This window comes from Gastrolobium bilobum, unplaced genomic scaffold, assembly GCF_033153095.1.
Source record: "Gastrolobium bilobum isolate Gb01-03AN ecotype WA unplaced genomic scaffold, APGP_CSIRO_Gbil_v1 utg8041, whole genome shotgun sequence".
NCBI classification, from domain to species: domain Eukaryota; kingdom Viridiplantae; phylum Streptophyta; class Magnoliopsida; order Fabales; family Fabaceae; genus Gastrolobium; species Gastrolobium bilobum.
The window spans coordinates 434,618-578,796 of NW_026897652.1; the positions used below are offsets into that span (position 1 = coordinate 434,618).

General features: G+C 33.1%; 10 protein-coding genes and 2 pseudogenes across 13 annotated transcripts; 6 read left to right on the forward strand and 6 right to left on the reverse strand.

Moving 5' to 3' along the window:
* Nucleotides 1-9,569: 9,569 nt before the first annotated feature.
* On the forward strand, nucleotides 9,570-16,524 carry LOC133308989 (UDP-arabinose 4-epimerase 1-like). Its single transcript, XM_061509723.1, has 11 exons — nucleotides 9,570-9,724; nucleotides 10,654-10,814; nucleotides 11,128-11,252; nucleotides 12,787-12,900; nucleotides 12,995-13,102; nucleotides 13,212-13,303; nucleotides 13,909-14,050; nucleotides 14,177-14,271; nucleotides 14,914-15,043; nucleotides 15,792-15,936; nucleotides 16,052-16,524. The coding sequence occupies exons 2-11, from the start codon at nucleotides 10,754-10,756 to the stop codon at nucleotides 16,285-16,287; spliced, it is 1,248 nt and encodes a 415-aa protein (XP_061365707.1). The 5' UTR covers nucleotides 9,570-9,724; nucleotides 10,654-10,753; the 3' UTR covers nucleotides 16,288-16,524.
* Nucleotides 16,525-19,366: 2,842 nt separating this feature from the next.
* LOC133309050 (beta-amyrin 28-monooxygenase-like) lies at nucleotides 19,367-21,692 on the reverse strand. The gene is made up of 3 exons (XM_061509788.1): nucleotides 20,753-21,692; nucleotides 19,764-19,951; nucleotides 19,367-19,660 (listed from the first exon to the last, which is right to left on the reverse strand). The coding sequence occupies exons 1-3, from the start codon at nucleotides 21,690-21,692 to the stop codon at nucleotides 19,367-19,369; spliced, it is 1,422 nt and encodes a 473-aa protein (XP_061365772.1).
* A 12,280-nt stretch (nucleotides 21,693-33,972) lies between these two features.
* On the forward strand, nucleotides 33,973-43,568 carry LOC133309051 (receptor kinase-like protein Xa21). Its single transcript, XM_061509790.1, has 3 exons — nucleotides 33,973-34,115; nucleotides 41,290-42,635; nucleotides 42,930-43,568. Exons 1-3 carry the CDS (start codon nucleotides 33,973-33,975, stop codon nucleotides 43,286-43,288), a joined length of 1,848 nt encoding a protein of 615 aa, XP_061365774.1. The 3' UTR covers nucleotides 43,289-43,568.
* Nucleotides 43,569-47,596: 4,028 nt separating this feature from the next.
* LOC133309052 (subtilisin-like protease SBT2.2) lies at nucleotides 47,597-57,723 on the reverse strand (annotated as a pseudogene).
* Nucleotides 57,724-60,805: 3,082 nt separating this feature from the next.
* LOC133309053 (lysine-specific demethylase JMJ15-like) lies at nucleotides 60,806-65,983 on the reverse strand (annotated as a pseudogene).
* A 7,418-nt stretch (nucleotides 65,984-73,401) lies between these two features.
* LOC133309089 (CASP-like protein 1B1) lies at nucleotides 73,402-74,210 on the reverse strand. The gene is made up of 3 exons (XM_061509832.1): nucleotides 73,975-74,210; nucleotides 73,741-73,864; nucleotides 73,402-73,626 (listed from the first exon to the last, which is right to left on the reverse strand). Exons 1-3 carry the CDS (start codon nucleotides 74,208-74,210, stop codon nucleotides 73,402-73,404), a joined length of 585 nt encoding a protein of 194 aa, XP_061365816.1.
* Nucleotides 74,211-76,491: 2,281 nt separating this feature from the next.
* Nucleotides 76,492-83,088, forward strand: LOC133308991 (protein LSD1). 2 transcript variants are annotated; one of them, XM_061509726.1, is made up of 8 exons: nucleotides 76,616-76,755; nucleotides 76,922-76,995; nucleotides 77,160-77,273; nucleotides 77,504-77,614; nucleotides 81,934-82,046; nucleotides 82,361-82,432; nucleotides 82,544-82,615; nucleotides 82,738-83,088. In XM_061509726.1, the coding sequence occupies exons 3-8, from the start codon at nucleotides 77,162-77,164 to the stop codon at nucleotides 82,777-82,779; spliced, it is 522 nt and encodes a 173-aa protein (XP_061365710.1). In that variant the 5' UTR covers nucleotides 76,616-76,755; nucleotides 76,922-76,995; nucleotides 77,160-77,161; the 3' UTR covers nucleotides 82,780-83,088. The 2 variants fall into 2 exon arrangements, with proteins under 2 accessions (XP_061365711.1, XP_061365710.1); XM_061509727.1 differs by lacking the exon at nucleotides 76,922-76,995 and having other exon boundaries at nucleotides 76,492-76,755.
* A 3,096-nt stretch (nucleotides 83,089-86,184) lies between these two features.
* LOC133309086 (isoliquiritigenin 2'-O-methyltransferase) lies at nucleotides 86,185-87,989 on the forward strand. Its single transcript, XM_061509829.1, has 4 exons — nucleotides 86,185-86,573; nucleotides 86,862-87,175; nucleotides 87,545-87,609; nucleotides 87,693-87,989. Exons 1-4 carry the CDS (start codon nucleotides 86,185-86,187, stop codon nucleotides 87,987-87,989), a joined length of 1,065 nt encoding a protein of 354 aa, XP_061365813.1.
* A 1,308-nt stretch (nucleotides 87,990-89,297) lies between these two features.
* LOC133308990 (cationic amino acid transporter 1-like) lies at nucleotides 89,298-94,207 on the reverse strand. 2 transcript variants are annotated; one of them, XM_061509725.1, is made up of 3 exons: nucleotides 94,140-94,207; nucleotides 93,579-93,992; nucleotides 89,298-91,002 (listed from the first exon to the last, which is right to left on the reverse strand). In XM_061509725.1, the coding sequence occupies exons 2-3, from the start codon at nucleotides 93,988-93,990 to the stop codon at nucleotides 89,606-89,608; spliced, it is 1,809 nt and encodes a 602-aa protein (XP_061365709.1). In that variant the 5' UTR covers nucleotides 93,991-93,992; nucleotides 94,140-94,207; the 3' UTR covers nucleotides 89,298-89,605. The 2 variants fall into 2 exon arrangements, with proteins under 2 accessions (XP_061365709.1, XP_061365708.1); XM_061509724.1 differs by having other exon boundaries at nucleotides 94,154-94,202.
* A 13,105-nt stretch (nucleotides 94,208-107,312) lies between these two features.
* On the forward strand, nucleotides 107,313-110,673 carry LOC133309054 (cationic amino acid transporter 1-like). The gene is made up of 2 exons (XM_061509791.1): nucleotides 107,313-107,733; nucleotides 109,298-110,673. The coding sequence occupies exons 1-2, from the start codon at nucleotides 107,313-107,315 to the stop codon at nucleotides 110,671-110,673; spliced, it is 1,797 nt and encodes a 598-aa protein (XP_061365775.1).
* A 12,308-nt stretch (nucleotides 110,674-122,981) lies between these two features.
* LOC133309022 (protein WHAT'S THIS FACTOR 9, mitochondrial) lies at nucleotides 122,982-125,261 on the forward strand. The gene is made up of 2 exons (XM_061509764.1): nucleotides 122,982-123,202; nucleotides 123,518-125,261. The coding sequence occupies exon 2, from the start codon at nucleotides 123,610-123,612 to the stop codon at nucleotides 124,807-124,809; it is 1,200 nt and encodes a 399-aa protein (XP_061365748.1). The 5' UTR covers nucleotides 122,982-123,202; nucleotides 123,518-123,609; the 3' UTR covers nucleotides 124,810-125,261.
* Nucleotides 125,262-127,120: 1,859 nt separating this feature from the next.
* Nucleotides 127,121-141,752, reverse strand: LOC133308987 (DNA damage-binding protein 1a). Of its 2 annotated transcripts, XM_061509716.1 has the most exons (19): nucleotides 141,465-141,752; nucleotides 141,309-141,357; nucleotides 141,090-141,149; nucleotides 140,887-140,978; nucleotides 140,040-140,091; nucleotides 139,826-139,888; nucleotides 139,657-139,706; nucleotides 137,742-137,817; nucleotides 136,692-136,901; nucleotides 136,455-136,561; nucleotides 136,138-136,246; nucleotides 134,475-134,675; nucleotides 134,120-134,335; nucleotides 131,202-131,312; nucleotides 129,612-129,887; nucleotides 128,968-129,242; nucleotides 128,488-128,839; nucleotides 128,113-128,397; nucleotides 127,121-127,896 (listed from the first exon to the last, which is right to left on the reverse strand). In XM_061509716.1, the coding sequence occupies exons 1-19, from the start codon at nucleotides 141,566-141,568 to the stop codon at nucleotides 127,315-127,317; spliced, it is 3,270 nt and encodes a 1,089-aa protein (XP_061365700.1). In that variant the 5' UTR covers nucleotides 141,569-141,752; the 3' UTR covers nucleotides 127,121-127,314. The 2 variants fall into 2 exon arrangements, with proteins under 2 accessions (XP_061365700.1, XP_061365701.1); XM_061509717.1 differs by lacking the exon at nucleotides 139,826-139,888.
* Nucleotides 141,753-144,179: the final 2,427 nt, after the last annotated feature.

The window sequence follows — 144,179 nt, forward strand, 5'->3', positions numbered from 1 at the left end:
TCTGTATTTGCTCTGTTCTGCATTATTTTTGTTGAATAAAAAATTACGTAAATTATAGCTCATGTATTATGCATCGGAATTTCAAATCATACGCGGGTGTGGTAAATTTGGTTTTCCCGAAATAAATGTAAAATAAAAAAGGGGACTAAACGTGGTTTGTTTTATGCCCGTGGGAGTGGGATGTTTGAAAATTCCTATTTGAATGTGTTTTGGTTTTTTTTTTTTCTTTTTTGTTATAGAGTAATCAATGAAATATGTGTTTTTAGAACTAAAAAATTGTTATAATTTTTAGAACTACTTTTATAAAACAGACATTATCAAACAGATTTTTTTTATTCCCAAAATTAAAAAATTATTTTTAAAAACAGAATTCAGGCCCTAATCTACATTTTTTAAGAAATAACTCTCTTTTTTATTAGAGAAAGATGATTTTTCTGCAATTAATATAATAATAATAAATATATTATTATTATTATTTATCTGTTAATTTTTATTACTTTATATTAATATATATCTATAGCTGTAATATAAAGTCGACATTTCTCATAATCTCTCTCAAATAATAATGTTAGAAAAAATCTCAATAATCTTGGATTCCACTCTGGTCTCCCTTCTCACAGTACTGTCATCTTTGATTGTAAAATTCTACTTCGTTCTTCAAATATTTTTCTATAAATAATATTTGTGGGAATGGAGCAAAGTAGCCCATGGTTTAGCAAGTCTAGCTGCTTCTTCTTCTTCTTCTTTTTTAATAATGATGTTTTCATCAAATTGCATCTAAAATAAGATTAAACTGTGGTAGGCGTGTTTAGCTTATGAATATAAATATATAATCATACAAATTATAAGGGGAGGTTGTACTTGCTATTTTTTATTTATTTTTAGTAGTTATTCTAATATAATTTTTTTAGTCAATTGTAGTTGAAAAATATCTATACAAATCACTTAGAATGTGGATCAATTGATATAAGATTATTTTAACTTAATCAGTAGTTTCAAGTTTGATTTCTGAATAGTGAGAGTTTTGTTGTCTACTTGAACCAAATTAATTGAAAAATTAATAAATTGATAAAGAAATAAAAAAATTATTTATATCTATAAAATAAACTGTTGACAAAATAACATCTAAATAGACTTTACATGCATGTCAATTCAAAAAAATATTTTTAAAAAAAAAAAAATAATAGCAATTAAGTTTTAAACGAGAAGTAAAATGTATTTATGATTACACATTGTTTACATTTATCTTTATATCTTGTGATATATAACTAATAATGGTAGTTTTCTTAGACTATTAAATACCAAAATAGATAATATACTTTATAAGACTTATATTTAGTCTCAAGTCTCAACTATTAAAATACTCTCCCTACTAGAAAAATTCATATTTTTATTCTGTTGCAAATGATGAAAATTCCGTTGAAAATACATTTTTGAATAGAATTTTCAACAAAAACTTTTAATCTAAAAATTCTTTGTCGAAAGCTAGCGAAATTTTTTTTCCGTCGAAATTTGCAACGGAAAAAATTTTCATTGAAAATTTCAAAGAATTTTTTTCCGTCAAAAGCCTTACTTTTCCTTTGACAAATAAAGCCATAATATAATACTTATTTAATAAATTATGTCGAGAATTTCGACAAAAATTATATTTGTCCAAAAGTTCCATCACAGTTTGCAACAGAATTTAACTAGAATTCTGTAAAAAATACCAATGAAAATATTTTTCGTTAAAAATACGAACAAAAATTTTTCTGTTGAAAATACCAATGGAAAAATTTTTCATTGGAAATTCTTACAAAAAAAGAGAGCACATTTCGTATTGGTCTAGCATTTCTACCTGTTCATCTTCTTCTTCACAAAACAGACGGACAAAATCAAAAAGAACATAAGAACTAAAACAACATAAGTGCATCGTCACCAATCTAAATCATTTTCATACCAACAAAAGGATTGACCAGACCCAATTTCTACAACTGCAACTTGAAAAAAAAACTATGGCCTTATCTTCTTGTTTTTCCTTTTCTCAATACAAACCCAAAACTATGGCTTTATCATCATAACAAAAAAGAAAACTTGAAAAAAAATTACAGAAACTTTCTTATCAAAGCATCGCTCTATCATCTTCTTGCTTCTCCTTTTCTTCTTTTCGCTGGCGGAGCACAACCCTCCTTCGGTAGCTTCTTGCCAACCTTCGACTTCTTCTCCACCAGTTGTGGCTTCTTTGCCACCATGGATTTCTTCCCCTTTGCATTTGCTTCTCTGCTGCGTTTTGCTTCCCCATTAGCTATTTAGAACTGTGAAAAACGTTGGGGATTAATAAAATGGATTGATATATAAAGGTTTTATTTCAAAATTTTCAATGGAAAAAAATTTCATCGCAAATTTTAAATTATTCAAGTGTTTCCATCGGCTAATGAAGTTTCACGCGAATTGTGTTTTATTCGAAATTTTCAACGAAATTTTTTTCCTTTGAAATTTTCAACGAAATTTAATTTCGTTGAATATTTTAAATTATTCAAGAGTTCCTATTGGCTAATATGTTTCACGTTGATTGTGTTTTTATTCGAAATTTTCAACGAAATTTTTTTCTATTGAAATTTGCAACAGAATTTAATTCAGTTGCAAATTTTAAATTATTCAATCTAACGAGGCTTCACATTGATTGAGTTTTTTTTCGAAATTCTGCGACAAAATTTTTTGCGTCGATATTTGCAATGGAATTTAAAATTTCGTTGCAAATTTCAACGGAAAAAAACCATTGCAAATTTCGACAAAAAATATTCCATTGCAAATTTCGACGAAAAATATTCCATTGCAAATTTTTACGAAAATGATTTTCCGTCGAAAATTTCTACAAAATTGATTTTCCGTTGAAAATTTCCATCACTTTTTTCAACGGGATGTTTTCCGTCAATAAATTCTGTCTCTATTTTTGACAGAAATATATTTCGTCTCTATTTTTTACGGAATTTGATTTCCGTCAAAAATTCTATCACCATTTGCAGTAGAATATTTTCCATTGATAAATTCCATCGATAATTAGAATTTTTCTAATAGTGTCCACTTTTACAAATTTTATGTTAATATACTCCTCAGTAGAAATTATATGCCAAACTACCTCTTTTCAATCGATAAATGTGGCAATACTTGGTGAATCTTACTTGGCAGTGAGACTGATATAGTTGAGAATTATTTATATTTTTAATTATTATTTAAATTAATTTAATTTGAAACTTTAATTTAATTAAATAATAATAATTAAATGTAATTTATATAAAATTAGAAGATAATGATAAGAGAAATAAGAAATTTTAGAATATATGGTAAGGATTTCACAACATGATAGAACCTAGTAAATTTTTACGTAAAATCATAAAACGTAAAGTAAAAAAAAATTTGTAAAAATGTAAAAGTGCTTGGAATATTGATAAAAATATTTTGATGAAAAAAAAATTATAAAAATATAGTGATAAACTGAGATTTTAACTACCATAGGCACGACCGATAACCAAGTTTCTCTGGCTTCACTCACGACACTAATCTCAAAAAATTTAAAAGGGAGCAATTTAGTATATAATTTCACAAGGATATTTTGAAAAGAAAAATTTGAAATAATGGGATACTTAGATACTCCCGTATATTCACTTCTAAGGAATTTGAGTTCTTTAAATATTTTTTTCAACTCAAAAATATATGTGTATAAAAACATAGTTGGGAGGGATTCTCTATTAGGTAATTAACTAATTTCTCACGTTTTGAAATTTAGTTTTTAACAAAAAATAGTCAACACACAATGTTTATTATGAATGCAAGTAAATGATCAAACCTGCAGAGAATATTTAGTTGTCAGCACACATTAACAACGTATCATTGCATAAATTTTTTTAGTTTTTGGAGATAAAAATGAACGGGGTTCACCTTGTTGAGGTACTTGCAACATAGAAGAGAATTTATTTGAGAACATCATTAATTAGCAATGAAAAAGAGACTAATCATACAAAACCCATGATATGATAAACCAAGTATAAACAAAATCTTTAAATTGAAGGAACATTCCTCTAGAAAAAGCCATGGATTCTTCCAAATGATCATGGCCTTTGACATTCATGTACCTTTCTTATGTAATTATAGAAAGTTTGATGAACAACTGGAGCATTCTCAGTAAATATGAAGTAGAATAAGTCTCATCTAATTGGTAACAGTTTATGAGATAAGATAAAACAACAACTCATTACAAAGCTTGGAAATTTGATCATTGGCTTCTTTACTTATGAAATTAAAGCAATAAACCTGTTAGAAATTTATAAAATCATTAATATAACATCACCTAATAGCTTAAGCTTTTTGATAGAATTAATTCTTTACATGGTATCTAGAGCCTACTGAGAGGAACATTGATCCATTTTTCTTTCCTTTTCCTGTGAAGCCACTTTTCTTTGGATTTTTAATTTTTTTTTTCCGAATATTGTCTTCTTGTTAGTTTTTGGAAATCTCTCTCTTTCTTAGATCGTCTTTGCTTCTCTTCGCGAACGTCCATCGAAACTGTCGTTGACCGTCGTTCCTCCGCCATGGACTATGCTTTTTTGATGACATTTCCAGGCGACCAATACATCGTTGTGATCGTCCCTTTCGCGTGATCCTGTCCGTCCAAGTTTCTTCTTGATCCCATCATGCACCCACCCTCACATGTGTGTGGAAGAAATGTGCCTCCTTTCAATCAACCGGCACATGGCAGTGCTTAGAGGAGCTTTTCCGGCGGTGATCGGTTGCGTTCTTCTCCTCTCTCCGAGATGATTTTGGACTTGGTCTTGTTTTGGTGTTTCGACATTTTTTTGGCGACACACAAATCTCACTCCTTCCGGTCAGTTTTGTGATCTGACGTTTCTGGTTTTTTGTTCTCTTTTTATTTGGATAATTATGGATTCTCCTACCTCTTTTGTTTCCAGGACTTCGACTGGCTCTAAGTCAGAGTCTACTGTTTTTATCAATTATATCCTTGCTCCACTGAGTGTGCATAAATTGGATGGGTCGAACTATGATTCATAGTCGTCAGATCTCCAACTTTGGTTGGATGGGCATAATTATATTTCTCATATCACTACTAAGGCTGAATCTATTGCGTCTGATGAGCGCACACGATGGAAGATGATTAATGCTTAGTTGTGCACTCATCAAATCCACTCTTCATCATTCTATTAAGCAGATTTTTCGACATGCAGATACTTGTGAGACTGTTTGGAGTCAGGCAAAGGCTTTGTACACAAATGACACGCAACGACTCTGAGGTGTGTGTCAGTAATTGATATCTATCTTTGCCCCTCGTGATTTTGATTATCCTATGTGTGAGTACTTGGGAAAAGCTCAGAGTTTGCTTCATGATCTCAATGAACTTTTGCCCCCTACTAGTGATATTGATAAAGAGTGGAAGCAACATAGTATTCTTTTTATGTTATTGATTATATATGGTTTACCTTCCCATTTGTCTGCCAATCAGGATCAGATTTTGGGATCTACTAATGTTCTTACACTATATTCTATGATGTCTACTTTGCTTAGGATTCCACCTAAACCCTCTGCATCAACAACATCTCTTATGCACCATGTCTATCCGATTGACACCTCTGACTCTTCTGCCTTTGCTGCTTAGGGCTCTAGTCGTGGACTTAAACCCTCTAAGGGTTGGCTACTCTGCACTCATTGTCATTAGACCAATCATACTGTTGACTATTGTTGGAAGCTTCATGGCAAGTCACCTCAGCCTCCTCGGAGTGCTCATGTTGCTCAGGCTCAATCTAGTGTTGTTGATCCAGGGTTACCTTCTGCAGCACAACCTCCTGTAGCTCTTCTTAATGAATTCATGAATTAGTGTTATGAGAAACAATCATCTAGTACTATTGCCTCCATTGCTCTAATGGGTAATCCTTTTGGTGGGATCTTTCAATTACAATCTCTAGGCCCTTGCACTCTTGATTCTGGGGCTTCTGATCACATTTCTTATAATAAGTCCTTATTTACCTCTCTTTGTACCACTGGTTCCTTTCCTAATATTACCATAGCCAATGGATCTTTGGTCCAATCCTATGGGTTCGTCATAGTTCTTCTCTTCCCCAATTTATATCTGGATAATGTTCTCTATGTTTCAGATTCTCTTTTTAACTTACTTTCTGATATGCATTCAGCATATAAGGAAATCTAAGCCAAAAAGATAAAGAATGTTGATTAAATCTTAAGCAAAAAAGGCAATAATCGCTGTTGATCTGTCAAAATCTTAATCAGAGATTGCATACTGATTTTATGTTGATTTCGTAGGAAAAACACACAAACTGGAGCTAAAAAGGAAAAAGCTAAACTGAAGGCCCACGCTCACAGCGTGGGTATGACGCTCAAAGCATGAAAAGAGCTTTTCAGCTAAAGGCATCCACGCTACTAGCGTGGGATTCACGCTAGTGGCGCCAGAAATCCAATTCGGGCAGAAGCTACCACGCTACTAGCGTGGGATTGACGCTAGTAGCGCCAGACCCTCAAACAGTCCACGCTTGCAGCGTGGCAACCACGCTAGTTGCGTGGTGCTCCAGGATTTTGAAGAAAACCTCCCACGCTAGTGGCGTGGGAGGTGCGTCAATCAGCATTAAATCTGTTTTAAATCAGAGACAAATCACACTGAGATTACGACAAGGATTCAATCAAGATTCTACACCAGGTCAAAGACTCTATAAATAGAGACTCAGACCTCAAGAGAAAAATAACTTTTGCACAGAGATTGACGGAGGCAGAACGTAGAGCAAGCTTCTTCTCCAATTTTCTGGTTTTTATTTATTTATGAATTCTTTTGAATATTTTGAATTGTCAGACATTAATATGTCTTGCTAGTTTTTATTATTGTGGTAATGGTTACAACCCTTGATGTCAACCCCTTGTAGTTTGGTTAAATTTATATTTAATTATTTCAAATTACATTTATTTTATCCTGTTCTTCATCTTTTAATTCTTTTAGAATTGATCACTCTATTAGGATTGCGAGGGTTAGGGTTTTCAATAGGAATATTGAGATTCTAGTTCCTGAAAAGGGTAAAATAACAGTTAATGTATGCACTAGGGATAGGCTACATGAACTGCAAACGTGGAAAATTCACTGGGTAAAAGGATTAACTTGAAAAAGGATTTCTAAGGGATTAGGATTCTAATAGGGTTAATAAAGTTAAGATCACTAAGGGATTAGGGCTTAACTAATTAATTATTAGATGGTGAATTGTTTGATCAATTGGGTAATTAAATATAAACATTAATCAATATTACAAGGTGGGGATCGGAAAGGTGTTGGAGTCCTTTACTGCAATATCTTTTTATATATTTTTCTCAATCTCAACCTTTTACTTTAAGTTTTCAAACTTCTTTTTGAATTGTTCACGAAATATTGAATAGTTCACAATTGTCACAACACAATTATTTCAAAAACCTCTTTTTGTTAATCCAATAAGAAAAGAATAGTTAAATTAAATTTGGTGCTTCAATCCTCGTGGGACGATATTCTTACTCACTTTTATTACTTGGTACGATCGGTGCACTTGCCGATTTTACGCAACAAGTTTTTGACTAGCGTGGTTGCCACGCTGCAAGCGTGAACTGTTTGAGGGTCTGGCGCTACTAGCGTCAATCCCACGCTAGTAGCGTGGTAGCTTCTGCCCTAATTGGATTTCTGGCGCCACTAGCGTGAATCCCACACTAGTAGCGTGGATGCCTCTGGCTGAAAAGCTCCTTTCATGCTTTGAGCGTCATACCCACGCTATGAGCGTGAGCCTTCAGTTTAGCTTTTTCCTTTTTAGCTCCAGTGTGTCTGTTTTTCCTACGAAATCAACATAAAATCAGTATGCAATCTCTGATTAAGATTTTGACAGATCAACATTGATTATTGCCCTTTTTGCTTAAGATTTAAGCAACATTCTTTATCTTTTTGGCTTAGATTTCCTTATATGCTGAATGCATATGACTTTCCTATTCGTACTTTTTGTAGTGATAATGTTTGTGAGTATTTTTCTCATCAACTTCAACAATTCTTTCCATCTAGTGGCATTATTCATCAAAAATCTTGTCCTCGTACACCCCAGCAAAATGGTGTAGCCGAACGCGAGAATTGTCACCTTATTGAGACTACTTGTGCATTATTAATTGATGGCAATGTCTCCTACAAATTCGGGGATGATGTTATTCTCACTGCATGCTATTTCCTTAATCGCATGCCCTTTTCGGTTTTTCATAACTACGTACCTCACTCTATTTTGTTCTTTCATCAACCTTTATACCCTTTGAACCCATATGCCTTTGGTTCTTTACATAATATCAGAGTCTCCGTGATCAAGTGGTCAGGAGTTCGATCCTCACCGCCCTTACTTTCTCTTGTGGAATTTCTTAACATAGGTAGATGAGCCTATGCATTATCTACCTTTTAAACCCAATGAATTCTCGTGTGAGAGGACATATTAGAGATATATAAAACAAATAATATAACCTTATCGAACAACAAGTGATAGTTAACTGTGATGCTAAGGAAATTCACGTGAAGAAATATTGGAAATGCAAACTTGAAGAGGGCTTCGTATACAGCTACCATTCCTAACCCAATATTACATAAGCAAAAAAAGAAACACCTTTTTCACCAAAAAAAAACTCACCGAATCCACTTCAAAACTAACTCAAGACTCACCATATTGTCTTCTAATACGAACATGACAAAACATGTGAACGCAAGAGCAGACAAAACATTAATGTTGTTTGTTTGGCTGCATTTTCATCAATTTTCCCGTGGTAAGAGAGCATTATATATTTTCCTCAATAAATAAAAACATCTAAACTCCGATACGTTACAATATATATGATACTTTTTTTTATAAACCACAAGTATTTTCTTATGAAAGACAATCTTATTCGGGATACATCCAAAATTAAGATTTTAAAGTCAAGATCTAGGCACCTTATTAGATGAATTTGGTATTAATTTGATGAGATATGACGTGATGTAAATACAAAATATTAATCCATATTTATACGAAATAGAAAAATTTCAAAATACTGATAAAATCACCTTATTTATATATGTGGAAAAAAAATACTACATCATAATCGGAAACAGAGTGCAGTTATGCAAAGAATAAGCATAAACATCATGATTAATTATTTTGAAATGGAACAAAGACGCAATTCAAATAAATAGGTCCACATAAAAAGTTGAATTTAGCAAAAACACGTAGGTCCCAAAGTGGCAGGACGCAACCTCGCATAATGGCATGCAGATTGTAATGTAATTTCACAAAGATCAAGTCCCGCAGTCGCCGCGCAAAGGACACAACAAATGGTAGCACATGATTGGACATTCATAAAGGTGTTTCATTTTCAAGTTTCACCTCCCGACCATATTTTTATTATTTATTTATTAAAAAAATAAAATTAATTAAAAAAGAAAAAAAAAATGAAAAATGAAATTTTACGATGTTGTTTGTTTCATCCACGGTCCGGTCTCTCCGCCTCTAACACTTTGACAACATGGACTTCACGCACAGAACTCTCCGCTTCTATCTCTCTCTCTCCCTCCCTCTCACTTCTTTCTCTCTCTACATCAAATTTCAACAGCACCCCACAATTCTGGACCCCTTCCACCTTACATATTCGTTTGCGTTTTCTCGCATTCTCTTTCCATTTTCTCTCAGTTTCTCTTCACCATCTCCTTCTGGTACACATTTTCCTATTATCATTTTATTATTATTTTTTGTTTTTATTAATTTTCAGAACCCCTTGTATTCAATTTTTTTTGGGTAATCCTTTTAAGATCTTATGGTATTGTGGGTAACTGTGAAAGCTGATGTTTTTTCTGTTTTCGTTGCTTTTCCTTCGAAATAACTGTTGTGACGGTTTTGGGTTTTCGGTCGGTGCTGCTCAACCATTTTTTTAGCGTTATCTGAGCTTCCAATTAATTTTTGTTTTCTGAAAATATCGCGGGATTGTGTGTGTTGGAAGTTTGATCGTACTTAAACAGTTAATGATGGGTTTTTGTTTAATTTTATTATGTGCTGGATCTTGAAACTGTGGAGTCTTCTGGATTTGTTCTGTTCCTTCCTGCTATTGCCTATTGGGGTGTTCTGTGAATTTTTGAAGCTTTTTTCTCATTCGTTGTTGTAGCTTAAATTGGATGTGGTCCTCTGCGGACGGGTGTTCTTTTTTCCCCTGTTTCCTTTGTCTTTAATGCTTTCACAAACAATTGATTTGCATATCGTTTATTAGTTTTGTGAATTGTGCAGAGCCTGACTTTAATAGCGATTGTGTGTTTTTTTTTTTTTTCTTACAATCATTTAGTGGTTTCTTCTTCTGCTGGTTGCTGCGTATCTCAGAATTCTGGATACCCTCTATTTCATCCAGCAGCTCTATGATTTCCATTTTTGTTTGGGAATTGCAGGGGTTCTTTTTCATTTCCAAAAGTTTTATGGTCATTTGAATTATATGTTCTTTCTTTAGTTTAATTTGCTCCCCTCCTTTTGGTTCTTTTGATTCACTGTCAATCCTTTTTCCTTTTCTGTGGATTCGGGGATCAACCATATTTTTTTTTGTTCTTTTTCCATTCTAGAAAAGAAAACATCTTACGTGGTCTGGTTCTTACTTCTGCAGCTTGTCTCTCAAGATCTGTCTGGGGAGCGGAGCAACATTTGATCATTGAAATTAAGGAGTAAAACCTTATTCACCACTCTAAATAATAGGGATTCTGCCAATGCTAAATTTTGTCAGGTCCAGAAGTCAGCCAAGGGCAACCAGACCTAATTCAATGGGAGGTAAGATTCTGTCCTTCAAATTTTAGCTTGAATGTTGGTATGACCAACTCTCTCTTTCTTCTTCTTCTTCTTCTTTTCCTTGAATTAATCTTGGTTACTTAAAGGATTAACCAATTTGAAAATTGGATGGGAAATTTTTACCTTTTTTATCACTTTTGGATAGTCTGGACGCAGTTATATGACAAAATAAGGTGTTTGTAAATTCATAATTGTCAAAGTTCTGTTATTTATTTCATGTGTGTTTATATATATATGTCATATAAGTGGTGTTTGAAAATGTAGTTTCTCTTGTTTGTGTTTTTCTGTCTTTTAGGCATGGATTATGTGGATCCAAAAAGGAAGGGCAATTTTGTTGGAAAAGTTTTTCTTGCTGCTGCATTAACGGCACTATGCATCATCATGATCAAGCGATCTCCATCTTTGAATCCCCCTAGTCCGGTAATCCCTATAGCCATTGATACCATTAAAATGCCTATACACCATTACCATGTTCAACCTATATACGTATGTGCAGCTGTTATGTTTGTTGTATCTGTAGATTATATTTTGGGATTCACTTTGGTACTCCCTCCCAAAAAAGGAGTATCATACTATCTTTTTGAAATGACAGACATTTAGTACTTAGTCTCTAGCTTTTGTTACTCAATTATAATTTCAAAAAAGGGAGTATGGTACTGCATTTTTTGGAGGTAGTATACAAGTTGACCCCTTATAGTGTTTATTGTATTTGGTGTTATAATACATTTGTACATAACAATCTAAATTTGACTTTGAAGACATAGGTATAAACCATGTTACACATGTAAATACAATCTTTATTTTTTTTAACAGCAATGATCTGTGACATTTTATTTGATTGTGTAGGATCATAGAAGAGACATTTATTAGGCCATTGAGATTTGAGATATCTACTGCATAATGAGGCCTAGTGGAATGAGGCTTGATTGTTGTGGTTGTTGTTCAATGTGATTTATGTATGGATAGTTTTGGTGCAATCTTATTTTGCTGGGGAGAGAGAGGGGGGGGGGGGGGGGGAGTCACACACTAACACTAATGTATTCTTGTTGAGTTAACTGAACTTATCAAATGTAGTTAAGTTTCCATCTTTCTACTTGTGTATGGATAATATTGAAATGTATGAAGATAATGCTTCTTGAGTAGTTCTTATAACAACTGTTCCTACAACAGAACAGATATACAAGTCCTGTTTACTTTCTTTGGCTTTTTAATTTTTACCTTTTGAAAGATACCTTAAAATTGTAGATCTCTGATATAGATGATGGACTATTTTTACCGTTTATCCTGCTAAAGAATGAATGCTTGGGTATGTTTAATTGGCATTTAGAGAGATACGACAAAGATAGAAAGAAAATAGTGAAAGGAAAGATAGAGGGTGTACACACACACACATAGAGGTAGGATCATTTTATACTAATGTAAGCTGCAATCTCAATTTTAGCCATTGATCCCACTTGAATCCAATAATCCACTTGACAAATAAATTTAAACCATTAAATGCAAGTAGATCAACACTTAGAATTTGGTATAAGACTTTTTATTTTACTCTTATATAGGTTTAAAATGACCCCCCCCCTTCTCTCTCTCTCTCTCTCTCTCTATATATATATATATATATATATATATATATATATATATATATATAAGGAGAGGATGAACTTACACAAGTGTATATCTAATATTATTAGTGGTTGATTTCACTTGCATCTAATAGCTCACGGGACTAATAAATTTGAGCCTTTAGATGCAGGTGCGATCAATAACTAATAATAGATTTATGACTTATGCTTGTGTAAGTTGATCATCCCCCACTATATATATTCATGTGAGATTTTATTTCAACCGTAATTTTCTTCTCTCGCTGAATCCAATTTTCTGGTTATTTATGTATTCAAATCTACAGTACTTTTTCTCTTTTATTTATCTAGCTAATTCTTCTTTTTCTCCTTTTCAGTTTTCCTTTCACGAACCTGGGGTTACTCATGTTTTAGTAACAGGGGGTGCAGGCTATATTGGTTCACATGCTGCTCTACGACTTCTAAAGGATAATTATCGTGTCACCGTAGTAGTATGTCTATAAATAAAATGGAATGGTTCTTTGATATAGTCAAATGGACTGATAAGTGTGTTGCTACAGGCATAACAATTTTTCTTTCTGGCAGGACAATTTGTCACGAGGAAATTTGGGTGCCATCAAGGTTCTTCAAGAATTATTTCCAGAGGCTGGAAGGCTTCAATTTATATACGCTGACTTGGGAGATGCAAAATCTGTATCCTTACATTCTTTGTACAAGAAATATTTTGGTGTCACAATTTTACTTTTATTGAAGCATATGTGGGTAAAGCCCAAGAAAGATTGTTTACTTGACTGGTTATCAGGTTGATAAAATTTTTCTTGAGAATAAATTTGATGCCGTGATGCACTTTGCTGCCGTTGCATATGTAGGAGAAAGCACTACGGATCCTCTTAAGTAAGTACTTCTGGATTTTATTCAGACATTAGTCTCAGTTGAAGTTGTGGAAAGTAGCACTTGTGTTCAGTTTCTAATTTTCTCCATCTATGTCTAAGTAGCACAAATCACATTGTATTTTTAGATAAAAATTGACATTTTCAACAACATTTGAAATTTGGTACAGAGATTTCTAGTATGGTCTTGGCTTTGTTAATAAAGTCACACATTGGTACACAGAAATTGTGATGCTAGATATGTGTGTGTTTCTGATAATATATTGGGTATAATATTATTTTCTATTTAAAGTTCAAGGTCACGCAAAGGCAAACACAAAGTAGTTTTTGATATAATGTTTGCAATTAATACCAGACTAGGGATAGATAAGTTGGGACATCTCTAAAAATATCAAGAGGATCAAAAGCTGTCGGGGAAATCACTGTATACTATTCAACCAAATTCAGAATTTTACTTTGAGAGTGAACCCATATTTGCAACTCTAAGAAATACATTATGGTTCTGTCCAGAGTTGGATCAAAATGTAGTTGCGAGAATTACATAATGGTTGGATTCATCTACTTCAGTTTTATTTTATTTATTTTCTTTCTAATTTGCATGTTTGTCAGGTATTATCACAATATTACATCAAATACCTTGTTGGTATTGGAGTCTATGGCTAAACATGATGTCAAGACATTGATATATTCAAGTACATGTGCAACATATGGGGAGCCTGAGAAGATGCCCATTACAGAAGAAACTAAGCAGGTGGGCAATCTAACGGTAGTTGAATCATGGGGATCGGTTGATAGCATTTATGCTTTTTCATTGCATCCTGAATTGGCTTTAATGCTTGTGGAAATTTAGTATTAAAATCTATGTTCAATATATCAGGTCCCAATTAATCCATATGGGAAAGCCAAGAAGATGGCAGAAGATATCATCCTTGATTTTTCTAGAAATTCAGACATGGCAGTAATGATTTTGAGGTTTGTATTTTACGTTTACATTTTCCCTACATTTTAAATAGCTTATACTTTGTTATCAAAAAAAAAATAGCTTATACTTATCTTATTCCATGTGCCCTTTGCTGCTTAAGCTATAAGTGATTCTTAATATTTCTGAAATATATAGAAACCTTGCAAGAGGGCTTCCATAGCTGTGTTATGGATCCATTTAATCAATGCATATTTCTCTTTGATTTCTGTCTCTTTCTGTTCTTTTCCTTGTTTTTAATATTGTGATTTGGTTTGTTGGGAAGATTTTATGGAGATTCCAGACATGTTCCTTTATATGAGAAAAAGATTTATTTGTATATATATATCAAAAGGATAATGAATAATATTTTTGTTGTATTTACTGGCATAACAAAATTGTCCACTTCATGCTGTTTGAACTGTTGATATACAGTTTGGAACATGATATTTCAATAAATCTTGTGAGCTTCCAGACATGTTCTTTTATATGAGAAAAAGATTTATTGGCATATACCAAAAGGAAAACGAATTACATTTTTGTTGGTATATATATCAAGTTCCTCCTTTATAGACAATCACTGGAACTTGATATTTCAGAATTAGCTATGCTGGTAAATGGTAATTATTGATAATTTCTCATTGGGAAATTACCAGGTACTTCAATGTGATTGGATCAGACCCTGAGGGAAGATTGGGTGAGGCTCCAAGACCTGAACTCCGAGAGCAAGGTCGAATATCAGGTGCCTGCTTCGATGCAGCTCGTGGTATTATACCTGGTTTAAAGGTATGCTGATATTTTCATTTTTATTTTTGACTAAAACGGAATTCGTTACAGAAGTATGAGATTACAAAATCCCTCTTGTTGGAGGAGATTGGCAGGGTATATTTGATGCAGTGCGTGAGAACCAACCAATAAGAGGCAACCAATTTAAGCTGCTATATTTTAAGTAGTTATCAAATTCTTGATAATTCTTCTATTTTCCATGCTTTTGGTCTAGAATATTAGGGTTTAACTGAAATTTTTTATATCAGGAATAATGTACAGGTTTTCTTTGAAGAGAAAAACTTTATAGCTGTTGGGTTAATTATGGCTGCTTTAGTATTCATGCAAGATATTGGCTTAGTCATAAGCTTCGTTCCAAATTTGTTTTGTGCTCATGTTATCCTTTAAAGGTTTTTGTAATTGCATTTCTTTTATAGATAATCTTGTTAGATAAATGTTATTTTATAATTCTACCAAGAAAGAAATTATGTTTTATAAGCTCCTTTACAAAATTTGGAAAGACCTTGGCCATCTAAGTCCGTTTTATATGTATTTCTGTTTTCAGTTTAGAGAAGCATAAACAATTTAATTCTCCAGTACATATAAATCGTGTGTCAGGAATAATTATTTATTTCAATGTTATTCAGTCATTTGAAACCTCCTTGAAAGCCGTCTAGTTGATTATGTTGAAAACTCATTCAATAATGTCAAATTCATGCAGTACATGGAAGAAGCGTGCTCATTGCATGTGTTCTTTGTTACTTTGCAGGTTAGAGGGACAGACTATAAGACAGCTGATGGAACTTGCGTACGAGATTATATTGATGTAACTGACCTTGTTGATGCTCATGTGAAAGCTCTTGAAAAGGCACAATCTGGTAAAGTTGGGATCTACAATGTTGGCACCGGAAAGGGTAGGTTAAATATACTATTTATGAATGTATGCTTTAATTTTTTTGGGTAGTAAAATTAGCTTAGCATATTTCTTAGATGACTCAAGGTTCTCATGATGGTGGTTCTGTTTATCAGGTAGTTCAGTGAAGGAGTTTGTGGAAGCTTGTAAAAAGGCCACTGGTGTGGATATCAAAGTAGACTTCCTTCCTCGTCGTCCTGGTGATTATGCTGAGGTGTATAGTGACCCATCAAAGGTTAGACGTGAATTGAATTGGAGTGCAAAGCACACTCTTCAAGAGAGTTTGCAGATTGCATGGAGATGGCAGAAGTCTCATCGTGATGGTTATGGGATTCCAAATGCAGTATACTGAATTATTTAGAATTCTAACATAGCACAAGACTAGAAGAAACCCCAGCAGCATTCATGTCAGCTGCACTTCTATTCCTATCTTAGAAAGAGGGGCTGAAATTTTTATTTTTTATTTTTACTACTTTCACTCATAGTGATTTGGTATTGTGTAGTTTGTGATTAGGTGGTGGTAGTTCATTCGTTACATGTATTGACCACATAATATGATTCAATAATATAATGGCGAGGCTATGATATGGCTCCTCTATCTTTTGATTCTTTCCTTATCGTCATTATAAGCCAAGAGTGTGTCTTGTGTTGATGTAAATAAACTAATGTTAAGCTATCAGAAGTCAGCTAGTGCTGAAGGATTTGGATAGGCTACAATATATGAATTAAAAGTCTAAACCTCTTGCTATTATTAGAAGGGGAAAAAAACAAAAAACAAAAATTGCCATTATTGGAATTAGAGTTATCACGTCATCGATTCGGTTGAGATTTTGAATAAATGAGTCACCGGTTTAATTAATGAGTTACTAGTTTAATTTCATGAAATAAATAAATCTAATAAATATAAAATTAAAAGCATTTTAGTATAATAAATATAAAATTAAAAGCATTTTAGCTAATAATTAGAATTGGTTTAGTGAGAAGTGCTATAAATTATATTTTATATGATCTAGGTTTGAATCTCTTTATTGATATTTTTCAAGCATTTTGTCCAAAATTTTACAAAATCAATTTTTAAAAAAAACTGGTGCTGGTTTAATACCGATTGAACCCGATTCAGGATCAATTCACCGATTTCATACTGGGTCAAATGAATAACTAGTCCAATACCTAACCCGAACCAGTTACGAGTCCAGTTTACAGCAGTGTTTTAAAACTTAAAACTCCACCCTGCTCCGGGGTCGACTTAGCTGGAGCACTGACCCTTTCTCTCTAAGGGTTGGGTCAATAGTTAGACTCTACATGAACGTTGACCCCTTTGACTCCCAAAATCTCCCGGTTGAACTTGTGACTCTCGGGTCAGAGCAATTTAAAAAAAAAAAAATTACACACAAAAGACGTCATTTTGTGTGGAAAAAAAAAAACAAAAACTCGTTGCTGTCAAGATCTAGAACTAGATCTGAAATATGAATCATTCTTCTTCTTCTTCTCTTCAAATCTTCTCTCCCAGACCCAGATCCGGTTATCTCCTCCTATCCTCTTCGATCTTCTCTCCCCCTCTCCTTCGTCGTGCTGATTCTTCTCTCGCCATCATTGATTCGTAACACCGTCGCCTCTCCTCCGCCGTTCTCTCTTGGGTAATAGATCTCCTATCACATTCTGTTGTAGGTGCGTGAGAAGGACAAGGAGGGCCTAAGTTTGATGATATAACTTTTTATTAACTTCATTGGAATATGTGTTTTATACTTTGATAGTTTGATACTTTAATTAGCTTGTGTAATATTGATTTATGGATGAAATTAGTTGAATTAAGTTAAGTATATTTTGAATTTTTTATGATTGGTGATTTGAATTTTTTGAATTTTTCATATATGATATATTATATTTTTTTAATGTATAAAATCGAGTCAGCGAAGTAACTTCATGATCCTTCGATTGAACCCGTGAGTCCGTGACCCCTAGCCTCGGCTTGTCGATAGTCAGGCTGCGTTTTTAAACAGTGGTTTACAGGTCAATTGGTTGAACCGGTTCAATTCTTTCAGGTTTGTTTTTATAACACTGATTGGAATATATTAATTAAAAATTTATGGTTGGAACAACCGATGGACTTCCAGGAATACGAAATCTGGTGGTCGTACAAAAGTAAAAAAAGAGAAAAATAATTACTATATAGTCAATTATGTTGGAAGATTTTTTGGTTAGAATGAGTTGATATTATTATTAACCTTTGAATAGCTAATATAAGTGATTCATATCTTAATTAACTATCGATTATCTTGACAAATTATAATAGTATGTGTGTAACATTACTCTAGAGAATAATGAAACAGCAAGGCCACACGTTCTACATTTAATAGTGAAACAGTGAGAATATGACTTTTTATGTTTTACCGTGCAAATGAGCATTACTTTTATAATTAGAATACATTGTAATTTATACGTGACTGGACTCAATACATTCCTATTGTAATAACGAATTTAAGGCGGTTAAGTAAACTAAGGTATTGTCCAATATTAATAGAACTCCCTTTTAAAAACGGAAAATGCATGTTACATATACGTTAATAAAAGGTTCACATCTCGTATCATCTGGTAGCCTCAGAATACATGCATGTATGCAGAAGTTTTGGTGAGATAAGTTATCAAATAATAAAATCTGTATAAATGTAACGTAAGTGTCATGTCATACCAATTAATCGAGATAGAAGCATGTAGCAATCGTGAATAATTCAACCACATGAATGTCTAGAAAATAAGAGACGTGTATAATGCACGAGTTGTATCTTCTGTTGTCTCTTGTTTATTACTTCTTCGTTGATTATGCTTCTGGATGTGCATTCTCTTCCTTTTCATTAATGCATGTTATGGTCTGGCGGGGACTTTAGGGTTATCTTACGTACTGTTGTACATTGTCGCTTTTGGTTTATGAATTTGTGGTCCAGTATATCGTTGCCGAATGTGGATTATTAGTTGACTACTAATCACGCTGCTTTCAATAACAATTAAATTCAGATGTTGCCACAAAAATACATACCAGGGTCGGGACCAATGGTCCAATAGTACTGTTGATTGATATAAACTACTCTTTTATTATGATTTATACGGATGGACTACGACTTAATTGCATTTTTTTTTTTATTAACTTCCTTTCGAGCTATGTATTCATGTTAAGTGCTAATAGATACTTAACATTATCTTTTTTTTGGTCCCCTCCCTCTAGAAAATGACAAGAATACATTAACGTACAAGGAAGATAATATTCTCATTCTATTACCTCAATTACATATTGAAATTGTACTACCACTTTTATTATGACTATAATGAACATATATTTATATAATCTATATATGCTGATAGATAAACTATGAACCCGAAGATTTCTTATTAGAATTTTTACACTTCATTTTCACAGTATAAGCACTCATGAAGACTTAGAAGTGATGAAGACGGATAGGAATTCCCTCTGCTGGGAGAGGTACCAAAGCACCAGATACTTTTTCATCAGGAAGCATAACTTCCCACTTGAACTTGGTTATAAGATTGTGAATGAAAGTGATAATCACAAATCTTGTGTAGTCCTTTCCAGGGCAAGATCTAGGTCCAGCTCCAAAGGGTATGTAAGTGTATGGAGCAGGAACATTACTTTCAAACCTTGAGGGATCAAAACTTTCAGGTTCATGAAAGTACTTGGGATTCTTGTTTGTTCCACTAATTGCCCAAAAAATCTGTCAAAGTATAAATTGACCAAAAAGTTAGTAACAAATTTAATTTACAAGCTAATTTACATGTATATAAATTTCCTAATAATCTATCATGAGATCGAGGTACCTTCCATCCCTTTGGAACAGTAAAACCTTCATAGGTTAAATCTGATACAGCCTCTCTGAATGCTCCTGGTGCAGTTGGGTAGAGTCTCATGGTCTCCTGTGCAACAGCCCATGTGTATTTCAATTTCTGTATGCTGTCCCAATCTAGAGCAGTACCAGATCCTTTTGATTTTGTAATATCAGCATGTTCTGATTCAAATAAAAGGAAGCAGAATATAATATATATTTTGTCACTGCCCTTATATTTTGGTTATGAAGCATGTTAGCCATTTCTAATTTGGTTATAAAGTTGCATTTTGGGTCCCAAAAGAGAGAGGCAGAAACACAAAGTGAAATCTCGTGGCTTAAAACCAAAATAATGTTTTTATCACACACTACTTTTAAAGGAGATTATATTTATAACTTCTTTTCTACTACTACCTCTTACAACCATCTTTATTATTGTTGGATCAAAATGAAATCAATAGCTCTCACTTGATATCATATTGTAACTGTTAATTTAATTTTGATCCAACGATAATACATGTAACTATAAGAGATTATAAGGAAAAAAGAGTTATAAGTATAACCTCTTCTATATATATATATATATATAGGGGAAGGATCTATTTACAAATTTTTTTGAATTTTTTTTATAAATTACACTATGTTCTCCGGGAAGAACATAGTGTAGTTTGTAAGAGTTTGTAAACAAAAAAGTTTGTAAATATAACCTACCCCATATATATATATATATAGGGTAAGATATTCTTACACCGGTATAAAAATAAAAAATCTTACACCACATTTTGATCATTGATTTGTTTGTATCTAACGATTCAAATATCTAAAAAATAAGAACCATTAGATATAAATAGGATCAACGAACAAGATTAAGAGTGTAACTTATACTGGTGTAAAATGATCCGAACACTATATATATATATATATATATATATATATATATATATATATATATATATATATATTATAATTGCTATATTACATTACCGGATACAATTTTTTGGTAGATATCAGGCCTCTGTCCAATATGTTTGATCATGAAAGCCAGTGTAATTGCTATTGGTGTGTAGCTGGAATTCATCAATCCCATCATGATGTTGCTTATTTCAATTTTTGGCACATATTTTCCACCCTGCTCTGCACCAACTATGTGTGCTAGTAGGTCATCCATAACTTGCCCCTTGGAAAAAGCATCAATCTTCTCTTTGATCAGAAACTGGATATCTTTCCGAATTGCATCTGCAGCCTTCAGTGCCCTACTATATGTAGAGCCTGGGAGAGAGACAGGAACAGAATAAAGTCCAGAATACAAGCTGTCAAACTTGCTAGCAAATTTTGGTATATGATGGGGTTCATCAATGCCTAAGAAGAATTGATAGACCAGTGTAAGGGAAAAGGCTTTCACCAAAGGGTACACCTTAAGTTCTGTTTTTCCTTCCCAATGTGTCAAGAAGTGTTGGTTTATGATGGACTCAATGTTGTTCCCCATGTACCTAACTAGTCCTTCAGGTTTCAGAAACCCCAAGATCTTCACTGGAGCTGCAGCTACTGCTGCTTGTTTTGGCATAGCTGCATGTTTCTGATCAGGAAGATTGAAGAACCTGCGCTGAGTTTTCAAGTACCAAACTTTGATAAGCTTAGGCTCATTCATGGAGACAAATTTGTTTGCACCAGGACCACAAAGAACAACTGTTGGCTCTCCTAGTAAATTTGTCTTGAAGATCTCTGAGGAGTACTTTTTTTCCCTCTTTTGAAGGAAATGTTCAATCTTTTTGAACAAAATTTGGTAGGTTTCACCCACTAGAGGCCACCCAAAACTACCTGGAGGCAAGTTTTTAGAGCCACCTGGTTTTCTTTGCTGGAAAACATAGATAGATGCAATCAAGGTTATGAAAATTAGTAATAAGGATTGCAAGAAAAAATCCATTTTAAACTACAGAAGTTCTTAGCATGACAAATGGTAGTGTTGAACTACTTTTTATATAGGTCACTATGCCACTCTGCATCTCTCTCTCTCTCTAGCTGAAATCATATGATTTCTTTCTAGATTTTTCTTGTTATTTTTTATTATCTGACCGTACTCTACTTTTTTGCATAAAACAAAGCTTCATGCGTAGATTTGATTTTTTTTTTACAAACTTCAATGATGCGGGTGTTTGGTACGAGTATTGGGGGGGGGGGGGGGGTGTATGGAACAGTGAAAAAGTAAATAAAATGTCAGCAAATTTTTTTATCCCATATTTTTCTTTTGAACTACACAAAGGTTAATTTTTTTCCCACTTAATCTTTGGTATTTTTTTTCCTTGATGTTGGATTCTCAAAAAATAACATTTGATTCACTTCGCATATTCAAAAAGTAAATAAAATGTCAGCAAATTTTTTTATCCCATATTTTTCTTTTGAACTACACAAAGGTTAATTTTTTTCCCACTTAATCTTTGGTATTTTTTTTCCTTGATGTTGGATTCTCAAAAAATAACATTTGATTCACTTCGCATATTCAAAAAATTAAGGGTATTTTGATAATTTTCATTCATATTCCTATCAATATTTTATCATCAACCAAACATAACATTAGTAAAATTAACTCAACTTTCTTGGCAAAATTTTGGCCAACCAAACATTTTTTTGTAACTTTTCCGGAATAAAAAAATTCTTACCACATTCCTAACAGTCTTCTTCTCTCGGTAAAATAAAATATATCTCTCATACCAAACGTCCCAGATCAAAGTAATCATTTTTAAAAAATAAAATGAAATCAATTTTATATAATGTGATTAGGCTTAGTTGTTGTTATATTGTATTTTCCTTTATCAAAAAGTTAAAAAAATGTAATAATAGATTGTTACATTTTAAGAAGAAAACATGTTTTAAATCTATTCAATTTTACGAATTGAGTAATTCACCATTAGCATTATTGCTCTATACTGTTTACACAGTAATGAATTCTCAACAAGCCGCAAATGCAGCTCTGAGCCTAGTTGCACAATCTTAGCCCCATCTAGGATACATATATCTTTTTATTAAATATCAAACTGGTTTAATTATTTACTCAATTGATTTAATTATTTATAGAAAATAATGTATTAACCAAATGATTTAACTATGTTAAAGGAGATAAGTTATCTCATGACATAGAAATAAACTTGTGAGTTCCACTACCTAAAAAAAAAAAGATGGCACAATTATCAAAAGGTATGTAAGAAAAAATTTATCACATTAATTTTTCCCTTTCACATATCTTATCACTTAACGAGAGAAATTTTCCTTGGGAGTAAGAGTAACATAGAACTCCCCAATTTATAACCTTAAAATTTTTTTCCCAAAAAATAATGTTATTAGAGCCTAATCGGATCGGACCAGCAGGTCTAACGGTTTTAACCGCTCGCAAAAAAAATTAATTTATTATTTTTTTAATAAAAAATTATAAATAATTAGTCGTTTTGAAATTAATTACGAAAATATAGCAGTGAAACACGCTCCATAGGGGCGTGACCGGTTGGAGAGAGACACGCTCAATCTGGGTGTGACCGAGGAGAGAGACACGCTCCATCTGGGCGTGTTTCACCAGGTGCTGCCACGTGTCACAAAAGTCAACAGTTTGACCGTAAAACTTTGGAAGTCCATAACTTTTGACTCGGGTATCCGAAATAGGTAAAAAAAATTTGATTCCACATAAATTTTCGAGATCTACGTAATGACACTTTATTTGGCATATTTTGTCTCACAAAAAAAATTGAATTTATAATAATAATATCATAAGAACGTTTAAACTCAAATTAATAAGCAGAAAACTACTGTTATGATTAGAAACATTCATAATAAAGATCCTTATGATTATGGTAAGTTATGATAAGGTTAATTATGTATGTTATTGAGATATATATTAAAAATTTGAATGAAGAATTTTATGAAATTTATAATTTTATTCGGTTAACATCTATCGGTGACAGAATATCGAATAATTTATATTAAAAAGTTAAGTGAGTGCTTTTCGTTTTATTTTGATTTTTAAGTTTTTGTTCATGATTATAAAAATGTTAGATTATTTTTAGTATTAATTATAAGGTAACAAAGTCGTGTCATTTTTAATAATTATGGTATCATTTTTAATAATTATGGTATTATTGTAAATTTAATTTTTTTTTTGAGAGACAAAATATGCCAAATGATGTGTCATTACGTAGATCTCGAAAAGTTATGTGGAATCAAAAAAAAATTACCTAATTCGGATACCCGAGTCAAAAGTTATGGACTTCTAAAGTTTTATGGTCAAATTATTGACTTTTGTGACACGTGACAGCACCTGGTGAAACACGCCCAGATGGGGCGTGTCTCTCTCCTCAGTCATGCCCAGATTGGGCGTGTCTGTCTCCTCGGTCACGCCCAGATGGGGCGTGTCTTTCTCCAACTTGGTCACGCCCCATGTGAGCGTGACTCACGCTTAGGTCACGCCCCACATGGGCGTGTTTGTCTTTATTGGAACACGTCCCATGTGGGCGTGTTTGACTGCTATATTTTCGTAATTAATTTCAAAACGACTACATTTTCGTAAATGTTTATTAAAAAAACAATAAATTAATTTTTTTGCCTTTAACCGCTATTAAATTACCATGGAATTTTGAACCAAATTTTGAAATTTAAAAAAAAATTAATTCTATGAATTAAAACTATGTGACCTAATATCAAGAAAAGTAGGTTTAACCACTAAATCATGTATATATGTGATATAATTATTTTAATTTTTATATTTATTATATAAATTTTGTTCAAACAATTCAACTAATGATCTACTGATTAAATCAATAATTTATTAACTCAACATCGCAACTGAGTCGATCATCGATATAAATTGAATAATATGGCTTAAAATACTAAGCCAATTTAGCTTAAAAAAAACTAACCTAGGATTATAATTTATGTAAATTGAATAATATGGCTTAAAATACTAAGCCAATCATAGATATTTTCAATTTATAATTTTCCTTTGTTTTAATAGGAAAATAATCTTAGTATCATTACTTTAAACTTAAGAAATTTTATTAATTTTGGTTGATTTAATATTTCTATAATTTAAAATACCTTATTGTTTAGTTCTTTAGTTATCCTCAATGACGTGGCGAGTAGATAATAACAATGTTTGTATTTTTTTAACGATGAAAATAAGAATTTAGGCTAAAAAATAAATTCCTTATCGTGATTAGATCATTAATAGTCTTGCCTATTAAAAAAAATCACAAGGACCACACTCATTTTTAATTTTTTTTTGGTAAATAGGACCACACTCATTTTTAATCAAAGCCAAGTGTATCACAATAGTGTAATAGTATAAAAACAAACTACACCAAAAAGAAAAAGAAAAAAAAGAGTGTAAGTTTACTCTTTGTGTGTGTGACATATGAATTTAAATTAATCTTAAAATGAGTGGCTGACTCAAAAAATTTTGTAAAGGGATAAAATCTTTGTGAAAATTAAAAGTTTAAATTTCAACTATTTGATATTTAAATATAATTTTTAAAATCTGAGCCTAGGGGCGAAAGCACTTGCTAACCCGACTCAATTCGCCCATGACTAAACCAATTATTATTTTGCTTTCGGTATCTCTTTTAGTGTATATTGTCATTGCATTATTAATTAATGTTGTGTCTTGTCTTTTTTATTGTTTGTATATCTCCATTGTCATTTTCACATGCTATTTGTTGTGGTCCTTCAATATGATTATTTATTATCCTGCTATACCAATCACATAGCTTTGCATAACGATTACGTACGTAGACGGGAACGACATATTAAAATAGACATTAGTGTTGGCATTAATTAATTGGAATTTCATTCTCTTTGGAGAAATATTAATAACATATATTATCTTTACCTTGACATTTGTATGTTTAATGAGAGTTACATTTCACGGCTATTTGACCATTTTACCCCTCATTAATTAATTAATAACCATTTTGTCCCTGATTCGAAACTATCTATCAATCTGCCCCTCTTTAATCGACTACCTTGCATTTTTAATCGACTAAATGGTTGTTGGGAGATTTAGTCGACTAAATCTCCCTACTTAATCGATTAAAAAATCATACCGACTTGTTTTCCTTTGTTGTCTGTTGGAGATTTAGTCGACTAAATAGGGAGATTTAGTCGACTAAATCTCCCAACAGCCATTTTTGCCTGTTTTGGCCATTTAGTCGATTAAAAATGCAAGGTAGTCGATTAAAGAGGGGCAGATTGGTAGATAATTTCGAATCAGGGGCAAAATGATTATTAATTAATTAATACGGGGCAAAAAGGTGAAAAAGCCTACATTTCATTCTTATATATTTAATTAGAGTTTTTGGTTTTTCAAATGACTAAAAATTTTAGTATATTTTTCCTTAAAGAATGATATATATATATATATATATATATATATATATATATATATATATATATATATATATATATATATATATCATTAATTTTTCTTCATATAAATTTTAAATTTAATTTTTTATTAATTATACATGTCAACTGTATAATTTCAAATATTATTTTTTAATTTATATTTTACATACATTTAAATATATTCGTACAATTATAGTATACATATTACTAGTTTGTGCTTTAAAGTTGAGTTGAGTCTCGCTGAATAAGAACACAACTAAATACAAGGAATAAATAATTCTAATTTCTGAAATCAAAAGGTATTGTGTTAGTGTTTTTCTCTGTTTTTATATTTTGATGAATTAAATAATTCTCTTAATTACGTGAGCTAAATTTTGTGAGATATCAGTTAACATTGTTCAATTGGTCAGCTAAAGGATATGCGCGCACCGAATCAAAGGGAAAAGTATGAAAAGGAAAGAAAAATAAAAATGAAAGGGAACGGATATAAATGGTGGGACCAGCAGGTAAACATATATTTTTATAATAAAAAAATGATATGTTAATAAGCCAAATAATAATAATAATAATAATAATAATAATAAATGAGTCCAAATATATATATATTTTTTTGGATAACAAATGAGTCCAAATATGATTACAGTTTAACCGGAAAATCTACATTAATTGAGTTGAGATATTAAATTATTTAGATATATTTTAATTTTTTTAACGGAAAATGCAATTAATGAGTTTATTCATATCTTAAATTGAATTATTAAAAGAAACTAACGTCATTTACATGTTTCATATACAAAATTTATTTTGTAACATTTTACCTTACCTTGATCATGAGTGTAATTGGGTTAAACTTGATGATATAGATATTTTTATTTTGAGCGGCTTGTGGCTCGGTGGTTCACGGTGGAAGGTGGTGCGCTGTAGTGTTGCTCAGCCTCTACCTCTAAGTCTGTGTTGAGTTCGATAACAATAGGTTAAGGTTGTGCCGTTTTTGGGGCTAGAGACCACAAAAGGGGATCGATTACCGCTTGTGTGTGTGTGTGTGTTTTTTTTTTGTAAACCTAATTTAATGCAAAAGTGTTGGGCTTGAGATTTTTATCTCTGGGCTTTCTGAACTTGTTTTGGGTACTGATTTCTCTGTTTGTTGTGCTAATTTTATTTTTTGAGCTTGATTTCTCTGATTTAATCAATTTAGAGTTTAAACAATTGTTTGTGTATGGAGGATTCATTAGTTGAACTAGTAGCTTATTTACCAAGTATTCAAGTTAGTCAATGACTGGTTTAATTTAATAATATAAGGTTAATTCAATAATATAGATTTAGTCAATGACACTTTACTACGTCATCATCATATCAAATTTACCTATCAAAGGAGCTCATTTTCGAAACAACTGGAATATTTACTTCTTTTTCATAAAGGAAAAAAAATAAAATATGAGTGAAAATAACCATAAAAGTAAATGTAGTATAAAAATATTATTTTATCATATTTGATAGATAATATACCGAGTAGTCAATACAATAAGAGCACCAAAAATATTTCCCTGTCCAAAACTCAATAATAATATTCAGGATCAAAATTTTCAACTTGTTATTTACTTTTGGCAACATGAGCACATTTTTCAGCTTTGACATCGAAATACAAAATCGTCAATAACAAAATGAAGTGCAAGGTAGACATTGGCCCATGCGAACTTAAGTTCTCACAGTTCGCGATATTGTCAAATAGCGAATTTTTTATTATGCTCCACGAGCACAATAACTATTAATGGTCCTTTACCTTTTATGGTAAATTATTTGACTTTTAAATTCTTATTTTTTTAATAATTTCCCTCCCAATCCCCTTTCCCTTTCCATTTTTGGGAGGGACCATGGTGGTCCCGGTCCGCCAAAAAAGATCTCGTCAAATAGAAAAATTTTGTATCAAAATTTTATTATTTTTATAAGCGAATAATGCAGTTATATACTATATTAGAAATTAGAAATAATGAATAGAATGTACCAAAAAAATAGAAGTATTTGTAATAATATTAGTTTGAAATTTGTAAACGTCCATTTATCAAAATACAAATTTTCATTTTAGCGATATTTATAAATACCTTGCCTATTCATATACATGGTTAAGAGAGCAAAAATTACCCTGACTATCTTAACAATGTAAGCAATGGTTTGTTGTGATCATTATTTATATACAATCTAGCTATTTTGTTGTTCCTTGATTTGGCATTGATCTTCTCCTTAGAAGTTGAAATAAAAATTCATGGCCACCATGGCTGCTCAACTTTCCCATAATGTGGGTATAAGTTAAAATGCTCGAATCGAATAAAAGGGACGAGGAAAAAAAATAAAATTAGAAAGTATATAAGAGAATGTGAGATTAAATATCATGATTTTTTTAATTCAAATATCTAAAATCTTACAAAAATTAGAAACTTTTAAAATATTCATAGAAGTAAATTAATAAGAAACTTTGAACCTGAAACGGTGAATATATATATATATAGGGGAGACCAGTGAGAGAGAATGAAAAAAAGGGGGAGGGGAACGATTTATATGAGGGGGACCATTAAAAACGTTAATCATTGCAGCAGTTTTAGTTTGAAGGCCACATAAGATGTTAAGCAGTCCAATAATTTTGTCCACGTAACATACTAAGCAATCTAACATTTAGGTCGTGTGACAGGTTGAAGCAAAAACTATCTGTCATGTAATCTTGTTGTACTGTGTAGGGGTTTATGTGGTCATAAATCTGCTGACATATATGCACAATTAACTTGTTAAGTGTTGTAGTAAGATAGGTAATATAGTATTTTTTAAAAAATAAATCTGTCCGTAACATTTAGATAATTTTTTTTTGTGAATAACATGATATTTTGGTCGTTGACCAAAAAATACGTATACCGTGTTCGAATGGAAATGGGATGAGGACAAAAACAAAATTGAAAATAGAAGAGAATGTGAGGTTCATGATTCTTGCGTGCTCCCTCAGTCGAAAAATAAAATAAAATAAATTTCTGATGTTGGCAATTATTATACGCAACAATGAACTAATTTCCAGTTTTCACATTTAAACGAATAAATGGAAGACAATATGAAATGCAAAAGGATGGCATTTGTCAAACGCAAATTCCAATTCCCAATTTGGCAGTTCGCGACATGATAACTACCTTAAGATCAAAACACGAAAAATAAAATAAAATAAATTTCTGATGTTGGCAATTATTATACGCAACAATGAACTAATTTTCCCGTTTTCACATTTAAACGAATAAATGGAAGACAAAATGAAATGCAAAAGGATGGCATTTGTCAAAGCAAACTCCAATTCCCAATTTGGCAGTTCGCGACATGGTAACATTTTTAATTACCTTAAGATCAAAACATAAATATGATTTTTTAGGTAATTATCTTAACTTTTTAATTATTTATATAAAATTAAATAATTGAGATTATTCTATCTCTCTATAATAAAATAATACTTTAATTGTTTACCAAATTTCATTTAACATGTCATATATATATATGGAAAAATGTTTCTGCAGCAGATAAGTTATCTGCATTTATTTCCAAAACGATGTCGTTTTGATATTGAAATTTTAAAAAATTATAAATATAAAGACAATTATAACCCTGAAATAAATTAAAATTACAAAAACACAATGATTTTCACCCCGACGTCGTATAGGGTAACTGCAGATAACTTATCTGCAGTAACTGCAGAAAAAGAGAACTCATATATATATATATATAGGATAAGTTATATTTACAACCCAAATAGTTTACAAACTCTTATAACCATTTCTTAACCGTTGATTTTCGCCAATCAACTGTTGTCATTTATTGTGAATTAATAATTAATTAATAAATTTGATTTGCAAAAATCTTAACCGTTGATTGATAGAAATCAACGGTTAAGATATGGTTGTAAGAAGTTGTAAACGAAAATAGGTTGTAAATATAACATTCCCCTATATATATATATACATAGTAAAATCATTTCTGTAGCCGCTTTACATACATCAGCGACATGTGTATGATTATGATTCTTCACATTTAATGCTTTCATCTTTTGTATGGTTATGATTCCCTTCATTTAATGCTTTCAAGTATATATATGGCAAATATTTAATTGTTGCACGTACAACAGTTGCAGAAATGTAAACGCATATATATATATATATAGGAAAAATATTTTCTTATGTTGCATGAGAATTCAATTCTCATGTTGTGACCTTTCAATTTGCGTGCAAAACTTTTCTTTTCTTTTTCTCTTTTTAATAAATATGAGGCTCACCACTAGTTGAGTCACAACAATTCAATTCTCATGCAACATAAAAAAAAATATATATATATATATATATATATATATATATATATATATATATATAGGATTCGTTTTTTCTGCAGTTGCTGCAGATAAGTTATCTGCAGTAAGCCAATACGACGTCGTTTTGGGACGGAAATCATGGTGTTTTTGTAATTTTAATTTATTTTAGAGTTATAATAATCTTTATATTTATAATTTTTTAAGATTTTAATACCAAAACGACGTCGTTTTAGAAATAAATGCAGATAACTTCTCTGCCTTAACTGCGGAAACATTTTTTCCATATATATATATAATGGATCCAGGACAGTTAACATAATAAGAGTAAAACTTTTATTCTAATATATTATTATTGATTTTATTTAAGTGTTTAATATTTTTCATATTGTAAAAGATAATTTTATCTTCTAAATACACATAAAAGTGTGTGGGCCATGTAAGAAGAAGAGAAAAAAAACATAAACCTACACATATTATGTCAGTTTTTTTACAAAAAAAAAAACAAAAAATCAGCTCAATTGATAGAATAAAACAAGGATAGTAATATGCAACTATAAAAACAAACTAGAATTAATAAATTTTTGAAGTTTGAACATATTTAAAAGGGAAAATCACTAAACCATGTCCACGTCCTAAAATACTTTTCCTTCTACTTTATAGACATTTTTTTTTTCTCAATTACTTCATTTTCGTTTCTATTAAAATAAAAAAAAATTCTAGTATAATATTCGAACCAAATTCGTGTGAAAGAATCGCCCAATACGGGTTCAATAATATTCGAACCAAATTAAATCGGTTTATACTAAAAATTAATAATAAGCTTTACCAAAAAGATTTTAACAACGTTTGTAAACATTTTAAGAATCTATTTTACATAAAGGAAGAAATAAGGTCATAAGGATGTTACAGAGCTTCCAACATATATAAATTTTATATTGACCCTTTTCAAAGGCTGTATCATATCTCCCATTTTAGTATAAAATACACCGCAAGTATAGACTTGGGTTTTTTGCTTTTTGTCAACAAGTCGGTCTTTTAGCTTTAAGACTCAGTATATTAACCTTAATTTGTGGTTTCAGTTTACTATTCCTTGACTTAACCTGTTTGTTTGGACTTTAAAAAAAAGTAATTTTTATTTCTTTTTTATTTTAGAAGTATTTTTTACAAAAATTAAAGTTATTTATATTTTATAAAAATATTTAATTTTTGAAAAAAAAATTGACTTTTGACTTCTGTTTTTTTTTAGAAGTTAAAATTTTTAACTTCTAAAAAAAGTAGTGTTTAGCTTTCTTCTTTTTTACTTATGCTTTTTGTAAAAGCAGAAATCCAAATGAATTTAAAGTAGGAAATACTTTTTTCTTGAAAAAAAGTAATTTTTGAAGAAAAAAAAGTCCATTCAAATGAGTAATTGCTCTTCTCTGAGAAGATGAAGATTTAACTTGTACGTTTGCACGAGCATTTATAAACAATTTCAAATTATATTAATTTATATAATTGATTTTTTTTTTAATTTGTCCATTTGTTGATTATTCGATTAATTCAACTAAGTAAGGTCTACATGGTGTAGGACTTTTCCTACTAATTTTTAACAAAATTGCATATTCGGACTCAAATTCAAGATCACTAATTAAAATAAAATAAATTTGTACCAAATAATTCGTAGTAGATAAAATTGATTTTAATTAAAAATGAATTTGAAATTAAACAATTTATATTAAGGCTTTAATGTTTCTAAAGTGAATGTAGATAAGTTATTTACATTCATTCCCAAAATGACGTCGTTTTGGGTAAAAAAATTAAAAAATTATAATGAAAAGGACTATTATAACCCTGAAATAAATTATAATTATATATATTATAATTACATCGTTTTGAGCTCAATGTAGATAAGTTATCTACATTTACTTTAGAAAAAGCGAAACCTTTATTTAAATATATTTATCTTGAACCTTGAATTTGTCAACGGAAAATCAAGTCAGTCTTGGTTTAGACCAAAAGCAAGTTTGGGATAAGAATTAAGTTTGAAACGTGGTTTATGTAACCAAACAATATACTTTCTTCGTCAATATCCCGTTTGATATCCAAAATGCATGTTTTGGGTGGTTTAAATTTAAACTTCCTTCCAAACACACCATTATTCGATAGATGAATTAAGGGGCGTTTGGTTAAGGAGAAATTTTTTGAATACTAGGTAAATGTAATTGATAGGGAAATGGTAAGAAAGTGAGATAAAGTGAGATAGATAGAAAAATGTAAAAAAAAGTTGTTTGATGAGAAAAAAATTTATTCGGAAAATTAGGTAACTCTATGTTTGGGTGTAAGTAATATATAGATGGGAAAATGTGTGCGAGTTTACAAAATTAACCTTCACTTTACAAAGACAAGCTTCTTTCTTCAAAAAAACCAAGTGGCGGGGGGGGGGGGGGGGGGCTGCTCACCACACAACGAGGGTAATTTGGGGAGCTTCAATTTTGCACTTTTCAATTTAGATGGCTATCACCAAAAACCCATGTCCAAGTTGGTTTTTTGAATAGTGCAAATGCCCATCTTTCATAGACCAAAAGGAGACATGCCATGCAAATGGGATATATGGGCAACTTTGCAAACCTGTGTACCAAACGAAGACAAGCTGGATTGCCAAGTTCATTTTACTAGCAAAATTATAAAATCTCTTGAACCAAACAGGGCCTAAGAGTAAATTTATTGAGTCTCTAACAAAAAAACACGATTCCCATTTTTGTTTCTTAAAAAAAAAAATAGACTCGAGATCTCTAAAACATTTAAAGTGGATCTATTTAATTGAAATCATTGTCCATTATAAATTTAAAAAGATCCATATTATTCTCTCAAAAAGACTAAGATAAATTCATTTTGAATTTCATAAAAATTACAAGACTAATTTTTTTTTTATAAAACACTAAAATGGAAGTCATTACTCCATGGAAAAGTTAGTGTCAACCCTGAATTGTCCTCCAATATCGAGACGTATACCAAACTGATTCTAGGCGTAAATCTTCCAACCACAAAAGACTCTTGAAGAAGTGCATTTGCGTGAGCTTTTTCTTCAACGTGTTAGAAAAATAACTCTTGACTAAATCAGTTGGACCATATCTTGAGCTCCCTAATCCAAGAGCATTATTAAATAAGAAAAACATTTCTTGTTGACAATTTATTATACGCAACAACGAACTCATTTTTCGGCTTTGACATCGAAGTGCATGCTAAGGTAGAAATTCAGATTGAGATAATGAAAAAAAAAAAAAAAAAAGAGTTTGGCTTCTCAAGATTTTCTCTATTCTGAATATAAATGTAATTTGTTCTAGATAGGCTATAGCAAGACAAATTTACTTAAATGTCACGTCAAAAAACAATTTTACCAAACTGTCACGAGGGCAAGTTCGTCCAGAGCAGTAGCGAACTTGGTATGCTGATGTGTCAACTTCCTGGTGGTGTCAGAGTTCGCTTCTGACACAGGCGACCTCAATTGAAATTAATGCCTCACCTGCCAGGCAACGTGGCTTGCATGCAGCAGAGGTCGCTTGTGTCAGAAGCGAACTCTGACACCACTAGGAAGTTGACACATCAACATATCAAATTCGCTACTGCTCTGGACGAACTTGCCCTCGTGTCAGTTTGGTAAAATTGTTTTTTGACGTGACATTTAGATAAATTTGTCTTGGAACAGTCAGTTCATTGGGCCTGCTGATAAAATTCATATAAAGGGTCATATTTAAAATAAAATGAAAATTTTAAATCCTAGAAATTTTACTCCGGTGCACATCATACCGGATGAAGAGATAAATTTGTGTGGACCCAAGAATGTGAAGTGAGCTTTCAAGAGTTAAAAAGGAAGTTGACTACAGCTCCGGTATTAATATTGCCGGATCCTACAAGTAAGTTTGTGGTGTATTGTGATGCTTCTAAGTTTGGGTTAGGCTGTGTGTTAATGCAGTTCCGTCAGGTGGTCGCTTATGCTTCTCGGCAGTTGAAACCGCATGAGGAGAATTATCCGACACATGATCTTGAGTTGGCAGCCGTAGTGTTCGCATTGAAAATTTGGCGACACTTTCTATGCGGGGCCGATTTTATTGTCTACAGTGACCACAAAAGTCTAAAGTATCTGTTTGATCAGAAGGAGCTAAACATGAGGCAACGCCGATGGGTGGAATTTCTGAAGGATTATGATTTTGAATTGCAATATCACCCTGGTAAAGCCAATGTAGTAGCTGATGCTTTAAGCAGAAAGACGCTTGGTATGGCCAATTTGATGATTTCCGAGTATAACTTGATTGAGAAATTCAGGGATCTCCACATTCCTGTGAATACAGAAGATAGTCCACATTTATTGACTACTACGGTAGTCCTGAATTCATTAGTTGAGCGGATTAAAGAGGCTCAATTGCTTGATGAAGAGATTCAGTCTATGAAAGAGCAGGACTTTGTGTCCACTGATAGGTTCGGTCTTAAGTTTTACAAGGATCGGATCATTGTTCCAAAAGGTCAGATGGTAGATGAGGTATTAACTGAGGGTCACATGGGTAAGTACACTATCCATCCTGGTGCTACCAAGATGTACCAAGACTTGAAACGGAATTTCTGGTGGTCGGGAATGAAGAAAGACATTGCTCTATTTGTGAGTAAGTGTTTGACATGTCAGAAAGTTAAGATTGAGCATCAGAGACCTTCTGGATTACTGCAGCCCTTGGATATTCCGGAATGGAAATGGGTCAGTATTTCTATGGATTTTGTAGTAGCATTACCGAGAACTCAGGCTGGTTTTGATTCCATCTGGGTAGTTGTTGACAGATTGACAAAGTCTGCACATTTCATACCAGTTAAAACGAGTTTCTCCACAGAGCAGTTGGCTCGGATATATGTAAGAGAGATTGTGAAACTTCATGGTGTTCCTGAAAGTATCATTAGTGATCGGGACCCTAAATTTACTTCTAGACTCTGGGATGCAGTGCAACAGGCCTTCGGTACACAGTTGAGGCTGAGCACGGCTTATCATCCCCAGACTGATGGTCAGACTGAGAGGACTATTCAGACCCTGGAGGACATGTTGAGGGCTTGTGCCTTAGAGCAGGGAAATGCATGGGATAAATATCTTCCTCTAGTGGAATTTTCCTACAATAATAGTTATCATGCCAGTTTGGGCATGGCTCCGTATGAAGCTTTGTATGGCCGTAGGTGCAGGGCGCCTACTTGTTGGTCAGAAATTGGAGAGAGGCAGTTATTTGGGCCTGATATGGTCCAAGAGACTACCGATCAAATTATGATGATTAAGGATCGATTGAAGAAAGCACAGAGTCGCCAAAAGAGTTATTATGATGCAAAGCATAGACCCCTTGAATTTTCAGAAGGGGATCATGTATTTATCCGTTTGTCTCCGACTACGGGTGTTGGGCGTGCTCTAGGAGTGAGGAAGTTGAGTCCTAGGTTCATTGGGCCCTACCAGATTATGAAAAGGGTCGGACCTGTGGCTTATCAGCTTGCCTTACCTCCACATCTGTCAAATTTGCATAGTGTTTTTCACATCACTCAACTTCGAAAATACGTGCCGGATGAATCCCACATTGTACAGCCGGACAATATCGAAGTAAGAAAAGACTTGAAGTTTGTTGTGGGACCGTTTAAGGTTCTAGCACGTGATGAAAAAGTGTTGAGAAACAGGACTATTCCCATGATCAAGGTACAATGGGAAGGATTGACTCCTGAGGACGCCACTTGGGAGCGGGAGAATGAAATTCTCCAGCGATATCCTGAGTTTGATGTCAGGTATATGTATATTTGATATTTGATTTTGTGGGCAAAATCCTTAAAAGGTGGGGTGAATATAATGACCCTAACTGATAAATCTTAGTTAGAGATTTAATTTAAGGATTTAAATGCCATAATTAGATTCAGTGAGCGATTTCGAGTATTTTGACTGTAATCATGACTATGTTATGAACAGTGCGTTCTGCCGGAGAATTTACAATTTTGTGAATTAACCGGTAGAGCTTAAAATGAGCAAAATAATTTTAGGAACATAATTTGAAAATTCTGATGACAAATATGAGTTCAGAACGAAAAATTGTATAGTCTGGCACTTTCCGTGAAAATCTCGTGAATAGTGTTTCTACCGGGTATTTTGTACTGCTGTTTAAGCAACCGGTAGAGTCCAGAAATAAATAATTGATGAAATAAGAATAAGAAAGTCCAATATATGCCAAGCAAGTCAATATAGGCCCAAGAAAATGATAAGTGTATAAGTGTTAAGTTTTAAAAGTAAATAAAGTACAATTAGTGATTCACAGTGCATTTCGTCAAAAACGGTGCAGAAACCATACTGTGAATTATGAATATTGTTTTGTAACAGATAAAAAATTAATGTAAATGATTTTAGAAAAATAAAAATATGTTCGTAGTTTTAAGTTAGTTCCGGGTCAATTTAAGTTAAAATACGCGATAGAAAAACATCTGTTAAAAAAGGCCACATGTGCTCACCTTTTTAAGTCACTTAAGCCTCATTTCCAAATAAAATTCTCTCTCCTCTCCTCACTCCAAAACCGAGCTGCACCAGGAAAAAGGGGGGGTTAGGGTTTGTTTTTGATTTTGTTGATTCTCTTTGAATCTTCCACCAAATCTAATGACCCACCACATGAAATCGATTAGGAACTACTCAACGAATCCATTGCACCTATCCATTTGAGCTATAGTTGAGTGTGTGAAGAGTTATTCCTCCTCTCATTTTCGAGTTACTATTCATTGGAGGAGAAAAAGTGAGTTTTGATGAAGTTTGGCTTGGAGATTGCTCTCTAGGCTTTGTACAAGTGTTTAGAGGTAAGAAACCTCTACTTCCATGATATTATTTTGATGAATTAAGTCATGAAATCTATGAGCATGTGTGGGTAGGGAATAATTGATTTTAGAAATTGAAATTGATAATGGTTTGTTGTTGTTTAGGAAGTTATATGTTAAAGTAAGCATCAACATGTAATTAAAAAAATTGAAAAGCCCATGGTACTTCCCTCCCTAGGTTTCGGCCATGATGAGTCACATAGGGTGCATGGTGCAAAATTTTATTTGATATATTTAGAGTGTCTAATGTGTTGGAGTGAGTAGGAATTTGGTAAATTAGTGTGAAGGCCAAAGGGGGAAAAATCCTTTGTGTCTTGACTCCCTATGTTTCGGCTATGGAGAGTGGTGAGGGACTTGATGTCCCAACATTAAGTTGGAACAATATGGAAACATACATTTGTATGTGTAAGTTACATGTAATTAAAAAGAAAAGAGCCCTTGCCTATTCCTTATAGAGTTCGACCTATAGGGTATTTAGGGATATATTTTGTACATTTTATTTTAAATAAAATGTGTTGTAATAAATTGTATAAAAGTGATGAGTTTTGAAGAAAAGTAGCATGATTTATGTTGAAAATTCCTAAGGGAATAGTTGATTAAATTAAAGAACACCAACGGTTATAAAGGGGTCTAGACTTGTGTATTGGCATAGGATTGGCAAAAATGCAAAGAAAGGAAAATAAGCGATAAAATGTATGCTTATGAAATAATTATGGTATTGCATCATTTTATTGATGCATTGTAAATTTTCTCTAGGTGTGCCTAGGGATTGAGAAGGATCGGAAATCTCTTGAAGTGATAAAAGTAACTTGTTCCACAAGTAAGCGTATTGGTAAAGCTTCAAGAGGTAAGCTCTATGTTTAAGGAGTCTTTTCCTGCTTGAGTGCTCCACCATGGTTAGTGAACTATGGTTGGACTGTATGACTGTGATTTAGATGCTTTGTATAGATGCATTCATATAGAGTTATTTGATAACATGATATGTTTTGCTCTGATATGACTTCTGTAATATGATTTCTGTAACAATCTCTGGCCATTGATTGTATAGTACCCGGACGTCCGCTTTGGGGTCCTCCCTCGGGACTGATGGTGTACTCCTCTGATATGTCTGGTTCCGCTTTGGGGTCCTCCCTCGGGAACACGTGCGTTGATTTCCGCTTGGGGTCCTCCCTTGGGAATGACGACGCACATCTCTGATATGATATGGATATATGCTCTGTTCTGTTATGATATCTGTTATATGTTGTATTTGTATACTCTGTATCTGAATTTCATGCAGGAGTGAGCCAGGGGTATGGAGAATTCTCTATAAACCTGGAGCTTATTGAGATTTGTAATCTCACCCCTCTTTGGGGACACATTTTCAGGGGCCCAGATTTCCGGTGAGTCCTCACTAGGCAGGGACACGACACGTGGCTGAGGCAGTTGACAGACCGGATTTTGAGTGGCTGTAGGCTACTACCTTTTTGGAGTGTTTGATGTATTCTAGTATTTTCGCATTTGATGGATCATGATATTGATCCTTTATTTTGTATATGGCCTGTATATGTTTTGTACATGTCTATCAGTTTGATGCATGTACATTTGAGTATTCAGGAACGTTATATGATGATGTAGTATTCAGATAGGTTTATGTTTTGATGGCATGCTGTTAGATTTAGTGGCACGGAGCCATGTTATGCATGCGCCCATGTATGGGTATTTGATTATATTTGGATATCTGGTATTTCTGAATTGATATGTGGTATAAACTGTTTATCAGGAAATGCTTCTGAGTGGGATTGGAAAATCCCCAGTTGTCCGATTTATAGAGGAAACTCTGCCCGATTTTCGTTTACGCCGAGTAAGAATTAAGTTAGAAAAAGAAAAAGTTAGCTCATATTTTTGTAAGTTAAGTCTTCCGCTGTTTCTGTTTGTATCATATGTATGTTAATTGAACCGGCTCGAGACGGGGATGTTACATTTATGGTATCAGAGCAGTTTCTCTAGAAGAGCCTGTGAAATATTGCATGAACTGTTCGGGTTGTTATATTCTTGAGTTTTTCTTGGAATACTATGATATGCATGTCTGATCACCGAGTGTGAGCGTAGCTAACTCATTCCTTTGTGTGAAATATGCAGAATTATGGTTCGCCCAAGAAGGACTTCTGATCCTCCTATTGACCCGACCGATCCAATATTAGCAGATTTGGCTAGACCCCGACTAAACCAGCGGGGAAATACTTCACAGCCAGATCCAATGATAATGGCCTTAACTGAGATGCAACAAAATATGGCTGCAGCTAGGCAGCGAGAGCTAGAAGTGATGATGAAAGCAAATCAAGATTTGTTAGAGGCTAATAGGTTGGCCAATCAAGAAATGATGGCAGCAAGCAGAATGGCGAATATTGAAATGATGAGATTACTCTTGGTTGAGGTGAGGGCGGGTGGGCAAGGTCCACAGCCACAACCTTTGCAACAGCCACAGCCTGAGCCACAACCACAACAGCCTGTTCCTCCTCCTCATAATCCCATTGTTGTGGAGGGTGAAGGAAATAATGATGTGAATGAAGAATCTAGTCACAGGGGTGGTGTGGCACAGCCAGCCACTAATAGAGAGCAAAGAGAAAGAATGCTAAATGCCTTCCGAAAACATGCACCACCAAATTATAAAGGAGGCATTGATCCTATTGCTGCAATTCAGTGGTTAGAAGAATTGGATCGCATTTTTACTGTCATGGAATGTGATGATCAGCAGAAATTGTTGTATGCTTCTTATATGTTGCAGAATGATGCAGCTGATTGGTGGAGAAATACCCGTCTGCCCTTGGAATGTCAGGGTTATGCTATTACCTGGCCTTTATTTGAAAGGCAATTCTTGCTGAAATACTTTCCGGCTGAAGCCCGGATAAGGAAGAAGGGTGAATTTGAAGAACTAAAGCAGGGTCAGATGTCTATTGATGAATACTTGAATAAGTTCAATAAGCTGGCCAAATACTCTCATTTCCAGAGAGCTCCACCTACAGAAGATGACTTGATTTTTAAATTTCATAGAGGATTACATGATAACATCTCTGAAAAACTTGCAGGTGACTCATTTGATACTTTTGCTGCACTTGTTAAAAAGTGTAAAAATATTCAAGAATATTACAGAAGGAAGCATAAGGACCAATCTGCTCCTAATTCTGGTCCTAAAAACACCTCTGGGAATTCTAAAGGAAAAGGGTTGCAGGTTAGACAGTCTGATGGTAAGTTCAAAAAGGCGGGAAATTCTAAGCCTGGAAATATTAAGCCTGCTTCTCTATGTGCTACATGTGGTAAAGTTCATGCAGGGGTTTGCAGAAAAGAGCAAAGACTGTGTTACAAATGTGGCCAACCTGGGCATTTTATTAGGGACTGCCCCTTTAATGGGGGACAGGTTTCTACTATTCAGGCCACTCCGGCTCCTATTTTGGTTGAGGAACCATCTCTACCTCTCCCACCTCCAGTTGCCCGAGTATATGCAGTGACTCAGCAAGAGGCTGAGAGGTCAGCTAGTTTGGTGCGAGGTATGATTTCTATTCGTGATGAAATGCTTAGTGTTTTGTTTGATTCTGGTGCCACGCATTCTTTTATTGCTGATTATGTAGCTGAAGCATTTGGTCTGCATGTGAAAAAAATGAAAACTCCTATGCGTATTGTTACGGCTGTGGGAAGAGTTTTTAATGAAGACTATGTTTGTGAAAATGTGAAATTCAAGTATGAAGGCAGGGAATATTCTGCCGACTTTATTGTCTTGCACCTTGCTTCTGTGAATTTAATTCTGGGGATGGATTGGTTGTCCAAGTACTGTGTGAAGATTGACTGCTGCAGTAAAACCATTTATGTCTCATCTCATGATGAAGAAATGGAGTCTCCTTATTTGTTTGTACTTCAGGTGGTAAAGGCCTTGAAGGAAGGAGATTCCGGGTATGTTTTATTGGGAGGTCTGGTTGGCGTCAACAAGGAGCCACAAGTTAAACTCCCTTGGTAATCTCCTAAAGTTAAACCAGATTGATTTGTCAAGAAATGAACTTGTGGGAAGAATACCCACAAGTTTTGGCAATTTTCAAAACCTGCTCTACATGGATTTATCCAGCAACAAACTCAATGGAAGCATACCTATGGAAATCCTCAATCTCCCTACTTTGAGCAATGTTCTAAACTTGTCTATGAACTTCTTGAGTGGACCAATACCTCAAGTTGGGAAATTGCCTAGCGTTGCCTCCGTTGACTTTTCTAATAACCAATTGTATGATGGCATCCCCAGCTCATTCAGCAATTGTCTGAGCTTGGAAAAATTGATTTTGTCCCGGAATCTTCTTTCAGGTCCCATTCCAAAAACTCTTGGAGATGTGAGAGGCTTGGAAACTTTGGACCTCTCTTCCAACCAACTCTCAGGATCCATTCCTATTGAGCTTGAAAATCTACGTGCCCTTAAGCTTTTAAACCTCTCTTACAATGATCTAGAAGGAGCTATTCCTAGTGGTGGAATTTTCCAAAATCTCACTGCTGTCCATGTAGAAGGCAATAGAAAACTCTGCTCGCATTCCTTATGTGTGCCTCATGGCCATGGAAGAAGAAATGTCCGACTTTACATCATCATAGCCATTGTGGTAGCGTTGATACTATGTCTCACAATTGGCTTGCTACTATACATAAAGAATGGAAAAGGGAAGGTAACAGCAGCACCAGCTTCTGAACTGCTAAAGCCTCATGCTCTAATGGTCTCTTATGACGAGCTTCGTCTTGCAACTGAGGCGTTCAACCAAGAAAATTTAATAGGAATTGGGAGCTTTGGTACAGTATATAGAGGCCATTTAAGTCATGGAAATACTGTTGCAGTGAAAGTGCTTGACACTCTAAGAACTGGTTCTTTAAAGAGTTTCTTTGCAGAGTGCGAGGCTATGAAGAACTCAAGGCATAGAAATCTTGTTAAGTTGATCACATCATGCTCCAGTGTTGACTTTAAAAACAATGAATTTTTGGCTCTGGTCTATGAGTACTTGTGTAATGGGAGCTTGGAAGATTGGATTACGGGAAGGAGAAAGCATGCAAATGGAAATGGGTTGAACCTTATGGAGAGACTGAATATAGCTATTGATGCTGCTTGTGCATTGGATTACCTGCACAATGATAGTGAAATTCCTATTGTGCATTGTGATTTGAAGCCCAGCAACATTCTCCTGGATGAAGATATGACTGCAAAGGTTGGAGACTTTGGATTGGCTAGGTTGCTGATTCAAAGATCAACTCATCAAGTTTCCATCAGCTCCACTCATGCCCTTAGAGGTTCAATTGGTTACATACCTCCAGGTTAGTAGCCTCATAGCTTCCTCTTCAATTGAATAATAGTATACAACTTGCCAAGTTAAATCTCTCTTCAAAATTTTTTAACTCATTCAAGTATATATGGCCATAAAAGAAAACAACTATATATCTTTATGAGATCAACTCTTATGATTTAAGTATAAATCCTCAATAAAAATATCTAAGTTTCTCTATTCCCTCTTTATGAAACTTTTAATACACACTCTGAAACATGAAATAATTACTATTGTTACTTCTCTCATGCTTTTTTTAACAAATAAAGTATTTGTAATAATGCAGAGTATGGATGGGGAGAGAAACCATCTGCAGCTGGAGATGTATATAGTTTTGGGATAGTGTTACTAGAACTCTTCTCTGGGAGAAGCCCAACTGATGAATGCTTCACAGGAGGACAAAGCATAACAAGATGGGTGCAAACAGCATTCAAAGATAAGACTGTGCAAGTCATTGACCCTCAGCTGCTATCCCTCATTTTTCATGATGACCATGCCAATAGTTCCAATCTACAACTCTCTTGTATGGAAGCAATTGTAGGAGTTGGCCTTTCATGCACTGCAGACAATCCAAATGAACGCATTGGCATTAGAGATGCTCTTCGCCAACTAATAGCTGCTAGAGACTCTCTTTTGAAACTCTGAATTATTAAGAAGAGTCCTACTAATCCTACCAAGCGTAACTTTCAACTTTCAATAAAATGAATTGTATCCAGAGTGAAGGTTGGCACCGTATGATCTCTGCTGCTATGCTTAGTTGAAATATGACCAAAGAATATATAATATATAATACTACTGTTACTGTAGATCAAAGTGATACTCTTGTAGACCACAAACTTTGAATAGTGTATTAATAGATTATCAGCCATGTCATCTGTGGATCTGTGATAAAACTCATGTATTGCCATAAAGAAGGATGGTGGACTTGTGGCACACACTTAGTGCAAACAAGATGATTATTAATGCTGCTTAGTAAATCAAGCAATAAATATAGTTCATTACGTAGATTATTTTAATTTGTTATGTATAAGTGGTTAACAATTATAACATTATATATTATTAATAAGTTAAAATAAGTTGACATTTTGAGTTTTTCAAAACTTATCTTTGGAAAACTTTGTAAATAAAATATTTTAATCTAAAAATAATAAATAATGACACTGCATTAAAATATAGAAAGCACTTTAAAGAATAAAATTCAAGTGATAATAAAATCCTAATATTCATACGTTCTTTTGGATAGATTTATGATAAGTACTTATTTGATGTCTTTTATGGGGGAATTGATATAGAATGGCTTATGCTGAATTTGTGGACTCAATAAAAATAGACATGGACTAAACATCAAAGTCTAGCAAAGTATAACATTAATGTTATTACAGCCCCAATATATCAAAAGGATTTGATACAAACACTGTAACAGCTTGATTTCAAAGAGATTGAAATGTAATTAATTAAAAGTATAAATGCACAACAACAAAAAAATCAACATTTAATTGCAATGTTATGAAAAACAAGCTAAAGAAAAAATAATTAAGATAGTCAATCATTCATGCTAAATTAACTAGAAATCATGTGCCAAACTGGAGTTTCTAGTGACTCAATAATGAACTTGGGGCCATCTAATCTTCCCAAACAAGTTATGCAACTATAATGCCCTTTATTTGCAATTAAACTGGTAACGCATCAGCAGTTTATACTATTGGAAAGATATTAAATTTAATTGAAGCTTCAAGAAGGACCTCTTATTTGAATAAGTTCCCCCAAATAAATTTCCAAAGTCAAATGTCAAAGAATGGAATAGTAGCAGTATTGGCTCATCATAGCTGCAAGGTTAGAGATGGCCCTCAGAATTAAAAGATTACATGATACAATCATGTAGGGAAAAAATTCTATATAAAATGTAAAACCAAAACAGTTTTCATACTTAACACTTTGGAAACATTCAGGTTACTTGCTTCATAGTTTATTACAAAACAATTCAACCAGTTACTGAAGGATTCACTAAATATAAGTAAATTGCTTTTTTCTAGTTCAAAGTAAAAAGAAAAAAATGCTACCTCTTAATATATTCAAACTTCAAATGCATGCAATGCTCTTGAAAACAAACTATGTAATTCAGTACAAAAAGAGGGTAATCAAAAGATTAGGCGATCCGAATGCCAGATGTAGGTTATTCCAAAAGCTAAACAAAGGCAGTACTAGCCATCACCATCTAGGTGAAAAATTCCAATCTTTCCAAACATCAAGAAAGAAAGAAAGAAAGAAATTATAAAAAATAAATCTAACTCAAAAATTTAAACTGTCAAGTAAAGAATTTTATATTACACAAAAGTCCATTCAACTTAGAGGATGGAAAATACACTATGCAGCTATACTAATTTGAAGTGTTCCGTTCAATGCAGATGGATAAACCCATTTCCATTGACTTGAACAAACAAATTTATGACAGAATAATTAACTACTTGACCAAGAAATATATGGGTTTTTTGACCTTTTATTTACCAAAAAAAGAAAATTGACCTTTTCACTTTCAAGCAACTCAAGATTAAAAGTGAAATGATATGATGGACATGAGAAATTTTTTTTTCTTGATAAAAAATGATTGTATGTGAAAAACAAAGGCCTACAAAAGATTTAAATTGCATTACTGAGATATGATATTAGGCCTTTTTTTCCATGCCTATTTTTTTCCAACATTATTGTATCACAATTTCAACTCACTTTTATTCTTTATCCCTTTTATTGAGATCATAATATAAGAGGAGTAGGTAAAATAGATACGAAAAAAGATAGGTATAAAATAACTCAAATTTGTAAGATTAAATATTTAATTGAAAACAATTTGAGCTTAAGTGAAAGAAAATAAACCTCACAAGAATTTTGTGAAATTTTGAAGTACATTTTTTTCTAGTTTTCTTGAGTTCCTAGAAGTTTTCAAAACTCAAAGAAGGATCAAATTGGTCCAATTAACAATTTATAGGCATTTTTGACAAGTAATAAAATATTTTTAAGATACAGGATATGAGAATTAGAAGTCTTATACTTAATCTTGAGCATTGATCTATTTGTATCCAATGACTCACATTACTAAAAAATTAGAGCTGTTAAATATAAGTGGGATCAATAATCAAGATTGAGAGTGTAACTTACACTACTGTAAAATGATCCTAATCCTATTTTTAAATAGATGAATTGAAATCTAAGCAAAAAGGGTTACTTTTACAATCGAAACTTCTACGTACAGATATCCCATTTGACAAAGCAAGGTGACGAAAACAAATATAAAGAGAAAAGTTAAGGGAGGTAATGAATGGACAATGCCTTGACATCTGAGCCTATGATAATATAGCATAAATGGATGATGGATGATGAATTTATATCAATATAAATTTAACATGTTTTATATTTAGGGATTTATAACAATAATGTTACTTATAAATAATGTGGGTTTATGTAGACCTAAACTGCAAAGAAATAAGTCAAAATTATGACTATAGAGACCTACTGACTAAAAGGCTTAAATAGGCCTAGACTAGACTTTTCATTTTTTAAATATAAGCTATTCTAATAAAATAATAAATCAGACTAGACTTAAAATAGTTTATATAGATCTTATCTAATTTTAAGTTGAAACTTGACCCAGCCCAAACTATTTACACTCCTAGACATGTTTTGAATTGCAATTTTATATAAGAATTTATAATAATAATAATAATAAGTAAATATTCTATACATGTTACGAATGTTCTTAAATTTAAATAAAATTTTAATAATAATCAAAGGAGAATATTTAAAATATAAAGGCTAAAAAATTTAATATTATCAAAATATTATGTTTAATAAATTTTAAAATAATAAATTTTAAGATTAAAAAATAAGAATGCATGATAAATTTAATTAAGGAATTAAATTATTCTAAAAATTGTGTACTTTAATTTATACATTTTCTCCTATTAGTTATTTTCTATATATATGAAGAGTTTATTGTTTAATAATGATCCCTTGTATAAATAGGATTTAAAGTCTCAAATAAGTAATACAAATAATTATTTGAAACCTTATTATGCTAGACCGCTTAATTCTCTACATTTATTCACTTTATTTTCTTGATTCTTGTCGGTGAGAGATAAAAATATTATTTTTTTTATTTTATAATATTATATATAAGTTTTTGAAAAATTGTTAGGGAAGTGTATCTTTAATATAGAAAAAAAAATAAGAAAAAGAAAAAAATTGTCTAATACATTTTAAATTCTTATTTTGTTATAAAATATTAATAGCTTTAGAGAGAGAGAGAAAACCTTGTTTCATTTTATTTTCATTACAAAATCATGAAAAAAAATAATTAATTTTGGATTTAACAACCCTAATTACTTCTTTTAGACAAATTAAATCTCCTACGTGTCCCAACCTATGTGAGAAAGGGACCCACAAAAAATAAAATTAATCCCAAATCAAGCGATGCAAAAATTATTTAATTCTGCCCCTAAGATTTTCTCTAGGATTCTTATTTTATTTTATTTATCAACACTAAATAGAAGGAGACGTAATATTAAAAAACTTCATCTAAAAATGTGAAGACAAGAAGACTTTTAGAAAGAAAGAAAAAAGTAAAAATATGACTCTATAAATGTAGGGGGGGGAAAACTTGATACATAAGGTGCAAAAATGAGGAATCTGAGTCCAATAAATGCATAAACCCTAGGCCTAACTAATAAATGTGTTTTTTTTTTTTGTGGGGGGGGGGGGGGGGGGGGGGGGGGGTTGGTGGAATAGAGTATAAACATAACCTAGATTGTGTAGCATTACTTGTTACATCTATATAACTTTACATTATAACGAATTAAATAATAGCTTAATACATCTTGTGACCCAACAAAAGAAAGAAAATATTAGGAAAACACAGCAAAATCAAAATGAATTACTGAAGAAGAAAAGACACCAACCCTGTTAACTGTTAGTGAAGTTACATGAGATTTTAATTATGACTGACACAGGAATGTTGACAAAATGACCTTGATTACCAAACAGCCCAATCCTCCCAAAGCTGGCAACAGAGCTGTTGCTGGTTGCATTAAAGATCACAGACAAGACTTGTCTCTCCCCATTGGCAAGAGAAAAGTGAGTTGGAGACACTTTTACTGAAACCCCATATGGAGAACTCCAACCAACACTATAAGTTTCATTTCCAGCAATGTTTTGGATTGTTCTCCGTACTACTCTAGATTGGTTCAACCTTGCTATTGTGATTGAGGGCAAGTTCAGATCAGGGCCATATACAGTAGAATTATAAATCCAACAGTTTTGACCAGTATAATTTAGCACTGCAGGAGCCGAACCATTGATAGTACAAAGAAATGACATGTAATCATCATAACCTGCAAAGAAAAAAGATTAACCATATCTAGAATTGATGGTCCTAGCTCCACCATTGTCAAATGTATCATAGGTACATATCTAACCTAAACCGCAATTATTGCTAATTTTTCTATGAACATTAGAACATTCATTAACATGATAAACATAACGATTCAAAAAATAATAATTTAAGTGACTTACTTGAATCAAAAACCAATCCCGGATTTAATGCAGCAGTAGCATTCACAAAACCACTTCCCATGTCAAAGGGAGTTGCTGGAGATTGGTTTACATCTAGGGAGGCATATGATCGCTGAGCCATTATTGGCCTCCCATTGTTGTCATATAGAGAAGCTGTGGTGGAAAGTGCAGATCCAATGGCTGCAGGGCTGAAATTGGGAAACTTTTGCTTAATTAGTGCAGCAAGACCAGCAACATGAGGTGCAGCCATGCTTGTGCCAGACATCATAGCAAAATTCTCACCTGATGGAACAGTGCAGATCGCATATTCAAACTTCATTATATGGACATGCATAATAAATTAAAATTCCTATTTCCTTGTATAAGATGTTATGTTTTGTTTAACTTGAAAGATAACAAAATAACACCTTAACTTCTCTATGTTTTGTTTTCAGGTGAAAACCTGCTTATGTATCTACAAACCTAGAAATTCAACTGAATCAATGGAGAGAGAACTCCAAGCAGCCCATATAAAACTTCCAGGAGCAACCAAATTGGGTTTCAAAATGTCAGCTTCGTGAGGAAGGCTATCCTGTGGATCTGGTCCTCTGGCAGAGTAATACATAACCTCTGGGGCCACATTACTGTAGTTTGCTTTTATCCCACCACAAATGCTAGCAACAGCCCCAAATTTAACAACTTTATTTGAAGCCGAATCTATTTCCAGTGAAGAATTGTAGTATTGGAGTAATAACTGTCCAGTTGAAAGAAAAGTGAATAGTTGGTATCAGGGTAGCATTCTCCATGCAAATGTAAATTATATAGAAATAAGTTGACAGTTGGCATATAGCCAAACTTGCGCCTTGGTTTTTATGTAGACAACACATAGATGTTTTGACATTAAGTACTTAAAGAGAGAATCAAAGCTGATATACATATGCTCTAAGTGAAAATACAAGCCCAAGGAAAATAAGAGGAACAATATGCATGCGCATTTAATCATGCAATCATGCATAGAGAAGGGGTAAAATAGATAATGCACCTTGGAATCATTTGCAGATGGAATAATTATTCCGGGCATTTTCATTGGAACTGGATTAAGTTTAAAACCAATCACAAAAGGATCCAGGCAGAAAACAACACCAGCCGCACTAAGGTTCATGGCTGTTTCTAAGGCCTGTTTGATGGTGGAGAGCCCAAGCACAAACCGGGCTGAATAGCTACACATCAGGAGGTTTCCCTTGACCAAATCCTGATTGAATTTACTTGCATCTTGACACTCACCAACATACATATCCCCAGCAACTGTTGTGTCATTGTTCAAAGCATGCTGTGCATGAACCAGTTTATACATTGTGTTCGCAGATGTGCCAGCTGGAAAAGGTAATAAAACACAAATGAAAAAATTCGATAATAAACAAATATCAATAGGCATACTGATGTAACATTATAATTCACATGTTAACAATTGAATCAACTTATCACTCACGGAGTAACTTCATCAATGTAACATGATTAAGGAACAATCTTAAAAGCAACAAGAACTGTTTGTCCAAATTATAGTGTGTGTCAACGTTATGTCTTGGATTTCTTGTTCTTGGCTAGGGTTTGTCATTTAGTGAAAGATAGTAACTTAGTGTATTTTCAATCAAAAATAGGAAAGAACGAGAAAACACAAGCATAGCTAAGCTTATACTCATGCAGTGCAAGCACCATAGGAAGACCCTAAATAAAGGGCAAACCCCAGCGCACAAAGGAGGGGAGATGGTCGATAGTACGTAGTCTTACCCTTATATTATGAAATGTACTTGTTAAGGAATTCACATAAACAAGGAGAAAGAATGGAAAAGAATGAACTTAATTTAGTAAATCTCCCTCTGCTAGCAAGGTTCATGCTAAAGAAGAAGATGAATAATATTGCAACACTTAGATGAAGAAGATTCCAACACTGATAAAAGTTATGATTCTTCTCAACCTCCCTCTCTAGAGAATTCTCTAGCCCACTTCCTCAACAACAAACTCTCCACAGACCCATAACTGCTCACTCATTTCCTATGTTAAACTCCCACCTATTTTCTTATTCAGTTACACGACATTTAAAAATATCCAACCCAACCAAAAAACACCTTTTTCAACTAATGCTATTCCTTACCTTTACGGTCCAAATTCTGCCCCCAGCTTAATTATTCTCTTATACATATGAATTATTGGGGGGTTTCCTTACACATTAATAGCATCCTAAATATAATAGGGAAAATTGCAAAAATGGTATTCTTGGTGAAAATTGTTGGGTATAGCTCATCCTTCGCATATAGATGACTACACTTGTTGGCGAGGTCAGCAGATAGCCAACTGGGGTCCCACTCTTGTAACAAGTGTCGGTGAGGAAAATATAATACAGACAAGCTGGACGTAGCCTACATTGGACGAACCAGGGTAAATAGTGTGTCCACTCTTCCTCCCTTTCTCTTTCTATTTTGATTGTGTGTGTGTGTGTCGATATTCAACAAAAATATTGCCACAGTATGAACTATTAAACACTCAAATAGTTAAGGATGCTCAAAGAATGGTTAATTTTTCCAAAATTGAATATAGTTAACCAGGAATTCCAATTTGCAATTTTTCCAATAATTCAAGCCCAAGAACCCCACCAAAGCAGAGGACTGCCAAACTCCAAGGTCCTAGCTACCATCATCCACATAGAATGACTTATAACTTTAGTAAGCCAAGACCATTAAAAAAGAATTTGCAACCTTCACCCTGCTCTCCCATGTAGAAGTTTCTGTTTTTGCACAGAAAATATTTCCAATCAGAACATATTATACTCCTAATCTACTCCTAAAATCAAAATTAATAAAAATAAAACAAAACAAAAAAAATCCCAAATGATTGACTCTATATATTTTTCTCTGAATCTTTATCAATAATGAATGACAACACTGGAACCTTATTGAAGCTCTTGACAATGAGAATATTCCGAAGAGGGCATTCAATCATTAAAAACACATAATACCCAATTTCTCTGGAGAGTTAGGCTAAAATAAGGTCATAGCTAACCAGGATTAGAGAAATAGAATTTTACGTGCAAGTCCAACTCCAGGTATGGTCACGTTATTTCCAAGAAATATGGAGTTGCTATAAACTCGATCATGAGAGGCGGCACCAATAGTAAAGATCCATGGACTGAAGGAGGACATGCTCATAGGTGATGGTCCAGTATTTCCAGCAGCTTGCACTACAAAAATACCAGCTTTTACAGCTGACAGCAATGACATGTCTATTGGATTGAAGAAAGTTGCAATACCAGCAGGACGCCTATTAGGAGTGGTTGACAAGCACATTATGTCAACCCCATCCTGAGCTGCCTGTAAACATTTAATCATACGATAAGCCTTAGCAGAAATGTAAAATTGTGGATGCAATTTATAAACAGGGAAATTACTAGCACTTTACAATTACAGTAATTTTTTTAACTATTAAAATATGAATCCCACTCTATAAAATGTGTTCTTCACTACAACAGAAGTATATGAAGTGAATAAACAAGCCAACAAGTGTTATGTAGTTAACCAGGCGTTTACATTAACACTGCATCAGAGGAAACAACCTCTTTGCAAATATATAAGGGTGAAGTTGTGTACAATGATTGCCTTCATCCCTATCCTCATTACTCGGGGTTTAAAGGGGAGTTGTTTGGTTTCATTCACTTACAGTGCAGCTTGCTTCTCTTAAACCAATTTTAGTGATGATACATCTAAAAGTAATTTTGATCAAAACTATCCAAACAACATTAATTCTGCCAATGCCCACCCAAACACAGGATCATCCAAAATCAAGTTGCAAATACCCAAACAGACGTACTAGACGAAGGAAGACATAAAGATGATGATAAAAAAGAAAAAAACATGTAAATGGAAAGTACAACAATGTATCATTTATCTAGATATATACCTGATCAATAGCTGCAACAATATCTGCCGCAAATCCTCCAAATCTCCTGTATAATGCCTTGTAAACAGCAATGCTGTAAGAGATTGAAATTGAACATTCATAAATGTTACACAAATAAAATAAAAAACTAATTATGCTCACATTAAATGATTAGAAATCCAGGCTCAAATAGACACACTGTTACCTTTTTTTTTCCTTGAATAAAAAAGATACATACACTATTTCTATAATCTATCAAATGCCAAATAACTTATTAAACGACAAAACTTGATGGTCAGAGTGAGAAGGCCAAGTTATGTGGAGATAAATTCTATGGAGATGAAATATTCCACGGGGCACAAAAAAAGATAAGTGATAGAGACCAAGGAAGAGAAAATAAGCTGGAGCTTATGACACAACATAGGGGAAATTGATCAAATTATGGGTTAATGTATAGAGGGGAAAAGACAACAGAGGAGTCCAACTCCTTGTACAGATATCTATTCTGGGTCAGAAACTGGCCATATAATTGAAGGAGTTTTCTTTCAGTTTTCTTGTGGAAAACCATATAATTTTAGGGGACAAAATATTTTCTTTTCACTTGTAATAATCACAATGCAAATATTATTTACAGACCTTAAATGTTCTAATGCACTCTGACATAAATATGACTTCTAAACAGCTTCTATATGCACAGACCACAGACTTACTTAATACATAGAATAGAACCAGGAATCCTGCCAAGTAATAAATACCTAGACTAGAGGTCTAAAATTTTAAACTGCATTTATGTTATCTTGATGCTCAATGCAAGGAATCTTCATTCATATACTCAGCTTTAGCACCTAGTCAAGCACTTCCCTGCGAAGCAAAAGGCATTAAGGTGGGTGCCTCAGATAAACTAATATTTTTCTTTAACCAAAGATCAACCTTCTTTCTTTTTCCCATTGTTTTTCTCAAATCTGTAATTGTTCAAGTCTTATGGTCCATTCTGTCTCATCTTCTCTAATTATTTTCCAGTCTTTTAACCGTTAAGTTGAACCTCTTCCCCCATCAACTGCCCTGATTGCACTTCCTTTCATCAATTTTTCACAGCACACATTTTATAGGTAAGATTATAATCTTATGTGATACTGGCTGGCACTGTAAACCTTCACCATAGCTTTAATTTTTTAATATTCAAATCAAGACCGGTCCTCTGATGGCTTATAAGTTTGCCTAACAACAATAGCAAAAGTTACAATCATGGGATTGTATGAGAAAAATAATTCCAGATTTCACTGTAATCCCCACTTTCAAGTTTCAAGTATTATGGAAGGAGGACACAACAAAAAGTTAAAAATAAATTGCTAACTTCTACAAAAGTTATAGTGATCAAATCTGTGGTACAAAAAAGAAGAAACCATAAGCAGCCCCAGTTAAGCTTAACAGTACAAAATAATACACATAATTTATGTAGTACTTTTGTATGATCTGTCCACACTCCAGCTACAAGTTTTTTGTATTATCATGATGGTAATGATTTGAAAGAGTATAAGATGAGACGAAGCAGAGTGATTTAAAACTCCATAACCTGTATAACTATACATAAACAGATAAGTAATGACAAGAACTTTTAACTTATAAAGTTCCAGATTAGTTACTGTGAACGAGGAGCCATCCCACTAGCATTTCCAAAATGATTCCCAGCAACAACCACTGGAATTCCATGGTTTCCTGCTGCAACAGAAGCCGTGTGCCTGTATATTATAGATACATTGGAACGGAAATTTAGTGGATAAAGAACTAAAATTAATAAGTTTTAGTTTAGTGTTAGACTTAATTAAAATAACTACTACATTAATTTGATTGATAGTATGACATGAGAATATAGGTTCATTTTCAACTTTCAAGCACTGGCTAAAATCACTATGGGCAGTTGCAATTCCAAACCATCACTCAACAATTAACTTTTATAATTCAATAGTATTGAAGCTAAAACGAACAGGATAAAAAACTGATTCACGTATTCAAAATTCTGATGAATAGAAGCTAGAAAATGTTTCATCAACGTTCAATTAGAGAAAAGAAAACTTAAAAAAGACAATGAAATCACACAAAAGCAGATTGATTGATATCGCCATTGCCCATCCAAATAGGAAATGGACAAAATGGGGAAGAATGGACTAAGAGTGACCAATTATGGTTAACAAGTATTACCCATTTTGGAAATGCTAAATACTTACGTGCCATGGCCATCAGCATCAAAGGGAGAATCATAGTCCTGAGTTAAATTAAATATTCCTCTGGTTATCGCAGATGCTGCAAAATGACGGGCCCCAATAAGCTTCCTATTGCAAGAACCAGATGGAAAATCCCGAGTAACCTCACAGATGCCAGAAAACTTAGCAGGAACTGGGAATGGATGTTCAGATTTATCATCATCAAAACTAGGGTGTGTAGGATCAATGCCAGTGTCTATAAACCCAATAGTGATTCCTTCTCCAGCGGTTTCAAATCCACCTGTTTGAAACCAAGCTCCCTGTGGCAAACCCAAAAATTGTGGCGTATAGGTGGTTGCAGTTCTTACAGTAAAATCCAAAACAACATTGGACACTTCTCTTCTCCTTGATAGCTTGTCTGCCTTCAAGATTAATTGATTTCAAAAATCAAGAGTAAGTTAGTTGCAGTTTATCAATTCACAGATAAAAACAGTAAACAATGCACAAACAGAACCAAGCACATATTTCATAACAGAATAAGGAAAGAATCATGATGTTGAAAATTAATATCATATCTGCTGTTGGGTAACCAGCACAGCAAATCCATTAATGAAGTAATGATAGCTATAAAGCTTCAGATATTTCTCCCCTTTAAACACCTTCTTCAACAACGAATCATGAAATTGAGCAATGGAAGAGCCATATCTCCTATCTGTTTTTGTAACATTTCGATATCTGAAAAAACCAAAAGAAAAAATTACTCCAATGAATGTATTTGTTTTCACAAGCTAGTTCAAAAATCAAAAAAGCAGGAAAAGATAAAAAAATAAAAAATAAAAATAAGTATGATACAAAATACCTAGATAATGATAAGTTTTTCAAGCAATTTATCCATGACTTATTCAGATGATAAGCAATCGTTTTAACAAATGTTCATCATCATAACACAAGTATATAACTTACACAAGAAGCCTCAACCCCAATGAAGAAGAACTATAAAGCTAAAAGCATATGTGATTCAAAAGGAATGTAATAATACACATTCTATAAAATGCAGCCAAAAACTTCGTATACACCCACTTTGTAAACCTTCAAAACAAAGATAGCGAAAAATAAAAATAAAAAGGATGGGGTACCTTGGTTTGTGAAGTGTAGTTCTCCAAGAAGAACCATGTCTGAAGTTATTACCCACTCTGTTCAACTCATCATGATAGTGAGAAGCAGGAGCTTGTCTCAGAGTAACAATGTACACAGTTGTAGTTGCATCATGTGAATCATCTTGACATAAGGAAGGTATTACAATCATCACCAAGAAACAAAACACAACTAAATATGCACAATATATGTTCCCCATTTGGATTTAGGAATGCAAAGCCCCACCAAAGTATGAACAAGGAAGCAGTGTCTACCCTCAAGTGCAAGACTTGACCTTTATTAACATTTACAAAAAGTGATTTATTCAGTGTGTTATTTTGGAGTTTCTTCTAGACCCTTGAAATAAAAGTGCAAAGTGAAGCCAACCCAGCACTATGTTAATAAAGGTCAAGTCTTGCAAAGTGAAGCCAACCCAGCAGTATGTTAATAAAGATAAAAAGCAGGGTACTTTTTTTCTGAGAGAGGAAGAACGCACTATGTCACTTTTGAGGGAAGGCCTGGCAATGGCAGTGGCAGCATTAATAGCTGAAGTATGGAGAATCTGAAACCATCTTGGGTGTTGTGAAAGTGAAAGTGTGAAGTTGAACGTTTTATAAATTCAGATTTCACACGACAAAAAAAATAGATGGAATACAATCAGAAGATGAACATTTTATTTTAGGGATCTATTAATCTCACTTGCATGATATAATTATCTCATGTAATAGAGATAAAATTATGGGGTTCACTATTTTTTTCAAAAAAAAAATAGTCGACCCCATTATTTTGTCTCTGTTGCATGAGATAATTATCTCATGCAACATGAGATAATTATTTCCCTTTATTTTATGGGTAAAGTGTGTGCAAAGGAGGTAAAGTTTTGTCATTTTAAATGATGTAAAGTTTTGTGAAAGAGAAAGAGATAGATAAAGGAAAAGAGAGAGTTGACAAAAAAAAAATGAGGAGTCTTTTTTGTCCCTAACAAAAAACACTGTCTCCACTTTAGTCCCTCACAAAAAAAATTAGTCAGTTGGTCCCTAATGAATTCGAAGTGGACCGATTTAGTTGAAATCGTGGTCTCTCACAATTTCAAAAAAGACCCATATGAGTCTCTCAAAAAGACTAAAATAAGTCCACTTTGAATTTGTTAGAGACCAACTGATTAATTCTTTTTGTAAGGGACTAAAGTGGGGGACCGTGTTTTTTGTTAGGGAACCAACAAAAAATAAAAATGTGAGTCCCGCCGCCTCTTTGTGAGAGTGAAAGGATATAAATTGTGTCATTTAAAAGGATAAACATTTTTCTCTTATTTTATTTAGTATTTTATGATATTTGCTAACTTAATTATTTAACTATATGTTTAATAATAATAGTTGGTTGTAGTGAAAGTAAATTGTTGTTTTTGGTCAATTTTATCTGCGTGTGTTTAAACTTTAAATTTTAGATTCGTCATCTTAAAAAGAATTTTACTTAACCATCATCTTTAATTTAAGGAATTAATCTCACAATTATGTCTATAGAAATTATGATATTGGAATAATGAAAATTTAAAAATAACTTAATATTTTATTTCAGTAGTGAAAATATTTATTAAGATGACATTCATTTTATTGGATTTTATACTGACTTTAAACTACAAATTAATATATGTTATTGGATGTCATGTAAAATTTTACTAATTTAATTTTTATTGGATTTTATACTGACTTTAAACTACAAATTAATATATGTTATTGGATGTTATGTAAAATTTTACTAATTTAATTTATATTTTATAATTTAATTTTATTTAATTATTAATCACTTAAATATTTTGTATTTTATTTTGTTTTTAAAATAATAAATATATGATGAATAATTATATGAATATAAAAATACAATCTATGTAATAATAAAATAATATATATTTTTACCAAAAATAATAATAATTTATTCATCATTATTACCTTCATATAATATATGAAAATTATAATTAAATTATAAAAGATTAGTTATAAATGCGATAGTGCTTTCCTTATTGTATCACTCCCTACTATATAATGTATATATTGAAGATGGAATATTCCTATATCAAATCTAAATATAAATATAGTATTTATAAAGGGAAGCACTCAGTGGGCATGTAAGAAACTATTGGAAGGTTGAAGCTTGAGCTATGTCCAGACATTGCCTTCAACCAACATTCAATTAGGTAATGCTTTTTGCCTGTGCCTCAAAGAAAGTGGACACATTATGGTTCGGTGGCATATCAAGTGCCACTGCCTTTGCGCACATGTCATAGCAATAGTGAGCAAAAAGTGTTCTCTCATTGCATTCTAAAATTGCATGTTTTTGGAATCTTTTGCTTTTGTTGATTAGTTACAATTATGAGATCCATGCATGCCTCAACTAAGTTTTCTTCTTTGATAGTTATTTCTTCTTTGGTAGTTAAATTGAAAACTTTGATTTTGAAGCAGGATTATCATATTTTAATAAATATTTTGTTTTCGTATAAAAATTGTTATTTATAAATAAATTGGTTAAGATATAATGTAAAATACGTAAACTAATAAAATATGTCTTTCTAAAAAGTATCATGTGTATGTCCGTGCTTTTATTGTTTAAAAATTAAAATAGTGATAACTGATAAGGCTCTTTAATTTAAAATATATCTTCAATTGCTTATTAAAATTGAAGATATATTTATTTATAATTTAATTTAATTTAAATTACAATGTAATCTTAATTTTTCAAATTTAAAGGCACTCTTATTTTATAAGTTTAATATAGACTCGTTATTAAGAAATGTTTTCGTGAATAATAACATTATTTGTCAAAGTGGTAGGCTATGGCACCATGACATCTTCATCCACTCTTAATTTGGGAACAATATTTTCAAAGAGTTGATAAATGCTTCTTCGTGTGGTAAAGGAACCTGATTCTACCATCATAGGTTATCATCTCAGTTGGGAGGTAGCGAATTGTCACATGGTTGCAAGAGAGAGTCTTTCCTGCCACATGTAAAACACAGGGTCAAAAAGCGAGAAAAAAAAAAAGGGAATTGGCAAAAAGTGTGAAAGAGAAATATATTTGTTCGAGTAGGTGAAAAGAAAATTTGAATTTTATTCTCAACAAATATATTTTTAAAGAAAGGATAAAAAATCTTAATTGTAATTAAATCTCGATTCAAGATTATTTTATAATCGACTTAAAGAGTTAAAATTTGAAAAATCTTTTTCTTATGTTGTTGGAGATGAATTATCTTATGTTAATGAAATAAAATTATAAGAGGGACCTACAAATAATTGGAGAAAAAGTTAGAGGTGAGATCCACTTTTGTTATGTGTATAGAAAAAAAGATTATTTCATGTCGAATAAGATCAATATAACATTTATGGAATTATCTAAAAACACTACTTATCTGAAAAAGATCATTATGACAGGTGTAAAGATCATTATAACATCTATTTTCTTTTGGAGTTGCAGATAAGCATAATGAGTACAATCTAATTATGTAAACTCCTCAATCCAAGCATATACTAACTTGAGTTAAAATTCCACTTTATCCACCCCGTTGGAGGTATATTGTTAGAAAAATATAATATAAAACATAAGATTATTAATGTACCTTCACCTAATAGTTTAAATTTTTAAGTTGAATTAGTTTTTAACATAATATTAGAGCCTTTGTGAGTGATTATGAATTCGAACCTCACCGCTCTCATTCTAACAATAATAATTAAATACTACAGAGTTTCTTAGTATAGATAGGTGGATCTGTACATTAACCACCCTTCAACCCCAATGGACTCTGATAAGAAAAGTGTATTATAGAACTATAATATAATTTATAAGATCATTAATAGCTTAAGCTTTTAAGTTGAATTGGTTCATCTGCTTTAAAACTCTAAAACAAATCAGGAATGACTTATTACATTTATTTATGTGGACTCAAATTTTTTATGTACCTTTCTGACAAAACATCTGCATATCATTAGGCTTGCAAGAAAATTGCCTATGGGCAATGTGAATGCATTGAAGGCTGACACTGCCAAAGAAGAAGAGCAGCCACTCGACGAAAATGATCTGACTCAACCTCAAATAGCCTTTAGCTTCTTAACCCTTTTTCCATCTTTGCTATATATATCTATTTGTAGGAAAGAAAAAGAATAGCAACCCCATTTCAATTTTACGAATGAATTGATCAGTATATATTGGATTTTGTATACAAAAATTTTCAGTTATTTTGTTGCATTTTATTTGGTGGAGACATTTTCATTGTCCCAATGAATTTGGAATCGAAGCAATAAGTAATATAAATGAGGGCTATTATATATGCGGAAGATGTCATTTGGAAATAAATTTTCAGTGCACACGTCGCACTGAAGTTCAGTGTGACGGTAGTATATTTTTACTAAGATACGTAGACGAATTCTACACAAATTTCTAGGACCCTAGCATCTGCCTACATATCCTAATAAAAATGCACTACCGTTGCACAAAAATTAATGCGACTGGTGCATCTTAAAATTTTTCGTCACTTGAGTGATAAGTGATATCTTGGCCACTTCTAATTAAATCCTTCCTTTTTTTTAGAATTATTTGACATTACAAATTAGATATATATTATTATAGAATGGATATTTATGCACTGTTCACTATTTCTAATTATTAAAAATAAATTGACACATAAAAGATAGTTTCAACACTGAACTATTCCAAATTTCAAATTCTTATTGTATTCTTCGTAATGTTATCATTATCAAATTCGGGCCTTTTTATTTTATTGCTAAAAACAGTTTTTCAATTTTTAGAAGAAAAAAATTAAAAGTAAAATTATTTGAAAAGAGATGTTTTGTAAAAATTACTCTAAGAACAATAACTGATTTTTTAGTTTTTAAAACTAAAATTGAAGAATAATTTAGAAATGTTCTCAAAAATTATATTCATAAATTTTGTTTTATTTTTTGAAAATCCATTTTCAAAATTCATATTATAAAACAGTTTTAAAGAATAAAAAAAAGTATGGAGATCACTAAGCATGAAAGATGTAAAACCTATATCTTATCAATGCTACGGTTTAAACCTTAACAAACAAATATAAATTCGTAAGGAAAGTTTAAATGGGTGAATGATAGTAGCACAAACAATGGATCAATGTTATCCATCTCTAACAAGGTCAGTGACACTTGGGCTAGTATCAAAATTGCATCATGGCTTCACCCAGCATCCTCTTCAGTTTAATCTATCTCTGATATAATGGACCTAACTAACGACTGAATTGAAATATAACCATCCAAAGTCCAAACTATAAAAAAAAAATATACATATATATAATCATCCAGAGTGAAATAAAATTGAGATCTTATTCTTGTTTTTATGCACAAGCTTTCTGGATTTCCTCGACCAGCGTAACAAATGCCACTCTCCACTGAGTGAGTTGTGCATCAGAGCTGAATAACTTATGCATTGCACTTAACTCATCAGGACTTGCCTTTTTCAAAAATCCATGTAGCACCAATTTCATTTCTTCAAACGAATGATAACTTCCTCCTATGTTATCTTGCTTCTTCCTTTTTAAATCTACACTTCCTCTTATGTTATCTTGCTTCTTCCTTTTTAAATTTACACCAGAAAGTTTGGTCTTGACATCACCTAGAGAGTTACTTGTACCATGAGTTAACTTACACTCATCAATGGCAATGCCTGATTCTTCCATGTAAACCTGAAATATATTTTACTGAATGAGAAAGAAATATACTTCAATCATGAAACATTTTTATACTGGGAGATTCATAGCACCAAGCTGCCTTTTGTGTAAAACGTGTCCATGCAAATAAATACAAACTCCGAATCATAAAATTAAAAACGAGTTTAGCAAGAAATCAGTATTTTCTAGTACCATTAATGAGTTTTATAGCTGTAAAAGAAATTATCACTTTCTTTCTAGGACAAAGATGACTATAAATTTCTGCTGTCAATTAAGCAGACATGATCCTCAATTTGACTTAAGACCAGTTATGACCACAAGACTGCTAATGTTCAGAAATTTGAACTTTAATCTGATACCTACACTCTGCCTTTATGTGTTGAATGGCCAACTTCAATATTCTAATAAGAAAACGACAGCACAAAAATGAACTCCAAAGGCAATGGAGCTGGAAGATAATTGATTTCATGACTATTAAAACCAACAAAATTTTTGGCTATAAACCAGAAATAAGATATATCTAGATACAGAAGCTTGCCAATATGATTTTAAACTTAAAACAGAAACAAGGGGTCAGGAATGATGATACCTTGAAAATAGGCCCAAGAAATGTTCCATCGATGACTTCAGAAACATAGTTACAGGTGCTTCTTGGATCAAAAATGCTAAAGAACTTAACACGACTTTTGAATCCTTCGCAATTTTGACACAGTAAAAAGAAAATTTAAAATCCCACAAAAAACAATTGAAGGTATAATCTAAATCCAGAAAAGATCTTACTGCAGCATACCTTTTGGATATATTGCTTGTTTACTGCACCACAACTTTCCATACGAAACAGAGCCCAAACGTACAGACTCAACAGAAATACCAAAGTTTTGGTTTGTCAAAGATATACTTGTATTGGAGGAGGTTACAACTTTCCTTGTAAATTCATTGTTGAGTTTCTCTCCTGAACCTGAAAGCATTTGCCCAAACAATTGACAACCATCAAGTTTACAAGAATTTCGAACATCCCTTGAAGATGACGTAAAATCTTTCTCCAAGACAGTATTGGAGGCCGATTGGATACCACCAGCACCAAGTTCCATGTCGTCTCCTTCCTTTCTGGCCTCTGCACAGCAGACTTTATCCACACATTGAACACACTTATTATGATGGCCATCAACAATGCGTAGCAAACTACTTTCAGGTTCATCAGAAACAACATCAAGGTTCAAATCCAAAGAACCTCCCTGCTTGTTGTCCGCGGTCATCATTTTGTTGATCATATTGTCCTTAGGAAAATCTATAGGTGCAGGCGACTCTGTGAAGAGAGGGGCCTAATTTTGACTTCTCATTAGTTCCTGCACAAGAAGTTGAGCTTTTTCCTTCATGACTCTTCGTTTTGCACATGGCGCTCTCCACATCTTGTCTACACATGCTATCATCTGCAGCATTAGCAGAAACCATTCTGGTGTTTCTATTTGCCCACACTTCAATAGCATGTGATTCTCCTTCCAATGCTTCGACCAATGTACTTAGCTCATCCATAGTAAAACGAAGTAGAACATATATTTTGTCCTTTTTACATGAGCAAAGCAAATTTGAGTGCTTAAGACAAAAATATCTGCCAGGAGAGCAACTGCAACCTACAGCAGAAAGATGCAAGTCATAGAAGCAAGAGAAGCATTCTTTTTCCTCAGACAAATCAAAGTCACTGTCCATCTTCAGCATCTTTAAATTAGTAGGAAGACAGTCAAGCCTTTCTTTTTCTATCTTTATCCTTGTCTGTCAAAAAAAGGGTAACAGAAAAAAATTTAAAAAAGAAAAAAGAAACAGATATCTGCATGGTAACTAAAGTAATAAATTCCATCCAAAATGTTATGGAGCTTTCAAATATGTGAAAGGGGTTAAGATCAAGGAGGAGAAAGCATGCAAGAATCATTACCTTAACTGCATTGGTAAGAACTCCATCTTTCCCACAAACACTTCTCCATTTTGAATATTTTAGATTTTCTTTTCCATGGAGAGTTAGCTCTGCAAGGGCTAGTACAGCTTCCTGAGCTGACCCAAATAACAACTTGTCATGGGACAATGTTGTCTTACGGCACTGCAAACTGTAAAGCTCAGCAGCATCCTGGCCATGCACAAACCAATCAACAGGAGCCACATTCACTGCCTCTGCACAGTTGAATCCGCAGTTGAAGCCACAGTGGTATGCCTTTGGAAAGGTAAGGACAAATTCCCCTGGATGCTGGACGGTGCGATATACAGGAACTCCCTCAGATTTAAGAATTGAAGGAGATAACAGAGTCACCTGCTCAAAGATTAAATCATAACCACTAGAATCCCAAACTATATGTACTGCGCATAAAATACTAAAATAACTGACACATGCATGAGGGCTGAATAGATGTGCTAGAGAGTTTCGGAGGTAAGATAGTGTGATTGCTATGGTAGAAATATAATTGTCAAAGTTCAGCACACTAGTGACACTACATAATGAGAGAAAGGTGACCAATACGTAAATGTACAATAAAAGAATTTAGAGAATATTAATACAAAACATGACCACGTCGAAATAAGTTATTGTCTAAGTTAGTAGCTTACATAAGAGCACTACAGCAAAAATAATAGAGCTGAAAATTTATGTTCAGTACGGAACAAATCATTGAGATGATGCTTAGACACAATAGGAGCTTGCTGGGTAGACTCTAAACTGAACTTTGACTCACCCAAGAACTATTGGGGCTTGAAGTGTGGATAGTGTATGAGTCAATCATACCTAATGCTAAAATTTAATTTGATTATGAAGAATGAAGGTGGTAAGATTTAAACTCTTTGATCACTAGATCATAGAGGCTCAAATACTATATCAAAATTATCTCCAAAAAGCTTATTTTGTCGAGTGGAGGCCCAAGATAGTTTTATATCTCCAACAGGGAGAATAACTAGGAAAAAATTCTGTCTTTTGATACCTAACACTGTAGCTTCCCTATATTTTTCTACATAGACTAATCAGAGTGCCACACCTTTAACTAAATAAACATGCAGTGACATTTTGAACATTCAAAACGTCATCATGATTTTAGTTTATTAACCTAAATAAGTGCATTAAGTGTTCCTAGCAAACTGCCAACAAAGAAATTGCATTAACTAGAATCTGTGTGTCCATGAAATATCTACAAGGAGGCAATAAAGTAAGCAACCAAAAAACTGAAATCAATAAGGAAAGTACAACTTCAAGTATCTTACCAATTCATTAAGCAGATTTGGTTGTTCTTCAAATAAATCAGGCAAGTGCTTTTTCATTGCATCTTCCAATGCTGAAGCATGGCTTCCAGGTACTCCATACCATACTTTTGGTTCACCCCAGTGCAGATAATTAAGCGAATAGAGGTTATGATCCTCAACATGCTGTTGAAGGAGCAGGAAATGAGAACAAGGTGTTACTCTTTTACTTGTTTTACATTCAAACAAATCAAAATAAGGCAGTGAACCTAAAACGTTGGGCGTGCTAAACATACTAGGGATTCTATAAACATCAGCCACAACTTATTGATTATTCAGTTGGAAGCTATTTATTTTTCACCGTTGAACCTTTAATTAAATTAAAATATTTATAAAATAAACATATGTTAAAATTTTCAACTCAACTTTCTTGAAAATAACTTTACGACTCTACAGACAGAGACAGAAAGAGATGGAAATAGAAAATCAATATGCCTTAAAGTTTGCATCATTCATAGATTTAAACTTACAAAAGTGTAATTCTCACCACTTACCCAGCAAAATGTTGAAAAGCACATTCCAACATACATCCATGGAACTACAACTCCGGAGATATCACTTCCTTCAAAATATAATGCAGAACCTGGCTGTCGCGCAAAGTTATTCAGATTCCAACCAGACATAGCATACCGATCTGAATCACTCTTAGTTAAGGATGATGGCTTAGGAAAACCACTTCCAAGTGCACCAGTGTCCACGTCAGCTCCATAATACACCTACAAAATCACAGAGCAACACATAAACTGTTTGCCTAATTATGTGATAGTAAAGACGAATAACATTATCAAAATAAACCATAATTAGTACCTCAACCTCATCGGTTGGTTCCTCAACTATTCGCCAGAATTCACCTTCAATTTCCTCCACAGAGGGCTCCCATCTCTTGTGATTATTTTTACTAACTTTTCCATCTTCATTGACAGCATTCAACCCAAAGTAGCAATCTTTAAAAACATTAGCATGCTGCTGAAAGTCTTTAAGTGTGAAGTCTGACCCTGATTGGAATCCAAACTTCTCACCAGGTTCAGAAGTAACATGAGTACTTTCTACGTTTTGGTTTCCTTCCCCTACTTTTCTTTCTCATGGGTTCCCTGTTCTGAAGCAAGTCAATTTGCTGAATATGGGTGGGGATTTGATATAAACACTGTAACAGCTTGATTTCAAAGAGATTGAAATGTAATTAATTAAAAGTATAAATGCACACACAAAAAAATTCAACATTAAATTGCAATGTTATGAATAACAAGCTATAAAAAATTGAGATAGTCAAGCTTTCATGCTACATTAACTAGAATCATATGCCAAATTCTGGAGTTTCTAGTAAAGACAAAATGAGAAAAGACACAACAAATAAAAAAAGAAAAGATACACAAAAATAGCAAGAATTTTCAAATTCCATAAACAAAAGATAAGATCTGCAATTGGTTGTGATCCATAAAAACAGAGGATAGATAATTCGAACAGAGGAGCAGCACATATATAAAGCGCTCAAGAAACACAGACACATTGCTACGGTTTAAAAAAAACAACCTCATTGGTGTGAGATTCTGCAGCCAATTTGAAGTGTTCCATTCAATGCAGAATGATGGTTAAACCCAATTGAATTAGCTACTATGCCTGCACAAAAACAGAGACCGTTATAACTATACTCATTAGAGTACCAATTAACCCAAAGACACAATCCAAATAGTTTTTTTCACTTCTCAATTACCAAACTAACTGACCCCCAAAGAAACCTTAAAAACTGCTAAAGACAAACAACAAATGCAGAACACAAGCGTACTCAATTTAGCAAAGCTCTTCGAAAATAGTTTTGTTACTTACCACGTTCTCAAGAGTCTCAATCAGTTGCATACAAAAGAATTAACAACGGAAATTCCTATACAAATCAACACAGCAAAGAAAACCCAAAAGTAAATTCAATTGAATGGACATATACATATATATTGTATCCGTGTATGTACCAATCAATTTATCAAAGCCCAAAAATTTGTAAAATCGTACAAAATCTTGGATTCTAATGCCCAAAATCAAATATTTGATTAGGCATATAAAAATAGAAACAAGAGAATAAACTCGGCAAAAAAAAAAAAAAATTATATAATATATGTTGACAAGTGGAATGGGAAACAAATTAAATTGATAATTATTTGAAATAATGAGATTGGATACGAGGTCCCAGGTAAAAATCCAACAGTAATACGTACACTACAAAATATTTTAATTCCATATAATAATGATTTGTTTCCTTAAATAAGAAAAATCATATCTTATTATATCTTTGAGTAAATAAGGAGATAATTTTATCAGGACGTTGTGTTGAAAATTTGAATGGGAGTTTTTTTAATTTAAATCATATTTTTTTATATATATAAAGAATCTCGCATCATCAGATATGAGTATACAAGCCATTGGTTTGACTAAATTCTGAATATTTGAAAAGAGAAATGAATTTGTAATGTTACAGAAAAAAAATAACATTCCTGCAGATACAACACCGAAGAGAGAGAAAGTCTGATGAGTGGGAAGAGAAAAAAAACCCATGGGCCCTACATTCTTAGTGTGTGTGCAGGACTAAAGAATGACTTTCCTATTGCATTATAGATATATAACCCATTTGAAAATGGTGGTTGGGTTTTTGGTTTACGCCTAATCCATGTTGTGGAGTGTACCCTATAGTTTTGGCAAAACTTCCACGTATAGGGAAATATATTGATGTTAAGACTCACACTTTAAGGAAAGAATGATGGAAATCTAAGTGTGAATAAAGAAGTCACATATTAGTTAAAATCTAAAATTTGAACATTAAGTATAGTCAACTTATAAATAAATAACTAAATTAAGATATATTTGACAATACATTTTTAAAAAATTTATATCAACAATAAACCATTACTATAAAATATATAAGGTATAAGTGTAGCCCAAATCTAAATAAAAATATATGTTGGATTTCATTTTCAAAACATGAAACTAAATCAATTAACTTCAGGTTGGGTAATTCTCTCTTTGTTTTTGAGGACATTGCTTTATCTTGACCTTGTCAGGTCCACCCTTGAACAAACATATCTACCTCTAAGTTAGGTCAAAAAAATTTAAGTTTTTTAATCTAACCCTAAGTGCAGCCCGAGCCTAAACCGAAAATGGATCTAATTTCCAAAACTTGAAACTGACACAATTTACTTCGGGTTGGGTAAACCACTATTTGTTTTGGAGGCCATTGCTCTATCTCGACCCCCTTAGGTGTGTCATTTAAAGAATATACCTACAGCTAAATAATCAATCATGTGACAAAAAAAATCAAAAATTTTCAAGCTGACTCTAAGCGCAACTCAAATCTGAACCGAAAATATATTAGATCTAAATTTCAAAATTTGAAACTGGGCAAATTAATTTGGATGATGTGAACCATCCTTTGTTTTAAAGGTTATTGCTAGATCCGCCCTTGAATGAATATATTTACAAGTGAATAAATAATTGTGACCGGAAAAATCTAACCTTTTTATATAAAGCAAGTTTAGTAAATATGATAAAATTGAAAAATTTTAAAAGTAAATAAATATATGAAATTTGATCTATTATTTTATTGACATATCTAGAACTCTAGAGGAGAATGATCCACTACATGGTCAATAAAATTTGGAACTTTTCACTTTCAAGCAATTCAAGATCAACAATAGAATGATATGATGGATATAAGAATTTTATTCCAAAATAAATAAATAATAATTGTTAAAATACAATAGATAAGTATTACACCTTGGCTTTTGCAGCTCTTTTTAGCAACCGCGTTCTCTTTGCTCGTAGATCTCGATGACACGATGATTCACTTCAAGATCAACTTCAACAATACATTTATTCAAAATTAGTTGGGGATGATTCACTTCTGTGTTCTGCTATGAAAGAAAGAGATGTCCAACCGGTAGCCCTCTCTCAAGTATCTATGAATGAAATACCATTGAGGGTAGGCTGATCACTGTGCACAATAATAATCGATATAATCAAGGCGTGGGGTGTGTGCACAGTGACAAGCTAAGAGAGAATGTTTAAAGAGTGTGTACCTTATTGGTTTAACCCTGTATTTATAGATGGGTTATCTGAAGGAGTGTAATTCTGGGCCTCTTAGAAATATTGGGGGCCCAAGTCCAATTGCTTAGCTGTCTGGATAAGATTGTCATCAATAGGAGATTCCCTTGCTTTTGTGCTGTCCTTTATTGGTCCTTCTAGAATACGGGCTTTTGTCAGGTTCATAACAACTCCATGATACAAAATTAATTTTAGTAATTTTTTTAAAATATGATTATATGTTAAAAACAAATATCTACCAAAGATCTAGATTGCATTCATAATAAAAGTGATAAAATTTGATTAAGATAACTCAAATTTGTAAGATTAAATGTTTAAGAGTTGAAAAAATTCTGGGCTGGAGTGTAAGGAAACAAACCTCCCAGGAATTTTGTGAAAATTGGAGAGTATATGTTTTTCTAGTTTTCTTGAGTTCATAGAAGTTTTATAAACTCACATAAGGGGTAGATTTGTCCAATTAACAATTTATGGGCATTTTTGACATTTAACAAAATATTTTTAAGGGATTTGCATCTATCATGTCACATGACATCAAAAAGTTTCCTCCACACACAACATTTTGTGGGCCCACACTTTTTAAAGCAAAAATAAAAAATAAAGCACGCAAAACGAATCTCTATAACATTAGACAATCACTTTTCCTAGAACATAACTCTTATAAAACCCTATTTTTAAATAGGTGAATTGAAATCTAACTGAAAATGTGGTGCAGACAGAGCAGTATTACTTTTACAAACAAAACCTGTACAGATTCCTCATAAACAGTGAGGTGGCATTAATAAAAAGAATGGTTGAATATATTTTATGTTATAAGAGATAAAATTATCTCCTACATATATAAAAGTATATGAGATTTATTTTCTGTTCCTTTTTCTTTTCAAATGATCTCACATGGACCTTACACACTAGTGGACAATGCTTTGACATTTGAGCCTATGATAATATAGCATAAGTGTATGATGAACTTATATTAATGTAAATTAACATGTCTTATATTTATTATTTATTATTAATTGTTGATTTCATTTGCATTTAATAGTTTATATGATTAATAAATTAATTTTATTAAAATATAAGTGAGATTAATGATTTACAATGGAATAAAATTTGTACCATGATTTCCATTGTACAAATGTTATTTGTAACAATAGCATTTCTGGTATATACATAAAAAGGTTTTATAAGAGTTATGTTGTAGGAAAAGTGATTGTTATATTATAGAGATTCGTTTTGCGTGCCGAAGTTTTTTTTTTTTTTTTTGCTGCGGGCCCCACAAAATATTGTGTGTAGGAAACTTTTTGTGGTCATGTTAAATGATAGATGATAAACTCATACATAAATACACAATTGAAGTGTCAAAAAGAGGTGGCATGGTGAAGCATTTGTGTTTATCTGTTCATCTTGGTAATTTACCCCGTTCAAGCGTTACCAACTTATCATTCATATGGTTTGCATGAGTAACAAATGGAAATTGTTTGTAGTGACGTTGATGTGTGTAATCACTTTGCAACCATTGGCTTTATTGGATCAGCATTTATGCGTTATTTCTTTATATATGCCATATTTTGAATTACAATTTTGCATAAGAATTTAAATAATAAGTAAATATTTTATGCATGGTACGAATATTCTTTAATTTAAATAAAAATTAAATAATAAAAGAAAATATTTAAAAGTATGTTAGATATATACATTATTATTAAAAATTTAATTAAAAATAAAGGCTAAAAAATGAAAAAATATGCATAATAAATTTTAAAATTAAAAAATAAGAATGACATGAGAAATTTTATTGATGGATTAGATTATTATAAAAAATGTGTACTTTGATTTATACATTTGTTCCTATTAATTATTTTCTATATATAAATGTTTTATTAGTTAGTAATGACCACTTGTATAAATAGGATTTAAAGTCTCAAATAAGTAATCCAAATTCCAAATAATAATTTGAAAAATAAGATTCAAAATCTTATTATATTTATTTATTTTCTTATATTGATTGATTCACCTTTGAACGATTATGATTCTCATTTTCTCTCTTTTCTTTTATTACCATTGATTTATCTTTGTACGATTATGATTAAGTGGTCGGAGATAAAGTTATCTCAAGCAACTTGAGAAACGATAAGCCATATATGGGTTAAACTAATCTCATGTTGAAGGAGATAACTTCTCTTACGTGAGTGACAAAATCAAAGTGGGTCCCATATTTATTTTTATTTTTTTAATGGGACCCACATTAAATTTATCTCACAACATGAGACATACTCTCTCATGTAATATGAGATTAGTTTAACCCATATATATATATGGGAAAAACTACTCTTATACAACATAAGAGTAGTTTTATCTCCTACACTCTCATCGAAAACTGTGACACTCTATTTTTTCTTTTTCTTTTTTCTTTAAATGGCGGACCCCACCATATCTATCTCTACAACATAAGAGAAAATCTCTTATGTAACATAAGATTAAATAAACCCTATATATATAGGGATAAGATAAACTTACACTAGTGTAAATAAGAATAATATGTCTTACACTATATCTTAATCATTAATTTTTGTGCATGTAACGGTTAAGATTTATTGGGTCATAATAAATAATTAATTAATATGACCGAACAATTCTTAATCGTTGGATGCACAAAAATTAACAATTAAGATGTGATGTATAACTTATTATTTTTATGTCGATATAAAAATAAGGTTAAATTACATAAAACCATCCTAAACTTTAAGTGTTTCTAAAAGACCACCTTGCACTTCTAATTAAAACAATTAACCACCTTATACTTTAACATTTCATCAATTAGACATATTTTATAAATTTAAGAAACAAATATCCATGTCTTCAACTTGCTATCAGATAATGTATTATCAAAATCAGCTAATAGCGGGCTTATCTATGCTCACAAGTGCTCCACAACAAAAACTAAACGAAACAAAAATGGATAATCTTTAAAAAATTGAAAATCCTTCTTCGTAATCCATAGTCTTCTAACATCTTGCTTGTGAATTAACGAAGATGCAACGTATCAGATCATGAGAGAGTTTGTTTTATAATGGAAAAACAGAAAAATGACGTTGCATTGAAGATGTTGCATTTCGATAGGCAATCTATCAAGCAAAGTAACATGGACGAAGAAGAATCTTCCATCTATTTCTAAGGATTTTTTCTACGGAATATGAAGGATGCAATGCTGACAAGAAGAAATGCAACCTATTATTTTTTCGAGAGGCAAATATTTATGAGTAAAGCCTTCTAATTTGTTCGATATAGAGATCGTTGACAAGAAATCAGTTTAGTAGGTCTTGCCAAGAGTAGCAATGGCTAGTAGCAGATTGATGGCAAAGGGTATTGTTGTCAGACAATTATTAAATATGTTTAATTGATTTAATGTTAAAATATAAGAGGGTTTGTTGACTCAATTCAAGATATAAGGTGGTTTTTTGAAAACACATATACGTTTGAGGTGGTTCTGTATGATTTAGCCTAAAAATAACATGCCTCGTCATATATATATATAGAGTAGGATTATATTTATAAATTTTTTATTTATGAAATTGCATTATATATTATGGGTAGTACAAATTACTTTAGTATATACTACCCATAATATATAGTAGTATGCATTACTCGTAGTATATAATATAATTTGAAAAAATTTATAAATAAAAAATTTATAAATATAACATATCCAATACATATATATTGCAAATATATTACCACCCTTTTAAATTTTCTATTAAAGTCTGCTGACTATGTGCATGCAATGGGCTTTGAGTCATAGGCCCACGTCATTTGCATAAACAGGAGCGATATTCTCCGGTGCAAAAAAAAATTAGTATGGTGGAGGTAAGAGAAAAGGTTGAAGAGAGAGAAGGGAGAAAAAAAATTAGTTTAGGTGTTAAACTTTTAACAGAAGGATTATAGCATGTTAAAAAATTTCCATAAACAGCCTGATTGTAACTTTTTAAAAAAAAAAAACAAAAAACTGTGGGATGTTTCTAATATAATTTTTAAGGGTTTTATATTTCTCATGCAACATGAGAATTGAATTCTCATGTTGTAGAGACAAAAAGCACGTGGGACCCATATGTTAGAAAAAATTATATGTAAGACCTACGTTGGCACAGAAATCGAAGGGTGTGTAGGAAAATTCAAATTCTCATGTTAAATGAGAATTATAAAACCCAATTTTTAAACATGAAATTATATAAACACATGTTTGATACATATTTTTCCCCCGTAAAACTCTCCTATAAAGTTATTTTCCTTTAAAATAAGTTATTTTAGACACGCTAAGTACCACCTAATTGTCAGATAGGATATGACATTTTGGGCATAATATTTTTTCAATGAATTCCCAATCCCACTAAAATCTTGTTTCTTTTTCTTTTTTAGTAAATGTTTCTTGTTTTTCTGTATGGCTGCACTATTTTTCTTTCATTTATTTCTTCAATTTTTGCTTCCTCCACTCACCTTAAGAACATTTAGCTTAGTTGCGTGCTTCAATATTGACGTAATTGACTTCATGATCATAAAAATTTGTAATATTATAGCTATTATCAAACTCGTTTAAAATCAATCTTTGTTGAATTGTTTCTTGATAAACAAAAATTGTTTGCCCAAAGAATATTAGGTTTGATTCTTAGAGAATCGTAATATTATAGGAGAATGAAAAAAATTCAAACCCGAAATCGGATTAACATAATTCATTAGGGCTTCAAACATGGATTGATAATTAAAAAAAAAACTTAGAACAATAAGTAATTACATATATCAATAACTGGCAATCAAACATGTAAATATAGAAAGTAGGATGACCAGGGAAAAACATAGAACATTTGGTGCATGGCATGATGATATATTTCTAGCATTAAGGAACTACATTATTGTTAAATGCGATTTAGTTTGAGAAGCTTGGTGATGGACATCCCAGTAACAATGAGAAGGAGAATGATGCCAATGAAAGAGGCAATTAGGGCAGAACCACCTCTGGTGCAGTAGGCTTCGAATTTGTCACAGATCTTATCCCACCTTGCATGTGAATTACCATTCCTTCCCAATTCTGACATGAATGTTGCTGCACCATCTCCTGCTGATGCCAGAGCCGTAGTCATCTTCACCCAAAAGTATATAGTCAAACAGTTTCCATATATTAGTAATTTAAATGAATAAGTGTGTATAAATTGGAGGTGATGGTCAACAACACTCAAAAAGGGTTCATTCAGTACCATGTCTAATACAGCAATCAGTCCAAGATGGAGTCCTTTGTTATGAAGTTGTGGTCTTAATATATCCACTGTTATCATCACCAAGTTATGGAGACTGGCAATTCCATTGGCTATCACAAAGAACCTGTCTCACCAAGTTATGAAGGTTAAAATGTCTATAACAAAGTAATATTGCGATGTTAAAAAAAGTTACAAAGAAAACAAAAACAGGGAAATTAAATCATAAGAACTAACACAAAAGCTGGAGTATGCTGAAACTTTGCTGTAAGAGTAACTGTTATTTGGTTGCTACCAATGGTGGCAACTACCAAGTTTTTGGTTTGTTTGTTGAGTGCCATAACAAGTGTAGCAGATGCAGTGGCCAAAAAAGCAACCACCCTGAGGGACAAAAGGACCCAATCCTTCTTTGGCTTGGTCTCACGGACAGCATTGAAACCAAGTTCTACTTTTTCTCCATTTGCTGAGGCCATTGTGCAAGTACTTACTATGCTTGGCGTTGATGCAAAAGGTGTCAAGAGAGGGCTGCTTTATTATAGACAGGACAAAGAAAAATTGATAAAACATATCATTTGGTAAGTCTAAGAAGCCAAATATGGTTTCTATCAGTAAATTCCTCTGGTTGTCTAACCATCTAAAATTTCGGTTGTTATTTGGTGAGAAATATGTCAGAACGTGCAAATCTCAATCATTTTTTTTTAATACATTAAGCAAAACTACAAGATACAGGAGTTGAATCTAAACGATCATGAAGGTCTTCCCCTAAAATTGTATCTTGTCAGTTATTTATTTCATATAACCTCAAATTATCTTGAAGGCCTTCACATTTACGTCACGTTATTCATGAAGGCCCTCATAGTGTCACATATATATTCGGTACATTGCTTGCTGATGTCATCTTACTTACGCATATTCTATGTTATTCTTTTTTAAAATTACATTTTTCTTTGTTTGAGTGATATTTAGAATGTCCAATGAGTAGAATTGATTTCGAAACAAGTGAATTTTTTTTATACTTTTATTAAGTAAAATTGTATTTAAATATAAAGCTTATTAAATTTTAAAAAAATCTACGGATATTTATATTTTTAAAAGTAATTTTATTTGACCACGCAAAAAAATTAATTCTTATATGTTTACTTTTAAAATATCATTATTAAACATAAATCAAATTTATAGCATAATTTATTTTAAATTAACTCTACCAAAATTTAAAACAATTATATCTATATTTAATATCTACCAAATAAATACTTATCATGACTCTGAAAAATATATACACAATTAATATTATTATGGTTATTTGTCAATAACAATACACACATATATATATATATGGAAAAAATGTGTAGAGTTCGCTTTTTCAATAGTCAATGTAGATAACTTATCTACATTGAGCCCAAAACAACGTCGTTTTAAGGCAGAAATCAAGGTATTTTTGTAATTAAAATTTATTTCAGAGTTATAATAGTCATCTTCATTTTAATTTTTTAATTTTTCAACCCAAAATGACGTCATTTTGAGAGCGAATATAAATAACTTATCTACATTCACTTTAGAAACATTAAATTCCATTTTAAAATATATAAAATTGTGTTATTCTAAGTGAAAGAAAGAGATAAATAAAAGAGGAGAGAGAATGAAAAAAAAATAAAGATTAATCTGTTATTTTATTTTATGCTAAACAATTACATTAATGGAAAGATAATCTATATTAATGTTAGGAATAGACCAAATATGAAGAACAATTAATATTATATTACATGTTATAGTCTCTGGTACTCGGACACGACATTTTTCAAAAAAATTGCACGTCGGACACGTATCCGACATGTTTCGACACGCGTTTAATATGCGGTCAATATTTTGAGACACGTGGTCAACTCTTTGACACGTTTTTTTGAAACGCAGTCAACTTTTTTCGACACGTGATCAACGCTCCGACACGTTTTTTTTATAGTCTTAATTTTATTTTATTAACTAAAAATAAAAAAATTATTTATAAATCAATTTTTTTCTGTTATGAAATATAACATGAAAAATTAACAAGGTACGAATTTTTTTTTTTATATTTATATTATGAAATTTGAATATTTGATTAGTTATATTATATAAGTTATTATGAACTGTTATATGTATTAAATATAAATTATATTATATATATTAAAAATATTATTTAATATCAAAACGTGTCCCAACGTGTCCAAATATGCCATTTTTTAGAATTAATGTGTCGGCGTGTTGTATCTCGTATTAGTGTTCGTGCATCATAGGTTATAGTTAATTTTTTTTTTTTACTATTTGTTATTACCAAATTTTAATTGTTGTTTTTCGTCAGTCTATCGGTTATAATTTATTAGAATTAATAATTAATTAATAAATGTGACTCAATAAATTATAACCGTTAGATTGACGAAAATCAACTGTTAAGATTTGACAGTAACAAGTAGTAAAAATAATAATAATAACTATATATAAACTTTTCCATAATAATATATATATTAATTGTTCTTTATATTTGGTCTATTCCTAACATTAATATAGATTCTCTTTCCGTTAATGTAATTGTTTAGCGTAAAACAAAATAACAGATTAATCTGAAGGGGAAATGTCGCCCAAGAAATTTCCGAAACTGTGTGTGGGATGTGGAAGATGATTGGGAAATATTGGTAGCAGAAATCGCAAGGGAGAAGAGAGGGTTGGGTTGGTTTTCATTTTCTCTTTCCTTTCCGTGAAAGAGAATATAAATCCCAATCCTCATCGAAACGTTTTATAATCTCGTCTCGTCTCATCTCATCTCATCTCGCTCAATTCAACCCATCTTGAGATTTCTTCATTCATCCACACCCCTTTTCCATTCTTTCTCCAAATTCACCCTCAATCCTTTATTTATTTCTTTATTTTCCCCCCTCCCATTCTCGCTTTCTCCGAAGAAGGAAAAAAAAAAAAAAAATTTCTTCTTCTTGTTTTTGTTTTTGGATTGGTTGTCTGAATCGGTTATTGCGTCAGGTGCCACAGGTATTGTCAGATCCTCTGCTATGTCCTTTTTCTTTTCTTTTTTTCGGTTTTGGGGTTTCTGGGTGAGCTTTATTTGGTTTACAGAACATATTTATCTCTAGTTTTGGTTGTGTTTTGGCCATGTTTCTCTGCAGCACAGGTAATAAATGTTTTTTATTTGGATCAGGCATTGTGATGCCCAGTTCCTGTTCTACTGACCACACAAAGTAGTGGGAATTCTGCTACAAATCTGAGTTCTGTGTGAGACACACTCTTGTGCTTCACAAGGATTAAGAGTTTCATGCAAATTAAACTTCTTTTAGTTAATATTAGATTATTTACTCAATTGCATGCGACGCATAGGTGGTTGCGTGGTTTCTTTTTGGTTGAGTTTCCTGGTGAATGATTACCTTTTAACTTTGCAGCTATGCAGAGCCAACTTGTGTGTAATGGTTGTAGGAGCATTCTGCTTTACCCTAGAGGGGCAACCAATGTTTGTTGTGCATTGTGCAACACAATTACCTCCGTTCCCCCACCTGGTAAGGTCATTGGCTGTTGCTGCCTGTTATTGAAGTTTTAAGATTAGAGAAAGCTATGTGCTATACATTGGTGTGTTTCCCGTCTTTCTCTACTCAGCATACGAAAATTATTCAATTCAGAATGAACGTGGGAGTTTAAGCTAGAAACAGACTATGCAGCTTGCTGGATTAAATATTTATATGTAGCCAGACTTTAACTGGATGAATTTACCTTACTAATGTCCCTGCAGGGATGGAAATGGCTCAAATTTATTGTGGAGGCTGTAGGATAATGCTAATGTACACACGTGGAGCTACAAGTGTGAGATGTTCCTGCTGTCACACTGTAAACCTTGTTTCGGGTACTATATATTTGTTGCCAGACATGTGAGGCTTACTGGTTTAGTCTTGATTTTGGTGGACTATGTTGATTTGCTAGATAATATAAATTTTCTTTTTTGTAATTATAGTGATGTTTTGTTGGTCATTGAATATGGTTGATCTTGAATAGTCTTACCAAATACTAGCGTAGGGGTCAGCAGGGAGTGTTTACTCATTTCTTAAGTATCCTTGTTGTGTATGCTTTGTGCCGTGTTTTGATAAGAGGTTGTGAGAGCGGGTGTTGTAAATGACAAAGACCGACATCATGTATATCTCTTTGTAATTCCTTTCGTTCAATTATATAATAGAGCCTCCACTATCTAGTTGAAACACATGGATTTTAGTATATGCTTCTTGGGATCTGATATTTAACATGGTATCTAGAGCCTAATGAGAGGAACCCTAATCCGTGCTTTTTTGTTGGACCCACTGTCCATTGAGTACATTTTTTTTGGAAAATGTCACGTCCGTCAGTTTCCGAACTCAGTTCTTCTCCGATAACCATCCAAGAGCCTTTGACCAATGTTGACCAGCATTGACCGACGACTTTTTCGGCGAAGCACCCACCGTTTTGATTGTCGTGAGCAAGAGGTCCTGTCTGTCTAGGTCCCCTATTGCCATCTCCTACCGGTTCTAGTTCTATTTCGACTTCATTGAAGGTTGTACAAAGACTTTCTCCTGTTCATGTGCATGTATGTCTCTCCATTGTGACCAATGGCCAGATCTGGTCCCTTTGCCACTCTTGGGTTGTCTTGGCACTTGTGACTTCTAGTACCATTGCTTCTGTCGCACACACATATAATAATTTTATTTTTTTGACTCAAACTCCATCTCTTGTTCATTGGGTTCTTGATTCCGGTGCTTTTGATCACATCTTCGGATATAATTCTTTATTCTCTTCTCTTCCTACCTTTGGTTACTTGCCTAATCACTATGGCTAACGGTTTGTAAAGTATAGTCACTTGGGGTTGGAACTGTCCATCTATTGATAATATGCTTTATGTCCCTGGTTCCTCCTTAATCTTACATCCATTAGTCGATTAACTCGTTCTCTTGACTGTCTTATCTCTTTTACCTAAGACTGTTGTTTTACAGGATTGGAGTTCGGGGAGGACAATTAATCTTTCCAACTGTTCTCGTGCTTGCTCTGTCCTAGATTCTTCTATCATTATCGACGCTCTACTTGGTCATCCCAATTTTGGTAAGCTCCAAAAGATGGTGTCTCATCTATCAATTTTTTCTACTTTGCAGTGTGAGTCATGTCAATTAGGGAAACATATTTGTATCTCCTTTCTCGAAAAAGTCAATTATCGTGCTTCATCTCCTTTTAGTTTGGTTCGTTCTGATGTTTAGGGCCTAAGTTGTATTGAGTCCACAATCGTCATGCTCAGTCCCACAAGTGTGTTTTTCTTGATTATACTCGGTCCCAGAAGGGTTACAGGTGTTGCTTTCCCACTCTTCGCCATTATTTAATCTTGGCTGATGTTATCTTCCTTGAGTCAGATTCTATTATCTTATTGCTTATTCTGATCTCGGTTGAGTTCACATCACCACCACCACCGCAATTTCCTCCTGCCCAGAATGACCCAGTTTCTATCTGCCCTTTACAGATCTATCACTGTTGACCACCTCCATTACCTGAGATTGCACCTACTTCTGTTGGTGTTGTGGTTCCTATGAAACCTACTCTTGTTGGTGCTGAGGTTCCTATGAACTTTACTCCGGCACCTTCTCCGCCTCTAGTTTCGGCCTTGCGTCCTGATAGTGGCCTACCCATTGTTTTCTGCAAAGGTATTTGCACTCCTCGTAATCCCTTAGCATATTATGTTACTTTGAGTTATCATCGACTTTCATCTTTGCATTTTTCTCTTCTTTCTTCCTTGTCTTCTGTGACTATTCCCAAGAGTGTAGGTAAGGCTTTATCTTATTTGGATGGCAACAGGCTATGATTGATGTGATGTGTTCCCTTCAGAGTAGTGGTACTTGGGATCTGGTTCCTCTTCTCTTTGGAAAGTTTGTTGTTGGTTGCAAATGGATATATACTGTCAAAGTTGGTCCTAATGGTCAAGGGGACCATCTCAAGGCTCCATCGGTGACAAAATGATACACTCAAGTGTTTGGCCTAAATTACGGAGAAATGTTCTCCCTAGTTGCAAAAGAGGCTTTTGTTCACCTCTTTCTTGCTATGATTGCTATCCATCATTGACCTTTTATTAACTAGATGTCAAGAATGCTTTCCTCCATACTGATTTTGCGGAAGAAGTTTTTATGGAACAACCTCTTGAGTTTGTTGCTCAGGGGGTATCTAGCCTAGTTTGTCATCTCGGCTAGTCCTAATATGGTCTCAAGCAATCTTTGCGGGTTTGGTTTTGAAGATCTAGCACGGTTGTGTAGCAGTTTGACATGATTCAAAGTAGGTTTATCACTCAATATTTTGTCGCCTTTTTTTTTCTAGATCCATTTATTTGGTGTTGTGTTTTGATTACATTATCATTTCTAGTGATGATCATCATGACATTACTTAGGTAAAACATCTCATTTTTAGACAAAGGACCTTGGAAGACTCCAATATTTCTTAGGGGTAGAGGTGGCCCAATCCAAAGATGGTATTGTGATATTCTAGAGGAAATATACAATGGACATTCTTGAGGAGATAACTTTGTTGAATGCTGAGTCAATCAACACCCTTATGTATTCAAATGTCAAGCTTTTGCCAAATCAAGGGGAGTCATTTTCAAATACAAAAAGGTATAGAAGATTAGTTGATAAGCTGAACTACTTCATAGTCACTCAACCAGACATCTCATTTGCGGTCAGTGCGGTAAGTTGATTCCTGAATTCTCCTTGTAAAGATAATTGGAATGCAGTGACTCGTATTCTCAAATGTATCAAGACAACTTCAGGAAAAAGGTCTCTATGGAGACAAAGGTCATCCCAATTTGTTAGATATTCAGATGCTGATTAGTTATTGTGTATTTGTTGGAGATAACTTAATTTCTTGGGGAAACAAAAAACATAGGGCCTATTTGGATGGGCTTTTAAAAAAAGGACTTTTTATTTTAGAATGAATTTTTTTAAAAGTTAAAGTTATTTTACGTTTGAATGAACCACATAAAAAATACTTTTAAATAAGAACGTTATTTGGATGTTAAAATCAATAAATACTTTTCATATGTAAAATTACGGGATATGTGATGGCAGTGGTGATAGTGGAGTGGAGTGGGTTGAGATAAAATTGGATTTTTAAAAAAATATTTAACTTTTAATTTTTACTTTTTTTAGAAGCAAGAAATCCTGACTTCTAAAAAAAATATTATTTTAACTTTTATTTTAAATTGTGCTTTTTTTAAAAGTTCTTATCCAAACAAATAAAATTCTTCAAAATGTCGTCTTCTTTTTTTTTTTGTTGAAAAAAAGCAACTTCTCTAAGAAAAAAAGCTCATCCAAACGCACACATAGTGTAGTTGCCAGATTGAGTACTGAAGTAGAGTATCATTTCATGGTCGCAACCACTTGTGAACTTATTTGGTTAAAACAAATGCTTTAAGGAGCTCAAGTTTGGAGACACTAGACCAGCAACCCATTTTTCATAATCAAGCTGCTTTGCATATTACTTCCAATCTAGCCTTTCATGAAAGGACTAAGCATATTGAGATAGATTGTCATTTCGTCAGAGAAAAGGTCCTCTTGGGAGATATCGTCACCAATTTTGCTAACTCAAATGATCAACTAGCTAATGTATTCACTAAGTCTTTGAGAAGTCGTCAAATAGATTACATTATGTAATAAGCTTGGTGCATATAATTTATATGCTTCGGCTTGAGGAGGGGTGTTGTAAATAGGGTAGTATAGGGTAGTTTAGTGGAAGGGATGGAGTCCCACATCATGTATATCTCTTTGTAATTCGTTTTCATTTAGTTTTATAATAGAGTCTCTATTGTGTAGTTGAAACACACATATTTCAGTATATGTCTCTTAGGTCCTGATATGTAACAACATGGGGCAAGTAAAAGGTTTGGTTGTTGGACCTGAGGGCATGGAGGTTTCTCGCCTGCAGTTCAGAGATGATACTGTTCTTTTGTACACATGGTTCGGAACAACTTTTAAATGTGTTTGTTTTTACTTTCCTTCTGGTTTGTAGGTAATTTATGCAGTTTTGCTTTAATTTCTTCTGTCTTCTTCACCTCATGTCATTCCAACAATGACTTCCTTGCTATATTGTAATCACGTATGCATATTATTCAATTAGTTGTCGTTTACTAACTTTCCTTTTAATTGGCTTTGTGTATGCATTAAAAAGCATCCAATCAAGTTGCCCATGTCCATTGTGGGAACTGCCGGACAACACTCGTGTATCCATATGGAGCTCCATCAGTCAAATGTGCTGTTTGTCACTATATTACTAACGTCAGTGTAAGTTTTACATTGATAGAATAATGTTAATCTGGGCATTGATTACTTTGTTCTTAACAAATGCTTCAAAAGTTTTAAAATAAAATTCAAGTGATTTTTCTGTCCCATGATCTGGGCTTTATTTAATGTAAATTTAGGTGCCTTCCTGCAGTCATGTTATGGTTAACTTGTTGCATTTAAATAGTTGATTTCTTTGACATGTTTTCCTTGGCTTCTAGTTTTCCATCACTCAGAATCCTGTTGAGACGAGTTAAATGCTAGCTAGAAATTTACACTCTTTCCTGCCTTTTGCTTCTCTTTCCTGTCTTTTGTAGATGACCAACGGAAGGCTTCCAATTCCTGTTCATAGACCTAATGGGACAACCAACTCTGGAACTACTTCAACAGTATGCTTTTATTTTTTAATCTTTAATGGTTATTCATAGTAAGGATGTATTGGCGGTTTTCTGTTCTGATATCTAATGAATATGCATATGATTCTATTTCACTACCTGCAGTCAGTGCCCCCATCACAGAGCCAAACAGTGGTGGTAGAAAATCCAATGTCTGTTGATTCAAGTGGGAAACTGGTAATTATTATTGTTTTTCATTTATAGCTTAGATATGTATTTTTCTACTGCATTTGACTAATTCTCCTGTTGGCTTTCGAGCATAGCAATATTTACTTAAAAAGGAATTTGACATGTCACAGGTGAGCAATGTTGTTGTTGGCGTTACAACAGATAAGAAATAATGCTCTCACATATAAAAGATACATTGTATGAGGCATTATCACAGTTTCTGTCACAGGAAGATATTGTTTGTGTATATGAATATATAATATTGCTGCCTGCAATGGTTTAATTGAAATGAATCCTTTTCCAATACTCGGGTTAGATGGATATCGTTGTGTATGTATATGAAGAGGACAGGCCGTGAAAAGCGCATTAAGCGTGTTGTTTTGTGTGATTGCCAGAGCCCATTTTGTTGTTTCCTTTGTATCTATACCCAAATCAATTAGTTCATTCAGATTTTATCTTGACTTGCAAGTTTTTCATGACTTGTTATACTTGTGCTTTTCTTGATGATTTGATATGTTAGTAGGATTCCTTGATATTTGATAATGATGGTATACAAGCATTACGTGATAAGTGACTCATACTATAGATTTAATTTTTGGTTATTGTTTCTCCTGTGACTTGGGTTTGGGGATTTTTTTTTTTTTTTTTTTGGAGAATTTCTTTTGATATATTTTTTAACTCAACCCTAAAATGATGTTATTTTGGGATGAAAGGAGAAACAATAAATTCTTTTTTTTTTTAATCTGTCATATAAAAAGTAGGGATAATAGCCAGGCTGCTTTGAAAGTTTGGTATAAAACCAAATCATTTACCTCATAAATATATGTTTAGGTCATAGTAGTTAATTGCGCCACAATAGCATCGTGAGCTGCGCCATATGGGCGTTGTGGTGTCTCACCGCAAAAAGTCGCGCCGCACAGTACCGGAACGTAATAGCGGCCATTGAACTTGCATTTGTGGCCATATTGCTGTCATAAAACAAAATGTCAATTTTGTCCTAAATTTAAATGTGTAACATAAAATATTTAAGAGTTTTTTAGTCTATTCACGTCTCTCTGTCATTTTTGTTGTCTTTACCTTTAAAAAATATTTTTTTTTATCATTATTTCTATCATATATTTATTTCGCTATTTTTGCAACTGCAACCCGCTATAACGCTATAGTATTTTTTGGAGTTGGCCGCTACATGCCGTAATCTACATTTGATAACCATGGTTCGGTAAATGGGGAAAAGAAAGCTGTTGAACATTTGCCGTTAATTGTGCTCATTTCCTACCCATTGGGCATTGGCTGCATTGTATAAATACACGCTTATGCTGTATCTTTTTAGAAAGTCTTTTTAATTTCTTAAAATATATTAAGTAAAAATTTAAAAGCATTTAATAATTTTCTTATGTAGGCATTGTTTATCAGACATTTAGATCATTAATTGGTTTCTAAAGCTGTGTGGTTGAGCATCTCTACTTACTGCACTTCAACATGGGTTAATATTCTGAAACCACTTACACATTTATTTTTAATTTCGTTAGCTTGATCAAAATTGATTAACAATGCAGATTATTTCCGACCTCTAAGCCAAGTCACAGATTTTTTTACCATAACCCCGTGCAATCCACCAAAACAGCATATCCAAATAATTCGCACGTGTTTTACAGTTATTTTTACTAATATAAGAGCCCCGAAAGAAGTCTAATTTGTACAACTAAATAAAATATTATTCCATCAAAGTATATAATATAAAACTATAAGAAAGTAAATTTAAACAATTGTGCATGTAGCCTATCTTTGAAATAATCAAATGAGGCCTTATGTTTTGAAATGTTCAAAGTTGGGGCAGTTCATGGAGTAGGGAGAAAGATCCAACAAGGATTTCTTGACAATCAATTTAACATATATATATATATATACATATATATATATAGGTAGGATCCTTTGACATCGGTGTCAAATTTCAATTTTGACACCTCATCTGAGAGCCGTTAGATCAAAAAAGATCAATGGTGTCACATGCTTGCAAATCAGAGTCGTTGATCTTTTTTGATCTAACGGCTTTCAGATGAGGTGTCAAAATTAAAATTTGACACCGGTGTCAAAGGATCCTACCTCATTCATATATATATATATATGGTAAAATCATTTCTGCAGCCGCTTTACGTACAACAGCGACATGTGTATGGTTATGATTCCCCACATTTAATGTTTTCATCCTTTGAATGGTTATGATTCCCCGCATTTAATGCTTTTAAGTATATATATGGCAAGTATTTGATTGTTGCACGTACAACAGCTGCAGAAATGTAAAAACACACACACACACACACACACACACACACACACACACACATATATATATATATATATTAAATTAAGAAGAAGGTTATACTTACAACATATTTTCGTTTACAACCTCTTACAATCATATCTTAGCCGTTGATTTCTGTCAGTCAACGGTTATCATTTATTACGAGTTAATAATTAATTAATGAGTTTTAGTTGCGGATATAATAACCGTTGATTGACGGAAAGCAACGATTAAGATATAGTTATAAGAAGTTGCAAACGAAAATAGGTTGTAAGTATAACCTTCTTCTTAAATTAAAGGGAAAAGACGTTTGTTCTTTTAAAGGATATAGCTTTGTGTCATTTTAGATCAAAATTATTAATTTTCGTCAATCAACGGTTATAATTTATTGGGCCAAACTTATTAATTAATTAGTAATTTACAATAAATTATAACCGTTGATTGACGAAAATTAACGGTTAAGATTTAAAATGACACATTATTATATCCTTTAAAAAAAAAATATTTTCCCTAAATTAAAATAAATTTTTTGAGTTGATTTAGCAATAAGAAAACTAACAACCGTTTACTTGATCACTACTATAACCAGCAAGTAGTAAGCCCACATCATTTTCACCCTTTCTTTCTCCGTCACCAAAATTATATTTAATTTTAAAATACTGTATAGTCATTTTTTATTTTTTGTTAACAACCAAAGTCCTCTGTCAATTATTTTTAAAGTAAAATACATTTTTTGAGTTGTCATAAGAATCTGACGGTCATTTCCCTGACTGCTATTACCAGTAACAAGTAAGCCCACGTTATTGGAATGCAGAAAAGAAAAGAAAAAGAAAATAATCAAGATTTTTTTTTTTTTTTTAAATAATAATCAAGATTTTTAAAAAATAAATAATAGTATTTGCGCATTATTTTTAATATTGTTTTTATATTTTTAAAATGATAAAATAAAAATAAAATATACGCTCTATAACATGCATTTTGTTTTTGTTTTTTTTAATCTTCTAAACAAATAAAGTGTAAGGACAGTATACTAATATTTATGGCAAATAACATTTAACAAAATCAGAATAAACAAAGTAGCAGGTAAAGCCCCCAGTTGAGAGACGCTTGACTACACACTAGAATGTACACGAGTTATATTTTGCCTATAAAAAGGTAACACTTGAGATGAACAAGCAAGCACAAAAACATAACCAGAATCAACCCCAAAAAAGAAAAGAAAGATCAAAATTCACAAGAAGCAAATATGGTGGGTACCAATTTCACTGAGGATCACATGTCTAAAACAGATGATGGTGCTTGCCTCTCTGCAATGTTACTCACTACTAATCTGGTATATCCTGCGGTTCTCAATGCTGCTATTGACCTCAACTTGTTTGAGATCATAGCTAAGGGAACCCCACATGGTGCCTTCATGTCACCCTTTGAAATTGCTTCTAAGCTTCCAACCCAACACTCTGACTTGCCTAATAGGCTTGATCGCATGCTGCGTTTGCTTGCCAGTTACTCTCTTCTTACTTGTTCAACTCGCACCACTGAGTATGGTACCACTGAGAGAGTTTATGGGCTCTCACAAGTTGGAAAATACTTAGTCTCTGATGAAAGTAGGGGCTACTTAGCTTCATTCACAACATTTCTTTGTTATCCAGCGCTGTTACAGGTTTGGTAAGTAGTCATTTTAGTTCCTGCACACATAATCTGGAGGATATATATTGCTAGGCGAATTTATACTGTATAAGAATAATAAGTGTTACACTTAATTTTAGTAGCTGATCTCAAATACTTCTAAGAATTTATATGACTAAATAAATTAAAGACATTAGTTATAAGTGAGATCAACGCAAATAGTAATAAGTACAACACTTATATATATGGATATAAGTTGATTCTTCCATGTTGCTTTTAAAAGAAATAATCTTATTTTTTGCTCCCATGGTCTTTTTTTCTTTCTAGGCTGAACTTCAAGGAAGCGGTGGTTGATGCAGACATTGACCTATTCAAGAAACTTCATGGAATAACCAAGTACCAGTACATGGAAAAGGACCCAACAATGAACCACATTTTTAACAAGTCAATGGCCGATGTGTGTGCAACAGAGATGAAAAGAATGCTCGAAATATATGCTGGATTTGAGGGAATATCAACATTGGTTGACGTAGGAGGAGGAAATGGACAAAATCTCAAAATGATAATCTCAAAGTACCCTTTAATAAAGGGAATTAATTTTGATCTGCCCCAAGTGATTGAACATGCACCACTAATTCCAGGTAGCCTTACTTAATGTTATATATATTTTTCGATACCAACCCTAATTATCTTTTTAAGATAAGTATGATTTTTTGGATATCCTCGTAAGCTTCAACGGTTCAGCCCTTTAAGCCGACTATATGAGACTAATCCTGAGTTTGGGACAGGTTAGGAATTAAAATTTTATGCCTCTCCTAAAAGTAGTATTGGTGGAGATCGAATCGAGATCCTTCCACCACCTACTTAACTCCCATGTACCAAAAAAAATAAAAAAATTACCACCATTTGATTATATTAATACATACATATCAGATTATACAAGGGTACTTCTACTTTAGTTTTTTAATTGGTCAAAATTATTAATGAGCAAAATACCAAATTTTGATTAGGGATTGAGCACGTTGGAGGAGATATGTTTGCAAGTGTTCCACAGGGTGACGCCATAATACTAAAGGTTAGTCATTAGTATAATAACACCCTTATATCTAATCTCATTATTATGGTGCTAAACACAATTTTTTTTCTACATTATTGTAGGCTGTATGCCACAATTGGTCAGATGAAAAATGCGTAGAATTTTTAAGCAATTGTCACAAAGCGTTGTCACCAAATGGGAAGGTGATTGTTGTGGAGTTTATATTGCCAGAAGAACCAGAACCAACTGAAGAATCCAAACTTGTTTCTATTCTCGACAACCTCATGTTTATCACAGTTGGTGGAAGGGAAAGGACTCAGAAACAATATGAGAATTTGAGCAAGCTCTCTGGATTTTCTAAATTTCGTGTTGCTTGTCGTGCTTTCAATGCTTTGGGAGTGATGGAATTTTATAAATAAGTAAAGTATTAAGAGAAAAGCAGCAATAAAGCCCTTTATGCATGGGCTTGCTTCATGTCAAGGCTACAAGTTACTGAACTTTCTGTCTTGATCGACGTGATGTTATGTTTATGTAATATTAATTTGGGTTTTTGATTTTTGTTTACGTGCGTGTGGTTAAAAAAATTTAATTTCGGTTTTGATATGTTGTATTTATCTTTAATAAATAAGTTGAAGTTATTTATCCTTTTTTTATATTTCAATTTCTTCAATATTATGCTTGTAATATATATCAAATGGTATAACCTGACCCAATTTTGAATCATAATGATTGATAGAGATCTAATGCCTTCAATTGCTAGCATGGCTAGAAAACATACAAAAGAAAGGTAATTGTAGATATTGTATAGCGCAAATTCAACTAAAAAATCTAGATTAATGTTTTTGTAATATATATATTTTAGTATATTCATTCCTTCACTCAAAAATTTATTAGATTTAAAGGATAGATACCCATGTATACTAAGTAACTCCATAATATTCCTGCTAAATAATTTCACGATATAGAGATTCTGATACTACAATTCAATTTAAAATTTAAACTGTTAGACGAAATTATATCAATAATTTTATAATATATTTTACTAATAGCTATCTAAACAAATTTAGCGGTAAAATTCCCTGGACTTTTTTATTCTTTGAAATGCATGCAATTGTTCCCCCACCGTGGTTTTCATCCAATCTTCCTACTTTGGGATCCTAGCTTGGTCTCCGGTGAACTCCTCTCCACAAGGCTTATTTCTTTTCGTACTTCACGGTAGATGATCTGCCTCCTCCGCCGCCTCATCACTCGATCATTGCCCTTCTCGAGTATTGAGTACTTTTATTTAAGTTAATATTTGTTTAAGTTTTTTATGATCATCTTAATTGAATTTTCTGACTTGCTCGATGAGGAAAATTTAATCAATTCTTAAAGCATAACTAAGTCTTTGCTGGTTCGATTTCGTACCTGCTCGATTGTAGTCATTGTACTAATGTATGATTCTTGTACTTGCAATCTTTAACGTTTGAAAAAATCATATAAAATAGAAGAATTCATTAACTTAATATTTTAACTTTTAGGGTCGAGAAATAGTGTAAGATCAACTGATATAGTTTCTTCCACTTTTTGGTAACTAAAGAAAAATGAATTTCATGTCCTTAGTATGTTCTCTCGACATTTTTTTTGTTCTTTACGATTTGAAACAGACTCTGAAGTGAAGAGGAAAAAGAAGTTTTATTGAACTTCCAACATCAAACGTAACATTCAAATCTTAAAGATTTGGACAGGTTCCAGTTGAGCTAAAGCTACATTTGCCACATACACAAATAATTTAGCATCACAAATTTCGATAGCATTTTCGGTACCACCATCGTACTGATCACCGGGTGCAGTGGTGGTATTTACACTATGTATTTTCTGGGAATACATAGTTAAAACTATTTTAATTGATACGACGCACTCCTATTAACCGGTCCTACATACCACGGTTGTACTAAAAATATTTCCCACAAATTCATATACACATCCACAAACACGCAGAAAGAAAATTATTTGTAGAAGCCTAATAGGCAGCTATATGCTAACCTTTTACCTGTCACTTGTAAACTACTGGTGTAGTAGACACTTGCACTTCTCCTCCGTCTTCCACCTTGTACAACTGCTTGTCAACCTCCTCGGTACAATTTTTGTTCTCAAACTCTTTTGCTGTGTCATAGGAAGCATGTAACCCCAAGAAAATATAGTATACCAAAAGAAACCCTGACCATACCCCAAACCTGATAAATGATTTTTTATCAATAGACCCAAGAAGGAATATGTTAATAGCAATAGATAAAGAAGGAAGCCATGGAACTAAAGGAACCCCCCAAAGTTTTGGCTTTTTTGCCTGTGGAACACCAAGCCAAAGACCTACAGTACCTAAAAGCCACAACGGTGCAGCTATTATATACCCAATCCAACCATCACTGCTAGCCCAATAAGCAGAAATGCCACATGAAGAGCCAAGAATTAGAACAAGGCACACAATGAGCTTAACTTGATTCCCTTTTGTAGTTACCCCACTTGAATAGTAGCGGCGCACAAGAAGCGCTACTGCCACAAGCATAAAGATAAAGAGAGTGGAAATTGACAAGAGGTTGGAGAGAATACTAAGATCTGTGAAGAAAGCAATGACAGATGTAGCTACAAGCATTGCTATTGTAGCATTGACAGGTGTCCCAGTCCTTTCATCAACAAGAGCAAACCAAGGAGGCATCATGTGTGTACGTGCAATGTGAGTTAGATAACGAGCTTGACCCACTGCACTCACCAACAACACTGTTGTCATTCCCTTCAACGCTCCCAATGCTACAATGTACTTAGCCCAATTCCATCCTACAGCACCAAACGCAACCGAAAAGGGTGCATTTTCATCAATATCTTTGTAGTTCTGCATAAGGCATAGTGTCACTGCTAGTAAGCAATAAGCCAACGTGGTAATCACCATTGAACCAACAAGACCAATAGGAATGTCCCTTGCAGGGTTCTTAGTCTCCTCAGCCATAGTTGACACTGCATCAAACCCTACGTAAGCAAAGAAAAGAACAGCTGAAGCTTTGAACACACCACGAACTCCGAAAGGAACAAATGTAGTGTAGTTTTCGGTCTTGGCTTTGGTGAGGCCAGCAATTATAATGAAGACAATGACAACCAAGTGGAACACTGAGGCAATGTAATTGAATCTGGAAGAGCCTTTGGTGCTGTACACTGCAAGGATGGTTATCACTATGAGGATTCCAATGGCTATAGGGTCAAGATGGTTATAGTCGGAGCTCATTTTATGGACTATTATTCGAAAGTCATCGGGGTTTTTGTTGCATAGGGTGGCAAAATAAGAGGTCCATGACCGAGCTACGGCGGCGCCGCCTATTACATACTCAAGGAGGATGTTTCCGGCAGCTATGAAGGCCACAAAGTCTCCCAACTCCACTCTTAAGTAAGCAAATGAACCGCCTATAGAAGAGAGGGAAGAAAATTATATATATGTACATACCTATATCAAAATCAAGCGAATTAGTAACATGATGAGATATGGGCAAGTCAACTTTGAATTGATAAATGTATCTTTCTACAGAGAATTACAATTATTATTTTTGTTATGATTGACTTAATTTTTTATTTTTCAAAAAAAATAATAAATGTCATTATTATTTTAAATTTTAAGATTATTTTTTTAATTTTATATGTCTATATATATATATATATATATATATATATATATATATATATAGATTCTAATTTTAGATTTTATAATTATATTTTTAAAATTAATTATACATATTTTATGTATAATTTCAAGTTTTTTTAAATATTTTTAATTTTAACTAAATTTGAAAATTCTTATTTAACACATTTTATTTATGTTCTCTTACGAATAAGCACGATTCTAATGTCGACATATTCTTATAAACGCATGGGATATCTTTATATTATGTCACATTCATTATGATTAAATAATGCATTACGTACTCTGGATTTCAACCGAAAATGGTACTAGTTATTAAAATTGGCAAAGGATAGGGACACAAGGGCAATAATGTAATATGACTCTTTCGTTTATGACGGTTGTATGTCATTTATGACATTAGTTTCTTTGAGCCAGAGTATTTGACTGCAAACGTTATAGTTGACCCGTCTAGTTGTCTGTTCTCTTTTATTGTTTTTTAGACGTTATTTTCTTTGGGCCTATCCGCCTAACATATAATATAACATCACTAGTGTGTATTTAAAAATTTAAATTAAAAACTTCTCTCCCTCATATTTTATTCTTTTGTGTCTTTTAAAAGAATATAAATATTTATCTTTTAAAATACACACATTTTTCTCAACATGACTATATTCACCACAAAAGTAAAAGGAAAATACTACTCTCATTTTATATGAGGTAGTTATCTCCTTTTCTCTCACTTCGAATATCGTATCCCTTTTTTTTTTTCTTTTTTGCTTTTAAATAGCGGGTCCTACTTAAATTCTCTCTGTAACATGAGAGAACTACTCTCATATCACATGAGAGTAATATTACCCAAAGTAAAATGAGTCCAGATATTTGTTTTGCTTGCGCTGTGTTACAATAGGAATGTATTACATCTATTTTCAATGCATTTTGATCAAATACAGATAAATATACAAATACAGTCAGTACTTTATCTATAATATAATATAAAAAATTATTCTACTAAAATTGTCAGGTGGAGTTTTTCCTAAGTTTTTATTTTTCAATTCTTGTCAGTGATGGATTTTTTTTTTCTTTTCACTTGTCTTTATTTATTCGGATGTTAGTTAATTTTAATATGAAACATCTGAACTTCTGACATATGTCTTTATGTACCTTTTCCATTTTCTTTCTCAATTTCTTAATCATGAAATGATGTTTGTGAGCCCTTTACATATTATTTTGCCCTTCAATTCTTATCAGATTTTTTTTTTTTTACTGGGTATCTGAGAATTAAGTTTTATATGGTTTGGTTAAGCAATTTGATTTCTACCAAATGTCCATTTGAAAGTGAGTACAACACAATATAACATATAAATGGTTCAACTACATAATATTGTTTCAAAATTTTCATTTTTTTAACTCTTAAGAGTTATTAATTGACGTTTGTTTATTTTTTTTCTTGTCACTTATATTTGTCTTTATTTATTTGTTTGTAAGTTAATTTCAATATAAAATGTCTAAATGTTTTGCATCTTCCATCTTCTTTTTCAAAAAACAATTATGAGATGAGCGACACGCCCTTTGCATATTATTTTTCTCCGTTACTCTGTTTTATGAGAAATAATCCTGTATTTCTTTTTTTTATCCATTTAAATTTAATTGGGAATTTTCCGTTTAGGTTTATAGTTGAAATTGAGTAAAACACAAGACTAATTCTTTTATTTATAATCTATCTATCTATAATATATCCATGATATATTATTAAAGTTATTTCAGTAAAATTAATGTATGAATTTTTCTTAATTTCCATTTTTAATTTTAATTTCATTTCATTTTTAAAAATTTCATATTCTATTTTTTTATTAAATTCTAAAAACACATACTTTATTACATATATTAATCTTAAGTATATAAAAATAAAATTGCACATTTTTTAATATTCTTTAGGTACTATTCTTCTACTTATGTATAAATTCTATTATTTTTTAATCTTATTGGAAGAATGAATTTTTATTACATACTTTATTACATATATTTATCACATACTTTATTACATATCATTTACCACATGAAAGAAGAAATTTCTATGCTCAACTAATTTACCAGCCAGCCAGCCAACCCCAACAGGTAGGTAGCTATCTAACTAAAGTCAAGACTAAAAGATAAAGCAGCGATGAGTGTACGTTAACTTATAATATTCTTCACAAAATCACTTTCAACTTAGAAATGATTAGCGGTGATGAAATTTGTCAAACATATTGGTCATGAAAATTGGCTATCAATTCTTAGAAAGAAAATAGACAGAGATAATAAAATAAACATATGTATTAATGAAAAATATCCAAAACAGAGTGCAAGAGATAGAAGACAGAACCTGCAACGGGTATTTCAACTGCGAACTCAGTGTAGCAAAAGACAGAGAACAGGGCAGAGATGCCGGAGATGACGTATGACAATACCACCGCCGGTCCCACCACCGTGCGGGCCTCAAGTCCGGTGAGGACGAATATCCCGGAGCCTATGACGGCGCCGATTCCGAACCACATAAGGTCCCACCAATTGAGCGTCTTCTTCATCTCGTGGCTACTCCGAGCCTTCATCTCAACAAGCTCCGTATGATCCTTGGATCGGGTCAAGACCCGATCCTTCAACCTGAACGGTGTTTCCAGAAACGCTCTCCCATAATTTCCCCAACTCTTAAACGACTCCTCAGGGAAGAAGTCGTTTGGGTGGAACGTGCATGCCCTTCTCCGTACTCCACCGTCGACGACGTCGTCCGCTCCCATCCCTGCGGGTCGTGAATTGAGGAAGATGCAACTTGTTAGATCATGAGAGAGTTTGTTTTATAATAATGGAAAAACAAGAAAAAAAGAAAACAACGCTGCGTTGAAAATGTTGCATTTCGGCAAATACATAAAAGAAAAGTAACATGGACCTTAGATTTCCCACCCTGTTTCTTAGGTTCTTTTTTTTGTCGCTATTTACGGAAATTGAAGGATGCGGTGAAGACAGGAAGGAATGGAATGCACCGCATTTTTTTTGTCGAGTGGCAAATATTTATTTATAAAGCCATGTATATTGCATGACACGGAAATCGTTGACCCAAGATAATATAAAATTGACATTATTGGGAGACGAAGACAAGGAGAAGAATCAGGAAGAAAACCGACTATTATATATGCAAATTACTATTAAATTATTTTTTTACTTGTCGTGTGTATCCTCACACACACTTTGTGAAATTGATTTATTTTGGATACGAAATGATTAGATCTTACTTGTGAAAGCCGGATCGAGGAGCGCGCGTGCTAGCTGGCTGGCTAGCTTGCGTGTCTAATCCCTTGATTGCAGATGTTTTCGATATTCACGAAAGGAAAAGCGTATACAAAGTTGTATCATTTTAAGTGATAGAAAAAAAGATAGATAAAAAATAAGAGAGTGGACAAAAAATATAAAAGATGTGAGTCTCATCTCTTTGGATATAAATTGTGTGATTCAAGAGGACAAACAATTTTTCTTTCAGGAATTTTTTTTTTTTCTGAAATGAAAAAATAAATAATTGAAAGAAAAAAATTATAATTCCCTTGATTGGATGATTATTTGATGAAAAGGTTAGAGATGGAAAAAAAAAAGTTTGTTGGGGGGAGGCCTAGGGGACAGGATAAAAGTCAGAGGAAGACTAAAATGTGAATATTATATCATTTTTTTGAAAATGGAATCAGAATATTCAGATTGATTGAAAAACTAGTGTGAACTAGTCAAGTTACGAATGTAGATAATTCATAAAATTAAAGAATCCGATATTGGTAGAGAACAGGGAGAGTGACCAAAGTGACACATTTGGACAAAAAAAAATTACCAGACTCTCACGTCAACAGTAAATTTTGTCAAAATGCCACGTGGCATAATTCGCTACACAGTGTAGCGAATTATGCATGCATAATTCGCTACACTGAGTAGCGAATTATACCGCGTGATATTTTGGTAAAATTTACTGTTGGCGTGGCAGTCTAATAATTTTTTTGTCCAAACGTGACACTTTGGTCACTGTCCCTAGAGAATAAGTAAAAAATGGGTAAAAGAAATTAATAAATTAGTGGCAAAAAATCGGTTTGAATCCATTTTTCTATTTTTTTAAATATTTTTATTTAACTAAAAATATATTTTAAGGCAAACAAAGGTTTATATATAAATTTTTATTATTTAGCTTTTTAGGATTCATTTTTTATCATATAAAATATATAATATGATTCTTTATTTCAATTTAAATATTATAAAATTCAATTTTTTATCGTTTACTTTTAATTTATTATTCAATACTATATAAATAAATAAATAAATAAATATATATATATATATATATATATATATATAGTTTGATGTTTGTCATTTTAAACGACATAAGTTATGTCATTTTAGGAGAGAGACAGACACAAGAAATGAAAATCATGGGAGAAAAAGTGGGTAGTTTTTTTTAATTTAAATTTTAAATAAAAAAATAATTTTTATGTCTATCTTTCTCCTAAAATGACATAATTTTATATCATTTAAAATGACAAACACTTTTATCATATATATATATATATATAAGAAAAATATTTCTGCAGAGTTACTGCACATAAGTTATCTGTATTTACTTCCAAAACGATATCGTTTTGAGATTGAAAGATTAAAAATTATAATAATAAAGACTCTAATAACCTTAAAATAAATTAAAATTATAAAAATACCATAATTTTTGTCCCAAAATGATATCGTATTGAATTTACTGTAAATTATTTATCTGCAGTAATCGCATAAAAAGTGAATTCTATATATATATATATATATATATATATATATATATAATCACGGTTTATGTACGATCAGATCAATAAATCTTAAAACAAATTTCTTCAGCGATTGCGTGTGATGAGGAAAACTCATGGAATCTGGACATTTCAGATTCAGTGACCAGACAATGTCAGGTTTTTTTTTTTTGGCTAAATTTTATCAATATGTTATACAAATCAGTGTTTTAAAACTCGGACCGGTCATCGAACCGGTCGAGGTACTGGGTCACTGAGTCACTGGTTCAACCGGGTTGAACCGGTTTTACTGTTCACATATTAAAAATATAAAAATATTACTTATATTAATAAAAATTCATATAAGAAAACTATCAATGAACTTCAAGAAATAAATTGGTTTTCAATAATAGCAAATATTATATACTTCTAAGCTTCTAGCTCTAGACCGTATCCTAATATTGGATTAAACCATGCAATATAAGTTAAATGCACTTTTTGTGCTTGACATGATACGGATAAATTAAATCATGATAGCAAATAGTATGCATGAAATATACACTATACGAAAAAAGTGTCCACCGTTGAGATGAGATTATGAGACCATCAGTGTTTATCACCACTTAACTTCATGAGATCATTATAAGATGCAACTAAATTACATAAACGAACTACACTAATCTAAAATACCTTATTATTTTCATCTTACTTTTAATCATATTCATCATAAAATATGAATATGATTTAATTCAAGAGTTCTTATCAACAAAAAAAAAAATTTACCAAAAAAAAAAAAAAAAAGAAGGAAAAACCGGTTTAACCCGAGTCAACCGGGTCGCCGAGTCGCCGGGTTTCGGCCGGGTCAACCGGTCCAATCTGGGTTGACTGCATAATCGGTCCAACTACTCGCTCGGACCGGGGAACCCACCGAGTCACCGAGTCCCGGGTCGACCCGGCCGGTCCGAGCCGGGTTTTAAAACACTGATACAAATAGTATTTTTTAGTAGAATGCAATGCGTTGAGATTTACTATGACTGATAACGAACTTGATAGTTAATAATTTTGTGACACATAACATATTTTTTGAGGAAAAGCTGACTGGACTAAGTTCGTTAATAGGGATAGCGAACTTTGTGTGCTATGTGATACTATCTCGTTGTCTTATCAGAATTAATGTATCAATCACAATCATAAAAAAAATGAAGAAAAAGGGTTATTTAATAAATGTACCAATCAGAATTAGTGTACCAATTGATTAACTTTTGTTTGTACCAATCATAATTTAATGTATCAATCATCAATCACTTCGGAAGGACATAACTTTGATTCTGATGTCTAAATCAGATACATTTTTTTTATTTTTTTTCACATAATTTTTCGAGATCTACACTTTTGGCATATTTTATCTCTCACAAACATTGTTCGAATTTGTAACAATAGTATCACAAACAATTAATGAACCAATCACAATTAATGCCAATCAAAATTAATTGTGATTGGTATATTAATTGTGATTGGTACATTAATTGAGATCAAAATTAATTATGATTGGTGATTGATATATTAATTGTGATTGATAATTGGTACATTAACTGTGATTAGTACATTAATTAAATAGCCATTTTTCTTCATTTTTATTTTAATTGTGATTGGTACATTAATTCTAATCGGGCAACGAGATTATGCCACATAGAGTACCAGTCAGCTTTTTCTGCAAAAATGTGTCACATGTCACGAAATTATTGGCTACCAAGTTCGCTACTAGTCGTAGCGAATTTGCACATTTGACAGACAGCTTTTCCTGCGAAAGTGTGCCACTTGTCAAGATATCATTGACTATCAAATTTACTACCAGTAGTAGTGAACTTAATGTGTGGTAGTTTGATAAAATTTACTCTTCACGTGACAATTTGGTATATAAATACCATAAAAATGGCACATTAATCACTACTCCCGAATTCTGATTCCCCTAATGGTGTCTCTCACTCCGGGATTTGTGCTAAGCTGGATTGTTGTAAGATATAAATTTAAATTACACATATGTCCTTGTTAAGATTTTTTGGTTTTACACACGAACCTACTGTGATTTCATGTATTACGTATAGGGATAGGTATTAACGGGTCGGATCAGGCTGAGCCGAGCTTTGATCTTAAAAGACTAAAACTGTGTTTAAATGTGTCAGCTTAACCAAGCCCGTTATGTGACCTGACTTATTTACAAAAAATAAAAGTTTGGTTTAGCCTGTTAGTCTGTTTTTAAAAAATAAAACAACAAAAATTTATCCAAACAGAATATACAATCAACAACACTAGTAATCCATAAATATTCATAAATTCAATGTATATCCAAACAGCATAATATAGAACAAAATCATTCAAAAAGTCTGTTTAACTAATAAAATGGAATGAAATAGATTGAGAAGAAAGATAGGACTATTACAAGTAGTATAAAAATAAAAATAAAGATATATATATATATATATATATATATATATATATATATATATATATAATATACTAAGTCAGCCTGAGAGGCTCTAAGGTCGAGCTTTGGGATTGGAGTCTAAGGCCTTTTTATTAAAAGTTTTTATACAAGTTCAAGCATGATGCCAGCAACCAATTTTAGACATGTAAGCTCAGGCATTTACCAGCTGAGCCAAAGACTCTAAGTTCGTTTAGCACCCCTAATTTCGTACATACAACACTTGCTATATCTTCATTTTAATTTTTTCGTGTGAATGATTTAATTCAATATGTTAGGGATATATACTCAAATTATGTATTGTATTATGTAGTTTAATTATGCTTGTTCCCCCATCTTTATATTGTCAATTGATCTACTTGTAGTATGACAAATTATATTCTCGAAAGCACGAAAGTAAAAATTAAGTGTAAAGGGGTGAAAATAAAATATATAGCCCCGTCTCATTACGATTTTAACTTAAAATTGTATTGATAGCCTAGGTAATCCGAGGGAAAAAAACATAAATCAAAGTGCATAAATCATTAATATGAGAAAAAAGTAGAGTTAATTAAAAAAAAAAAAATTCAAAGTTATAGAGGAAGGATTGGACGCATATCCCATCACTTCCAAACGTTGGGCTAAATCCCACTGTTAATTTTCGTTCTTTTCTCTTGTTTCTTCATTCTTGCCGAAGTAAGCGCTGCCGGCCAAGACAGTGACCTTAAACATTTTTCATTCTTATGTTTGGTATGTATGAATAGAGTTAATTGGGACGCTGACTTCCGTATACAATAATTGATAAATAAAAATATCAATAGAGTTAATTTATGGATTTTATTTTAAAGTTTGATATACATGAATGGGCAGGAAATGATGACTTCAGCATGCAATAATCAATTACAAATAAGTACTCTTATGAAACCCGGACCGACCCGGCCGGGTCGACTTGGGAATTGGTAAACCGGTCATATAACCGGTCTGGTTGAAGTAACGGACCGGTCATGCATCAGAACCGATGCGACCCGGTACGATCCGGTCGGTTTTCATGAAAATCGGTGACCCGGTCAGTTAATCGGTGACTGGGCCCGGTCAAAAAAAAAATTCAATTTTTTTTTTCAAAAAAAAATCATAATGGACATTTTTTGAATATTTTTTTTTGCTTATTGACTTACATAAGTTATGTACCTACAACACTAATATTATCTCAATTATGCACTATGCAGAAAATTTTGATTTGATTTATAGTTAGATATGTCATTTTCTGAACCTATAGCCCCGTATCATCATCATTATATTTTTGTTTGATCTTTTATTTAGGGGTGTTCATCAACCGATTCAAACCGCGGTGACCGAACCGAAAAACCGATAACCGAATAAATCGAAAACCAAAAAATTGAAAACCGAAAAAAAACCGCAAATTTTAATTGGATTGGATCGGTTTTTGGATGGGTTGATGAAAACCGATTCAATCCAAACCAATCCAATATATTAATTCCTCTCTACCTACTTGAGTTTTTCTCTAATTATGGCCTAAAAATTTCTAAATTCAAGACCCATTAACCCATCAACTACACCAAAAAAAAATCTAGTTACATCTCATCAACAAAATTTTATCTTTGTAGAGCTTCATATCTCATTGCTCAAAAAAAAATTATATTATAGTTTACTAATGCTTTTGTATTTAAAAAAATAATAATTTACGAAGCCAATATATACAAAAGATGTTATTTGCACAATAATCATGAAATAAATTTTAGGATTTTCAAAAAACCAAAAACCGATCCAATCCAAACCGAAAAAAATTGGATTGGATTTGAAAAAAAATCCAAACCGAATGGATGATTATATGATCAAACCGAAGGAATTGGATCGAATGATTTTTGCTTCTAAAACCGATCCAATCCAGACCGCGAACACCCCTATATTATTGGATAATAATATGTGATTTATTATTTTTATATTAATATATTTGAAATATTTATCATTTTTTTTAGATATTTGAGTATATTTATAATTTTTTAATATAAATTATAAAATTGCATATAATTACTGGGTTATACGGTTGAACCAGTGACCCACTGGTTGAACCAGTGACCAGTACCTCGAACGGGTCAATGACCGGGTCGGTTTTAATAACATTGCAAATAAGTTTATAAACTTTTAGACAAAATGGGCTGGTTTCGAATTTGAGCCAATCAAGTTTTTGGACCAGGCTGGATCCAGATTTGCCTAGAATAGCCTTTTAAGCTTACTCACATCTCATCAACAAAATTTCATCTGTGTAAAGTTTCAAATCTCATTACCCAAAAAAAACCTATATTATCATTTAATGATGCTTTTGTATTTCAAATTTTTTTTTTTACAAAGTTAATATATACAAAAGGTGATATTTGCACAATAATCATGAAACAAATTTTTGGATTTTCAAAAAACCGAAAACCGATTCAATCCGAATTGAAAAAAATTGGATTGGATCGAATTGGATTTGAAAAAAAAAAATCCAAACCGAATGGATGATTACATGATCAAACCGAAGAGATTGGATCAGATAATTTTTGCTTCCAAAATCGATCCAATCCAGACCGCGAACACCCCTAATTGTAAACCAACAATGACACCAACTATAGATCCAATAATTACTTGGACAAGTTTTGGCTCATTTCATATCTAGCCTTTCAACTTTATTTCCAGTAATTAATGGTGATTCTAGCAGGTTTTAGATTTTTTTTTTTTTTGTGTTGTTTTTTTTTTGGTACATTGCCAGGAGGTATCCCCATTCAACCTTCTCCGGGCATCATGCCCTCGGGGTACGGCCCGTTTGGGCTAGCCTCTCATTGTAACAGTGAGTGCACTAAGCTTCGCAACCGGAGAAAGGACGAGACTAATCCCCCAACCGAAGATTTTTTTGGCCTACCCTCTGGCCCCCAAAGATTTTCCAAGAAACTGCTTGAGGCAGGGTTTGATCCCTGCACCAAGCAATCCCTTGGGAGCTCAGCTGCCAACTGAGCTACCCTCGGGGGTTTTTTTTTTTTTTTGTGTGTTGTTTAAGTTAGGAATGCATAGAATGGATCTTTCGATTTATGAGGACTGTTACCAATATAGTTAATATGGTTAGCATAGAGCAATAAGTTAGCATAGTTATTTATTAGTACGCTCTTTTTTTTTTTTTTTACATTACATGAGAATTAAACACACATCCTTACACTATATACACCTAACTCACACCCCCTAACCACTAGGCTAATCCTAGTGGATTTTACGCTCCCTTCTATATATATATAAGATACACAATTGACTTTGTATCTTAACTTTTCTATTTTAATTAAGTTCAAGTTCCATTTATCACTTCTGTCAATTATCTTTTTGACCCTAGTTATATTTTTCAACAAGTGTCTTGTTCATGAATAAATCTAATTTTAACAACGCTGATATATATAAGGGTTTGCTTTTTCTGTAATTACTGCAGATAAGTTATCTGTAGTAAGTCTAATACGATGTCATTTTGGGGCAGAAATCATTGTGTTTTTGTAATTTTAATTTATTCAGGATTATTATAGTCTTTATAATTATAATGTTTTAATTTTTCAGTACCAAAACAACATCATTTTGAAAATAAATATAGATAACTTATCTGCACTAACTGCAGAAATATTTGTCTCTTATAAACTATAAACATAGTAAAAAAACATAATTAAACTTTGGAAAAATTGACTCTCATGTTACATGAGAGAAATTATCTAATGCTCACAAATATTAAAGGAGAAAGGAAAGAGAATAAAGGAGAGAGACTCAAGTGTGGTGGCTCAGTTGGTAGCATGGGAACTGAGTGGTGGGAGAGGCCCTCGGTTCGAATCCCACTAACACCATCTGGGGAGGAGCATAAGTACTGTAATCTTTGGACTCGCACCCGAACTTTGGATTAGTCCCATAGGCGACTCAAAGAGTCGAAGGGGATACCGGAGGGTTCTGATTTGCCTCAAAGAGGTAATTAGAATCAGTTTCTAAAAAAAAAAAAAGAATGAAGGAGAGAGAGAAATCATAGAGTGAGCTCACCTCTAATTTGTGTGTGCATTAAATAATTTTTTCCTCGTAGAGAGTCTATTTCCCCTTAAACTTTATTATATTTAAATACAACATTATTTTAAATTACACTAATAATACCCATATATTAAGTGGAGACATAGGTTGTTTGTATATATGCTAAATACTACACTCCCAATAAGGAATGTAAACAATTTATACCTCGGACGTTAGGCACACTCGTGGCTTATTATTCCACATATAAAGCACATATATTGAGAACATCTATGATGCGCGGACACGGGACACGACACGACACGACACGCCGACACGTTAATTCTAAAAAATATCATATTTGGACACGTTTTGATATTAAATAAAATTTTAATATATAATATAATTTACATTTAATACATATAGCAACTCATAATAACTCATATACTAATCAAATATTCAAATTTCATAACGTAAATATTAAAAAATAATAATAGAACATCTCAAGAGTACAGAATATAGAAAAATAGAAAAATTATTATAATGATTGAAGAGTTACAAATCCACAAAAAACAAAAACTAAAAAAAAAAAATAAATAAATAAATAAAACTAAAGTAAACACAACTAGGAGATGTAGTAGATAGAAAGGATAAGGACGACCTTCACCAAAAAAAGAAAAGAAAGGATAAGGACGATTACCAAAAGAAAAGAAAGGATAAGGAAGCATCAAGAATTGTATTTTCCAAATAGTTTATTGCTCATGCGTTGTAGGTCTGCTCCAGCAAAAAATTTATTCAGAGAGATGCGAAGATGATATTCTTGAAGAAAAGGAAAAAGAAGAGAAGAATGCACACAAAGAACAAAAAGAAGAAAAAGAAAAAGCTCAGGTGCAGGTAAAGAAAGGGCAGAGTTTAAAGTCGTTAATGGAGGAAGAGAAGAGAAAAAAATGAGAACTTAGTGATGATGCGATGCCACTCTGAATGAAGATGACCGGCGACGACCGACGACCGACTAGCACCCTCCTCCAGCGAAAAAGAAAGGGTTCCAGATTTTTTAAATTTTATTAAATATTTTTTATTTTTTTTAATTTTATTTTAATTTTATTTTTACAAAAAAAATACCAAAACGTGTCCAAATACGTTGACCACGTGTCGGCTTCGGTCAAACTCGCGTGTCCCACAGTCAACATGTCCTAAAAAGTTGATCGCGTGTCGGACGCGTGTCCGAGCGTGTCCGTGTCGGACACGCATTTTTGGCCAAAAATGACGTGTCCGTGTTTCAGAGGAGAACAATATCGTTTTATAGTCGCTATATATATGCTTAGTAATATATAGAAAATAGAAGTATTGATTTCCCGAGAGACAAAAAAAGAGAGGAAACGTAGCCTGAGCTCCAGTTGCAGTATTCGTCTCCTATATATGTAACCACCTATTTAACTACTACCATTAATCAACTCTAATTCTCTTAATTTGTGAACGTACGTATAGTTAATAATAATGCAAAAATTAAAGAAAACGTATAAGCATATACATACACTCAAGCATTTGCCACAAGAATCTCTGCCATGAGGCCCAACAGCAACAGGTCCACAGAAGGCAGTCCAACCATATTTTGACGCTAGGACAAGGGCTTGTTAGCATTCGAGGGAGAGCAATATCAAATTATAATAGCTTATTTAGCGTAAGAGAATTGAATATGTGGAAGTCAGAGAATATGTCTGATTCTCTCCAGCATCATTTTTGGGAGAAATTTAAATCTTTAATCTTGGGATCCATCCCGAATTAGATTAATTGCAAATTGATAAACCGGTTGGAATATCTTCAAAAAAAAAAAAAAAAATCCAATTAATCTGCTGAGGTTTTACAAATTGTATGTAGTCCTCACGTTATTCGCACTCTGACCACTCCCTAACATTGCTCCTATCAGCCACCACACACACCACACCATGATCACTAACCTTAACCTTCTACCCATTCTCTGCCTACCCTTCTGATCTTTTGTGTTTAGAGTAGATGCTCTTGTGTGTATTTATACATATGCAAATAACGTATTTCACATGTATTATATATGTAAATAACTATTAAATTAATTTTTAATGCAAATAACGATTAGATCTTACTCGTGAAATACGTATTGTGGAGCACGCTTGCTAGCCAGCGTGCTTAATCCCTTGGTATGAATTAAGAAGAAAATTAACAAAACTCTTTCTAATAATTAAATAAACTAAAGTGCGGGTGATTTATTTGATGAAAAGCCCACTCTCAATTTTCGCCCTTTTCTCTTGTTTGTTCATTCTTGCTGAAGCTAGTGCTGCCGCGGGCCTTCAACATTTTTTATTGGGTGGAATAATTTAGATGAAATGGGGGAATGGAAGTGAAATTGAAATAAAAATAGTATATTCATTCTTATAATTGGTAGGCATAAATAAAAAATGAGTGATGACTTCCGTATACAATAATTGATAAATAAAAATATACATAGAGTTAATTTATAGATTTTATTGTTATGTATGAATGGGAAGGAAATGATGACCTAAGTATCCATTAATTAATTAAAAAAATAAGTTTATAAACTTTAAGACTAAATGGGCTTGCTTTGAAATTTGAGCCAATTAAGTTTTTGGACCAGGCTCGGTCCAGATTTGCCTAGAATAGGCTTTTAAGCCTACAACAATGTGGGTTAACTTAAAAAAAAAAGTAGAATTCAAAAGGTGAGTCAAGATAAATTGAACCATTTTTTACAACTATATTTTGGTAATTAATATTCTTATTAGGTATAAGTTATTCTAACTATCTATTTTTCATGTTTACCTTACCTATCATTCAGTAGCCATGAATAAAAAAGATAGATAATCCTTGTTATTAAAATAATGTTAGGAAGGCATATAGGATCTTTCAATTTATGACGAGTGTTATAGTTAGTATGGTTAGCTTAGAGCGATAAGTCAGCATGGTTATTTTTTGTTTTGTTTTTTTTTTTAGTTTTTCGGTCCTCAGCAAATTTCACGATGTCCACTTTAGTCCCTAACAAATAAAAAGGTTATTCGTGGTCCTTAAGAAATTCAAAATGGATCCATTTTAGTCCTTTTAAGGAACTAATGTGGGTCTTTTTTGAATTTGTGAGAGACCATGATTTCAACTAAATGAGTCCATTTTGAATTTCTTAGGGACCACAAATAGTCTTTTTATTTGCTAAGAAATAAAGCGGGCATCGTGAAATATACTAAAGACCAAAAATGATATTTACTCTTTTTTTTTTGTTTCTTGGTTGAGGTAATGACCCCAATCATGCTAAGAAAAAGATAAACAACGAGTATTACCAATATCACTTAGATCAACTAAGTACAATAAAAAAATACCAGGAGGAGGAGACGGAAAAGAACAAAAGTCTTCAAGTGCCGGATTAACCAAAGGTAAATTTGATAGCTAATCTGCACAACAGTTACTCTCTCTATACATGTGTTTTATATTCACTGATCATTCTCTGTTCATCCATGCCCGTATACAAGAAATCATGTGATACTCATAGGCTGGCTCATCTCTTTTGGTAAGCCAAGTGACTGCCGTTGCCGAGTCACTTTCTATAATCACCTTTCTTCAACCTCTTTCCCAAGATGCCAAGTACTATTTAACATATTATTTATTAGCTCGCCTACTTACTTTCTCCTTCATTTGTTCACGAATAAATCTAATTTTAACAACGCTGATATATATAAATTATAGGAAAAATATTTGTCCTTTTAAATGACACAACTTGTGTCATTTTACTCTCACAAAGATGTGGGACCTACACCCTTATTTTTTTTGTCCACTCTCTATTCTATGATTTATCTCTTTCTCTCACTTAAAATGACACAACTTTACATACTTTAAAATGACACACACTTTTCTCATAAACTATAAAGGTAGAAAGAGGAAACATAATTAGACTTTACTATACGTAAATGGTAAAATCATTTCTACAGTCGCTTTACGTACAACAATTACAAGTGTATTTTTATAATTCCCCACATTTAATGTTTTCATTTTTTGTATAGTTATGATTATCCATATTTAATGATTTAACGTATATATATGGCAAGTATTTGACTGTTGCACATACAACGGCCGCAAAAATGTTAACCCCTAATTAATACAACATTATTTTTAACACTAATATTGCCCTATATATATATATATATATATATATATATTCATTCAGTGGAGACATAGGCTGTTAGTATGTTAAATAGTACACTCAGGAATGTAAACAATTTATAGCAATCGAGCTGTACCCCAGGTGGGATTCCATCTTTTTGTCGGACGTTAGGCACACTCATGGTTAATGGTTTGTTATTTCACATATAAAGCACATGTTCGTCCTCTTCTCTAAACGATCGACCCTCCTACTCTTCAACACTACTTCTTTTCTCTCTTACGCTCTTCCATTGGACCATTGGCAAGGTGATGATCATCTCTTCTTACCTTTTCATCAACCAACCACACATTTTCACTCCATTAATTCATGCCAATATATAGTTTTTTAATTTTACTCTTCATTTATAATTGTTTATAATTAATTAACTTAATAATAGTTTCCGCATATATTTATATATTATAAATGGTCATTTTTCCTACTGAATATTAAGCTTTTGTTTGTTTGACAAAAATGTTATTTTATTAAATAAGGTTGCATCATGCAAAATTAGAAAGCTTTCCTCCTCTATTGATATTTGCTTCTTGAGCAATAAGCAGTGAGAAGAAGACCTGTGTTTAATTACTATATATATATAGATATTTGGATCTATATCTGAGACTTGTTGGTTCCCAAGAAACTATACTGAAACGTTAAAGTATTCAGGATATGGAAGTGGAGGGTGGCAACAATTTTAACGGGGGAGTACGGAGGAGGAGAGGATGCACGTTTGAGAAAAACGACTTCTTCCCGGAGGAGTCGTTTAAGAGTTGGGGTAACTATGGAAAAGCGTTGATGGAGACACCGTTCAGGTTGAAGGATAGGGTCATGGCAAGATCCAATGATGACACGGAGCTGGTGGAGATGAAGGCTCGGAGTAACCACCAAATGAAGAGGACGCTCAATTGGTGGGACCTCATGTGGTTCGGCATCGGCGGTGTCATCGGCTCCGGAATATTCGTCCTCACCGGACTTGAGGCACGTGATGCTGCGGGCCCCGCAGTCGTGTTGTCCTACGTCGTCTCCGGCATCTCCGCCTTGCTCTGCGTCTTTTGCTACACGGAATTCGCCGTCGAAATTCCCGTCGCAGGTCCTGCCCCCCACCCTACACTCTTTCTTTTACATATAGCCCATATTTAATTTTTCATACAATATAAATATCATAATTGTTTTTTATATCCTTTCTTCACTGATATTAAAATCGGGAAAATAACAAATCAGGCTTTTTTTTCGAAAAAAATAAATACAAAAAATAAATAAATTACTAATTACAAGATGCCATTCCAATTTGAATAGAGAGAGAGGGAGAGAAAATTGGAAACATAGATTGAACATAGTAGTGCGAGAAGTGGAATGGAATACACAAACCTAGAAAACAAGCTGCCACAGTCACATTAGCCTCTGGTTGCTTATGAAGTGCTTATTGATATCAAGGGAAAGCCTTGATGAGAGATATGTACAATGTAATAAGTTATGTGTTCGATTCTTTAATATATTAAAAAAAAAATTGATACCAAGAGCATGCATAGCACGTGTCATGGTGCAAAAAGATGGGCTCTGGACAAACAAATACTTTTTTTTTTCTACCTCTGTGTTTCCCTTTTCAGCAATTTTCATGATACCCTATGCTTTCTTTCTATGCATGTGCAAATGAAAATTATTGGTGAGAGAGACGCAAGCACTCACTTTTCAACTATATATGCCAATCAATCTCACAACTCTTCAATGCCCGCAACAGCAACGAAGGAACAACAATTTTAAAAAACAAATCAGCATGCAGTTTTTAGGCAGCGTTTGGTACAAGAATTTTGGTCGGATTTCCGGCAAATTGAATTTTTTTAAATTTTAAATTTTTGGATATTATCGTAAACTGAATATAAAAATTATATTTTTGAAAATCGAGATTCCCGGATAAAAAAAAAATTATTCTCTACCAAAAATCATATTAATGAAAAGCACGTCACCGTCCTCAGCAGAAATTTTTTGTTTATAGAGTGGCTCCTCGTTTAGCCCAAAACAAAACAAGTACAACGCTTTGAAATAAACCAAGGGAGGGTTTGCGTGTGACAGATACTGAAAAGTAAACTTTTTTTTTTTGTTTATTTTTTGGTGGATTTTTTTTGTTCATATGTAGGAATAAATATTTGGTACTGCTGTTGTACCTGAATTCAGTGCATCTCATCAATGAGAATATTACACATTAGAGGAGAGAGAAAAAATTTGACAAAAAAATAAAATTTTAACTAACATGTAATATTTTCATTGGTGGAATGCACTGAATCTTTGGTACAATAGTAGTATCAAAGATTTATTCCATATCTAGGAGCAGGACACCCGTGAATAAGTTTTTATGAAAACTATTTTTATAGCATAATTTTTTACGTATTTTTCAAAATTATTCATTTTAATTTATAAAAAATTCAAACATTTTTATATTTATTTAAAAAAAATAGTAAATTATTTTAAAGTTTTAAATATAATTTTTTAATTCCAAAAACTCTTTTTAAACAAAAAAAAAATACAAATAAAGGGGCTCTTAATGTGATGCTTGCATCTAAGTATCTAACTAATCATGCTTTGACATCTAATACAAAAATTAAATTTAATGTGAACATATAGTAACTTAATTAATTATTTTTCTCTTTATTGTTCAGGTGGGTCATTTGCCTACTTAAGGGTGGAGCTGGGAGACTTTGTGGCCTTCATAGCTGCCGGAAACATCCTCCTTGAGTATGTAATAGGCCAAGCCGCAGTAGCTAGGTCATGGACCTCTCACTTTGCCACATTGTGCAACAAACACCCTAATGACTTTCGTATAATAGTCCACGACATGGACCCAATCTATGGCCATCTTGACCCTATAGCTGTTATAGTCCTCATAGCCATCGCAACCCTTGCAGTGTGTAGCACCAAAGGCTCTTCCATCTTCAACAACATTGCCACAGTCGTCCACCTAGTTGTTCTTGCCTTCATCGTCATTGGTGGCCTCTCCAAAGCCAACCCCGAAAACTATACTTCTTTTGCTCCTTTCGGTGCCCGAGGTGTGTTTAAAGCTTCAGCTGTGCTTTTCTTTGCTTATGTAGGGTTTGATGCAGTGTCAACAATGGCTGAGGAGACTAAGAACCCTGCAAGGGACATTCCTATTGGTCTTGTTGGCTCAATGGTGATTACAACGTTTGTATATTGCTTACTAGCAGTAACACTATGCCTTATGCAGGACTACAAGACCATAGATGTAAATGCACCCTTTTCAGTTGCTTTTACTGCTGTAGGCTGGAACTGGGCAAAGTACATTGTTGCATTGGGAGCATTGAAAGGAATGACCACTGTGTTGTTGGTGACTACAGTTGGTTCATCTCGTTATCTAACCCACATTGCACGTACGCACATGATGCCTCCTTGGTTTGCTCATGTTGATGAGAGAACTGGGACACCTTTGAATGCTACATTCTCAATGCTTGCAGCTACATCTTTGATTGCTTTATTCACAGATCTTGGTATTCTCTCCAACCTCTTGTCAATTTCCACTCTCTTTATCTTCATGCTTGTGGCAGTTGGGCTTTTGGTGCGCCGCTACTATTCAAGTGGAGTAACTACGAAAGGGAATCAAGTGAAGCTCATTGTGTGCCTTGTGCTAATTATTGGGTCTTCATGTGGCTTTTCTGCTTATTGGGCAAACAGTGATGGTTGGATTGGGTGGGCAATAACTGTGCCATTGTGGCTTTTGGGGACTGTAGGTCTTTGGCTTGGTGTTCCACAGGCAAGGCAGCCAAAACTTTGGGGGGTTCCTTTAGTTCCATGGCTACCTTCTTTATCTATTGCCATTAACATATTCCTTCTTGGATCTATTGACAAAGATTCATATATCAGGTTTGGGATTTGGACAGGGATTCTCTTCGTTTACTATGTTCTCTTTGGGCTACATGCTTCTTTTGACACAGCAAAGGAGTTTGAGAGCAAAAATAGTAATGAGGAGGTTGATACGGAGTTGAAAAAGGTAGAAGAGGGAGTGCAACGTGTAAAAAGTTAAACGATAGCTAGTCAACTAAAGTATCTTAATTAGTCCTGTTTCAAATTCTTTCATTAATTTCAAAATGAGAAGAGTTTTTTACAATATACTACTACAAAATTTCCAATCACCGAGGGAAAAATTCCCTTGCAAAACAGCAAAATTCTCTTGCAAAATCTGTTGGGATAAATTTTAAATGTCCGTTTTTTAGCAGTTTTGGTTTTTTAGTTTCTTGTGTCAGTTAGAATATTAATGAGTCAGTTATGTCAGTTATAAAGTAATGAGGGTGTTATGTGTGGAGTTATGTTGGTCAGTTTTATAGCTTATAAATAGCCTTTGATAGTTTGTATGAAATGAAGATCAAGAGAAAAAGAGAAAGAGCAAGAAAGCAAGAATAGAAAAGAAAAGTTTTTTTTGTAGATACACAAGTCTGGTTGTCTCTTGCATCTGTGTGGATATTCAATTCTAACAAATTGGTATCAGAGCTTGGGCTATGGAGGAAAAGAACGAGATGGAAGTGCCACTCTTTTATGGAGATAAAGATGAAGCATTGGTCTTCTTACTTTGTCTAAAAGAATATTTTCTGAGAGAAAAAACATTTGAAGAGAACAAATGGCAGGTAGCCATGAGAAGACTCAGAGGAAGCGCAATCAAATGGTTCCGTACATGGAACTGCCGCGACTTTAATAATATGTGGAAGGATTTTCTAATGGCCTTCATAACAAAATACTTGCCTGGACGTTTTGATCTGATTAATGAAGAAGATGAAATCTTCAATGATGATGATGAAGATGAGGAAAATGATGCGGATGAAGAAGAGATCGAGATGGCGGAATTCGAGGTTGCCAACGGCAACGCATCCGCGGAGGAGATTGACGTGTCAGAACGCGTAAGAAACGACTCGGAGAAGAAGACGATGGAGATGACTGCGGCCGAAGGAGCCGAGATAGAAGAGGAGGAGAACGAAGGAGCTGAGATAGAAGATGAGGAGAACGAAGGAGCCAAGATCGAAGCAGAGAAGGACAGGAACGACGAGTCCATTGTCGAGGTAGAAGACTTCGTGGAACCTGAGTGTCTGGAGACTGAGTCGAAAATCGGAAAGGAGATTGAGAAGCCGAGGTGCTTGATGGAGACCGACATGGAGGAGACTGCGAATCCGAGTTCCGTGTTGATAACCGGGATGGGGGAGATCCCGGCAAAATCACCGAGTTCATGTTTTGGAGAAGAGCTCGACCCCGGCGTGATGAGGTTGATGTCGGAGACCGACATAGGCGCGTTTCAGGTTGGAAGTCAAAAGTCGGAGACTGCATTGAATTCATGGTGGAAGTGGAAGATGTCGACTCCACCGAAAAGAGACCATTTCCCTGGAGGACGGTTGTCTGAGATTCTATCGATGAGGCGCGTGGAAGCTGGACTTGATGAAGAAGAACCTGGCGATGAAGAAACTGAGAGCGAAAAAATGGAAGGTGCATTTGAAGAAAAGGATGTGGTCTTGAAGAGAAAAAGAGGTTTTGTTCACAATACCAATGATGCAGAAATTGGGATTGGACGAGGAAATAAAATTGTGAAAGCAGCTGATGAAGTGGCGAATGAAACTGAGAAGAATTTGGGTGAAGATAAAGAAAATGGAAACAAGGAAAGTCCTGCTAATGAAACTGAAAATATCAAATTGAAGAAGCCACCGGATAAAATAAAATATGTTCAGAAAAATAATTGCAGGGGAGATATTTTTTTTGAGTTAATTAAGTTGGAAGGTGTTAGATGTTTTTTGTCAGTGATCAAGATTGAAGAAAACAGGCGCGATCAGAAAGTTGAAGAAAAGCAGAAGCAACGCGAAGAAAGAAAGAAGAATTTAAAATTTATGGGGGAGTTTTGTTGGGATAAATTTTAAATGTCTGTTTTTTAGCAGTTTTGGTTTTTTAGTTTCTTGTGTCAGTTAGAATATTAATGAGTCAGTTATGTCAGTTAGAATATTAATGAGTCAGTTATGTCAGTTATAAAGTAATGAGGGTGTTATGTGTGGAGTTATGTTGGTCAGTTTTATAGCTTATAAATAGCCTTTGATAGTTTGTATGAAATGAAGATCAAGAGAAAAAGAGAAAGAGCAAGAAAGCAAGAATAGAAAAGAAAAGTTTTTTTGTAGATACACAAGTCTGGTTGTCTCTTGCATCTGTGTGGATATTCAATTCTAACAAAATCTGTCAGCGACGAAATTTGCGAGGGAACACGGTCCCTCGCTAAAACCCTCGTCGCAAATAGATTTGCAAGGAAAATTTGTCATATAACAATTCCCTCACAAATTGCTACGGAAAAGGTCTCTTACAAAAAAGTAAATTTTCCTCGCTAACAACAGACCTATCTACAGTGTTTTTTCCTCACAGATTGCGACGAAAATCGCGAGTATAATTTTCCTCTCAAATTTCCGTAGCAGAATTTGCAAGGGATATATTAAATTTCCGTTGCAAAATTTACAAGGGAACATTTTAATTTTCCCTCGCAAAAGGCTTCGAATTTTGCAAGGGAACATTTTGATTTTCCATCGCAAAAGGCTACAAATTTTGCAAGGGAATTTTGAAAATTTCCGCCACAAATTCTGGAATTAAAATAAAAAAAATAAAAAAATGTATTAAACTTTTATTAATTTTCCTGTAAACAACAAGCATTCCAAATGAACATAAATACATAAATTGAGCAACAGAAATCCAAAAAAATACTGGATAAACAATTAAATTAAAATTAAATAGTATATCAACAAAAGTAAACAACAACAACTATCAAATCTACAACTAAAATGTCTCTAAAGTTCTAAACAAAATAAAACATACAAAAAATATCTGATATATCTCTGAAGTCCTAAAAGAAGTAAAACATACAAACAACAACTAGTATGCCTCTAAAGTCCTAGCAAAATCATCATCAACATCAGGGTCATCATCCTCGGTCTGTGTGCATCTTCTCTATATTTTAACATTTCAATACTTGCAATACTATGTACGCCATTAGATTATCATGAAATGAATGTATTAACATATCATAGATAAGCAAATTTCATATATTCACGATGCAGTGTTGCAACCTTTAATATTTTAATATTTTAACATTTGTTAGACCCAACTTAGTTTCTTTATCTCTTATCGCTTGACCATGTGAAAAACTCCCTTGAAGACATCTATTTCCATCTATTCTTAATGTGATTGTTTCTCGTTTGAAACTTTAAAATCATGGTTTTAGGCAACAGTTACAAGTATGTTTTGTCTTTATAAATTATTACAAATATTTTACGTAATAATTGAAACTTGAAAGGTTTCTTAATCATAACAATAATAATAAGCCTCCAAAGTTTCCTAAAGAAATGCATAAGGGGTTTAAGGGAACTAGTTAAGGTACTTAAATAAATAAAATTATAATTAACTCTTCAAGTTGGTTTATTAATACTTACTTGTATATACGGTTGCTGCTTCCTGTGCTGAGTTGAAGTGCAGGTCCAGTAATTCGTTGTCTTTAACTATCACTAAGCCAGCAATAAACAATTGCAAGCCCACTTGTTTATACGTCTCTTGCAAGCCAAGGTCCTATAACAGAATTTATATGCAATCCAAGGTCCTATAGAAAATCAAAAAAATATAACAGCATGGAATCAAATATGAGTTGGAGCTGGCTTGAACGGTGGTACCACTAACTGAAAATGGTACCACTAAACATAGCCCATTTTTTCATATATTGAAATATGCTGAAAAAATATTACCAAACTAGAACACAATAATTAACAAACATATATATGGTCACTGATGCCACTAGGTAATGATTTAAGGTAATCCAACAACATGCATACCCGGTGAGTATTGGACAGCAATGCTTTTACTCACAACTGGTTTCTGATGAGAGCCCTGCCAAAACCAAACCATAAGACAACAAAACAAACAACCCAACAAGGCATGAACAGCAACAACACTTAAAAGATAAGGTACTTCAAAGCTCAAACATAATTATGACAAACCCAAAATATGTAGATAAAAAAAAAAAAAAAATCCCTCACAATGGAAAGTAGAAAGTTGAAAATAGGTACCGATATGCAGATATTAGATTTATATTACCCAAAATATGCGCATGCAAACATAGCGGCTAAAGCCCTCTTGCTCCTTGCCAACTCATGCCATTGGGGACAACATGTCCCTCAAACACATTAACACTTGAAACAGAGATGAACCCTGTTGTGTCATCTAGTTGGGACACATGCTAGATGGTGGGTACCCCTGTGGGGTCGTCCAAGATGGTTGTCTTGGGGGCACATATTTGGGACCAATCATGGACACGGTGAGGGACCACAAAAGTTGGTGAAGAACATTAACATATCTATAAAAAGTTAAAAGAAACTCACGCTTCAGTGGAGTAAGAGACAGGAATGGAGATGCCTCCGAGCTTCAATTCAACTGAGGCAACACAAGGTTCACCATCCCTTTTCTTGCGCTTCGAGGAAATGCTAATCTCCACTGGACCAAACACAGCTTTGTACAAGAAGGGGAACCCTAGCTTTCAAGATATACAGAAGAAGGGGAATGATAGTGAAAATGGTACCTTGACAAAAATGGTGGCTTACCGGCGGTCCAAATGAAAGAGACGAAGTCAGAGACAGAAGGGGAACCCTAGCTTTCTTCACCCAATCAGAGAGAGATGAAGTGAGAAATTAAAATTTAAAGGGGAAAGCCCTAAACCAAAAGTTGGATCCCAATAAGTGGAAATTGCACAAATTTTAGGAGGGATAATTAGAATTTTGGGAAAATTGGTACAATTTAATAAAATTGGCCGGTGACATTTGTTCCAACTCTTCCTTTAGTCAAATTGGTAAATTGTGTAGCAACATAATGGGTCCACCATGGAGGGCAAGGTTTCGATTCTTGCCTCCATGTACTTTTACAATATTGTATAATTATTTTTAATGTATAATCTTAATATTGTATAAATATTTTTAAAGTATATTCTTAATTATATGTATCTTTAATGTATAATAATAATTGAAATTTTATTTAATTAAAATATTAAGTATAATTTATTTTATTTACAATATTTATTAACATATCTTTTACTTATAATATTTTTAATTTAAAACTTTCATTAGTTATAATATTATTTAAAAAAAATTAAATTCTATAATATTATGCATCAAAAAATTTATTTATAGTATTGATCATCATAATGAGTGTAACACTTGCTTAAAGTATTTCAGCACGACCCATGTATTTTTACATATTGTACAATATAATTTAATCACATATACTGATATGAAAATATGTGGGCCCCATGTGGGACCATATAAAGAGGAAATAGAAATTAAGAATAAATGCATGTGTTTTCTATTTCTGTTTCCTCCTCACTATATAAAGTTCTATTGAGAAACAAAAGCCAAGACTGCTGCCCTTTCTGACTGTAGTTGCACGAATCCCTCTTTGAGAGATTCAATCGACAAACTGACTGTTAGATATAAAAGTATAATGGGTGTAACCCTTCCTTAAAATATTTTAGCACGATCAAACAGTTAAATTAAGAGAAAACCTTCTCTCAATATTGCTGCCTACAGTAGAATCCTACACACAAACCACTTCAATTTGGAATTTCTCGTGATGCTACATGCCTCCAACCAGAAATGCCACCGTTGGATATGAATAATGATGAGTCAGGAATATGCCAACAAAATCTCAGCTCGATCAGACGGTAAATGAGGACATATCAAAAAATGATCAAGGACTGTTCATTCTTGTTCTTAAATTGGCTTATTTTCTGAAGGTTTCTTCTCTATTTTCTCTTATTGTGATTGATTTCGCTTGTATTCTTGTCACTAAAATGCTACTCACACACATTCAAAGTTATATATGTGTGTGTGTGTGTGTGTGTGTGTGAGAGAGAGAGAGCTCCAATCGACAAACTGACGTTAGATATGAAGTATAATGAGTGTAACTCTTGCTTAAAGTATTTCAGCACGATCCAACAGTGAACTTAAGAAAAAAAAAAAACATTCTCTAAAGATTGTTGCCTGCAGTAGAATCGTACACACATAGTAGTGTTGGTTTCGAATTTCTGGTGATGCTACTAACAAAATCTCAGCTGGACCGTACGGTATATGAAAGATATATCGTAGAATGATCAAAGCTTACTTCTTCAATTCGTTTGTGAAGTTTCTGAAATGGCTCTCTCTCTCTTTTCTCTTATAGTGACTGATTTTCATACTCCCTTGTCTTCAAAACGCTATTCATGCACGTTCAAAAGGCTGCTGAACATCTTGAATTGGGAACCCTAGCTTTATTTATTGGGCTGGACTTGACTTTTAATTAAGTGGTTAAACCCCAACTACAAAGACCAATGCCCTTTTTGGTGGAATCGGAAGCATGTGTCACTTTTCATTTAATTTGTACAGTGATGACGACGAGGGTGGTTGGAACAGGAATCTTTCAGACATTTTTCTCTGCTTCTCATTATTGAACAATTTTTACACACACCTTAAATATCAACAGAGTCTTATCTTTCCTATGACTAGCTGACATAGGCACTACTGTCACTACATGCACTCAATGTCTGCCATAAAGAATGTGACGACATATTTAATGATTTTTTCTCATACGCATGATGCGGCGACCAATTTATGCCCTTGTCCCTTTTAAATTTGATTTATATATTATTTTTGAATTTTGCGAGGGAATATATTCCCTCTTTCCCTCGCAAATTGCGAGGGAATTTGAGAGAGAATATATTTCCTTGCAATTTGTGAGGGAATTTATGAAATTTTAGTTGCAATTTTCAGATCCTAAATTTTGCGAGGGAACTTCCGTCGCCAATTTTTTCCCTCGTTGTTTCCGTCACAGACTTATGATTCTTACGAGGGATTCAATTTCCCTTGCAAATTGCGACCAAACTGCAAAGGATTCTGCGACGACAATGTAGTAACGGAAATCTTGCCTATTTTCCCTTGCAATTGTTTTTCCCTTGCAAATTCCGTCGCAATTTGCCAGGAAATTTTTCCCTCGCAAATTTCCCTTGCTATTCACGACTTTTCCAGTAGTGATAACAAAGACAAAAAAAAAAAAAGGTAAAAGGGTAAAACAATAAAGGTTATATGGGCTATGGCCCGTAACACTAAATTACAAAAAATTCTCTCACTCCCCCCCAAGTTGGGAGATAGATGTTGATCATTTTCAACTTGTCTATTGAGTTATCAAAAGTTGATATGTGTAGACTCTTAGTAAGAATGTTTGTAGTTTGCTCTTTGGTAGGGATATATGACATACACACACTCACATCGTCCAATTTCTCCTTAATGAAGTGACGATCAACTTCCACATGTTTTATTCTGTCATGATGAACATGATTTTGAGTAATATTGACCGCAACTTTGTTATCACAATACAACCTTAATGGTAAGGAATAAGAGATCTTCTGTTCTCCTAGGAGTTTTCTTAACCACACTCTCTCACAAACTCCATGAGCTAGTGCTCGGAATTTTGCTTCAGCACTACTCTTTGCAACCACTGTTTGCTTCTTGCTTCTCCAAGTTACTAAGTTTCCTCACACATAGGAGCAATAGCATGAGGTTGACTTTCTGTCTACTGAAGAACCAGCCCAATTTACATTAGTGTAGATTTCAATCATCCTATTATACCATTTTTTGAAAAATAATCCCTATTCTTGTGAACTCTTGAGGTACCTTAGGATTCTATACATTGCTCCTTGTCCATCTCTTTCCCATCTTTAATACCCAACTTAATGTTGGGTTCATAAGTGTTTCAGCTAGCTTGCATAGTAGCATACTTGTCTCTCGAAGAAAATCTAAGATGTACTTCTTTTGAGAGATAGTGATCCCTGTCTTGCTGCGGGCTACTTCCATGCCAAGGAAATACGTTAGAACCCCAAGGTCCTTCATTTCAAACTGACATGCTAGATACTCCTTTAAGGAATCTAACTCCTCACAATCATCACCAGTAATAATTATGTCATCCACGTAGACTATAATAATGAACACTTTACCATCCTTAGAGTGTTTGTGGAAGAGTGTATGATTAGTTTGTGCTTGTAGGAAACTCTTCCTCTTGACCACTTGAGTAAACTTGTTGAACCATTCTCTAGGAGACTATTTAAGTCCATAGAGAGACTTCTTTAACTTACACACCAAGCATGCTCCTTTTCCAAAATCGGGTGAAGGATCCATATGGACTTCTTCATGTAGGTCACTATTTAAAAAAGCATTATTCACATCCAGCTATTGCAAGGGCTAATTCAGATTAGCAGCCAAGGATAAAAGAACTCTAATAGTATTGAGTTTAGTAACGAGAGCAAATATTTCTTATAATCTATTCCATACGTCTGAGTGTACCCCTTGCAACCAACCTGGCCTTATGTCGATTGATATTGTCATTTGCATTTAATTTAATGGTGTACACCCACTTGCAGCCAACTAGTTTCTTTCCTCTTGGCAATTACACAATGTCACATGTGTTATTCCTTTCCAAAGCATCCATTTCTTTAATGATAGCCAACTTTCAATTTGGATCATCAAGGGCTTCTTGGATATTTTTTGGAATCTTCATACCATCTAAGACAATGTTGAAGGCAAGAAAATCTGGAGATAATGTATCATATGAGACATATTGAGAAATAAGATGTGAAGTACAAGACCTGGTTCCTTTCTTGAGAGCGATTAGCAACTGTAAATCCCCATAGGCATATGGACTCGGGTTGTTGGAACTAGAAGCTATAGTAGAATCTTGGTAGTATAAAAAGTCTAGATTATTTATATTTTGAAGGGGATGTCTCCGACTATAAACTAGCAATTATTTATGTTGATTATTGTCTCCACCTCTTTCCAACTGCTCATCTCCCCTTGTTTCCAATTGTGGTAAGTTCTTAATGAAAGGTGGATAAGGGAAGAGGTATCACTGGGGGTTCCCATAACTGGTCTTCATCTAGGAGCTCCCCTTGAACTGAAGGCTGAGAAAAGAAAGATTAAGTTTCAAAAAAGTGACATCCATAAAGACAAAATTCCTTTAAAGAGATGGAGAATACTATTTATATCCCTTTTGAGTAGGAGAGTATCCAATGAAGACACACTTGTAAGATATAGGATCAAGTTTGGATCGTTGGTGTGATGGAACATGGACAAACACAATGCACCCAAACAATTTTTGGGGAACTGCAGATATAGAGCTAAAAGATGGGTAGGTCTTTAAAAGACTGGATAGGGGAGAAAGAAGCTGAAGGACACGAAGGCATCCAATTGATACGATAGGAGGCAGTTAGAACTGTTTCCCCCACAATTATTTTGGAACATACATGGTGAAATAAGAGCACGAGCAATTTTAAAAAGATGCCTATTTTTTCTCTTGGCTACCCCATTTTGTTGAGGAGTATCAGGACGTGAACTCTTATGAAGGATGCCATGATGAGACAAGTATTCCCCAAGGACAGAATTAAAGTATTCTTTACCATTGTTTGTTCGAAGAATTTTTATGAGGTGCCAAATTGGTTTTGAACCATGGTATAAAACTTTTTGAAAACTTGTGCAATATCATGCTTTTCTTTGAGGAGGTAAACCCAACACACTCGAGAATGGTCATCAATGAATGTGATAAACCACCTCGAGTCAAAAATGTTTTTTACATGGGATGAATACCATATGTCACTCTGAATAAGAGTGAGAATATTTTGCTAACGGACATATATCACAAGAAAAGACACTATATTTTTCATTGATAAAGAGATCTGGTAACAATTTTTGAAGATAATGAAAATAGGTTTAAGAATTAGCGGTGGTATGGCTGCTTGAGGTGTTATCAGGGGTTGTTGTTACTATTCAATAAAGTTTTGATTGCAGTGTATGATTAAAAGCTAAAACTTATAATATACAACAAATGTTTCATGTAATCTTATATTTGAATAAACGTGACAAAAACATGCACAAAAAAGGTTTTACATCACCCAAAAACATGTTTCTCACCCATCCTGAACAAACAAAGGAGGGATTAGATGAGTACATACTTGGAATCGAAAAGCTTGAGAGAGTACTTTCCCTTCTCCTCTCCTTGTCACCAAATTTTGCTCTCAAATTTTTATTTCTCAATCAAATCCTTAATTATGCCCGGAAAAACACTTTTTAAAAAGTTGCAAAGAAATTTGGACATCATTTTGAGGAATCTTCAGAGAAATCTTGAACAAACACAAAAAAAGGAAGGATATTAATTTGGGCCTTACGGATATACTATGTGAATCAGGCCCATAAGTCAGAGTCTAGTTGTCAAGGTTAAACCAACATGTTGTTAGGCGGGCCTCGGAGCCCACAGTGGATCCACTGTCAATAGATTCAACTTCATCAATCACAAAACATTTCAACCCAAAATCATAACACATTAAGTGTGTTTTCACTTGCAATATTATTAAACCTAGTTTGGTCAAAACACCAGTTTAAACCTGGTTTGGTCGAAACACCAGTTTAATAGGTCGCTAGTTAAACTAGTTACTATGGATAAATCTATTTAATGTATGTAAATTTATATTTTATATTCAAAATTTTATAAAATACTTAAATATACATATATGTTTGTTGCAATTTAGTGATTTGGGTTGCTAGCAGTAGTGTAAAATTACAACATTTCACTATTTTGTTTTTTTTTTTAAAAGTTGCATGACCCACCGATTCAACTAGAATAAAGAAAACCAGCCGGGTCACCAATTTTTGTAAAAAATTATTCAAGTTTAACTAGTTTTTATCAAGTCTATTATATGGCCGATCTGTTGACTCATTAATTACATGATGAATAAGATGATTATACATAAATTTTGAGCTTTCTTTATATAACAATAAGATGACCTTCTTATGAGCTTGTTTGGATCATCTTTTTTTTTTAAGTTAGAAGCTACTTATAAGCTAAAGTTAAAAAAAGAGTTAAAAAAAAGCTAAAAGCTGTTTGGTAATTGCATAAAAAATTTAGCTTAAAAGTACATATTTCAAGAAAATTATCTCTCTCTATCTTTATAGCTATTCATTTAAAAAAAACAAACACACAATTCAAGAAAAACAAATAAGGGTTTAAAAAAACTCCTCCTTGGAGCTTTTAGCTTCTTTTTTTTCATTATAAAAAAAAAAACTTTTCATTATAAGAGTTTTTCTCAAAACCTGTTTGGCCTAACTTATGCTTATAAATAACTTTTAACTTAAAAAGAGAGGATCCAAACATGAACTATACCGCTTTAATATGACTGCCTCAAATGTAGCCTATCCCATTTGTGAGATAAATAATAGCCCTAGCTAAGAGCTTTCAGCTACTACTGTTATAGTTAGGGGTGGCAATATGGGTTGACCCGCCATTAAATATGGGTTGGAAAAATGAACCCACCCCATTTTATGGTGGGTTGGCGGGTCAACCCACCAACCCACCAATTAAAAAAAAATTAATTAAAATTAAAAAATAAATTATATTTTATAAATTTTTCTAATATTATTTTATTTTATTTCACACTTCTCTTAATTTTTTTCAATCTCAATTTAAATGTATACTAATATTTGTCAAACATTTTTTAGGAACTTATTTGTCTCCATATATAGATAACACTTGTCATAAATAAAATTGTTATTCCTTATTTTTTCTAGGAAGTACTACGATAAAAAAATGGATATCACAAAAATTTAATAACAAATGAAATACTACCTAATTGTAATAAAAAAATTATAACCTGGCGAGTCAACCCGCTCCGCGGCGGGTTAAAACCCTTTTTGACCCACTTCTAGGTGGGGCGGGTTGAAGTGGATTGAAAACTTCAATCCAACCCGTCCTGTTTTAGTAGGTTGACCCGCCGGGCTCAACCCATATTGGCACCTCTAGTTATAGTGTGAGTTGACCTGTCAGGCTCAACCCATATTGCCACCTCTAGTTATAATGTGGGTCCGAGGGGTGACATTTGATGAACGTATTTCCTTATTGGTATGGTTTCTTGAGCGGTAGGTACGGTGGTCCTTTGATCTTTAGTATAGGTTCAAATCACTTCTGTTCTTGTAATAGGTTTCTCTTTTGCCATTTTATGTAGCTAATAATCTAGAGTTAAAAGAACTCTTATGTTATTTGGTGAATTTGTAATAGGTTTCTCTTTTGCCATTTTATGTAGCTAATAATCTATAAAGTTAAAAGAACTCTTATGTTATTTGGTGAAATTTTAGATTAACCTCACTAGTAAAGAGCGGGCCCAAGAATAAAGAAAATAAGAATGGTTAGTGTTGCTAATATTTAAGTAAAATAAAAAAGAGATTAGTTAGTTATAATCAAATAAAGTCACACTCAAACAAACGAAAGAGAAGCAAGAAGCCAGACACGATACAAAACCCTCGTGTCTGGGAAGTGGGAAGTGCAACCAACAGCGTACCACCTGGGCTGTGTTATTCTCCCCTTTGTCTCCGTAACCATCATTTTTTAAAACCCAAATCAGCGAATCAACCTTCCTTTTTCTAATTTTATGTTCACAACAACAACAGTCTCTGTGTCACCAATGATTCACAATTCTGGTCACACAGTTTAAGGTACTTTTAATTTGCATATCCATTTGGGTGGTTTTATTCCTCTGTTCCGTCCTATTTATTGAGATGCCCTGCTCTTGCGTTGTGATAATGTGAATAAATAGTTTTGTTTTTGAAGTTCAAACTTATTATGTTGATTAACTCGTATACCTTTGATTATATTTTTTTTTTTGTTTTGATTTTGCTTTGTTTTCGGTCCTAGGAAATTGCTTTCTAGCTTTTAGATCTGATTTTCTGTCGAATACAGGCTTCCTAGAGAAATTGGAGAATGTTTCTTACCTTCGTTGAATTTTGTTAAATCTGCTTTTATATATGCAGTTGCATTTCTCAAAGCAAAGTGTGGATTCTGGTAACTACAAGTACAAAGGGCTTCATTTGTGTGCTAGTTATGCTTGTTATATTAATTTTTTATGATGTTTCGTTGGTTATTTGGCACTGCAAGAAATTGTGGTTTCATTCATGGTTGTCAAAAAGGATACATTTACCAGCAGAAGTTTAGTCTGGTGAACATAAAGTTGAAATGGGCGAAAGATAGAACATTGGATGCTGTTGTTGCTGGTCAGAGGGATCTTAAGGCAGCTGGGTTCCTTGTTTCGATTATTTACTCTTCTTCTGAATGCTGCCTTCCCATATACCATCTTTCTCACCATCGTGGACAACTTGGTCTTCCCCATGACCTTAAGCTCTCAGCCTTTATCAGAAGATATCCTAATATTTTTGTTGAGTCCTATTTTTTTGATAGTGGAGGCTCTCCTGTTCCGTGTTACAGCTTGAGTCCTGAAGCCTTGAAGCTCCACCATGAGCAAGTCAACATCCTTCAGCAAAATCAGTTGGAACTCAGGGACAGGTTATGCAAATTGCTTATGCTCACAAGAGATAGGATCCTTCCTCTGCAAACCATTGACCAATTAAAATGGGACTTGGGTTTACCATATGATTACCAGCATTCTTTTGTTCTGGATTACCCTGAAATGTTCTCTTTTGTTCGCCTCCCTGATGATCGTGTTGGCTTGAAATTGTTATTTTGGGATGACAAGCTTGCCATATCAGAGTTACAGAAGAATAGTTCTCTACAACAAAAGGAAGAAGATATAAACAATGAAACCTTAGCATTTCCAATTAGTTTCACCCGAGGTTTTGGTTTGAAAAGAAAATGCATGGAGTGGTTGAAAGAGTGGCAGAAACTCCCCTATACTTCGCCTTACATCAATGCCTCTCATTTGGATTCCCGTACTGATGTATCTGAGAAGAGGATAGTTGGAGTCTTTCATGAGCTTCTTCACCTTACACTTCACAAGCAAACTGAGCGTAAGAATGTCAGCAACTTGCGTAGCCCCTTCGCCCTACCTCAGAAGTTCACTAAAGTATTTGAGCGCCATCCTGGTATTTTTTACATTTCCAAGAAGAGTGACACTCAAACAGTTGTTCTTAGGGAGGCCTACAATGGCCAGGAACTCCTGCAGAATCATCCCCTTGTAAAAATTAGAGAGGAATTTGCAAGCCTACTGAAGAAAGGACTACTTGATAGGAGTAGGGGTGTACACCAAAAAAGCACAGATGCTAATTTGGTGGGGGGTGAGAAAGGAAGTTTGCATCACTCAAAAATCTAACCAGCTTAATTCTAAGGATAAATCAGATCCCATATTTTCTGAATATGATTCAGATGGCCCTCTACATAACCCTTGCTGATATATGTTAATGTGGTTTTGCTCTTTGCCATTATGTTAATGTGATTTGGCTTGGTGAGATTCTTGAAATCTGCCCTTGATGGGATGCTTGTATTTTACCGTTCACCAACCTTGTCACCTGTGAAGAACTGTTAATAACCAAACATATCAGCAGTGCCAGCTCAATATCGTCAGAAGATTAGTGACATGGGAAAGATAGACACGGGTACAGCCACAATTGAATTTCACTTCAAGAAAATTTTGTTCCAAAATCTCTTAAAATCTTTATGAGAATGAAAAATCTGTTTTAAAAATTATGAGCATCCTTTTGCAAACTGAGATACTTTTTCAGGGATTTGAGAGAGGTAATTTTGACTTCTTCTTTTTTTTCTCTTTAAACTCAGGTGTTTTTTCTCTTTATGTACAAGGTGAGGTTTTACTTTTATATCAATATATACAACAGAGCTCCAAAATTCAAAGATACCTGGCTGCTGTGAACCTCGGCTTTGTGCCACTTTATATTTTTGCCATCACTTGTGCCCGAAAGACAATTTTCTGTTATGAAAAAGAAACAAGAAGGTCCTACCAAATCAAAGAAAGGCAAGGTATCCTCAAACCAATAATCATTAACATAAGATGTGAATAGTATGGCAACTATTGTTTTATATCTTTCTTTGGAACAAAATGACAGATGAGCTGATGCGTGTCTCTGATGTTTTGAAAACCAGTCTTGTTCTTGAACTGGTAATGAGAGAGGTTTAAAGTATTAAGATCCTAATAAAACTAAACTGGAATTATGCATGTACCTTTATATCTTATAAATGTAAAAATCATAACAAGCATAATGATGATAAATAATATTTTCTTTAAATCGCCAGAGCTTACCATTGTCCATTTATGTTGAAAGATTGTTGAACCTTACTATTTTATAAAAAATTAAAGAGAAAATATATAATGGAGATTATTTCTCTCATGTAATAAGAGATAAGTTCTTTCATGTAATAGAAGACGAGCTTTCTCATGTTAAGAGACAAACAAAGTGAGTTTCATCAATTTTTATTTTTATTTAAAAAAAAAATGGCATATTTTTCGATGTAAGAGTGACATGAGAGAACAATTTCACGTGACATGAGAATATGATTTCAGTATATAATTTAGTCGCTCAAATCATCCTTACTACAAGATAGGGCTCTACCATTCATAGACCAGCAGGTGACGCGTGCTCTACACTCCAGCATTTGTCTCCCAGGTGACAACAAAATATGCAACGAGCTATTCTGATTTGTTATTTTTTTTGGTATTTGTTTTTTGTATGTTCTGATTTTACACCTTCGTTGCTTTGATTTTGCATTTGTGATTGCATGCATCTTGCTTTGATTTTGCAATTATGTTGGCCTTAAGGGTGTTAGCAATATTTTTTTGTAAAAACAAAAAAATTTTACACCCTGATGACTTAATCTGGTTCAGGTTTGGCAAAAACAAATTTACAAAAACCAAATTAAACTAAATCAATTGATTTTCATGGTTTAATTTTTTCTCTTCTTGGATCCGTCCTCTGTCCTACCAATTAAAAGATGGACGTGATTCAATTGTTTTCAGTTAGAATTTAACGCCATCCCTCTGTTATTGAAGTTTTCAAATTATTTTTTTTTGTTTTTTCTCTTCAGATGAGAGTTACAAAGTACTCATTCACTGCGTGAATCATAGAGGATTTGTACAAATAGAGCGCTTCACAACTGATTTATCATTTTCATACTACAATTTTGTAAATGATGGATCAAAATACTAATTCCCAATTTTATCAGTTTGACCAGCCACAGCCAGTCTAATTTCTCATCTCGTTGCATTTTTATAGAATTAAGGTCACCATTGGACTTTTAGAATATCAATTTGGCCCTCCAAATATTATTGCATCAACTTAATCTTTAAAAGATTGACAATAAAATAATTCACAAGATACTGTTCACTGAAATCAGATTACAGTTATTCAATGACAAAATTATCAATTAAAAATCAATTTAATTCACAAATCTTTTAAAGACCAAATTTTCAGAAAATAAGTCAGGAAGATAAAATTGGAAATTTACTCCTTTCTGTTACATCCAAAAGTAAACTTTTAAATAATATTAAGACGTAATCATTAAAGTTACATCTTTATATACGACGTTAGATTCGACCAGATGATTTTTGCCTCGTCTGATTCAATTGTTAATATAACATGCAACTGCAATGCATAACTGACATCTTGACACCAAATATTAAGAGAATGCTAAAGAGAAAAAGTATAAAATGAAAACCCATATGACATACATATTATACACCATTTGTGATCCATATATTGCAAAATGCAAACCATTCCCTAATGTCTGCATAGCTGGGGAAATAAGTTAATACATAAAACGATGTTAACGAGAATAAAGAACAAAGAAGCTGCAAATGAGGATAAACTCAGTGCAATCTTGTCAACTCTTCTACTCTCTTGCATAACTCCTCTACTGAAACATCCATTGCCTTGGAAATCTCATCCATCTTACTGCGGTTCAGATCAAGAAATGATTCAATTAAATCCCCATCCAAAAAATTTCTCGCTTCCACAGTTTTCTTCTCATTGTTAAATGACCTCCACTGCTCATGGCTGAGCCCTCCAACGCCCTTAATCACCTTCCTCAAGTTTGACTGAAGCTTCTCTAAGAAAAGATACTGCTCATTAGGAAGAGAGGCAATTACACCAATCACGCCATTAATGGTGCCAAAAATGAAAGTTGGAATCTGGCCCACGTCAGAATCTGGCAAGCGCATAACAAGGGAGCCGTGCCGGAACCGATTGACAAATTCTCCAAGGTGATACTCACCAACTACTTCAAGACGACCCCGTTCTTCATCAGTGGCACCTTCACTATTTTTCCGAACAGTAAAGAGATTGAAACTATTTTCTGAACCAAGGTATATGTCATCATCAAGGATTTCAACAGCTGACATCCAATTGGCGTTGTAGTCACGAGCTCTCTCCTCAATAGCGCCTTCTTCATGCTAATATTAAAGAACAACAATGTATCATTCCAAAAGAAAATCGAGTACTCAATATACAGAAAATCAACTATTCATCTGTAACAATAAGGAACACGACAGTTCAAAATTTAAGAAAACCAATCAGAAACTTCTGTCGTGCCTTTAAGAAAGAGAGAGAAGAAAAGGGAAACTGCAACCTTTACAATAAACTTCAGCATTAAGACAACTCAGGCTTACCTTATACATTAACAAGGAAATTGACTTCATCAGATCACCAACTACGATGAAATCTCCTCTAGTTTGCACATATAGTGCTAGGATGTGTCCATGATGTCCACATTCAGACTGTAATTCATGGGTACCATCATCCCGGAGCACCCACTTGTACAGCTGAATTTTTTGATTAATAGCAGCAAGCAATTTACCATTAAACGCATTCAAGCAGTAAACTGCTCCTTTTGTCTCCTTCTCAGCAATTAGCTGTAGCTTTCCGTCTTCAACAGCAAAAACAAGAATTCTTCCCTACGTTTGTTTTAAAATAGGCAAAATAGCAGGATATCAGAAGCTTTGAGCAGAACAATGCTGAAAAGAACACATATTTGTCAACTTTACCTTGCTTGGTTCATTTTCCTCTGGCAATACATAAGCAGTTCCAACACAGTAATACACGTTATTATCATCTGAGAAGGAGCAGCTAATTATAAAGCAGCCATACTCAAATGTATCAAGTGGATAAGTTGATATGAACTCAAAAGTCTGGTCATCCAGCAAGCGGACAAAGTGCATTTCAGATTCTTCAGCACTTGTTGGGTTGTATTTCAAACTACAAATAGCAAAGGTCCTGGTTTGCTCCTGATGGCAGATACGCCGTGCATGCTCCCCTAGTGGAATAGAGCGAATATGAAGTTTTTGAATGTCATCGATGGTGCCAATAGTGAGTTCACCTTCTTTTGCAATCGCCAAACTGTTGAAGTCATGAATAGTGGCTGAGTACCATCACCGTTAATGGATTTTGCATCAAAATGTATAAGACCCGGAAACAACATAAGGAGATAAAATTCTTGGATGTCAATCTAACAAAGACCAACATACCTGTCTGGAAAAGCAGCAGAGTTGAAAGGGCACATGTGACTCACTTCCTTCAGATTCACATTACTATAGAGTAATTTTTTGTTACTACTATAAATCACCGTTGGCCGATCAGATGCAGCAAAAACATGGGTTGTATTCTTGGATGAGAATGTCCGTAGAGTTATAGGTTGTGTCCCAAGAGAGACCTTTTTCCTATCAGTTAACTCACCAGTGCTTCTGTTCAACATAAAGTTTAAGAGATGGCCATCACCGAGGGCACATAGCAAGTAGGATATCTGGAGAATAAAATGAAAAAAGCAATATACTTTAGTAGAATTTTTGGAACTAGGAAACTACCATTAAACTTATGAAAAATGAGATGGAAGCTCAGCAATGTGTCAATTTAATCCTCGAACAACATTACAAAAATATTTAAAAGTGCAGGATTGTATAAAGATATTAATGTTGCTGATCTAGTATGTGCCCCACAACTGCTCCCGTGTAAAAATCCAATATCCCTACTCTAAAAATTGAACTTACAATGAAAGATATGAGCATTCCAAATCTTCATAAGGCATTTCAGAAACAAAATAACTAAGCAGAAAGAAAAAAAAAAAAAAAAAAAAAAAAAACCCATCAAATGAGATAGCTCAAGGAAAGCCTACCCCTTCAAAGGCACAAAGAAGAACGGATCGAGGTATTATCTCTCCTCCTAAATGCTCCTTTGTAATGAGATTCAGATCAGGAAGAGAAAAAATTCTAACACTTATGTCAGTCCACATTCCAACTGCAGCTAGATGACTCTGATTGGGGTTTTCACCAATGGGATTTATATCTAGGCATGAGATCTCATACTCCAGTTGGGTGTGCTTTACTTCCTGCAGTATGCCATCTCCAATTTCAAGGTAAACTAAATGCCCACCTCCTGTGGCTAACAAAACCTGTATCCAGTTATAACCATAATTACCAACTTGACTACAAACTTAATGTGTTGTAATAGCAAAATCCAACAACGGAAATGGTCATAAAGTAAAACTAAAGAAAAAGATTGAAGAAAATTCACTTAAATGGTAACATCTATAGAGCTTGATTGGATACCATACCAAAATAAATTGAGGAGATTCAGAAATAATATCAGAGGCCAAGTTATTCTGGGGTCCCAAAATTAATTCAGCCAGCAGGAAAAAAAAATGTTACTCTAGCCAAAATGACTTTTAGTATTTCAGTGCCAATTACTCAAAATTATTCAATGCCAATAACAAATATAAAAGTAATTCTTCCAAAATTCACTGCATTCAAAGAATTTCACACAAAATATATTACTTCGTAGTCACTACTCACTAGTCAGTAGCTTGAAGTGTCTCAGAATCTGGAATTCTCCTCTTTAAAGAGGAGTCTTTCCGTGGTGGAAAATCCCTTCAACTTTAAAGGGATTAAATCATGTAAAATCTGCATTGTCACTTGCGCATTAACTTTTTTAAGTTTCACTTTCCACTGTTATTGGATTACTTTTTTGTATTAGTCAAAAACATAAAGCAAAACAAATATTATAATATGTGAATTAAAATCTCAGAGCAAAAAACAAAAACAAATTTATCAGTACAAAAGATGAACATTCATATTGAATATCTATTACTGGAACTTCACTAAAAACCAAAAAGAATCCTCGGTGAATCCAAGAAAATGATTCTCTTAAGTATATAAAACATTGGAAGTAGGCATTTAAAACCAGAGGCCTCACAGAAAACTAACGCTCACTGAAAGCCTCTTGGCCTTCATGCTTGCAGAAGCCATAAAGTCATTGCTCAAAAAAATTCAAACAACCACTGACAAATATTCCATGACTATTAATTCAATATACCTTTGGCTGTCTTTCTCCTTTTATCTTAGAGTTAACCCAAGGTAGAACCTAGTATGCTTTACATTCTACTTTAATGATTATATAGTTTTCTAAACACAGTGCCTTTCTTCCAAATAGCACTAGCAGCTAGCTACTAGTAGAACAGATGCCCAAATCATATTAAAATTAATGATTAGAAGCTGTTCATGGATGACCAACTCTCAACATCCTGACAGAAAAGGTACATCAAAATAATCCCATGGGAAAGAGTGGGAGGAGGAATGTGACAGATTCAGTAATTCTGCTCTGCTTACAAATGCAAATTGATGAGGGAACCCATTGCAATTAGAAAACCACCATGCAAATATCAAACACAATTTTAAAAGATAACATTTATAGAGCATCATAATCAAACCTGAGTAGCATTTGCAGTAGCTACGTTTACTGAATAGCCTGATGGGGCATGCCATTCATTCCGGAGCTCTCTAGTTGTGGAACTGACCAGTCTTACAGAGCTGGAAGTGACCTGTTATGTTGGTTTATTAGCTAATGAAAGATTGCTGCCACTACACAAAATAAAATTAAAAAAAAATAAAATAGACATAGAAGAGTACAGCAGAATAATGTATGGCATCAACTTGTGAAGATTACTCATAGATAAATTGCAAAGATCCATGCAAGACTTAAGCATTCATAAGAAGCTTCGTGAATACACAAGAAGCATAATTTCAAACCTTTGTTTCTTTTAATTTCAATGGATTTTGATTCTTTTTGTTTGATTCAGATTATGACTTATCCATAATCTTTGTATTCTCCTAAGACTCTAAACAAAATTTCTTATATTATTCACAAAATAGAGGAATTTTATCAAAAACAAAGAAAATGAGCAGCAGCAGCAACAACTGAGCCTTATCCCACTTAGTGGAGTCAGCTACATGTGCACAAGAAAATAATATCTCCTTTGGATAGAAGATGATTTCATTTACATGAAACGTGACAACAAAATGGAGAATAAGATTTAACAAATTTGAAAAAAGAACAAAAAACACACAAAGAAACCGATGCATATATTTTGAAGAAACCCCTGTTAAAACCCCATGAACAAACGCCATGGCAGTACTAAGAAATCAGTCCTGTTTAGTAGATACAGGATACGAATTTTATTTTATTTTTTTAATTTTTGACAGGAAGTATAAGTTTATTAAAATTGAAAATAACAAAATATGACACAACACACTATACTGATATTTTGACTGTAGGTAATTTTTATGTAGATGTTCACAAGATTAAGCATACCATTAATCTTTAAAGAGAACAAATTAAAGGGGGTATACTTATTGCGATCAATATTTGATTAGCTGAGAATTGAAAATTTAAGAAAAGCGACCCGGTAGAATAATATAATAAATAGACAACATAATAGTAAAATTTTATTGTAAATCCATAAGGCAAAATAACTTTACAACTATGAATAGCTTTGACACATTTACATTTGGCCCATTGCGCATGGTTCAACCAATTAACGAATTGATTCAAGACATTTGGAGTCAAACAAAATTATGGCCCATTAAGCATGACTTGCATGTTCAAAGAAGCAGCAATTTTAAAGCTAACAGATTTCAACCAAATCCAAGTCCAAATGAAGCAACATTGTAAAATTTAATATTTGGGATGTGTTTTAAATGATTTCATTGTATTTATTTATTTATTTTTAGAAGGTATTTATTTTTATATTTATTTTGAGGATTTTGAATTTTGAATTGATTTGTAATTAGTCTATAAAATGGTGTTTAAGACCCTTATTGTAGTAATTTAATATTTTGTTATTTTGACAAACCTTAATTGAGAAATTAGTGTTTCTTTTTTATTTATCCAACTTTTTGTTTAGCCACATTTTCTATGCACTTTCGACGTCATTTGGTATCAGTGTACTAGGTTGCCTTCAACCAATGGCTGAACATAATTATGGATGGTGGAGTCGTGTTGGGAGGGACGTGGATTTGTTCTTAAAAAAGACAGACAATCACGTCAGATAGATACATGAGACATAGAAAATGAAGAGCTCGAAAGGCGGATCCAGGATTTGAAGCGACAACTTGTACAGGCACAGGGCAAGAAAATCCAAGTTTTTAAGTGACAGCTTGTGCGGGCGCAGAGCAAGAAAATTCAAAATTTGGAGAGACAACTTGTGCAGATACATAACAAGAAAATCCAAGTTTTTGAACGACAACTTATAGAGGCGTGGAGCATCAAAATCCAAGATTTGGAGCGGCGACTTACGCATACAAAGCTGGACATTCAATCCGAAGAAGGAATTGAATTAGAAGACACGTCTGATAATGGAGAGGACATCAATTATTTGAGGATTTTAAACCAAGAACATAATTGGGTAGTACAATATGGAAATCAATCCACTATTTAAGATATCGAGATGCAAATCAATATTACTGACTTTAAAGTTTATGATCATAATCCAGTTTATAATGATTATCTGATCTATGATGATAATTCAATTTATGATAATTATCCAATTTACAATAACAATTTAGTTCATGATGATTATTCAATCTACGATGATAATCCAATCTATAATGATCATTCAGTTTATGATGAATCTGATGGAGAATCAGATGATGAAGATCTAATAGAGAAAGAATTGTCATTTGAGTTGCCACTTAAAGATATTGATATGAATGAAGATGAAGCAGGATTTAGGGCGAATCTTTTCCTAGCAGGGGAGAATGATGCACTTATAGTCGGCCCATTGTGCATGGCCCAACAAATAAACGGATTGATTTAAAAAGTTTGGAGTCAAACAAAATTATGGCCCATTAAGGATGACTTGAATGTTCAAAGAAGCAGTAATTTAAAAGCTAACACATTTCAACCAAATTCAAGTCCAAATGAAGCAGCCTATTTGATTGTAATCTGATCGGCAAAAAAAGGAAAGTAGCAAATTTGATGTGATTTTAAATCTAAGATTTGAAATGTTTTTGATGATTTAATTGTAATTATTTATTTATTTATTTTTAGAAGATAGTTATCGTTATATTTATTTTTAGGATTTTGAATTTTGTATTGATTTGTAATTAGTATATAAAAGGGTGTTTAAAACCCTTATTGTAGTAGTTGAATATTTTGTTATTTTAATAATTATAATTGAGAACAAAGGTTTCTATTTTATCAAATCTCAACTTTTCATTTAGCCACGCTTTCTCATCAAGCTTTCTCAACATCCATCTTTCTTAATTTTGGTCAGAGTTGTAGGCATTAAATCAATAAAGGAAGAAAAGAAGAAAACCACCACTGTAGGAAAATAAGGTCAGAACTTACTTGTACAAGTTGATTGTGAATTGCGTCATGACAAAATAAAGTTTGTACTTGAGAACAAAATCCCTCAATCTCAGTTTCTTCCAGCTCATCCTCAAGATTCATTGCTAAGATTCGTGTTTCACTTATAAAACTCACAACCAAGAATGTGTCAAAAGGATCATCTGTTGAAGATCTTAGTGACCACATTCCTTTGATACCTTGAAGTTCTACCGATGCCTACATCAAATAAATTCATCAAAAAATTAATACTTTGCAAAGCTCATGTTGTTTGATATGAAGATTTTTTTTTCTTTTCCTTTTGATTGTGTCACTGGGTGCAGAGGTACCACACTGGGGAAAGAGGAAGGGAGCTGACCTGTTCATTGATCCCTATTCCATTACGGACAACACGAAGAGAACCATCCTTGTAAGCACCAGAGCAAGTTACAACCTGACCTTGGCCTTGCCTTTCAAGGTCTACCACACAGAAGTCTACAATTGGCCCCAAATTGACATACCTTTCCAAAACTTCCACATAAGAACCTTTTGCATCAGGTTGTAGATTTAGTTTTATAAGCTGTATGTCACCCATCAGAAATTGTTAATATGTCATATGCCTAAATATGGCAATAAAAGTAATCAGCTATGAACATGCCATAATACACTTCAAAGTCTTTAAAGCAGCATGACCAGAGCAAACAGTGAAGAAAGCAATCCAAATATTTCAAAAGCTACCTTATAAAGATTTGTTCTTGCCCTTCCTCTCTATCTCTCTAATATTACAGTGTAAAAATGTTAGAAGAAAAGAAAATATTATTAGAAAAAACTTGATTATTTAGGTGAAGCAGCTAAGAACAAGGAAGCAGTTCCCTCCTATATTGTCTTATGTTTTTAGTTTATTATTTTCATTTGCTTAGTTATGAACTTGGAATGATGAATATTTATTATGGGTTCGCTTTTTCTACAGTCAATGTAGATAACTTATCTACATTGAGCTCAAAACGACGTCGTTTTGAGGCGGAAATCAAGGTATTTTTGTAATTATAATTTATTTCAGGGTTATAATAGTCTTTTTCATTATAATTTTTAAATTTTTCAACTCAAAACGACGTCGTTTTGGGAGCAAATGTAGATAACTTATCTACATTCACTTTAGAAACATTAAAGCCATTTATTATACATATTGATACGGTTAAGGCTAAGAAAATGTTTGGTAAGAAGTATGAAAGGAGAAGAGGAGAAGACACGGGTTCAAAACCTCATGCTAATGCTGATGTCAGTATTGCTGAGCATTGATTAGTTAAGGAAATGGGTTAGGTGGTTATTCGGTTGGTGTCACACTCACTGCAAGGGACAGGGATTGTTAACAAATAAGAAAAAAAAAAAAAAACAGCTGGGAAGGACATTCTGGAATCACTTGGGATTTTCGAGAATTGTGACTTGGGAGGGAACCAGAGCCTCTCGTTTTTCTCTGGATTGGTGTCTGTCTTATGTCTGTAATTTTCCGTTGTTGTAATTCTCTCTGTTTCCCATTACAAACAGTGTGTACTGAGATTGTGTATCCTATTTTGATCCACATTTACCAATAAAATTCCAGAATTTCTTTCATCTTTAGGTTCAATCTTATCACATATGCTGTTACATTATGTTTGGGTAGAACATACTTTTTAAGTAATATTTCAAAAGTCTTTTTGAGTTTCCCTGAACTCGAGTTTAACAACCTTGTCATTTACTATAGAAACAAAACCATGCTCTGTACACTACATTTAGACCAGTACTTTCAAGAGTCCAAATTCTCAACATAATTAGTAAGCAATCAATCCAGCATAAGTAACAGACTCCATTTCATATAGAAATAATGATAAGTCTCATACTAGGTTCAAAACTAGTACTTGGGGTACTCAGAATTTTGGATAAAATTCAGTTACTAAAAAAACAAAAGCAGTTACTAAAAAAAGACTTTTGGATAAAATTAACTTTCATGTATATAATTCACACCATTGACATTTATAAAGTAGTTTTCAAGTTTATTACCCCACCTGAGAATCTCCATAACTTGAGCCAATGTAGACAAATGCATTATCAAGATATGATATTGTAGATGCAATGGAAGTCTCCCCAAGGGGCTCAATTTTGAGTCCTGTAACCCTACAAAATAAATGTACATGATAAACCATAAGATGCAGCAGTTAAAATATTGATTGATTGTTTTTTTAAGATAAAATAAGACTTTCTTTTCTTTTTTTCTTTTCTTTTAGTACACTTAAGACTTTCTTTAATAAACATATCTATGCATAAGACAGAGTAATAAATCTATTAAGCCAACATGGAAACAAGTGAATGAGTGATCGCGTACTTTTCTTTCTCATGGCTTATTACAAGTAGACTAAGCAACCCTGTATAGTCACCAAGTAAATATCTAGAACCATCAGGATCAACTCTTCCATAGGCTTTTGTAATTGACTGAAAAGCATATCATAAGGTATAATTAAGAGAAGTCCAAAAACCTGTGTCATATACATACAATTTGTGAAAATATAAATTCACTGCGGATGATTTAAATGGATGTAGCAGATACTATTATTTAGCATACTGGTCTGATTGGGATAGCTTTAAAAGCACTAGCACTGCAGTATACTATGGTTTCTTCTCCAATAATAAGCACACCACAAAGAGGTGGGGGAACTGGTATCAATAAATCAGCCCCATTATCAAGATTGTTCTGGGACCATGGACCCTCAACAAAATCTTTATCCTTCAGAGCAACCTCATATGTTTTAACATGACGAGCATCTTTGTTATCCTGTCAATGATGAAAAAACAATATTCAAGATTGTATGCTAAAAGCAGCTATGTTTTTAACCAAATAACATAAACGACATATATATATATATATGTGTGTGTGTGTGTCTCTCTCTCTCTCTCTCTCTCTGTGTTGTTGGGTGGGGGTGGGGGGGGAAGGGGGGGAGTGCATTGGGGGGCAGATATTTTCATAGATGGCAGAATCATAGAAACATTGAATAGAGATGTTATGGAAGAATATGAATATGCACAGAAATAAACTGAAACTACAACAATATATGTTAAATTAGAAATTTGAGGGAGTTCTTTGAAAAACCAGAGAAAGCATACGGTCTTATACTAATCACATGCTTACTGTAGAAAAATAATCTTTAGACCAAATGTAGCCAGGTCTCCATCGGTACAAAGATATGAACACTTAAACATAGTTCCCTCAAATAAAAATTTTTGGGTACACACACCGAAGGACCGTTTTAACGGCATGCTGCAGAAGGGGAGAGGAAATGTTCAGAACTGTTGTTCAGAGAACATACTTAACCAGATATCCAAATAGAAACTACTAAGAAAGAATTTCTCCCTGTTTGGAAAGGAAATGGAAGGATTTACAAGAAATCTCCCACAGGAGTGAAGGGCCCATACTCTTTTATCCACATTTGAAGATAAATGCAGAAAATCAAGCAAGAGCAAGAGCTGTTGTAAATTCCCTCGGTCCACCCTTCCAAACCAAAATAAAAGAGTGAAGGAAAGAAAATCAGCAAAACAAGATAGCAGCTCACAGAGTCTATTTGAAGAACTAATCAACTAAAAGCTCCAAAACAATAGGTAGAATAGAATTAGAAACCTGGTAAAGAACCACAATAGTTGGCTTAGAACAACCATAAAGAAATTTGATATCCAAAACTTGGAGCTCCTCAAGCCTGAAAACAAATGTATCATGATTTTAATAATTTATATCAGAAACAGAAACATAAAAAGAGAAACAAAATAGGGAACAAAATTACATGAAAGAAATTCAATGTTAAAGTATTTTTAATTTAAAATATATATATAAAAAAAACAGCTCAACTGTTTAAAAGTGTTGGTTAATTGTTCCTAAATTGGAAAAAGTTTACCAATAATTCCTTTTCCGTAATTTTCTCAACGAAGTTATTTGGCATCATCACACATATTCATGAAATAACTAAAGTACATATCTATTATGAGAGATAAATCGGAAGCATGCCTGGGCTTGGACTTAAAAGCTTATGTTTTTAGGACAGTTAGCTCTTTAAGATATATTACAACCATTACAAATTATATGTTGAAATTATACGGATTTAGGTAAAGGAGGAAGAAAAGAGAGAATAAAGACTAAATAATATGAAATTGGTATCCATTTGATGTGTTATCGTGTGATACAAGCTACAAAGAACTAACCCCTACTAGATTAGACTCCAAATCCTAATTAAATAAGGAAATAAATCATACAGATATAAGGAAATTATTCCTAAGAGATCATATAAGATACTCTAAACTATTCTAAAATATAATCAATTAGACATTTTTATATATTCTAACATTATATTTGTCAAATTTATCACCAAACTATAAGCAGTGATCTTCTTATCAACTACATCACTGTCAATTCTAGCATTTGAAGAATTTAAGAAATAATTTACACCCACATTTTTATTAATGTTCTCTTAAATAAGTAAATAATAAAGCTAGGTTTGTTTTCCCAGCACACCCATCATCCAAAATAACAGCAGGGACATAACGTAAAAGACATAAAGAATCACATCTGCTTACATCCATGACTTCATTCCACTATGAAACGCTACAGTTTTGTTAAACATCTTTCAAAAAAAAAACAGCTCAATAATATTTACATCCATGACTCCACATTACTATATTGAGCTTTAATGATTGGTATGCAATGACCAACTGAAAACTGATAACATTGAAAAAGAATCTTCCACGTTGTTCTGCTACCAATACTCAGCTTTTATCTACAAGGAACCTAGATGCTGATCCACCCATTGTAGTCAAGTCTTTTCAGAAAGACAAAAACTGAAACTATCAAAGCATATTTCTGCAGCCATTGCCACATGTCTCTGTTGTAGAGCTAAACAATCCAAAATATATCCACTTAGTTTGAAATTGTACTTCATTTGGAATGGAATTTATTCACTCGTTTCCTATTGAGTATTGACCTACATAGCCAGGTGAGCAACAGGCCAACTGACCAACTTTTGACCAAGTTATGTTACATGCAGTGCATTTTCTTTTCTCTTCTACCATATATACATATCGAGCATAATCATCAATAAAAGTCTTTCTCACAAAGATAAATGATTTCTTTAAGGAAGAGAACCAGAGATATTTGAAGCCCAAGGAAAATGAGGTATCTTAACCATCTAACTGGTAGAAAGTTTGGCTGTTAAACCATCCATTAACTAAACATAGATTAAACCAACAAATCAAAGTATATTCAAATTTCCTTCTGTTGTTTCAAATAAAGCTGTAACTAAATTCATTATTGACCCAAATCCGTGATGCTCCAGAAGCAGTGTCAACTTTTCAATCTCAACTTATATAAAGACATGACAATATCCAACATGACATAGATTCAAAGTTCATATTTACAAAGCTAGAACTGTGTTAACTGGTAATCATTAATCAAGGTCATAGACTCATAGTTAACTGGTAATCATTAATCAATGGTCAAATTGTACATAGAATCCATGTGTGGACAACCAAAAGAATAATAGGATTACCTAATATTAAATGCTTCCTTGAGCTGTCCTTTATTGTCAAAGGGAATAACCTGGAAGATCAATGAACAGTAAATCATTCAAATTGTTTAACATGATACAGAAAGCCAAAATTTATGGTTATTCTAATCTAATATTTTTGCAGGGTAGTAAATGAGAAAAAGTTACATACTTTAAACAAACCATCATACAAGTGGAGTCCAATCAACCTACAATCAGGATCAATAATGCCAATCTGCAGAAAGAGAAAAGGATAACTGCTGAAATGCACTGCACAATATTTACCTGATCCTAGATTAGATAAAGCATTGATGTTGTTAAAAATATCAGAACTGTATTACACTAACAAGTTTTATTAGTAGATAGAAGTGAAAAAATGTAAATACCTGACCGTTATCTGTGGGACGTCCAATACGATCGGAAACATCCCCCATCGCCCTAGATGACAATGACACAGTTAATTCAACAAGTAAATGAGATAAACATTATATCTCTACTAGGAATTTTAATTTATAATATAAAGAGATTGGAAAGCCTTACTGTTTCTTTGAGCTATTTTAGCTTACTATTTCATTTATTTTCATTTTTAGGGGGATCTATCTTATCATATATTCTTAGGGTTAAAGGTACACCAAACTCAAAAAATTTGAGTTGGGGATCCCATTATTGTTTTGAGTTACAATTCCCTACTTAACTCTAACTCCGAAAGTCCTGTTTGGGTCCCAAATGACCCAGTCAGGAACTATACAATTAGCAACGCAACGTCAGCAAAACATTCCAATCTTCATTCTTTATTGAAATTCCTAGCTTGTACACTTAAGCCACTGTACTCAAAACCAGGAAACTATCAATCATTAATCCCACTCTAAAGAAAGTAAAAGGGGCAGTCTAGTGAATGAGGCTTAGCCTGGGGAGGTCATATGAATGCAACTTACCAAACTACTAAAAATTTGCAATCCATAAATAATCCTGGTTATGCCTTCTAACTTCTACGGGATGCTAATTTCCTTCTTCAGAAGTCCAAACTCCTAAGAAAGAGGATTATTGCATAACCGAATTCACAATGGGATTGTTAGTAGAGCCACATGACATTAACCACCAGTTGACTGCTGGTATGGCCCTCACATCAATAATTGCTAAAGATTAAAAAAATAATGTTTAATTTCAATCTATAAAATAATCCTGAACGTAAGTCCATTCCTAAGGAAACAATTGCTGCTTTTTCATGCATACCGTGTAACAAGCTCAGAAGTCTCGGGATCCCATTGAAGAACACAGAATTTGTATCTTTCAGTTGCAATAAACAGATAGTCCTGTGCTTCACCCTGTTTGAGAGCAAAACAAGAAGAAGAAAAAGGATGATTTTAATGTAAGAATAAAACTAATACATTAAATAGCAATTCAACAAATATCGCTGGTTATTTTTATTTTCTCACATGAGGGCGGAAGAGTTCAAGTGTGGCAATCCTTCCATATATTGGCACGTCCAACACAGGCTGCAAAGAGAAATTCTACTTCAATAATCCGATTCTATTACATATTCATTCAAAGGGAATAATAAAATATTCCATTAAAAGGATTCAGCTCTAAAACAACTCATCCCGTGAGTAAAACAGTGCATTCAAAAGAGAAGAGAAGAGAAGAGAAGATGATACCTGCAAGCCTTGAGGAGAAAGCAAATGAATCTCGATGCGGGTGCATTTCCTGAATGAAAATCGAATTATTCACAATTAGAGAAAGTAATGAATAGAATTGAAATAAACGAACCCTAAGAAAGAGGAAAAAGTGAATGGAATGGAACGAGGGAATACGCAATAATGAGATTGAGGTCTTGAGGGCTAGTGAAATTGCCAACGCAGGAGTGAGTGACGTTGGTAGGTTTATGAGCTGTCACAACGTAGTTCCATATACTCATCCTTCTCTTCTCTTCTCTTCTCTTCTTCACTCTGAGCGCTGCTACAAAATACAAGCTCTCACTTCTTCTTACAATTGTTACTTAACCGCTTTGCTTCTTCGCAACAACCACCTCTCTCTCTCTCTCTCACACACACACACACACACACATCCCCTACTGAGTCGTTGCTTTGCGCTTTCGCTTTTGCCTTCAACGATAAGAGGTTATTTTTTATTGAGTAAATACCATTTTCGATGGTGATCAAATTTTATGACGTGCGCTTAGTTTTTAGTAAATAAAAACGTTATTTGTGATTTATAAAAAAATTTAAAGTAGATCTATTTTAGTCCTTTTAATGAATTAAGGTGGATCTTTTTTGAATTTATGAGGGACCATGATTTTAACTAAATGAATCCATTTTGAAGTTTTTAGAGACCACGAACTTTTTATTTGTTAGAGATTATATCGTAAAATTTACTCATAATCAAAAATGATGTTTACATTTTTTTATTTTATTTTATTTTTTTACTTTCGTTTTTTCTTTGTCCTTTTTCATTTGTTTCGCGCCAGCTAATTTTACCTCCAACGTCATCAAATGCCCGTATTCTGAAATTCTCATTTAAATAAAAGAGTAAATATTATTTTTGGTCTTCAGCAAATTTTACGATGCCTATTTTAGTTCCTAGCAATTAAAAAGGTCCATCGTGGTCCCTAAGAAATTCAATATAGACCCATTTAGTTGAAATCGTAGTCTCTCACAAATTCAAAAAAGACCCATATTAGTCCTAAAAGGACTAAATTGGATCCATTTTGAATTTTTTAGGGACCACGATGAGCCTTTTTATTTGTTAGGGATTAAAGCGAGCATCGTAAAATTTGCTAAGGATTAAAAAGGATATTTACTCTACATAAAAAATACTTCTGCTTCTCCTGTCTTTCTTTTTTTTCTTTTTTCTTTTTTCTTAAAATGCTTCTTCACACTCTAATATCGTGTAAAATCAATATTCAAAATACTGAGAAAATAAACTCGTGTCTTAATGAGCAGCACTTAGGGTTTGTATGATTATGTTCTAATTTTTCTTTTCTGTTTTTGTAAAATGGGAAAATATGTATTTTTTTCTTTTCTTCTTGTCATGGTTGTTTCTTTTTGTCCTAAGGTGGTGTTTGGTAGAGAGCTTTTCAGCGGATATCTATGTTTCTCAAGTATGGCTTTTAGAAACATCATGTTTGTTTCAACGTATTTTCACCAAAAACTCATCTATCCAATTTGTATGGATTTATGAAAAACATAGATATCCGCACTGTTTAGAAACCCAATTTGAAGGTGGGATTTTTCGGAAAACTGGTTATCTGACTTTTAATGCACTATTGATTTCATAAAGTTACCTAATTTTTTCAGTAAAGTTTTTCTCCACCAAACAATTTTTTTTTACATTTTTCTACCTATCTCACTTTATCTATCTTTCCAATCATTTCTCTATCTATTATATTTTCCTACTATTCCAAAAAAAAGTTTCGACCAAACACCCCCTAAGGGGATATTTGGTATAGGAGTTAATTTTTTTTACCGAGAAAAAATATTTCTCAAAATATAATAGAAGATATTTTTATCCGGATAAGTTAAGAAAAAGTGTTTGATAGGCAAAAATTTTACCATGAAAGTTACATTAATTTTAGGACTTGGTGTTTATCATTTTAAATGATATACGATATGTCATTTTAGGAGAGAGATAGAAACAGAAAATGAAAATCATGGGAGAGAAAAAGTGGGTGATTTTTTTTAATTTAAAATTTAAATAAAAAATTTATTTTATGTCTATCTCTTCTAAAATGACATAACTTTATATTATTTAAAATGACAAACACTTGTCCTTTAATTTTATTAATATTATATTTGATTTGTGATAAAATATTGATGAAAATCTTAGGGCAAATTTATAAAATTACCCATTCGTTGTTTGTAGTGGACCAATGCTTATCTGAACAGGTCATAGAAGAAGAGAATTTTAAAGAACGCCAACATGAATAGTACCAAGCCATTCATCGTATTTGAAATTGCAAGTTTTGTGTCAGAATTTTTGCCAAGTCTATTAACAAATTTTTCTCAACAATTATTTGTATGGTTTGTAGTTCTTCAATATTTACATGCAATCAGGGCATTCTTGTCTAAATAATGTTAAACGCGTTTCTCGGATTATAAGATAAAAATAATAGAAAATACTACTCTTATTTTATAATGTTATCTTACTTCAAAAATTTCACCTATTTTTTTATTTTTATTTTTTAATGATAGATTCTATGTGGCTTTTCTCCGTAATGAGAGAACTACTCTCGTATAAAATAAGAGTAGCATTCCCCAAAAACAATACCACAATTGGAATGACATTTTTTTTGCCAATGTCTAGTATAAATCAAGGGCTTGGTGTTTGTCATTTTAAATGACATAAGTTATGTCATTTTAAGAAAGAGATAGAAATAGAAAATGGAAGTTATGAGAGAAAGAAAGAGGGTTATTTTTTTAAAATTTAAATAAAAAATTTATTCTGTGTCTATCTCTCTTAATACGACATAACTTTATATCATTTTAAATGACAAACATTTTTCCCTTAAATCATATTCACAGGAAACATTT

Coding starts and splice junctions, on each gene's coding strand:
- LOC133308989 (XM_061509723.1), top strand. CDS start 10,754: ATGCTAAATTTTGTCAGGTCCAGAAGTCAGCCAAGGGCAACCAGACCT. Junction 10,815..11,127: donor CAGACCTAATTCAATGGGAG/GTAAGATTCTGT, acceptor TCTGTCTTTTAG/GCATGGATTATGTGGATCCA. Junction 14,051..14,176: donor TTACAGAAGAAACTAAGCAG/GTGGGCAATCTA, acceptor TCAATATATCAG/GTCCCAATTAATCCATATGG.
- LOC133309050 (XM_061509788.1), bottom strand. CDS start 21,692: ATGGATTTTTTCTTGCAATCCTTATTACTAATTTTCATAACCTTGATT. Junction 19,952..20,752: donor CTACCAAAAAATTGTATCCG/GTAATGTAATAT, acceptor TATTTGAATCAG/AACATGCTGATATTACAAAA. Junction 19,661..19,763: donor CTGTTCCAAAGGGATGGAAG/GTACCTCGATCT, acceptor ATACTTTGACAG/ATTTTTTGGGCAATTAGTGG.
- LOC133309051 (XM_061509790.1), top strand. CDS start 33,973: ATGCCTCACCTGCCAGGCAACGTGGCTTGCATGCAGCAGAGGTCGCTT. Junction 34,116..41,289: donor CTTGCCCTCGTGTCAGTTTG/GTAAAATTGTTT, acceptor GTCAACAAGGAG/CCACAAGTTAAACTCCCTTG. Junction 42,636..42,929: donor AATTGGTTACATACCTCCAG/GTTAGTAGCCTC, acceptor GTAATAATGCAG/AGTATGGATGGGGAGAGAAA.
- LOC133309089 (XM_061509832.1), bottom strand. CDS start 74,210: ATGGCCTCAGCAAATGGAGAAAAAGTAGAACTTGGTTTCAATGCTGTC. Junction 73,865..73,974: donor CAGCATACTCCAGCTTTTGT/GTTAGTTCTTAT, acceptor TTGGTGAGACAG/GTTCTTTGTGATAGCCAATG. Junction 73,627..73,740: donor TGATTGCTGTATTAGACATG/GTACTGAATGAA, acceptor TTTTGGGTGAAG/ATGACTACGGCTCTGGCATC.
- LOC133308991 (XM_061509727.1), top strand. CDS start 77,162: ATGCAGAGCCAACTTGTGTGTAATGGTTGTAGGAGCATTCTGCTTTAC. Junction 77,615..81,933: donor CACTGTAAACCTTGTTTCGG/GTACTATATATT, acceptor TGCATTAAAAAG/CATCCAATCAAGTTGCCCAT. Junction 82,433..82,543: donor ACTCTGGAACTACTTCAACA/GTATGCTTTTAT, acceptor CACTACCTGCAG/TCAGTGCCCCCATCACAGAG.
- LOC133309086 (XM_061509829.1), top strand. CDS start 86,185: ATGTCTAAAACAGATGATGGTGCTTGCCTCTCTGCAATGTTACTCACT. Junction 86,574..86,861: donor CCAGCGCTGTTACAGGTTTG/GTAAGTAGTCAT, acceptor TTTTCTTTCTAG/GCTGAACTTCAAGGAAGCGG. Junction 87,176..87,544: donor ACATGCACCACTAATTCCAG/GTAGCCTTACTT, acceptor AATTTTGATTAG/GGATTGAGCACGTTGGAGGA.
- LOC133308990 (XM_061509725.1), bottom strand. CDS start 93,990: ATGGGAGCGGACGACGTCGTCGACGGTGGAGTACGGAGAAGGGCATGC. Junction 91,003..93,578: donor AGTTGAAATACCCGTTGCAG/GTTCTGTCTTCT, acceptor TCTCTTCTATAG/GCGGTTCATTTGCTTACTTA.
- LOC133309054 (XM_061509791.1), top strand. CDS start 107,313: ATGGAAGTGGAGGGTGGCAACAATTTTAACGGGGGAGTACGGAGGAGG. Junction 107,734..109,297: donor CGTCGAAATTCCCGTCGCAG/GTCCTGCCCCCC, acceptor TTTATTGTTCAG/GTGGGTCATTTGCCTACTTA.
- LOC133309022 (XM_061509764.1), top strand. CDS start 123,610: ATGATGTTTCGTTGGTTATTTGGCACTGCAAGAAATTGTGGTTTCATT.
- LOC133308987 (XM_061509716.1), bottom strand. CDS start 141,568: ATGAGTATATGGAACTACGTTGTGACAGCTCATAAACCTACCAACGTC. Junction 134,336..134,474: donor GAATAGGGATCAATGAACAG/GTCAGCTCCCTT, acceptor TATTTGATGTAG/GCATCGGTAGAACTTCAAGG. Junction 128,398..128,487: donor AGGAAAATGAACCAAGCAAG/GTAAAGTTGACA, acceptor AAACAAACGTAG/GGAAGAATTCTTGTTTTTGC.